Source organism: Tasmannia lanceolata, unplaced genomic scaffold, assembly GCF_043159265.1.
Source record: "Tasmannia lanceolata isolate RefF3 unplaced genomic scaffold, GAP_Taslan_0.1 ptg000019l, whole genome shotgun sequence".
Taxonomy (NCBI): domain Eukaryota; kingdom Viridiplantae; phylum Streptophyta; class Magnoliopsida; order Canellales; family Winteraceae; genus Tasmannia; species Tasmannia lanceolata.
Window position 1 is genome coordinate 13949594 of NW_027518696.1, and position 144179 is coordinate 14093772.

The following is a 144179-nucleotide window of genomic DNA, read 5'->3' on the forward strand; positions in this document are numbered from 1 at the left end:
TCATTGTCCAAAATTGAAAGTATCAGCCATGATGATGTTCAGAACGAACCAGCCTTCGCCGAGCCTTCAACGCCAAACAGTTGCAGCAGTTAAAGTTTTAGTCACTTACTATTTTATGTTGAGTCAGTCATCATGGTCAGTATAATTGTTGAGTCCGGTCTTACAGTTAAAGGTCAATGCCTAGTCCAGGCAAGTTATCTTCTGTTTCCCTTTCTTATTTAGAGTTGTGAATCCTGAGCATGTTCAGGATAGGTCGTCTGATGTAATAGCTTTTCTTTAAATAAAATTTCAGTCAGTTCCAAAAAGTTCACTTGTGTCTGTTCTTAAGTGTGCTTCTGATCTTAAAATAAGACTCCCTCTTCAAATGAGGACAAAATTGACGAAACTCCACTTGAGTCACAGCAATTACTTGAACGAGAGGAGGAGCGCCAATCCCAACCTTTCAAAGATGAAATTGAAATGATAAACACTGGCACTGAAACTTTGATTCAGTGAATGCCGATTGAAAATACATTACCCTCTAAAGAGTGTGAAGAATTGATAAAATTATTTCAAGAATAAGAAGATTGTCTAGAAAAGCTACAACCGATACCAGGGGCAAGACATAGATGGAAAGCTCAAAGAAAATGAAGAAAGTGAGAAGATATATGCTATACAAGGGGCATAGAGTGGAAACAACTTTCATATTTCCAATCAATGACCTTGGTTCTCAAATTCATAGCAAAAAGCCAACAAATTCAAGATGAAAAGTTCAAGAGCAAACAATGAAAAGTGATCATCAGATATCGAGAGTACGAATCCATAGATGGAGGATGTCAAAGAACAAGTTTCGCTCTATGAAAGTCGAAAGCACACTTTAGAATCTTGGAAGAAGAAGATCCATTATCTCTTACCTGGAAATGCCGTCAAACTCCGTAAAAAAAAAAAAAACAAAACAAAACAAAAAAGAAAAAAATAATCAGTACCAGACGGACTCTAGCCAATCTGAACATCGGAAGGCCCCCTTTGGCCGAATAAATCCCAAAATCAGAACCAATGTCAAAAGAATACCGGTTTGCAAACCCTTCGAGCCTGAATAAAATTTTCTTGAAAACCCATCAAACCAGGGGCATTTCCCCGAACTACGCGAGACCTGATCCCTACACTGGGGTACGTAGGCAGCTCGGTTAAACTGAGTTCGGTCGATTCAAAAAAGAAAAGCAATTCAATCAATCCAAAAAAAAAAAAAAAAAAAAAAAAAATTCAATCCTTTCAGAAAAAGAGGGACAAGTTCCTAAAGAAGAGAAGTCAATTATTCCAGAAAGAAGAGAAAAAAAAAAGAAAAATCAATAAACCTTCGAACAATTTATCTTCAAACTAGGGGCATTCACCCTGAACTACACACGACCTGATTCCTACCTTGGGATATGTAGGCAACCTGTTCACAGGTTCGGTCGAAATCTTTGTTGAACCTTAAGCCATTCTTTGAAAAGCCCTATCCTACCTATAAAGTCCTTCCGATGTTCAGAACTAATGATCTAGGTCCCGAAACAAAAAAAAAAAAAAATGATGATGAATAAAAAAAAATGGAGTTTGAAGATCTGCTAGACTGAAAACCTGAAAGGGCGGTTTAGGCAAAATTTAAGATCATTCCCCTGTTAAGTTGAAAACCCGAAAGGGCGGCTTAGGCAAAAGCTAAGGGGATAGCCTGCTGAATCGAAAACCTAGAAAGACGGTTCAGGCAAAAGTTAAGGCTACCACGGTCCGCCAAGTTAAAAACCCTGAAGAGGTGACTTGGTCACGGTAAGAGAATCATTATAAGAAGGCTACAGCCAGTATCAAGACTGAAGATCAACTGAAGTTCAAGCAAATTTATAAGAAGGTTACAGCCGGTATCAGGACTGAAGATCAATTGAAGTTCAAACAAATTCAAGTGACATCCTCAAAACTGGGGGCATTGGAGCTAAGCAATCCTAGGAGTTGTAATTAAATCATTGAGGCATTACTATTTTAAGGAAAAAGTCCAGTGTTTACCAATTGAAAAAAATATTCCTTGAAAGGATAGACTTACCAAATAAAACGTTAACTAAGTCAGAAGCATTACTGTGTCTGTCAGTGTAGTTAATCAATCGTTGTTATTCTATGTTCGGAGTAGAGCTCCTCAATCCTTTGAGTAGTGCCTTTTATCTAAGTTTTCTATTTAAAAAGAGTCAATCGTCATCCATATGTCCAAATGATGCAACTGTCTCGGTGAAGGAGGCCCGGCCTCGTCAGCTCCCTGCGATTGTACCTGAAAAAGTTCGAGAATCTAGTCAAACAGCTATATTTCAAAGATGATCAACCCAGAAGAATTCAGAAGTAGAAACATCAGAAAGCCCAGCTTCCGTAAAAAGATCATACCCCAGGAAGGCATCTTAAGCTTGGAAGAGCCTCAGATGCAATGATGGTCGAGCCAATTTCTCAGAAAGATGAACCGTTAAAATTCAGAATTTCCTTCCAGTTAGTTAAATACTTTCCTGGTCAAGAAATGTTTATCTAAACACCTATCAAGAGGCAAGTCCCACTTTTCCATGATTATATCCAAGAGAGCCGTTGTTCTAGATTACCAATTTCAAGTGTCTTGTTCAAGGTTTCAGTCATCCAAATCCCCAAAGACAAGACCAGCAGTCTCTTTGAGAAAAATCTTGTTGAAGTTTCATAAAAGTGTTTCTAATCCATTCTTGTTAGTAATGGTTCTTCGGTTTGCCGTTTCATCATTCGTCAAAGTCCTAGTTTCCGATATCTTTGTCAGGCACGATCTATAACATCCTCGATTTCATTAAGTTCAAAAAAATCAAAAATTCATCAAATCCAATCCTATGTCAAATTCAAGTTCATGAAAAATCTCTAAATTCTTCGTTATTGAATTCATCAATCAAAGCTATCTTGTTTCTTTGAGCCTGTTTGTGAACGGCGCCTCTTTTCTCGAATCCATTTGTGAATGGTATCGTCCTCCTTGAGCCCGTTTGTGAATGGTGCCTCATTTCTCGAGTCCATTTGTGAATGGTCTTGTCTTCTCCTTGAGCCCGTTTGTGAACGGTGCCTCTTTTCTTCGAGTCCATACAACTATGGTCTCTTATCCTCTTTGAACATCATACATCTATGATGTCTCATTTCCTTGGAATCCGTACAAATACGGTATTTCATTCTCTTCGAGTCCATACAACTATGGTCTCTTATCCCCTTTGAACATCATACAACTATGATGTCTCATTTCCTTGGAATCCTTACAAATACGGTATTTCATTCTCTTCGAGTCCATACAACTATGGTCTCTTATACCCTTTGAACATCATACAACTATGATGTCTCATTTCCTTGGAATCCGTACAAATACGGTATTTCATTCTCTTCGAGTCCATACAACTATGGTCTCTTATCCCCTTTGAACATCATACAACTATGATGTCTCATTTCCTTGGAATCCGTACAAATACGGTATTTCATTCTCTTCAAGTCCATACAACTATGGTCTCTTATCCTCTTTGAACATCATACAACTATGATGTCTCATTTCCTTGGAATCCGTACAAATACGGTATTTCATTCTCTTCGAGTCCATACAACTTTGATCTCTTATCCCCTTTGAACATCATACAACTATGATGTCTCATTTCCTTGGAATCCTTACAAATACGGTATTTCATTCTCTTCGAGTCCATACAACTATGGTCTCTTATACCCTTTGAACATCATACAACTATGATGTCTCATTTCCTTGGAATCCGTACAAATACGGTATTTCATTCTCTTCGAGTCCATACAACTATGGTCTCTTATACCCTTTGAACATCATACAACTATGATGTCTCATTTCCTTGGAATCCGTACAAATACGATATTTCATTCTCTCCGAGTCCATACAACTATGGTCTCTTATCCCCTTTGAACATCATACAACTATGATGTCTCATTTCCTTGGAATCCGTACAAATACGGTATTTCATTCTCTTCGAGTCCATACAACTATGGTCTCTTATACCCTTTGAACATCATACAACTATGATGTCTCATTTCCTTGGAATCCGTATAAATACGGTATTTCATCTTACCCAAGCCCATTCAAAAATGATGTTGCGTTTTCATTAAGAATCTTTCAAAAGTCATCCATTATTCTCTCTGAGACCATTTGAAAATGACGTCTCATTTCCTCTGAAGCTGTTCAAAAGCGATATTCCTTTCCCTCCGAAAATCCATTTGAAAATGGTATCCCATTTCTCTCGTTGCCAGCTGCACCGCAGCGGGTTTGTTTTATTGCATTCCAATTCTAGGATTTCATCTAAGGTCTTGCATTAGGTAGTAAATGTTTGCGTCTAGGTTCAGTTTTGTGTAGAGTCCTTTGTCGATTAAAGCTATGCAAAATGGTTCTGTCATTTTTAACTTTGGTATTCAATGACTACGTCATCTCTACCAAAGAGGGGCATCTGTAGACACCCCATTTTGTTTTAGTGAAAAATGAATTTTGAACCTACTTCGATCCAACACCTAAAGATGATCATCAAGAGAACGGTCAAGATCTCAGAGAAGTCGTTTTAACAACCAATTTTGTTACGATCATAAGGTTGAGTTACTCGGATCAGCCCATTGAAATGATTTAGGAGGACACAACCTACTTAGGTAGGGGACCCATCAATTGGATGGTCTGGATCGTCATATAGGATTGATTAGTGGAGCACAAATTAAATCACATCGCAGCCCACTATTTGAACGGTCAAGATCATCAATTGTCGCCCATCAAATGGACGGTTCGGATCATCAAATGGGAGTGATTTAAAAATGGGGTAACATATTCACATTTTGATCTATTGGATGGCTTGGATCAGCCCATAGGATTGATTAGCGGAGCACAAATTAAATCACATTGTCGCCCATCAAATGAACGGTTCCGATCATACTTTGGAGTGGGGCATATGATTTTATGCACAATTGGGAATTTGGTCACATATGGGACCCACTTGGGTTATCTTTTACCTACTCAAAAAGACTTTAAAAAACATGCATGGGGCCACACACATGTCAAAATTCCATGTCCACAATGGTGGCCACCTACCATGGAATATGTCCACAATGGTGGCCACCTACCATGGAATAAGTCCACAATGGTGGCCACCACCCTCCCATTCCTTTGCTATAAATGGTTCAATGAGGGTGAGTAAGAAGGGAGAGAACTCATTTCTCTTCTATCATGAGTTCTAACAAAGTGGCTATGTGGGGTTGAAAAGAAAAAAAGAAAGAAAAAGAAACAAGAAAAGAAGAAAAAGAAACAAAAAAGAAGGAAAAAGAGAAAGAAAGCGGAAGCGATCGCACGGAGGCGGGATTTTCGAGTTTTTCGGCTCTCGGATTCGGCGAGGATTTCGATCACAGGTAGGTACACCGTTCTCGGAATTTTTTTAGAATTATTTGGTATATTTTCGGATTTTTGCATGATTTTTAACAAAGAAAACTAAACGTTATACTAAACAGATTCCAAAAATAATGAAATTTCGTGGGAAAATAATATGATAATGATACATTCTACCATGAATTTGTGAGAATTTTTGGATTTTGTTTGGTATATAATTTTATGCTTTCTTTGAAAATCAGCAGATTTTGGGGGAATTTTTACTGACATCAGATCACAAAGAAAATTCTTAAAATTTTTACAGTAGTCTTATATTTCAAATTTCTTGCTTCTATAAAAGTTTCAATTACTTTGGATCTTGTTTTACATGGGATGTAGTGTTAATTCATAATCTGGTCTAACAATTGAAAAATCCGAAACTGATAGTAAATAGTTTTTTAAATTCATGAAAATCTCACAGCATGCTAATTTCACTTATATCTTACTAATGTAGAAATTTCATGGAATTTAGATTTCTATTTCTAGTAGTTTCTGTGTTATTTTTGCAATCTGGTCAATTAATTGTTAAATCAAAATTAAATATGAGCTTAATGTAAAAATCTGTAAAAATCTTCCAGCAAGCTACATCTCATCATATCTTGCTTCTGTATAAGTTTCAACTCATTTCGAATTCGTTTGCAACAATTTCACTTGTAAAATCACTCATATGCTTAAAATTGATAAAATCCATTGAAAATCCGAAATTAATTGAAAATCACCTGAAAATCTCTAAAGAACCTTAAATCTTTGTCATATATTAAATCCTTAATCCATTGAAACAGAAATCTTAGGATCTTTAGATTTCCCTGGAAAAATGGCCAATGCATCCATAATCGTATCCCAATTGCAACCGATCTTTGACAATTTGAATACTTAAGCTATAGCACGTTGTTGGCTCCGAGGTTCACTGTCCACGAAAATCCTGAGATATGCCAGGCAATAAGATGCTATAACCTAAGTATTAAATTGCGCAAGGAAAGAGCGCACGATTCCCTTCCTTGGATGCTATCCTGGGCCGAAACTGGTGAACCCTAGAACCATTGGTAATCCTTGAATGTCCAAAAACTGAAAATCCTTGAAATCTAAAATTCATTAACCTCGAGAATTTAAATCGATTTGTCTTGTGTCTCTCGGAACCATTGGATTATGGTTTCCGTCTTAAGAACCATTAGAGCCCACTTTAGGAACACTGGTGTCGTGTCGTGTCCTAAGTTTTAGGGAGTCCTAGAGTTAGGAGTCCAGCCTCATCACGGACGTTTGCTATGTATAGCAACCGTGCCATAGGTCTAGTTACACTAGTCACCCGATCTTTCCCTAGGACAAGCCTAGTAAACTAGGATGTAGGCTAACCTGCATTAGTCTAAGGGACAACTTGCATTTAGATAAGAATCATATAGCATCTTCGATGAAATCCTAAGATAATAAAATCCTCAACTTGAATTAAATAACTTCTCCTAAAACTGTTGAAACAGTCAATCCCGTCTAGGTCGGTGTCTTAGTTGAGTTAGGCATATGTAACTTAGCTTAGGTGCACCGAACTACGTCGACTCTGATCCCAGTAAGGCTTGGGTACGTAGGCAGCTTGGATGTCTGATGGCATACCACCCGCGAGTCGGCACCACAAACAAATTGTGGTGTTTTGTATATTAATTTTCTTGTAAATGCTTAATCAAATCACTTAGGATTTTCCATGAAATTAGAATTCTAGGAGAACTTTCACTTAGAATGAATCCAGACAAATTAATAAATCAAGATACACATCTAGGATTCACATTAAAATTAGATCATAGGATGCATGTCACTTAGTTCGCACATTAACATAGAGTTGAATGAGCCATTTAAAATAAATTTAAAAGAATTAGCTTTTGGAATCGAAGACCGATTATCGGGCAGGAATGGTGCATGTGGCGGATAACTCCCCATACCTTCCATTCTCGTAACCAGGTAGCGAGTCTAGATTTCTGGTTAATTACGGGTCCTAGATCCCACATCTAGGTGGCGACTCTGTCAGTCTCTTTCGTGTGGAATTCGGATTGCCTTAGTGATCCCAAGTTCACAGGAAAGATTAATTCAAATCAACATTAAAATGCACACGCCAATCGCGTGGGTACGAGAGACCAAGAGAGAGAGAGAGCGGCGGCTCGCGCCCCACACCCCTCTCGCGGGATCATGTCCCACAAGCCCCTAGATGTGTTTTACTGGTATAATAAAAATTTACCATTCTTAAATGTTTTCTCAATATTTCGTCACCTCTTGTTTCTTAATTATTGAAAATATTTCAACCGTTCATATACATGTTATAGAAAATTTATTTTTCAAAAGAGAAAACGGTTCCTACACATATGTGTAGATAAGTTATCTACACACTAGCTTAAAATACAGTGGGGGCCACATTATTTGGGTGATCCAAACCATTCATTTTTAAGGCCCTCAAATAGATAGGGTGTCCACAAAAAATCAGATTCATAGGATCATCCTAACAATTCGAACTGTGGAGGCAAAAAATGGACTAATTCGTGAAGGTTTAAAGACATCCATTTTACCTCCACAAATCGTAGGGTTGGGATGATCTTATGGATTTGATTTTTTGTAGACACCCTATCTATGTGAGGGTCTTTAAAATGGATGTCTTGGATCACCCAAACAATGTGGGCCCCCACTGTATTTTAAGCTAGTGTGTAGAGAACTCTCTACACATATGTGTAGGAACCGTTTTCTCTTTTCAAAAACTAAAATTATTGAATAATTCAAGACTTCGACTTTTAAATTGCAGAGCAATTACTAAGAATCAGAGAAATGGCGGAATCCATAAAAATTCTTTTTCTTTTTAATGGGTTAGCTGGGGTTTGGCGGGGACCCCTACTGGTTTATTTGATAAAGAGAAAGATGACAAGCACAAAACCATCCCTAACTCCGAACCTTTGAGAGAGGGACACATATGAGTGACAAACACTAAGCCTAAGAGATCTAAATGCCTAATAGTTGTGAATTACATAATCAACTAATTTGGTAGGCGTATGTTGGGCTCTTTGTGAGCGTCTTGGCCAATTTTTCTTGTGAACTTCCTGCGATGATCCATAAAAATTCTCGAACGAGCTCTAGAAGTAATTTCACAAGCGGCTGAGAATTTAGGAGTACGACACTTTGACAGAGCAAATTTGCAAAGGTCGAATTTATCAAACGAAGTGATCAAAAAAATAAATAGATTGAATTGTACTCTATCCTGTCCTCGAGCTGTAGATATCGGCGGACCGCATGCATCGGGTGGACTAGATGGTTCGGATTATCTTGATGTGGAACCCACAAATCTCTATGATTCTGGCCGTGTGAAAATATCATCACCCTGCATTCATTGTTATTATAGTAAAATCAAAATGGATTCTTCTTTCTACCTAATATCATAAAAATAGAGATTTGCATGCACTTCTTATCTATATAAATATTTCTCTAACTCTGACCTTCTCCCACTCTAACCTTTTCTTAGAACTCTGCCTTCTTTCGGGTATATACCTTCTAGACAAGCATTCTTGCACGTATACACCTTTTCTCTGTATATATACTTACGTATAGTTGGCCTTCCTCTAACCTTACACAAGGAAGAAGGTAGACAAAGAAATGGTTCCAAAGGTCACGGCTGTGAAGCTCATGCTCTCCTCTCTTTCTCTTCTCTCTTTATCCCTCTTCTTGATCATACTCCTTACCTCTACATATCACCCCGCGTTGCGGTGGAGTTTCATTGGGGAAAGACGAGATAGGTCCTTGCTAACAAAGCGATCTAGGCCATTGGATTTGGTTGCTAAGGGGATTGATATTGGATTAGTTAAGATAGAAGAAGAGAAGGAAATGCGAGATGGGTCCTCAGTAATGAAGCGGTCCGGGCCGTTGGATTTTATTGCCAAGGAATTTGGTGGTAAGGAGATTGAAATTGGATTAATTAACATAGAAGAAAAGGAAGAGGAAGTAAGAGATTGGCAATCGCTCGGCCGCACGAGCATAATCCGTTTTGATCGGCCCCGAGAAGGGCTCCGATGGGCAGAATTATTTCCCGAATGGATCGACGAAGATGAGAGGACGAAAGTACCAAAATGCCCGAAGATTCCGATGCCGGATTTTGAAAATTATGGCGAGTTTGACGTGGTGGTGGCCCGCGTGCCATGTGGGTCGGAGGAGAAGAGGGGGAGTAGAGATGTTTTTCGCCTACAAGTACATTTAGTGGTAGGGAATTTGGTGATGAGGAATGGGCGGCGAAGGGATGACGGCACGGTGATCGTCGTGTTCATCGGTGCATGTGGGCCCATGTGGGAGATTTTCAGGTGTGAAGATCTTGTGAAACATGAAGGGAATTTATGGGTTTATAAACCTGATTTAAGGAGATTGAAACAGAAGCTTGATTTGCCAGTTGGATCATGTCAATTGCCAGTACCCTTGGTGAAACTTGGTGAGTTGATACATTTTTTTTATTGGTTTCTAGTGATGGGAAATGATATTTCCAAATCCTTGCTTAGGATTCCCACCCACCACTTTTGTTTGTCTTTTTCATTAAAATGAAGAAAAAGACAGACAAAAACAGGTGGGTTTGCTGGAAAATATGGAGGTATTCAATTTGTTTAGTTATTGGTGTCCAATATCTGAACAACGGGCCACCAAAACATTTCCCGTTCGAAAAAAATATACTATGTTCGATGGAAAATGAGGGGAAACATTTTCCTTTTGAAAAATTAACAAAAATAGCCCCAAATTTTAATAATTAATTAATAAAATCTTATTTATTTGCCTAAAATCACTTTGAGTTTTTCTACCTATTTTACCCTATGTTGAGTATAGTATAGAATATTGTTTTAGTTTTGGGAGTATTAGGGTATGACATTACCGCGACAACATCAACAATGCCATGAGCTTGGCCTTCTGTTGCTGACATAAAAACATCCCTTTCCATGTCTTCGGATATAACCCATAAAGGCTTTCCGGTTCTTTGTACATAAACTCTTGTGAGGGTTTTGCGGAGTTTCAGTAGTTCTTCCGGATAAATTCTCCTGTGGGTGCCTCATAAAAAGAACTAGCAGGTTGGTGGATCATAAACCAGATGATATAACATAATGAACAGTTCCTCTATCTCGCACAATCAGTCGAAGGGAAGGGATAAAGAATAACAAGAATAAAAAGATAGATTTAGAATTGAACAACCGTACAGACATAATAGAATAAAATAAATCGAATCGAAGTGTTGTATATTGACTATGAATTCCTGTTGGATCAGATTCTAACAAATTTTTTGGGAACTCATAATAAACCCCTTACTCTCCTTATTAAAAAAAAAAAGATAAGGACGGGAGAACAAGAATAATAAAGCGGATTATCATACGTATATTTCGTGTAGAAAGATGAATAGGTACATTTATTTAGTTCTACATTCCTTCAACATTAACACGACTGAGTCAAAATATTTCTACCATAGCCTTTTCCGCTGTTCAAATATTATTGTTTTGTATTTGAGGTTTTTAATGTTTTTAGGGATTTGCTAAGGACCATCGAAGAGAGGCATTTCACAACTGGCTGTTGCATATGAGAGCAGCCACCTCAGATGAATTAAATGAATAAGACAATCTGAGCATGTGTGGCTGCTCTCAGTTGCAACAGCCATCTGCGAATGCATTTCTACTATGGTCCCTAGCAAAAACCATGTTTTTAATTTTGCTGTAAAAAATATAAAATAGACATAACTATTTTCGAAATGGGATTTGCTAGGGTCCATCGCAAAAGGTATTTCGCAGCAGGTTTGTCGCACGTCAGACCATCCACCTCGTGAATGAAGACAACAACTTTTGCCCTCGTTCATGAGGTGGGTGGCTTGACATGCGACAGACGTGAAATGCCATTCGTGATGGACGCTACCAATTCCCTTTTGAAATATGTTTCTTGATGACTAGTTTAAAATTTGTTTTTTCTTTTTATAAAATAAAAGACGAAAGTCCAATGTCTAATGCGAGGAATGCCAAACTGAAGGACGCCCTTGCAAAAACCCAGACACAAGGGTGCCCCGTTGTATCCATGTCACTCAAAAATGCAAAGTAAAAGCAATCGCAAATGTGCTTGGGCGATGTGGATCCAATGTGGGCACCCTTGTTGCTGGTTCTTGCAAGGGCACCCTTCAGTTTAACGTTATTAACATAAGTAGAGTCTGGGAATTGTTGGAACTATGTTTTAAAAATTTGAACTTTTTTGCTAAATCATGATTCTCTATGACTAATTGAAATATATTCTAGTGTGTGTGTATTATATTTTTTGGTAACGAAGGGTATCCCCACCCCTTCGGGGGTAGGACTATTTCCCTACGGATGCGCACAATCATCCGGAAACCACGCGCATCGGGTAAGCAAGGGAGAATTCGAACGCTCGTCACTGGGGAGCAAACCCATGACTTTACGCCAAAAGAGCCACACCCTTCCGGGTTCATGTGTGTATTATATAGATATATATTATATTATATTGAATTTTTATATGATAGGCCTTACAGTTTTATCAGATTTGGACAACCTAACAAACCAACCTAAATTTATCTCTAGTTATTGTTTCATGTAGTATCTAATCCATTGAATATTTTGTATAACCTTTGTTTGCTGAAATGCAGACCAAGGAAGAATTACCTACAATTTCTCAAAGCTGGACAACCCTTTGGACCACCCTAAAGAAGCCTATGTTACAGTCCTTCATTCTTCTGAGGATTATGTATGTGGCGCCATAGCATTGGCCCAAAGCATAATTCAAACCAATTCCACCAAAGATCTCATCCTACTCGCCGATAAATCGATAACCATGAAAAGCCGACGTGCCCTTGAAATGGCCGGATGGAAAATCAAGCAGATAGAGCGCATTCGGAGCCACTATGCCGCGGAAAACGCCTACAACAAGTGGAATTATAGTAAACTTCGAATATGGCAACTTAAAGACTACGATAAGATTATCTTCATCGATTCGGATTTTATCGTGCTTGAGAATCTCGATCGGTTATTTGTGTTGCCTCAATTGTCCGCAGTAAGGAATGACGAGATGATCTTCAACTCTGGAATTATGGTGGTTGAGCCTTCCGTGTGCACTTTTAAAATGTTGATGGATAAGAGGAAAAAATTATTTTCTAGTAACGGGGGAGACCAGGGGTTCATCAACGAGGTTTTCACATGGTGGCATAGGTTACCCACCCGATTTAATGTTTTGAAGTATTTTAAACAGACCAGTAGAGATGGGGACCTGCGTGAGCTGCCCGAGGCTTACGCCATTCACTTTGTAGGTGCAAAGCCATGGAGGTGCTATAGAGACTATGATTGTAATTGGGAAAAACAGGATAGTTTGTGTTTTGCCAGCGACTCTGCTCACCAGAAGTGGTGGAAGGTGCATGATTCCATGCCAAAGAGGTTGCACCAATTCTGTGGCCTTTCGCGCGACACAGATATGAGGCTCAAGAGTTGGAGAGAAAATGCGCGCCTCGCTAACATTTCTAATGGGCATTGGAAGGTGGGGGTGAAGGATCCTAGACAATTTCAATTATGATAGAAATAGTTCAACAAACAAGAAAAGTGTAGGAAACTTAGGTTTCGGGCTTGGGCTTGAGTCATGGTTCTTACAACTGGATCAAATTCAATAGATGGTCCAATGGAATGATTGAGAAAGTCTAATAAATGGTCATTATCATTACAATTTTCATCTTTGATTTTAATTTTACTTAACAATTTGGGAAATCAGATTGACGCTCCCTTGTCCCTTCTCTTAATTTAAACTTTTATGATTAGCTGTTAGTGATTTTACAAAGTGTAAGCTAATAGTGAGGCTGCCAATTCAATTCGAGTGCCAATATCAATTCCCTTCGATGTATTGATAGTTTTTCCTTGCAGAAAAAAAAAACACTGATAAATGTTTGTGGGTTGGGTCATGCTAAACACAAGCTTGCAAAATAGGTAGGAACTTTTTTCAAATAAATAAAGGAAAATGCATAGGGTTTGTTCAACTTATCTTTTTTCGTGTGTGAAAGGATAGAACTTTTTAAATTGGTTGTTGAGAGCATTTTGGGAATTGTAAAGGGTGTGGGAACATCATTTCCCTTCTTGTATGGTCTGGTAATTGTCCACCAAACCATGCTTAAGATTCTTATATAGGGAATTTCAACAGTAGCACACCCACAACAGCACAGTGGATCCCCACCTTTAACTGATCTGAGCAGTCCATCTGACACTTCTTGCTTTGGATCTCCCATGGCCCAAAAAAACAAACATCTAAATCGTCCATCTTATAGTCCTTGGCCATGTATACTTCTTAACCATCTATGTTCAACAACAAAAAAATACAAATTTTTTTGAAGTTACAGTTGCATGTTTGAGTTGATTTTAGGCCATAGGGAATCCAAAGCAAGGACAAACAGATGAGGGGTTCAGATCAGTTAAAGGTGAGACCCATCTATGGTAGTGAGAGCGCCTTATTGTATTACAACAAGGTCGCACCATACTGAAGCATTCCTCTGGAATCCCAAGACAAAGCCACTAATCACAGAGCATTCCAAATACCAAGCCAACAATTACAAAGCAAGAGGACACCATAGAAAGAAAGACAGACAAACAATGGACTGAGATAACACAAGATGTTATTTTCAGTTCTTGGCCATCATGTTAAGAGACAGAAAACTAAATACTGTACAGTAAAGAAGTGACAATCAAGCATTTAACTATGGGATGGAAATTGAACATGTTCAGTTATTAGAGAGACTAGAGGATTGAAACCATCTGAAACTACCATTTAAGAAGATCAACTAGGTAGCCAAATTCTATAAAGTACTTTTTGAAAAATATTTCAATTACAAGAATGAATACATTTATACATCAATGAAACTCATATATCATTACAACAATCTCAGCAATAGGAACTAGCAAACATGTAACCAAGCTTATCTATATATCTATCCATCTTATATAGGTAAAGTATATATAATATGGGATATGGTCATGTGCTCCATCCGAGGTTTAGCCGCCAAATATTGGGAATATTTGGCACCAAAAGCTCATAAGGAGCTACTGTTCTACATTCTAATTTCACAGTTTTAACCATAATACAAATACAAAAAGTAGGTCCCACAAGTTGTTGCCATCACTCATTCAAGGGGGTTAAAGTTGAGCAAAACCTCCATCTAAATTTAACACAATGAGTGGAAGTGCTTGCTTTGTGGGTAAATGAAAATTACACAGTACTTATTTTAGTTTTGTCGGAATGAATAAAAGCTAATACATTGATCTTGATAAAAACAGAATGATTCAGATACAGAAAGGAAACATGAAAAAACCCCTCACCTCAACATTATGTGGGTAAAACAGTTGATTTTATATCCAAGTGCTTTATCACCCTGCAACGGCTACTTTAAGAGACTCGAGTATCTTATCATCAATATCAAATTTCATTGCCTTTTTATCTCTACCAATCTTCACATACTCATCAAATCTCTCCTTCAAATCTTCAGGAAGGTTAGTAGTGCTACTCCATCCTAAAATGTCCTTGGCAGCTCTTGGTTCTGCATAAAAGTGCTGTAGAACACAACGATAATACAAATTATTAGATTGCAAACAAGGTGTAAAAGTAAGAAGGATTGAAACCTAAGTCACAAATATCGTTCTCAGGAATTTTTCGGCAAGTGAAAATCTTGGAACATATTAAATTTGATTTATTTTTTTGGGTTATTATTGGAAAAAAGATATAAATAAAAAATATTTAAAAATATATAAATTAAGACAAATAAAAAATAAAAAAATCGTTAAAATACCGTAAAAATATCGCAATAGTATCGCGGTAAATGAAAATATCGCTATATTTTTAAAATTCTTGGGATTATTTCGGAATTTTGTTGTTTTATCAAAATGTCGCGATAAAATCGCTATATTTTGAAAATATCGGAGATATTTCTGACAGAGATTGAAACATCACATATTAGGTGAACTTGATGAAGATCTACCATAATGCGAAAAGGAAATGCTTTCTTTGCGTCAACCCCAACGCTCTTTGGGTCGTAATGAATGATTTTGAATTGACGGCCTGCAGCTTGAGCACAGAGTTTGGCCAGTCCATCGAAAGTAACAGCACGGTCACTTACACAGTTGAAAATATTGCCACTGGCAGCATCTGGCTTCTCGACAGCCATTGCCAGCATGCTGGATAAATCCCTAACATGTGAAATGTTAGTGAGTTGCATTCCTGAGCCAGGGATTGGGACTGGTCTATCTCGAACAATTCCTGTGAACAGTATATAGCACATGTGATAGTCAACACAACAGCAGCAAAGAACAGAAGCATCTTTGGAATGTTATATCAATTTGGTCATTGTACTTTATTATACTTCATTAGATTGTACTTCTTTATTGACTTTACTGTTCCAGATATGTGAGACGATGCATGTCACTAGGTGCTCGATGTGATTAAGCCATTATAATGACTATCTTTTCTATTAGGCGCTTGCTTTTGTTTTCCTTTTGTTCTATTCCGAGGGGTCGGTGTTCGAGGATACCCTTTGGAGATCAAGGCGTATCTACTTGGGAATCTTTGCTCATCATCGGAGAGCTAGGCTGTGTACGGGCACGGACAAACAAAAAGTGGTGTCTGTATGTGGCTAGTTTCTTGAACAACAAATAAAGATTGAAGGTGAAAGAGATCAAGAAACTGAATTAAAGATAGATTAAAAAAAGGAGAAAGAACCTAGAATCTCTCTAGGGTTCCTACAAATCCCTCCTAGGGTTGAGCATCACAATCTGAGATCACATAAGGGCTGCAGTCTCGAATTTTATTCAACATCTATCTCTCAAAAGAGGCCAATGGCCTAAATATATAGAGTTTTTATCAAATCCATTGTTTCAGAAGTGACTTAAAAACCAAAAGACCCAACTACTCCTCATAATTAGGAAAAGGACAAATGACCACATGATTAGGGAATTTTCTGCATACCATGTTAAAGAGTTCTTGTTTGTTGGGACTGGGAGTCCTATTTCATGGTAAAGACAAAATAAAGATGATATGATATTTATCTGCAAAATAGCCTCCTCATGAAACATGATATATAAGGAAGAAATGCAGTGAGATAGCTACATACGATCAAAGAACCACTCCTCACAATCTTTGTTGTTTCCCGATCCTATCATGTACTGTGGACGAAATGATGCCCAGCTACTGAAAGAAAGTTCATCAATGTATTTCTCCACTCCTACGTGACCGGCATCACTTTTAACAAGATCCTGAAACATTGGACAGTTCAGATTATGGAATATAGCTAAAACTAGAGATAAGCCAATTTAAATAATTAGTCACTTGGAAACAATATAGTACAAAAAGATTCATTGTGAACTTCAATTAATGCCGCTACTTGCCTTCATTCATAATGCCAATACATGTAAATATCTATAAAGTTGATAACAAACTCAGCATGTGGGCTCATTATTTATTTAAGTTCAGAAACCAATTGATAAAGTTAGGTGACTGGCTCTATTTTAGGCCTTTATGTGCACTAGTGTTTCCAAGAGAAACTAGAAACATCCACTTTCAGAGCTTTTCAAGTGAGATGGAATTTACAAAGGATTAAGCATTAATTGTATAGACAAACTTACATCTCGCACAGAAACCCTGATTCTAACATACTGCTCATAAAAAGTGACCAGTAACAGATTCTATGGTGGAACGTAGGTCATGATTGCATGTGACGTGCATGTGCTCGGAACTTGTGCTCGTGGGAGCTAGCAGCCTAGCACAGCTAGCAGGACAAAACCATTTTTCTTTGAATAAACACCAAGACACATGCACATTTTCCATAAATACATTATTTATAAAGGTGCTACCAGTGAAAACTTTGGCTTTGGATGATAGGTCCTTCTAGAGAACACGTTATGTTAGGGCCTCACTGAATCAAAACCTATGTTACATGGATTCTTTTGAATCTGTGACGTACCAGTGTCGGGCACGTCTCAAATTCTTATACTTTAGGATTCACTACGAAACTTCTAGATCTCTGTAATATATTTTTTTAGATACAATAACAAATTTATAATTATCACGTGTCTTTTTTTTTGAAAATAAAAGAAATAAGTAATTATTTTTATCACTTGTTTTGAGTTTTATCTACGCTAATAGTAAGGTTTTTTTAATATGGAAATAAAACACTATTTACTTAACCTACTAAAATTCTCAATTTATTATGATGTTAAAGAATTAAAATTAGCCGAATCCATAAATCCTTTTCTTTGAGGTTAGCTGAATTTGACACTCGATACCTGTGTCAAATTCTGACATTCGTATCCGTACTCGTGCAACACGGATCAGAACATGTTAAAGTGGTGGAATTAATTGAGTAAATTTGATTAGCCTCATTTAATTATAATTTTTAAAAAAAGTGTTCCAAGGCCTTGAAATGGATACATATTAGGCTTGTTTACGTTGCACTGATTAAATAATAAATTAATTGGATTGGGTTCCATTTGCATAATAAATGTTAAATATTACATACCTTAAGAACTTAATTGTATTGAGTTCCATTTGTGTAATTAATACTTTATATATATATATATATATGAGGAAACTGTTGGTGCGCTTAAGCTCACCAAACTTATGGTGAGCTTAAGCGCCCAATCACATGGGGGCCCACTTTGTTAGGATGATCCAAAGCATTCATTTGAAAGTCCCTTACATAGATGGGGGGTGTACCAAAAATCAGATCCATAGGATCATCATTATTAGGTCAATTTGGGTCAAGCGTAAACAAAGTTCTCTTAATTACGGCATATGGCACAAAGTGGCTTCCAATGAATAATAGTAACAATACAGAAAGTGCACCCAAAAACAGGACAATAGAAAGAGCAGTAAGGAAAAAAAATTTCGCTAGTTTTTATTCCATTGTCGTTATTTTCTTCAACATTTTAGCAGTGTATTTTGATTACTTCAAAGATTGATTAGCAAGTGATCTTTGTTTCTTAAAGATTTTTCAGTCCAAGCAAAGGAGGAAGAATAACCAAAAATTACCATTTGTTACTGTCATTTGTACTATTCCATAGTTCTTCCCTACATCAAGAAATGAAAATCACAAATTTTCAAGCAAGTAGGAGTTTAACCAATGCTTTCCAGAATATCCAGAGCCACGCACAACCTATTTCATCTCTCTGAATTATATTCAAATGATTAGACGGTCAAAGCAGTCCTCAAATACAAGTTAAATAAATAATAACATAGAAATGGTTCTTGTCTCCTCCGAACTTTCAATACTGTACAACTAAGTCACTTTGCAAGAGACACATTAAAACTCATATATTGATTGATATGCATGCGTGCAATGCATGTTATTTAAGTGTCTGCATATACATTACACATGCACACAAGTAATACATGCACCCTGCCCACCCTTCCACAAAACACACAGACAAGCATGCACATATGCTTATGCATGTATGTATGAGCATGAGCATACATATGTATGCATGCAATGCAATTCATGTTATTTAAGTGTCTGCATATACATTACACATTCACACAAGCAATACATGCACCCCGCCCACGCACCCCCCAAACATACAGACAAACATGCATGTAGGCGCATGTATGCACATGCAATTCAATGAAGTTGAAACAAAAGATAAACCATACCCCTTCAACATGAGGCAGCTCATCACTTGTCTTATAAATTCCAGCACTGCTGATAAACAGAAATTGACCAACACCAGCATTCTTGGCCCAGTCTGCCACAGGTCTGTGGTTGAAGATTTGATATTAGGAAGAATGCTGGAAGAGCGCGCACAAGCATAATGCTTTAGTTTGACATATGATATTAAAAAGGTTCAAGGAGAATACATATGTAGATATCCAAAATGCATCTACATAGAGATCAGTTATTTTTTGCTCAGATAAAGATAGCATTTCATTAAGGCACTAAATTAAATAAACTTCCCATCAATTTATCTACAAAAATAAAAAAAAGGAATTTTTTTTATGTACAATAGAACCCTCTTATCTAAGATTATTAGTCAGTCAGATTACTTGAATATGAAAATGAACACTCAGAGGCCATTAGCAAGCATATTCAGAGTACACGAGGGGTTGTCAGGTTCAGCCAGCTCAATGAATGTAGACATGAAAGCATTCCTAAATTTAAGGGGAAGCTCCTAAGTGGGCAGAAGAAATCACATCTAAAAAGATATTGACATCCTAGCATTGTGGAGTAGGATCTGAGTAGCATTTCTTCTTGATCTGAGAAGCATTTCTTCTTCAGGAGAACTATACATGAGTTGGTCAATCGTAGGGTCCCTAGGGGAGCTTCCTATGTTTGGGCCAGGTTCTTAGCTTGTTATTTATTTATTTGCTTTTCACTCTTGTTGGCTGTCTATAAATAAATACTGTATTTAAAAAGGATACTTACAGAGTCCAGGCCTTTTCTTGTTCTCAAGCTACCCATGAGCCAATAAAAACAGCTAAACAGTAAATAGTAAACACACAAGGATTCAGGTTTTGGTTTTGGTATGCATTTTGGTCGCCATGGAAACAGAAACGGAAATGTTTAGGTTTTGGTTGAAAATTTCGGTGAAAATCCTGTAAAATCATGGAAATGTATGAAAACATATACAAATGATAGAAATTTAGATGAAACCTCAAGAAATGCTAGAATGAGCACAAATACACAATTAGAAACCATCACATAAGCAAGACAATCACCCATAATGTTTAACAACATCGAACACCAAATGGCATGCGATGTCACGCCTGTTTAGAATTATTACGTTCATTCTAAATCTAAGATGCATACAACCATATAGACGTAAGAAACCACTTCATTCATTAATTCCATAAAGAAAGTACGATATAATGAAGTAGTACAATATAAAAATGGGGCAGTAGTTGATAATTAATTGAAACTTTATACTTGCAGGAGGTGACGAACAACGTTCCAATGGAAAAGATTGAGGGTTACAAGAAGAAAAGGTAATAGTTTGTGTGAAAGAGATCCATGTACAAGATGTGATGAAAATCCCGAAGGCAAAAGAAAGTAGTAATTGGTTACAGAATAACATTTTTTTGGAGTACTTCTGGTTGGAAGATTTGTTATGTTATCATTGATGTTGGAAGCCAGATGTTAAGAAAATGAAGCATTCTCAACGATACAAGATTTCCTGTTTTAAGAAAGGTAACAAGCTTTATTTCTTCATGTTGCTTAGTTTCTTTTATAATTGGTAAAGTATTTGAATTGAGTTTGGAACGACAAGGTTGCAAAGAAATTCTAGAGGATACCCCATAGTTGTATGCAGTATTTCACTCATTTCCTTTCTTCTATATTTATTTTCCCTTCTAACATTGTGAATGTTGAGAGGCATACCTGTAATTTCCATTCACATTTTTGTCAATAAATGTGGAAGAAGGCTAATCAACTAAGCCATTTCTATCCTCTCCTTAGAAAATTAGGGTTTCATCAAAATTATCATGGTATTAGAGCAAGAAAATAAGGTTACTCTTGGATAATCAACTCACATTCTTCAGGTTTTAACACTTTTTTCGCATATCTAGGACCCAATGACACATGTGGGGCAGTACATCATCCTGTAGAAGATTGATAGATGTTGTTTTTCCTAGTTTATGGTGATTTTTAGGAATTTATTGGAGCACTATAAATTGTGTTTTGAAGAACTAAAAGGCAGAAAATCAAGTTTATTCAGTTTTTATCAGAAGAGCACTCAAGGGGCTTTGTATCTGGAATATATAGTGGTTATTAGACCTCCATCTTTTCGAATATTGGGATTGGAATCATCTGCTTAGGCTGGTATTTTGAGATCACATTATCAATAACCACAATCTAATATTACTTCCCATTTGAAAGTCGAAATTTTGACCATTTTCATGAATCTTTTATAATTTGGGTGTTCCTCTCAGTGGTGGGTATGAATCTGTACTATTTCAGATTTAAAGATTTGAGATTGTGAGGTTGAAGGGTTTGGTTTTAACTGTTCAGGAAAGGGGTTCTATTATAGTGGGATCATACAGTTAATTCCTTCACCATTGGTTAAATTCTTTGAGCAAAATAAATATCTCATATTATCCATCATGGGGTTCCTTACACTGTATAATCATAAACTTCGAAAACATAAAATGGTCTCTGTAAGGAAAGAACCTGAGCAATTAATCTATTGTATCTTGTTTGGAGATACGAACATCCCAAATGTAGATTATAATTTGTAGTTTGATCACCAAGAAGAAGAGAATTTGTTGAAGTATAAAAGATTAAATAACACCATCTCCAACAGCTTAAGCTTTCGTTGTAATTAGTTGTTTGACATGGTATCAGAGCAAAGGTCCTGGGTTCAAATCTCCATGTGTAATGCCAACCCAAAGAGAGGGTCCACATGTGGCACGTGTAGGCCAACCCTAAAAAGAGGGGCCACACGTGAGGGGGAGTGTTAACGTATACAATATTAAATAACACCATCTCCAACATCTTAAGCTTTTGGAGTAATTGGTTGTTTTGCAGAATTAATGCTTTTGAAGAATACTTCATGTTTCTGAATATTTCCCAGTCACCTCCACTCCATTTTTTTATAATGCACGGAATGAAGTCATTCAAAAGAATTAATGCGATGGGCTTTTGGACATTCCAATGAGCTCATGTATTTCCAAACATCCGTATCAAATAACAAAATGATCATGTTGGTCACCTTTTAAACTTTGTTTTCTTTCAGCAAGAGAGGCATATTACATTACATTCTAGAAGGGAACTATCAACTGATAAGGAAACCAAGAATAAATTTAAGAGAAACAAACCTCACAGCATCCAAATCCTTGCCATTGTTGTCCAACACCACATCAAATGCTGCACCTTGAACAACACTCCCCACTTTGGCCGGGTCTCCCCATATTGTCTGACCACCCACACTCACGAGCTCCTAAAAAATCAAACCCAAAAGAATGCAAATAAATATAGAGACTATAAATCTTGATGGCACCAATATATACATACATACGTATATATAACTATATATATATAACTAAATAATACAAGTCTCCTGAAAAATCAAAGCAACCGTGAAGTAAAAACTGTTTCTCCTGCAAACACGACCCCAGAAACCTTCGGAATCAAACGGAAACCAAGAAGAAACTCAATGTTTCATACAAATAAGCACAAACACATGCAAGAAAAAGAGTAAAAAATAAAACCAGGCGCACAGAAGAAGAAAAGAAAGAAGTTAAAACCTTCCTCAAATGCCAACTGAAACAAGAACCCACATAAAACGAGAGAAGAACTTCCTCAGAAAGCAAGCCTATCAAAAAAAGGTGTGTGTGTGTACGTAGGGAAATGATATCAGCACAACCATGTTTTGGTATTTGCAGTAAACCATCTTGTCTTTGTCTTTTATTATTTAAAGAGCTGTCAGAGGTTATTACAGTTCCCATAAAGCTCTCACAAGCCAGTTAAAAAACGAAAGACAACCGATGTTTGTGCAATTATTAAAACATGGTTCAATTGAGGCTGGCTTCCTTGGCCTGGTAGAATTGTGCTCAGGAATACAAGGATGATTGGTGTCACCTTAGTCCCATTAATTGGACCCAGTCAGCTCACGTATGTTTAGTTTCTAATTTGCCTAGTTTGATCCTAAATCTATGTTTAGTGTTTGTAATCTGGGGTTATCCACCCTCGCTCCCCCCCCCCCCCCCCCCCCCCCCCCCCCCCCCGCTACCTTAGACATTGTTCCAAGGATTGGGCTGGAATTCTGTAATCATGAATGTTCCATCGTTTAATTTTAATACACTGGCAGGGGTCTTCCTAACCCCAGCTTAGACATAATTTTTTTTATTAAAACATGGTTGTGGTGATATCATTTCCCTTTTATTGAAGATAAAAGCTACAATAATCGAAGGAAAAAAAGAGCTTCCTGTAAAATTAACCCATCTCCATTAAAAAGAAATAAAATAGAAAACAAAAACAAGCAAGTTTCATTCGAAACACAAAATTCATGGAGTAACATATAACAATTGGCTGAAAATACCCCAAATTTTTTTTTAACAAAAAATGTGCAAACTCACTGAGAATCTGTTGAATGGGGGCTTCATCATCTTGTCTGAATTCTCTTCTCCAACTGTCATAACTGTAACTTCATGTCCATTACCCAAAAGCTCCTTAGCAAGATAAAACCCAATGACTGCGTGCCCTCCGCTGTTCGTGTTAACTATAAGAACCTTCTTCTTCTTCTTCTCTGAATTAGCCATGACAGAGAAAGGAAAGGAAGAGGAAGAGCGTTTGGAAATGGGATAGAGAAATGAAGAGGTTGAAAAGAGAGATGAGAGTGAAGAGAGAGAGCGAGGGGAGAGAGAAGAGGAGAGAGATATTTGGGGTTTAGAAGGAAAAGAGGAAGGAGGAAGATTGAGGGAGAGAGAGGAGCAGAGAAGGGAGGAAGTAGTAGCCATGGCTGTGATGAACAGGTTGGTTGTATGAGAACCAACAATTTTAAATGAACAGGATAGAGCTACATAGATAACTGATAAAAGGAATCCAACCCCAATTTGTTTCTCTTTTACAAAATGGGTTTGTAAAAAGAGAGTGCTAGTTTGACAATTTGCAAATAGAGTCATCACTTTTGAGTGAATGTTGCAAATAAGTTCATGCCATCATTTTGTGACCAAAAACTGTCTTGGTAGATTTGGTTTTTACTCATTGAAGAAGACCAAAATGTTCTTAAGGGTGGAAAGTTAATAAATTACCTTGTAAAAAGACTTTGATAGGTTTTTAATCAAAGGTGGGATTTGCTAGGGACCATCATTGGAAGGAATTTTCACAGCGGCTTCAAGGTGGCAAATGGGTCGTGCCCGCGATGATATTTCTCGGCCCAACGAGGCCCGCGGGCTGGCACAGCACGTCACGATTTGGCCACGGGCAGTGCCGTGCCGACACGAATAAGGTTGAGGTTAAGCACGACACGGCCCACAGCCCGCGGCCCGTGTCGTGCCGGCCCGGGACAACAACCACATAGGCTCACTTTCTAACTGATTTTGCCGTGCCGGACTGTGCCGTTTCGTGCCGCGTGACTAAACCCTCAGCCCGGCACAGCCCATGCACTGTAGCAATTCGTGCCGTGCCGGCACGGCCCATGTCGTGCCGTGATGGCCGGGCTGAGGGCCGGCATGGCCCAATTGCCACCTTGAAGCGGGCTGTTGCATGCAAGGTTTTAAATTTTCTACCGAAATCACTGAAACCAAAATTCCCGAAACATACCAAATTTCGGTCGAAATTTTTGAAATTTCAGCAAAATCTAAGATAAAATATTATTTTTTTATTCGTTTACGGAATTTCAACCGAAATCCACAGATGTGGCAGTTTCCTTCACCCTCTTTGCTCCTCAACCTCTCCCTCCACTAGGAAGTACCTCACTCCCTCTCTGTTTCCTTGTACATGAGCTGCCCGATCTATTCAATTTGTATTCAAAACTCAATTCCAAATCCAAATACAAAATAAGAGGTATCCAAACGGGCCCTAAATGAATAAGACAAATTTGATGAAAAGTGAGCCTGTGTGGCTGCTGTCACATGCAACAGCCAGCTGCGAAATGACTTTCAGCAATGGTCCCTAGAAAATCGCGTGGGAATATCATTTCTACATACACTAGCTTCCCTTTTAATTGAATGTGTAAAAAATGGGCCCAACCCATCAAACTAGGGGTGCAAGTGCAACTTGGGTTAGGCTCAACTCAAACCCGACGGGTTCAATCTGCCTTGGCAAGCCGACCTGAACCCAACTTCCATCCTAACGTGATTTTCTTAGGGTTATGTTTTTTTCTTGTATTTTTTATTTAGCCCTAGGTGAACCCAAACCCGAACCCGACCTGACCTGATTTGGAAAAAAACAGGTTAGAAGGGTTAGGTTAGGGTTGACAATTCCCAGCATGGGGTTCAAGTTGGTTTGGGTTAGGGTTGAGGGAATGCTATCTCTGGTTGGGCTAGGGTTGGTCTCAGCCCGATCCAACCCGACCTGAGTTGCACCCTTCATCAAACACATGACGTGTAGAATTGTGGGCTCCAACATACACATGGATCAGGTGGAGATTGTGGGACGTACCACATAAAAGCATGAGGCAAAAAGGTGGGCCCTCCTAGATGCATGGGTTTCAATTGAGTTGGTGGGACCCACCCTATCAAAACTTATCACTGAGCAACACGCGTATTTTGGTCTTTTAAAAGGTAATTTCCATCTTTTTCACATATAAGGACATGTTGGTCTTTTGTGAGTAAAAAAAATAATCTTGGCATGACCTGATTTGCAAATTTCTTTCTTACAACTCCATTTGCAAATTGTCAAACTATGAGACTGTTCTCGCAAATAGAGCAAAGTAGAGGACTTGTTTTGCAAAAACCCCTTTTACTAATTGGTAATGAGTAACGACCCTGGGAACTTTTCAAAACAAATGGGAACTGATATGGGCACTCCCTTTTCTTTATAAATGGCTCTTCTCCCTCTACTATGCACTCTTGTGATTAGCTGGTAAGATTCCTAAAAAGACAATCCAAACCCATTAGACATCATTTCCTAAACAAAAAATGTTAATAAAACTCAAAAGCACCATCTTGTATGAGATACACAAGAAGAGCATTCTCATTGGGATCATTCATAGCTTCTTAGAAACCAAACGATTTGTATAGTGATCTCCATTTTGGAGGAACCATTATGCGAAAGTAACATCAACTGAATAATTATAAATATAAAATGGGATTTGCTAGGGTCCACCGTAGAAGGCATTTCGCGGCTGGTCTGTCGCATTTCAGACCAGCCACCTCGTGAATGGAGACAACAGTTTTTGTCTCCATTCACGAGGTGGCTAGTGTGACATGCAACAGACCAGCCATGAAATGCCTTCTGCGATGGACGCTAGCAATTCCCATATAAAATTGTTAGCAGACAAATGGTTGGTTAAAATCGAATGTTTAGCTCTCTGCCGTGTAAGCACTTGCATTAAAGATGTCATAGAGAGAGGGAGAGATGACAAAAAAAAGCCAAGAACACAACATTCAGATCCACCATTGCAAAGCAATCCTTCAACATCTAGTCTAAATGCCCAGAGACGCTCAAATTTAAAAGCTAATGGGAAATTTCGTGTTTGGAGGATGCATTTCCATTTTCCTCTTTGAGGAATTCCAAACAAAAAAGATTTTCATGTGGACAACTGAATGAATTGGTGTTGATTGGAATAATTCTCCTAAAACCTTGTATTTATCTCTCATCACTCATCACTCCACCCAACTTTAGTTAAGCAATGAATTGTATTTTTCTTTCAACAGTTATTGTAAGTTCATAACAACAGTTATTGCACTAGTAAATCCTACAACAAGTCACACACAAGTTAATTAAACAAGGACTTCTAAATCTTTGTATTTATCTCTCATCAATCATCACTCCACCCAACTTTAGCTAAGCAATGAATTGTATTTCTTTCAACAGTTATCATAACCATATGCATACTATAAGTCACACACGAGTTAATAAAAAAAGGATAACAAGTCCCAAAAAGATCGTCAAAGGAAAATGACTAGCAAGATATGTACATTATAGTTGCTCATAGAACTCCAAAATGAGAGAGCTGCATACATTTTATGTTTTATTTGAGCAAAAGATGACTCAAAATACACTTGATAACAAAATATGACTCAAAATACTCAAAATACTAGTAGAACTCCAACCATAACAACAACAACAAAAAAGAATCAACTAACGAAAGCTGAATTTTTATGGCTCTTGTTTTATGAAACCCCCAAATACAGCTGATTTTTATGTCTCTTGTTCTTCACCATGTTCAGTCAGTCAAGAGAATATTTTGATGGCTCTAGCCCTTGATTGTACTCGATTATGGCTCTAGTTCTTCATCGTACTCGTCAACAGGGGAGAGGCCAAAAATATCAGCACGAGGAGTAAGAGGAGCATCTATATCACCACCATCATAACAATAATCTTCATTTGTCGGGTTTTCCATTGGTGGGGATGAGAAATCCAAGCACATCCCTCGTATAGATTGCTCATATGATGCCGACAGATCTTGCGAGGTTAGTTGGTGATATTCAACAAGCTGGTGAAGGCACTGGTTCTCTCTAGTTAGGTTTGCATTTTCGTTTGCTAATCTAGACTTCTCAGCAAGCAGTGCCTCCAACTGCAGTCTCACCTGCAAAATATTTGAACAGAGCAGTATTCAGCAGCACATTTAAGAACTATAATTGAAAAAGCTTTTGCATGAACACCATAGTTTGCAATGCACATGGAGGGAACCGATTCTATCTATAAACAGCATTAGATATAATGAAAGCAATTTTATCTTGTTAACTAAAGGTGAAGTAATCGATGTGTTGCAAAGTTTTTGGATGCAAATCATATATGTAAATAATGTGGACATTGTTACTTTATGGCGTAGCTAAAATCAAGAATAGAGAATCTGACAAAAATTATCTATGCTTTTGTTTGTTTTCATTTCGAGTGAGCCATTTAGTTTGCATTGTAAATTTACGCAAGCTTTGCAGGAGAACAATAAACTGCATGATGCCAAGTCTGGAGAATGCATGGATGGTAACTGAGAAGCATGATTACATGTTTCCTAAATTGTTTAATGAACAGGTTATATTATTAGCCATAGTTGAATAAAATGGAATAGGAATTTTTTTATTGAACTAAATCTCTTTTATGGGAAAGAGATTTAAGTAAAGGAGTACCAGCTCATCTTCTTCTGGTCTTACACCTTTGGCAAATCCATCTCGGAGCCGCCTATTTTCCTCCTCAAGCAGAGTACATCGCTCTTGCATAAAGCATAAATCTGACTTTATTGTTTTGAGTTCTCTCGCAAGTGAAGCTGCTTTCGTTGCCATGGAAACTGCAAGCTGTGGAAATTAAAGGAAAAGTTACAATTGAAAGGGGAGATATTAAATGGTGAACACGTAAGTTATAAAAAAAATTAGGAGAGAAGTCCAACATTTTGAGCCTTCTTCATCTTCTCATTTTTCACAATGCCTGTGGGGCTTTCTTTATTTTCATTCTGAATAGAAACCTCATTAGTGAATGATAATTCCTGAGAACCACACTGCTTCTTTGCTCTTGGCTGCATATCCTCTTCATCTTCTTCTCTTTCGGTGTCTCTATGCAGTAGTTCTGTTAGTGAGGGTCTAGCTAGATCACTTGCTCCCTTCAAACAAAAAGAGAAATTCATAGGCAATAATAAAAGTAAAAATAATCAAAGCTGAAAAATTCCCCTTACAATTCACATTGAATCCCCAATTTACGACAATGACTGTTACATGAAGTTGGCTTACATATATCCCCTTCACACAATTAGAACAAACCTTATACAAAAAATTTGTTATATAATTATATCAAATAATTTGCTATTTACCATTTTATTTTCTTATCTAAGATTGTAGAGATTACATTACATTGCAGACGCTGGGGTTGATTCGCAGTACATCAGTTCATCCCATGGTGGACTTGACATAGGGTAGATATATCCCCCCTTCACACAGTTAGAACAAACCTTGTACAAAAAATTTCTTATATAATTATATCAAATAATTTTCTATTTACCATTTTATTTTCTTATCTAAGATTGTAGAGATTGCATTACATTGCAGACGCTGGAGTTGATTCGCAGTACATCAGTTCATCCCATGGTGGACTTGACATAGGTAGATATATCCCCTTCACACAGTTAGAACAAACCTTGTACAAAAAAATTCTTATATAATTATATCAAATAATTTTCTATTTACCATTTTATTTTCTTATCTAAGATATTGTAGAGATTGCATTTCATTGCAGACGCTGGAGTTGATTCGCAGTACATCAGTTCATCCCATGGTGGACTTGACATAGGTAGATATATCCCCTTCACACAGTTAGAACAAACCTTGTACAAAAAAATTCTTATATAATTATATCAAATAATTTTCTATTTACCATTTTATTTTCTTATCTAAGATTGTAGAGATTGCATTACATTGCAGACGCTGGAGTTGATTCGCAGTACATCAGTTCATCCCATGGTGGACTTGACATAGGTAGATATATCCCCTTCACACAGTTAGAACAAACCTTATACAAAAAATTTCTTATATAATTATATCAAATAATTTTCTATTTACCATTTTATTTTCTTATCTAAGATTGTAGAGATTGCATTACATTGCAGACGCTGGAGTTGATTCCCAGTACATCAGTTCATCCCATGGTGGACTTGACATAGGTATTAAGGGTTATTTCCACCCACGTCCAAACAAGTGGTATCAAAGCCGGGGTGTGGTAACTCTGGTGTGCCCTCGAGGACGGGAAAAAAAATCCCTCAGGGAAGATCTCATGATTCCCACATAGCTTCCGTGTGGAGGGGGTGAGAGCATGTTGTGAGTTTCACACGAAAGATCTCACATCCTAAAAGTTAACTGATGTGGATGGGCTTATTAGATGGGCAACCTTCCCTCAGCAGCTAGTTTTTAAGGGTGGGTTCTAACTGGGTCCCAAGTAAGTCATGAGTTTTGTTGAGAAATTTAGAAAGACTCACTCACTTATTATACTATCTAGGATGCACTACAAGGGTAGCTAAAGCCAGGGAACAATGGATGCTATATAAATTAAATCTCCTTTTAGCTCTATCTGAAGGGAGATTTCAATTATAAAAGGAAAACGCTGATAACAAAAACCCAAACTAAGTAGGTTATATCCTATTTAGAATGGGCAACTTTCCCTCAGCGGCTAGCTTTTAAGGGTGAGTTCTAACTGGGTCCCAAGTAAATCATGGGTTTATTGAGAAATTTAGAAAGACTCACTCCCTTATTATACTCTCTAGGATGCACTATAAGGGTAGCTAAGCCAGGAACAATGGATGTTACTAGATATATAAATAAAATAGCCTTTTAGCTCTATCTGAAGGGAGATTTCAATTGGACAAGGAAAACACTGATAACAAAAACCCAATCTAAATAGGTTATATCCTGACACCTGAGAACTTAGTTTGAACCCTCTCTGCCTCTATTATTCCTTCTTTGATACTAACATTAATTATCTTTGATAGTTGGAAACCCTTTTACTGTTGGATTTTTAAAATGAAGATCCGATCATGGAAACTGACAAAAAAGAAGCCCTAAATTCATGTCAAAAAAACCCCATACAAAAAGATATTCTTCTTTTTCCAGAACAACTGGATTGTTAAAGGATAACCCCAAGGCCTGATTTCTCACTAAGGTTGATAAATAAAATACCCAAATCCAAAAGCTCCAATTTTGATACTACATATAAAATATCAAAATGCCAAAAGAGAAAATAGAGGGATAGAAAAAAAAAAGCTTAGTTACCTGCTGGGCAGCTTCTAAATTGTCTGCAAGCTGAGACAGAGAAGAATCAATGGAGTCAAATCCTCTGAGCAAAAGCAAGGAGTCCTCTCTGAAGCGTGTTTCACTTTCCAATTCTCCTATTCCCTACAAAAATCCGAACAAGAAATCCATAATCATTTTTCTCACAAAAAAAGAAAGAGATCAAGCAAAACTAAGTTATGATATATTGATATGAAAATTGAAAGGCTTAAATTTCGTACAGAGGAAACAATCTTGCGCTTTCTATCCTCAAGTATAGCATCGACCCGGCTGCGAAAGGCGCTCCAGAAACGTTTATCTGAGGAGGGACTAAGCAAAGGCAGAGAATCCATGGAGATTGTTGAGCTCTGTAACTGAGAAGGACGAGGAGATGAGGCTTTGCTCAGTTGGGTTGGGGAAGAGATGTTCAATGCTAGGGCCATTGAGAGAGAGAGAGAGAGAGAGAGAGAGAGAGAGAGGAGTTGAAAGTTTCAGAGAGGAGTTGATAGTTTGTAACGGCTAGTTTTTAAGAAGCTATCTGGATATTTAAAAGCAGACTTTTCCAACGTTCCAATTTCCTCGGTTCAACAAAACAAATAAAATCCTTGCCTTTATTGGCAATGACAAACATATCCCTTCCTTTCTTTTTAAAGGAGAGAGCTCTAACGTGCGCCTAAGGTGGTGCTATCCTCTTGGGCACTTTTGTCTAATCATTCATCCCCGGCATTGATTTCTTGAGGAGTGTATGTATATCTTAAATGGGTAAATTACTCTTGCATGCTGCAAATTTGAAAAAAATGACGAGAAAATGTTGACTTTTGAAAAAACTCTACAGAATGCTATTTTATTAAAAGAAGAATCTTTTAGGACAAAAATACCTCTCAGCTTACTTTAATCTTTCTTTTCTTTGTTTTACAGTTTTACTCTTTTACTTTTTCTTCCAGATTTTACACTTTCTTTCTAGGTTTTACTCCGACTCATTTTGTGTGAAACGGCCTAATTTTCCGGCGAGAGAAGCTTTCTTCTCCGGTAAAACATCTTCATTTCTCCGGCAGCTGATGCTCATTTGTCCTGAGAGGGTAGAAGGAGTTCTCTAGAGACGCCCCTTTTTCATTTTCTTTTTCCTTCTCCAAATATCCAAAATCTCATTATCTTTGTTGTGTTACTGTGGCTAATGGAAAAAAGAGTTCTGAATGTTACTGGAATATGTTACTTGAATTCAACATTTTAGTCGAAGCCAAAACGTCTTAGTCAAACCAAAAAACAGTTAGTTGAAGCCAATCAGGTGGTAGTCGAAGCAGAAAAAATATTTGTGGAAGCTAAAAATTGCTTGGTCGAAGCCAAACAACACAATGGCGAATGTTACTCGAAACACATTTTTGGCTTCGAATAACCTTTTTTTGCTTCGAGTAGTTGTTTTTGTGTCGAGAAGGAGAAAAAACGTTATTCGAAGCTTAAAAAAATTAGTCGAAGCGAAAAACACAAATACAAATGTTACTGGAAACACATTTTTGGCTTCGACCAAGTATTTTTTGGCTTCAAATAACCTGTTTTCGCTTCGAGTACATGTTTTTGCGTCAAGAAGGAGAAAAACAGTTATTCGAAGCCTAAAAAATTTAGTTGAAGCAAAAAATACAACTACGAATGTTACTGGAAACACATTTTTGGCTTCGACCAGGCAGTTTTTGGTTTCGACCAAGTATTTTTTGGCTTCGAATAACCTTCTTTCGCTTCGAGTACCTATTTTTTAGTCGAGAAGGAGAAAACAGTTATTCGAAGCCTAAAAAATTTAGTCAAAGCAAAAAATACAACTGCGAATGTTACTGGAAACACATTTTTGGTTTCAACCAAGCAATTTTTGGCTTCGACCAAGTTTTTTTTAGCTTCGAATAACCTGTTTTCCCTTCGACTACCTTTTTTTGCATCGAGAAGAAGAGGGAGAGATCTCGAAACCCTTTTTGAGAAAGATTTGAGAAGGAAGAAGGCCGATGTGTCCAATTTTGTGCATTTAAAGCAAAAAACCACCACAAGTTTTCTTTTGCAAATGCAATTTGGAAGCTCCAGTAACTATTTCGTTTCGATTAAACTGTTTTCGCTTCGAGTAACTATTTTTGGCTTCAACTACGTTTTTTGTCTTCAAGATTGAGAGGGAGAGACAGCTCCAAACCATTTTTCAACAGAAAGAGGGAAACCCTAACTGTAATGGAAGATAAATTTATAAAATAAAGCAACCCTAATTTATTCCATTACTTCCCTTCAACAATGAGAGAGAGAGAGAGAGAGCTTGTGCCTACTTTAGAAGAGAAGAGAATAGTTCGCCGAGAAGAGAACATTTCGCCGGCAAACCATCTTCCTCGTGTATATGCTTTATGAATGTAAAAGGTAAATGGAAAAAATAAAACAAATGCTAAAGGGTATAAAGGGGCATTTTCGTCCTTGAATTCCCTTTGTCTTTAAAAATAATATTTATAAGGGTTTTGGAAACAACCAACATTTTTTGGTTAATTTTTAAAGACTATAGCACGTAACAGTAATTTACCCATCTTAAATCAATCTGGACCGTACATTTGATTTGATGGCTAAGGATCCATCGCATTGGATTAATCTAAGAAAAAAGAATTAATTTGTGAGGAATTTCAATGAAGAGGAGTTAATCTAATTTGAGCCGTTCCAATTTGAGAATGGCTGAGATTAATAACAAAAAGTTTCGACCTTAGGGGTGTAACTCCGCTTCATTTAAGGTTACTTTTGGCAAAAATCAAATGGGATTTTTGCTGATTAGTCCCTACATGGCAAAATAATTGCTTATTAGTCCGTAAGAAAAGCATATTTGCTTAATGGTCCTACTTTTAGAAAATATTTGCTAAAATGTCCCTAAAACTCACGAACTTCAATTTTCTTCGTTAAAACTTTTTAAATAGCAAATTTACCCCCCAACCCATTTAATCATTTTTAGCGTTTTTGGATTTCCCTTCCAATTTTTTAGGAAAAAAACTAGGAAATAAGCAACAATATTATCTCTTCCAATATTCTTGTAAAAAAATCTTCAACAACAAAATCGTTTTAGGAATTAAAAAAATTGAAAATCCCTCTAAAATAAATTAAATATGGTCGGTTTGAGTTATCTTTTCTTCATCGATAAATAAAGAAAGAAATTTTATTAATATTTTTCGTTTCTAATTTTTCTAAGAAATTCCTCTCTTGGTTGGATTGCAAGAAAATCTCTCTCATGGAAAATTATTTCTATGGAATTTTTTTTCATTGAGGAATTATGTTTGATTAATTTAGAGGATAACATCATAAACCGAAGGTCCCTAATTGAAAAATTGAATAGGGTTGGTTCACCTTTTTTTTTTTTTTTTTTTAATGTGTAAGAAGTAAGAAATTTTAGATTTTTTTTCTTGTCCGAACTTTTCCAATAAAATTCCTACAATCCAACGGGGCCTAAGTAGAAGGTGTAAGAGAAGCACTAATCCATCTTGCTAGGAAAGAGCTGCAGTTTCAGAAAATTTCTTACAAACCAATTTAAAAATAGGAAAACACTTCTAAAATGTGATGCCGTATTGAAAATAAAGGTGTAAATATGACGAATGGATTTGGATGTTTTTTTCATTTCTCAAGGTACATGCTTCTCTTTTTTTGGTGTATGCACACGTGTAACAATAGATGATCCCATCTTTTTCTTCAGCATAGAATTCCGTTTTCCTTGGTGAAAAAACCATTTTTTTTCTTATAATTATGATGAAAAAAACCCCTTTATTTTAGACTTGAAGTTCTCGCACAAGTGGTGCAAATTCCTTGGAAAGTAAATAGTGGAAGAGATAATATTGCTTATTTCCTAGTTTTTTTCCTAAAAAATTGGAAGGGAAATCCAAAAAACACTAAAATGATTAAATGGGTTGGGGGTAAATTTGTCATTTTAAAATTTTTAACGGAGAAAATTCAAGTTCGTGAGTATTAGGGACCTTTTAGCAAATATTTTCTAAAAGTAGGACTGTTAAGCAAATATGCTTTTCTTAGGGACTAATAAGCAATTATTTTGCCATGTAGGGACTAATCAGCAAAAATCCCAAATCAAATCCACAAGAGAACCTATTTCCCTTGTACTTCTTTATTGCGTGCATCCAAATGGACCCTAATGCTTTTGGGTTGGGAAGTGATATATTCGCCCCCTTTATTTACTTGGGAGAGCCCCCTCAATTGTATTTATGACTAATCTTTTACACTAGAGGGGGCTGTCCCATGTAAAAAAGGGGAGAATATATCATTTACCCTAGGGTTCTCACAAGGGTCCCACGTTAAATTGATACGAACCGGCTATTTGATAGGCCTTGCTTTTGGATCTCCAGTAGTTTGTATTTTTTTTTGTCCTTAGCAAAAGTAGTTTTTATACGTAGCAAAACAAAACAATATACTGGAGCCCACATTATTGAGTGATCAAAACCATGTATTTTCTTGGGCCCCAATGTAGATAGACCGTGCAACTAGACCGGCAAACGGGTGGGTCAGGCCGGGTCAACCCGCGGGTGATGCGGGTGCGGGTCACACAGATCGGGTGAGGAAATGACCCGCATTTTTGCAGGTCAGAATTTAGGTGACCCGCGTGGCCCATGGGTGGGCCGGGTCAACCCGCGGGTCACCCGCAAATTCAAACAGTTGCTTATTTTGGGAAATGTTATCACTGGATTTTGATGAGGGCGGTATGGCCGGCACCGTGGGATGATCAAAACCGTCCATTAGATGGCCCATAGGCTAAATAGGTGTTGCCCCAAAAATCATTTCAATAGGTTGATCCTAACCCTCCGATCTATAGAGGGTTAGGATCAAGTGATCAAACCTCTAACATTCAAATCGGAGGGTTGGGATCAACCTATGGTGCTAGCCATAACCTATTCAGGCATCAAACCCTTAAAAAATAGATTAACATGACAAAATCACCATCCTTGGCATTAGAAAAAAAAGCCATCTAACTAGATTAGCATAACAAAATCACCACCCTTAAAAAAGCGGGTGCCCACGAGTTGACCCGACCCGACCCGTGTTTTTGCAGGTTGGGTCACCCGTGGGTTAGTTTTGACGGGTCACTAAAACTCTAACCCGTGCCCGCAAATTTGAGGGTGGGTCGGGTCGACCTGCGGGCACACAAAAAATCTTCTCCATAGGAAGATCCTAACCCTCTGATTTGTAGAGGTTTAAATTTAAAGAGGCTCACATTGTTCTGTGATCTAAATCATTCATTTCTTTGGAGCCAATGCAGATAGGCCGTGCAAACCATTCATTTGATTGGGATAGGCCCCTAAAATCTTTCCATAGGATGATCCTAGCCCTCCAATTTGTGGAGATCTTTAACCTCCACAGATTGCAGGGTCAGGACCATCCTACAGAGAAGATTGTTGGGGCACATCCTATCTACATTGGGGACCAACAAATGAATAACTAAGATTAGGGAAGTGATATATTCACCCCCCTTTTTTTACTTGGTACAGCCCTTCTAGTGTATTTATGATTACTCCCTTACACTGGTGGGCTCTGACCCAAGCATAAAAAAAGGGAACTCATAAACACACTAGTCGGGTCTGACCCCAGTAGAAAAAGGGAAGGATATATCATTTTCCTTTAGATCATCCAATAATGTGGGTCCCGATGAACTTCTTTTTTGCTATAAATATGCATACATTCATGCTAGAATATTAACATTAGTAGATATCGTGACATTTTAAGATCAAACACAAGAATTCATGTCTTCTTATGTTCAATTATTGGTATTAAAAAAATAGTAACTAACCAGAAGAAGAACCACCTATTGCTCACCTCTAAAATGGCTCCCTTGGAGCCCACCCATGTTTGGAAGATGGGGATGAACTAACTTTGCCATTAGATGGGTTTGGACAAAATCACAAAGAGAAGGGAGAGTATCATCCACAAGACAAAATTCCCACTATTTTGGAGGTTCAATTGTTATAATGTATGTGAATACATGCTAAAACCTACAAACTAAATTATAATTCTACCCAAATGGCCACTCCAGCCAACTGATATGTATTGAACTTCGAGTGAGAAAATCTCATCTGGGACTTGGAAATCAGAGGCACCATGGTAGAGCATACATCGTTGAAAAGAACATGACAAGAAATGCACCATCGACCCCAAGCAATGCTACAAAAGCAAGAAAATTATGATTTACAATGTCAAAAAAGAAGAAAAAGTGAAGCCGCATAAATTAATTGGCGCATACCAATTTGGTTCGACATTGTATGTTGCTCAACTGTTATCTTCAAATCTCTGCACGGCTCGCGCTATTGGTTCTTGAAAGTACTGCAGAGATATGAAGATGGCCTCCTGCCATTGAAAATTACCCAACATGCACACATTGTATAACTCAAATAGATAGGTGAATTATACATAGACAGATGGAATAAGATTGGTAAATACACCAAATGGATACCTCAGTTCGAATCGTTCTACTCCCTTGATGAGGGCAAGTATTCAAGTAGGAATCAAATACCTCATGTACATCCTTCCCCTGCAAGAACAACAAAATAAGAATAGTTAATATTCTTGGCTAAGATCGTTTAGCGTTGGGAAGCCCCTCCATTAGATTCAATCAAACTCAATTTTGATGGGTCTAGTTTGGGTAATCTGGGGCCGGCAGGGATTGGGGGTCTTTGCAGAGGCTCCTCGGGAATGGTTTTGTGGGCCTTTTTAGGCCCTATTGGAATATGTGACTCGAGTGAAGCAGAGGTTAGGGCTGCATATCAAGGTATCAAGCATTTAGAAAAAGACCTTTATGATAAGGTGATAGTGGAAGGTGATTCCTCAAATTTTGTTAGATGGCTTTCGGGGGCGGCTGCTCCTCCATGGAGGTTTTTGTCTCTTATTGAGGAAATCTTAGATCTAACCTCGGGTTATTCTATTTTGTTTCATCATGTAAGGAGATCTGCTAATGGTGATGCAGAATATCTAGCTAGATTAGGCGTGAGTAGGGTGGTTTTGGAATGGTTAGATTTCCTCCCCCTTTGATCTCTTTGCATTTTGATTTTTTTCTCTCTTATGTATTCTTTGAGATCCATCTCGGTTCTCTTTCTTTCAATATATCATATTACCATTTCAAAAATAAAATAAAAATGGAGACATGTTTACAGGTTTTATTTGACGAAAGCAGCAAGTTCCATTTGTGGCTTAGATGAGCCAAAAAAAAAGACCTCCAGAACAACTATATAACCAGAATTTTCTAACTGAATTTGCTCCACCGCCTTTCTTATTATTTAGTCTCGTGTATAATAGGATGCACCGAACACGAACACATTCTATGGCTTAGTTTCTAACCAACATATAACCTTCCATACTGTATACCTTTAAGTTGCTATCTTCCTCAAAGTTCTCTTCCAGACCACCAAGACTACCAAAAGCAATCAGTAGGTGCCTGCATAATCATGCACATATTTAGGGGAAAACAACGAAGCCTAATGAGTAGATCAAAGAAAAGAACCATCATATTGCATGTGTTAACAGAGTAGTTCTATGGCGGATGTCAAATATTAACTATTCACTAGCAAACCAAATGACAAGAATTCTAAAAAAATAACTTTGTAATCACCTCATCAGAAATTGGAGGCTTGCAAGGCATATTTATTAGTCATTGTGCGCAATCATTTCAAATAAGCCGTGAAGGCCATATGAAGTTCACATCTTGAAAAAAACAACAAAAAAAAGACTTCTCTTTTAGCTGGTCTTGTATACAGACACGTTTGTATTGAAAATGACTCAATTCCCCACAGCCATGGTCATGCTAGTAAGAAAACTTGGTAGGATACTCTAGGGGTTTTTACCTTATAAAATGCCTTGTATCACAACCTCTCACCAACCTGTAAGGCTGTCATTGAAAGTTCTGGGGCGAAAGGTGGAACGCTCGAAGGTAGAGAGAATTATAAAGGCTAGTGGATCATGAAAACTCGGGTTTGTAACCAAGTTGCCCCACAGCTCATATCTCCTTTGTGTCTATGCCTAGAAGAGAGAGCAGACAGAATTGGAAATTTTACACTGCATACATCAGCTAGAACCTTCATACCCCGAAGTAGAAGTTTGATTGTTTTTTTTTTTTTTTTTCGGAATTGACCATCTTTTAACAATACCTTCTAAGGGATGGCTGGTCCAAGATGCTGAACAATGAAGTTTGATTTTGGAAAAGAGCCATCATTATGGGAATGTGCACACGATAGAAAAAAGATGTCAACCCATTGAGATATGGTATGCTACAAGTGTATATTTGAGACAAGAATGCATCCTAATTTTAGGATGAGACATCCTTCTAATCCTGCCCATATAATGTCCTTTTCGAGAGTTCGAGAAAATCCATCTCGGGAACACCAATTAGTAGGTACGAGAGGATTAATGTCAGATCCCCAAGGACAAATGATTGATTTACCATGTATATCATGTATCTTGTTCTTCTTGAATTTCTTTTAGCTCCTAAGTCCTAACAATCTTTTCAATTCATACCATAAAATAAGAAAATACGAGCTTCAATGAGGCTTGTATGTGTTGGAAGGAAAGCCATAACCATGGCCCTGTCCAAATATTTTGAAAAAGTCAAGTTGCAGAAATGGTTGCTTATCTGTGTAATCTGTATCATAATGTGTAACATGGGTTGAAAAAGTTAGCACTTGTAACGACTACCCTCGTTAAATCTATAAAGTTATTTTTAAAACTGTAAATTCTAGACCATTGAATCAAAATTTAGGGTCAAGATTATCGATTTGTTTCGTCCTTCCTTGATTATCTTGGATCAAACGATTTGAGAATCAAGGGCCCTAATTTAATTCAATAAATACATGAAATGGCTAGTAATTATAGGATTTTCCTTGGAAATTATTTTTACATGGAACAACAATTTAAAAGTGAAGAAAAAATAGCAAGTGAGAGAGTTCCACGTTTTCCCTCTTGTGGGAAAAACGTGTGCACTTTCCTTAAGGAGTGTGGGTTCACTTAAAGATTTTTTTTAAAAATCCATTGTTATAGTAGGTCTTGCTGTTAACTGATCTAGCATTCAAAAAGCCATTCAATATGCATAATTAGGGTAAGTGATTAGGGTCATATGATGGCTAAATTAAGAAGGTTAATAAGGTTGAAAAGGAAAAATAGTTGGAAATTTTGGGGAGGGAAATCACGGTCTCTAAGATTGAGAGAAGAGTGGGCAAAACTCAAGATTTCTATATGGAACGTATATTTTGTGGAACCACTATCCTTGCTTCGAAACAAAAAAAAAAATCCCACCAAATCAGTTACACTACCTTATTGTTAAGATCAAAAACAAGAAAAGAAAAGGGAAAAGAATACAGTGAGAGAGGAAGAAATAGAGAGGCTCGGGCGGTTCTTGGCCGGGAAACCCACCCTGCTTCTTCGTCTTCCCCATTCACCATAGCCGAGAGGTATGCTTCTTTTGAGTTATACTTGAAACCCTTGATCAATAACTACTCTCAATTCCATGGCAACCTCTTCAAACCTTTTTGGAAACCATGGAATTGCATCCCCAACCGTGTATGCAATGGAACCCTCTTTGTTATTCTTTAAAACCCACTTCATTTCCACGATTTCTTCCATGCCCATTATCACATTCCAACACCTGCAAAACCCACATCTACATTAAAATAAATATAGGGTTTCTGCAAACCAAGGAAGCAAGATACAAAAAAGGGAAAAAATTAAATAAAGTAATCTACATATATTTATGCACCTAATAAATAAGTGTATTCCTTCATAGTTATTCACAGGCAGATTATGCGCATACTTAAATGAAATTTATTCATTCATATTTTCATTCACAGACGTATCATATTCGTGCTAAATATGTGTTTGTTCATGTTTTCATCACAAACAGATTTCATACATGATAAATAAGTGTAATCATTCATATTCTGATCACAGGCAGATATAAATAAGTATATTTAATTAAGCATAGACTTACAAAATAATTTTCTTTTTGGGACAAATTCTTATCTCACAACGTATATTCATACAAGTACATTTATTTACTTTCGTACACAATTTCTCACCTTATCTGTTCTGGTTACAAAAGCATTTAAAATGAATCTTGTATCTAACTTCATTCTCATCAATTCGATACATACATATATATATATATATATATATATATATATATATATATATAAATGATCTAAGCGTGTATTTTAAAATCTCATCAGTTCTGTACACTAAATGATTTAGGGTAAGTTTTCCATCTCTAATACTATGCTACCACACACACACACACACACACATATATATATATATATATATATATATATATATATATTCATGTTCTTTCATAGGTCTGTTTCTTTTTATTCACCATCGTATCCTAGCAGGGTCTGCTTGAATAAAACAATTTAAACGATTTCCTATATGTCCAGATTTCCAGCAGCCCTTTAGGCCCTCAAAATAAATTCTTCCTTGAGTGTTCAAAATCATGTGTAGGATCTGTACCGGGTTACTTGCTGCTTTTAATACCTAAACCTGGACAATTATAGTGTTGCCTGTGTTATATGTATACCTTAGGCAGGGCAGCAGTTGTACCGTTGCAGATACCCTGTTGACCCCAAAGTCAGGGGCTCCTCTTGATAAAGAAAATATGAAAATGATTAAAAGAACCTAGACCGAAATAAGTTGACTCTATTTCACTTATTGATTTGCCTTCAGGACCGCTTCCCTTCTCCTTCTAGCAGGGACTGATCTATTCACCTTGTTTGAAAGTTAGAGGCAAGTGACAGCTAGACCTTGCTTTGTAATGGTTTCCAATATAACTTGTCATATGCAATGTAGTTCTATTTATAAAATTTTGTCTTATTGATACCTGCTTAGCTTAATTATACTTGCTTACCTGGAATGAAATGAAATGAAAAATAAATTGTTCTTAACCTTATGAGAAAGAATGCAGGAAAGAAGACAAAGGTAATGTACTTTAAAATCCCTAATTTCATATCATTCATGGGGGAGAGTGAAGGGGAAATTAAGGGTGTGGTGGTATCATCCTGGGACCTAAGGTCCAAAGGCCAACGCGAGAAGCGTGTACAGCCTTTCGTTGGCAAACCATCCAAAGGGATAGTATCCCCGAAACGGCTCGGCATTAAATGCGAGACCGAAATCCGAGTCCATAACGCCACTACCTTTGGACAAGGGTAGTGGGTAGTCGTGCAGCAAGGACACCGGCAAAAAGGAGAAAGTCAGAAAAGAACTGAAAGAAAAGTAAACTGGGAAAAAGCCAGATGTACCTGGGGAATGTGCTGTCTCAATTTACATAATCGTTGCACACATAGTATAAACTTGAATTATTGTCACTCATTTTTATTATATTGCCATGAATAGTGTAATTTATTTTCAGTCGTTATTATTGTTTATAGATATTGCTAAGAATTTTGATTATATTGTATGCACTTTTTATATTGTTTCTCTTACTCTGCTCGGTCTCTGGAGGACCCTGCTCTAACGTTGTTTTCTCCACCACAGGGATTGAGGCGTTAGATGGTGGAGCGTTTGCAAACGAAGAAACCATAGGATAAGGGACCGTGTGATCGGAGAGTTCGTTTCATGGATTATTGAGCTATGACGTCATGCGTTATTTTCTATTTTTATTTTGTCGGGACTTTCTTTAGTTTGAACTTTAGTGATTAACACTTTACTTTCATTTGGAGTATGAGTATTAAAAGAACCTCTTATTATGGTAGACTTATTTAATTTGGAATAAGATTTTTATCGTGGTTGTTAATTAAAATATATATATATATATATATATATATATATATATATATATTTCCATGATTTTTGCGTTGTTCTTTTGCTCGTAGCGACTTGACGGAATCGGGTCGTTACAGTTGTGGTATCAAAGCTCTGGGTTTTTCTGAAACACCTGGACTACGTGAGTGTGGGTAGGTTATAGGATTCGGGTAGACAATTAAGACTTGACGACCAAAATATATGCACTCTGATTTCTATACCCTTAAAGGGAAGATACAGTACTAAATTTTAATACTACTCAATCAATGACAAACAAAGTCTTCTAGTAGTATGATACTTCCTAGCAAAAAAAAAGATTATGTTATTGATATATATACATATGACTATGTATTGTTCATTTTGCAGATGTATTAGAGGAGGGGAGCTGCTAATCAGGCTAATGTCCCTAATAATGATGGACATGAACCAGCTCAACCCGGTGCGCATGGCCAGGATGGACCTGACCCAGCTCAACCCCAAAATCAAGATGGTCTGCAAATGCTGGCAGAGATTCTTAGACAAAATCCTAATCAGACCGCCCTTCAGGCCATCGCAGCCAATTTCGGGGCTCGTCAGGAGTTGAGGCCTCGTGAGGATGCCCCTTAGGTTCACTGTCAGTTCCGAGACTACCATCCATATGAGTTTACTGGTTCAGGTGACCCCTTAGCAGCAGATCATTGGCTTACAGAGGTAGAGGGGATCGTTGCTGTGATGGAGTGCACTAGCGTTCAGAAGATTCGTCTTGCTTCCTTCCTACTGAAGGGAGAGGCGGGTGTCTGGTGACGGACTGTGGTTCAGAACTATCCCGCAGTCTTGTCTGGAACTTGGGGACAGTTCAAGTCCCGCTTCAATGAGCAGTTCTTTCCGGATCGCATAAAAGATCAGTTGGCGGGGCAGTTCGCAGAACTAAAGCAAGGGGCATTGACTGTGGCTCAGTATGGAGCCAAGTTCAGAGAGCTGTCACGTTTTGCACCTGGATACGCAGCTACGGAGGTAGATCGGGTTCGAAAATTTATTAGCGGTCTTCGCCCTTCCATTAAGGCGAGTATCGTTAACCTTGGTACTAGGACCTTGGCAGAGGCCTGTGAGCAGGCCGAAGTGGCAGAAGACTGCGAGAAATCAGTGCAAGCAGGTAGATCTCAATCAATTGTTAGCAAGAATCTGGGACCTCCACTCAAAAAGCAGAGAACAGATGGTGGTTCGCAATCTAAGACCGTGTGCCTTCTTTGCGGAAAATTCCATTCAGGCCAGTGTTGGAAAACAATGAACGTCTGTTTTAATTGTGGGGATCCGAACCATAAGAAGAGGGATTGCCCTAAGAAGAAGCGTCAGCAGTATGCCAGGCAGCCATATCAGCAGCAGCAGGCTCCTCCTAGACCTCCACCCCAGCTGCAGCAGCAAAATCAGTGGAGGGGAAACCCAAATCGCAAGGAAGAAATGCACCCCAAGCTCCTATCAATCGGGTCTTTGACTTGAGTCAGCGCGACGCTGAAGCATCTAATGCAGTTATCGAAGGTCAGCTTCTCGTTAATGGTATATCTGTTCATGTTTTATTTGATTCTGGCTCTACATTATCATTTATATCACCTGATTTTGTTCGAGAACTAGCTTTATCTCCTGTACTATTACTACATCCGTTGAGAGTGGTCACACCAGTAGGAGATGTCGTAGTTACTGACATGATATGTAAGGGTTGTATAATTAAAATTGGGGACCGTGAGCTTTTGGGAGACCTTGTACTGTTGAATATGAATGACTTCAAGGTCATCTTAGGCATGGACTGGTTGGCGTCTTATCACGCCAGTGTGGATTGTTTCCATAAGGTGGTGGTGTTCAGAATACCCGGAGAGGAAGAGTTCATGTTTGAGGGTGTGAAGCGCCCTGGCAATCCCTCTGCTTATGGTTCGGATCCCCACAATTGAAACAGACGTTCATTGTTTTCCAACACTGGCCTGAATGGAATTTTCCGCAAAGAAGGCACACGGTCTTGGATTGCGAACCACCATATGTTCTCTGCTTTTTGAGTGGAGGTCCCAGATTCTTGCTAACAATTGATTGAGATCTAGCTGCTTGCACTGATTTCTCGCAGTCGTCTGCCACTTCGGCCTTCTCACAGGCCTCTGCCAAGGTCCTAGTACCAAGGTTAACGATACTCGCCTTAATGGAAGGGCGAAGACCGCTAACAAATTTCCGAACCCGATCTGCCTCCGTACCTGCGTATCCAGGTGCAAAACGTGACAGCTCTTTGAACTTGGCTCCATACTGAGCCACAGTCAATGCCCCCTGCTTTAGTTCTGCGAACTGCCCCGCCAACTGATTTTTTATGAGCTCCGGAAAGAACTGCTCATTGAAGCGGGACTTGAACTGTCCCCAAGTTCCAGACAAGACTGCGGGATAGTTCTGAACCACAGTCCGCCACCAAACACCCGCCTCTCCCTTCAGTAGGAAGGAAGCAAGACGAATCTTCTGAACGCTAGTGCACTCCATCACGGCAAAGATCCCCTCTACCTCTGTAAGCCAATGATCTGCTGCTAAGGGGTCACCTGAACCAGTAAACTCAGATGGATGGTAGTCTCGGAACTGACGGTGAACCTGAGGGGCATCCTCACGAGGCCTCGACTCCTGACGAGCCCCGAGATTGGCTGCGATGGCCTGAAGGGCAGTCTGATTAGCTATCTGATTTTGTCTAAGAATCTCTGCCAACATTTGCAGACCATCTTGATTTTGGGGTTGAGCTGGGTCAAGTCCATCCTGGCCATGCGCACCGGGCTGAGCTGGTTCATGTCCATCATTATTAGGGACATTAGCCTGGTTAGCAGCTCCCCTCCTCTAATACATCTGCAAAATGAACAATACATAGTCATATGTATATATATCAATAACATAATCTTTTTATTGCTAGGAAGTATCATACTACTAGAAGACTTTGTTTGCCATTGATTGAGTAGTATTAAAATTTAGTACTGTATCTTCCCTTTAAGGGTATAGAAATCAGAGTGCATATATTTTGGTCGTCAAGTCTTAATTGTCTACCCCAATCCTATAACCTACCCACACTCACGTAGTCCAGGTGTTTCATAAAAACGCAGAGCTTTGATACCACAACTGTAACAATCCGATTCCGTCAAGTCGCTACGAGCAAATGAACAACGCAAAAATCATGGAAATATTTATTTTATTTTATTTTATAATCAACAACCACGATAAAAATCTTATTTCAAATTAAATAAGTATACCATAACAAGAGGTTCTTTCAATACTCATACTCCAAAAGAAAGTAAAGTATTAATCACTAAAGTTCAAACTAAAGAAAGTCCCGACAAAATAAAAATAGAAAATAACGCATGACGTCATAGCGCAATAATCCATGAAACGAACTCTCCGATCACACGGTCCCTTATCCTATGGTTTCTTCATTTGCAAACGCTCCACCATCTAACGCCTCAATCCCTGTGGTGGAGAAAACAACGTTAGAGCAGGGTCCTCCAGAGACCGAGCAAAGTAAGAGAAACAATATAAAAAGTGCATACAATATAATCCAAATCCTTAGCAATATCTATAAACAATAATAACGACTGAAAATAAATTACACTATTCATGGCAATATAATAAAAATGAGTGACAATAATTCAAGTTTATACTATGTGTGCAACGATTATGTAAATTGAGACAGCACATTCCCCAGGTACATCCGGCTTTTCCCCAGTTTACTTTTCTTTCAGTTCTTTTCTGACTTTCTCCTTTTTGCCGGTGTCCTTGCTGCACGACTACCCACTACCCTTGTCCAAAGGTAGTGGCGTTATGGACTCGGATTTCGGTCTCGCATTTAATGCCGAGCCGTTTCGGGGATACTATCCCTTTGGATGGTTTGCCAACGAAAGGCTGTACACGCTTCTCGCGTTGGCCTTTGGACCTTAGGTCCCAGGATGATACCACCACACCCTTAATTTCCCCTTCACTCTCCCCCATGAATGATATGAAATTAGGGATTTTAAAGTACATTACCTTTGTCTTCTTTCCAGCATTCTTTCTCATAAGGTTAAGAACAATTTATTTTTCATTTCATTTCATTCCAGGTAAGCAAGTATAATTAAGCTAAGCAGGTATCAATAAGACAAAATTTTATAAATAGAACTACATTGCATATGACAAGTTATATTGGAAACCATTACAAAGCAAGGTCTAGCTGTCACCTGCCTTTAACTTTCAAACAAGGTGAATAGATCAGTCCCTGCTAGAAGGAGAAGGGAAGCGGTCCCGAAGGCGAATCAATAAGTGAAATAGAGTCAACTTATTTCGGTCTAGGTTCTTTTAATCATTTTCATATTTTCTTTATCAGGAGGAGCCCCTGACTTTGGGGTCAACAGGGTACCTGCAACGGTACAACTGCTGCCCGGCCTAAGGTATACATATAACACAGGCAGCACTATAACTGTCCAGGTTTAGGTATTAAAAGCAGCAAGTAGCCCAGTACAGATCCTACACATGATTTTGAACACTCAAGGAAGAATTTATTTTGAGGGCCTAAAGGGCTGCTGGAAATCTGGACATATAGGAAATCGTTTAAATTGTTTTATTCAAGCAGACCCTGCTAGGATACGATGGTGAATAAAAAGAAACAGACCTATGAAAGAACATGAATATATATATATATATATATATATATATATATATATAAGTGTGGTAGCATAGTATTAGAGATGGAAAACTTACCCTAAATCATTTAGTATACAAAACTGATGAGATTTTAAAATACACGCTAAGATCATTGAAATATATATATATATATATATATATATATATATATATATATGTGTGTGTGTGTGTGTGTGTGTGTGTGTGTGTGTGTGTGTGTATCGAATTGATGAGAATGAGGTTAGACACAAGATTCATTTTAAATGCTTTTGTAACCAGAACAGATAAGGTGAGAAATTGTGTACGAAAGTAAATAAATGTACTTGTATGAATATACGTTGTGAGATAAGAATTTGTCCCAAAAAGAAAATTATTTTGTAAGTCTATGCTTAATTAAATATACTTATTTATATCTGTCTATTATCAGAATATGAATGATTACACTTATTTATCATGTATGCAATCTGTTTGTGATGAAAACATGAACAAACACATATTTAGCACGAATATGATACGTCTGTGAATGAAAATATGAATGAATAAATTTCATTGAAGTATGCGCATAATCTGCCTGTGAATAACTATGAAGGAATACACTTATTTATTAGGTGCATAAATATATGTAGATTACTTTATTTAATTTTTTTCCTTTTTTGTATCCTGCTTCCTTGGTTTGCAGAAACCCTATATTTATTTTAACGTAGATGTGGGTTTTGCAGGTGTTGGAATGTGATAATGGGCATGGAAGAAATCGTGGAAATGAAGTGGGTTTTAAAGAATAACAAAGAGGGTTCCATTGCATACACGGTTGGGGATGCAATTCCATGGTTTCCAAAAAGGTTTGAAGAGGTTGCCATGGAATTGAGAGTAGTTATTGATCAAGGGTTTCAAGTATAACTCAAAAGAAGCATACCTCTCGGCTATGGTGAATGGGGAAGACGAAGAAGCAGGATGGGTTTCCCGGCCAAGAACCGCCCGAGCCTCTCTATTTCTTCCTCTCTCACTGTATTCTTTTCCCTTTTCTTTTCTTGTTTTTGATCTTAACAATAAGGTAGTGTAACTGATTTGGTGGGATTTTTTTTTTTGTTTCAAAGCAAGGATAGTGGTTCCACAAAATAACGTTCCATATAGAAATCTTGAGTTTTGCCCACTCTTCTCTCAATCTTAGAGACCGTGATTTCCCTCCCCAAAATTTCCAACTATTTTTCCTTTTCAACCTTATTAACCTTCTTAATTTAGCCATCATATGACCCTAATCACTTACCCTAATTATGCATATTGAATGGCTTTTTGAATGCTAGATCAATTTAACAGCAAGACCTACTATGACAATGGATTTAAAAAAAAAATCTTTACGTGAACCCACACTCCTTAAGGAAAGTGCACACGTTTTTCCCACAAGAGGGAAAACGTGGAACTCTCTCACTTGCTATTTATTCTTCACTTTCAAATTGTTTTTCCATGTAAAAATAATTTCCAAAGAAAATCCTATAATTACTAGCCATTTCATGTATTTATTGAATTAAATTAGGGCCCTTGATTCTCAAATCGTTTCATCCAAGATAATCAAGGAAGGACGAAACAAATCAATAATCTCGACCCTAAATTTTGATTCAATGGTCTAGAATTTACAGTTTTAAAAATAACTTTATAGATTTAACGAGGGTAGTCGTTACACCACTCAAAGTGGCCCAACTAATATTAGTTTAACATCAATCACCAAAGTATGCAGGATGTACCTAAATTTGGGTATGGTAAGTTCTGATGAATTAACAATGAGACCGTGCTCTGAAGTTCCAATTGTGTGATCATACCCACCCTGCACAAATGAAGGTAATTACACATGGAAAAAAGCAACGAGATTTTAAATAACTTGTAAAGCTATAAAAAACAACAAATTAAATAAGTAAATAAAAGATCAAAGAAATAACATTTACCTCATATGGACAACCCCTGAATACAGAGTTGATATTGGGAGCATATCGCACTTTATACCCCCAATACAATCCCGTTTCTCTAGGCTTGAAGGAAGTCACTACTTTATGCAAATAATCTACACAAATGTAAATAAGGAATTATACTAGATACCAAAACTTAAATATATCAATTAAATGGAACCTAAGACAAACACAATTGAAGCAATGCATTAGTGAGCATACAATGATGGATGGGTTGAAACCATGACTGATGACATGAGTGCATTATACAGGAACGTTGTTGGATGTAAGTGTGTCTACAAATGGAAAAAGAAACTTGATGGTAAAATAGAGGTATAAAGCTCGCCTAACTTCCGCAAATACAGTAGCAACATGGCCTTCACTATAGAAAGATGTACTCTGCTAGTCAAAAGTAACACAATTTGACTGGTTATGGCCTTGGCTAACTCATTTGGCTGGTCACCATCATAGCTAGATATTAAAAATTCATTTCTCCATGGGAGCTTTAAAGAAGAAGTGTATATAGACAGCTTTAGAGGTATGAAACAGCAAAGTTATGCGATATATGGCCTCAAACAAGCACTACACCAAATGAGTTAGCCAAATGACTATACCAAGCTCTCAGAAACCATCAATACGAAAGGAGTAAGTCAGTTCCTTGTTGAGCAGAAGCACTTTATCAAGTATGGTATTGATCTTAGTGTAAGTTGATGATGTCATCATTACTTGAAGTGCTTGTGATGAAATTTGAAGGGTAAAAGAGGCCTTCACATCAGACTTTCCGATATGAAAGATCTTGGGGAATTGTGCTACTTCCTCTATCTAGAGATGGAATGCAATAAGGAGTGATAATGACGCAATGAAAATACATAGGCGATTTTCATGTGATTCACATGATGAACTACAAACCAGTTAGTACTCCTTATGTTGAAAATAAGATGACTGGCAAAGAAAGAGAAAGAATAAAGGATCCTTTTACATCATTCAAAAAATCCATTTATGTATTGAAGAATGGTAGGTACCCTTCAGTCACTCACGTTTACAAGGTTCGAATAAATCAGGTCTGGTAACATTTACACAATCCTAATGAGGAACATTTACATGCAGAGAATTTCGAGGTACAGAGATGGAAGAACAGAGAAGTCTTTGTTTCAGGATATCTCGATGCTGATTGAGAAAAGTTATGGGCTATTTTATGTGAGATGGAAGAAAAGAGAAGTCTTGGTTTCAGGATATTTAGATGCTGATTGAGCAAAGTTATGGGCTATTTTATGAGAAATTGACAGATATTTGTGGCAGGGTTTTGTGTAGTTGTAAATGGATGCCTAGTTTCGTGGAGCAGCAAGAAACAAAGGACAATGGCTAGATCCACTACAAAATCAGAACATCGGGGTACAGCATTCATTACAATTGAGCTTACATGGGTGCTGGAGCCGCACATCATTTCAAATTCCATTACATTGTTTGTGATAATCGAAGTGCAAATTTCAAAATGTCATAGAACCTTTGGTTTCACGCCACGACCAAACATATAGACATAGATTTTTACTTCATTCTTGAGAAATAGAATACGGAGAAGTGATTCCGACAAATATCCCAAGAAGAGAGCAACACACATAATCACTTTTTTCTTGAATGGTAATTAGCAAACATATTAACTAAGGAGTTGATCCCAGGACACCATCTACATTTGATTGACAAGCTGGAAATGTCCGGAGGGACATAACATCTTGATGGAAAGCAATAGGGATGTCACTAAGGGCACACCTATAATTTTACATTCCCTTGATATATATATATGAGAAAAGAGGAGGTACTCCCTGGAGTAGATAACTTATCTACTCCCTAGCTTAAAATAACAGTTGAGGCCACATTGTTTGGGTGATCCAAAGCATTGATTTGATGGGCCCTCACATAGATAGGGTGTGCCCAAAAAATCAGCTCGATAGGATCATCCTAACCCTATGAACTGTGGAGGCAAAAAATGGACAGATTTGTGCAGGTTTATACACGTCCATTTTTTGCCTCCACAGTTCATAGGGTTAGGATGATCCTATCCAGCTGATTTTTTGGGCACGCCCTATCTATGTGAGGGCCCATCAAATGAATGCTTTAGATCACCCAAACAATGTGACCCCAACTGTTATTTTAAGCTAGGGAGTAGATAAGTTATCTACTCTAGGGAGTACCTACTCTCTTCTCTCTCTCTCTCTCTCATATATATATATATATATATATATATATATATATATATATATAGCAGAAGAGAAAAGGAAAGAATTATTTGAATTTCTCCCAAAATTCTATGAGAATTACACATCAGTTTTTTTGACTTTTTTTAACAAAGGCACCCATTCAACCCACATATTTTCAATCCTACCCCCTCCTTTATGCTTTTTAACAAAGGCACCCATTAAAGCCACATAATTTCAATCCTACCCCCCTCCTTTATGCTTTTTTAATTATGAAAACCTCTATAGATTGGAGGGCTAGGATCAGCCTATGGAAATGATCTTACGAGCACAACCTATTGATGTTGTGTTCCATCACATGGACGGTTTGGATCAACCTATGATGTGGTCCGTACAGTTCTTTGTTGGCCCGTGCATTGCACGGGGTTTTTTACTAGTATATATATATATATATAAATGGGACTTGCTAGCGTCCATCGGAAAAGGCATTTCGCAAATGGTCAATCGCATGAGAGCAGCCACCTCATGAATGATGACAAAATCTGCTGAAAAGTGAGCATTTGTGGCTGCTTCGAAAGACCATAACTCCTTTGTTTGGACTCCAAATCACGCACGGTCAGATCTGTTGGACTCCTCGCGGCAAGGAGAATCCAATGAACCAAATTTCACGCTTCGAATACGTGTACACAATTTTTGTATGTTTTTTACTCAAAGTTAAGTTTGGGTGAATGCCGTGTGAAAACGGGCTTTTAGTTGTGCCATAAAGGCGGGTGTCGTATGAAAACGGGCTTTAGGTTTTAACTTTGGGACAAATTTGTTTTTGAGAAGTAGTGAACAGGGGCCTTGGGCTCGTCATGGGACTCATCCTCGCGACAACCTATCATTAGTACCGCCTTGACAAAATTGGGTGTCTACAGATGCCCCTCTTTGGTAGAGGGAGCAAGGCACACGAATGCCAAAGTAAGGAGACAACAAAATTTCATCAGTGGGGACTAATGATAGGGTTCTTTACCGAGGAGTCCTACTGTTAGGTACTTGAGTGGAAACCTCTCGTTAAAAGTGCTCCATTGGATCATCCTAACCCTTCCACTTGTGGAGGGAAAAAATGGGCAGATTTGTGGAGAAACAGTGTCTGTCCATTTTAACCTTCACAAATGGATACCCTAGGATGATCCTATGGAGCTGATTTTTGGTACACACCATATCTATCTAAGGGCCTTTCAAATGAATGCTTTGGATCATCCCTAAAAATGCGGGCCCCATGTTTTTTTGGTGCTCGAGCGCACAAACATCTCTCTCTCTCTCTCTCTCTCTCTCTCTCTCTCTCTCTCTCTCTCTCTCTCTCTCTCTCTCTTTGTGTGTGTGTGTATGGCTGGGGGGGGGCGGGGGGGCTGACTTTTTCATGTGAGAGCAGCCAACTCAAATGAACTAAATGAAAAAGACAAAATCTACTGGAAAGTAAGCCTGTGTGGCTGTTCTCACATGCAAAAGTCAGCTGTGAAATGCCTATTACTATTGAATAGAAAACACCTCCTACATGAATTGTGGTCTCTCTCCCTCCATCTCTCTTCTTCCCTCTACTTCTTACCTTGATCCATCATCATCAACTTCAACTTATTCACAACACATTCTCCAAAAACCACATAATTAAGGGCTACTGGATGTTTTTTTTCTGAAAGACAAGGGCTGCCATATGTTATCGCATGCCTTCGCCAAGTTCTCAGTTTTGATTACCATGACACCATATCCTTTCCTATTAGTGGCATCTATAACATCAATATCAATAAGAACACCATCAAGGGTGTAACCAAGATGGAAATTTATGAAATTAATTTCTACTCAATTAGAGCATGGCCTATTATGGATGATGTGTCGAGTACGAGATGTGTCTTCGTTTGTTTCAAATTTCAAGTAGTGATTGCTCTAATAAAGAAGTTACATTCACATGTTCAAAAAGAAGGAAAATAATTAGCTTGCTAAATTAATACAAAATTTCACTTAGGCTCTGTTTCTTTCGACGTAAAAATGGATGTAAATTTTGTTTTATGTTGCAAAAATGAACATAAAACAAATTCAACATTGAAAGAAACGGAGCCTTAGTTAATTGTTTGTAAGACAAAAACCATGAACACCACAGTAAGTCCGAGAAAAGAAAGCTCCAAAGAGTTTACAACATACAAGTTCACAAACGAAAAAAGATCATAAACATTTACCAGTTTCCAAATGACGATTGGTTCCCATAGCTACAGTGACTCGTACTCCAGGTTCAAGTACTTGATCAACGACAACATTCTGCAAATTATTTTATTTTTTGAATGAACAAACAAAATACACAAAACAAAAGTAATAGTAGCTCTACTCTTATATTCAACTGGTGTGAACTTTATTCAAAAGGAGATGTCAAAAATCAAAAGTGCAAACATTAGGGCATACAATCTTATGTTATTGGAGAGTTACAACTGAGTCCAAACAATTCGTAATTTATTGTATTTGCAATTCCCACACAACAAGTGATACTTCTGTCATTCAGCATAGCTTCTAATAAAGGGGAGGTCCAGTGCGCGAGGCTCCCGCCGTCGCGGGGTCTGGGGAGAGCTAGATGTACGCAGCCTTACCCCTGCTTTGCAGAGAGGCTGTTTCCGTGACTCGAACCCATGACCACCAGGTCACAATGGAGCAACCTTACCGTTGCGCCAAGGCTCGCCCTCATTCAGTATAGCTTCTAATGTGAAAAAGAAATGCTACTTTGTAGAAAAGAGTAAGAAAAAAAATTCCCAAATGATGAATGAACAACAAGCAAATGCACAACATGCTATAAAAAAGTTCATTTAGAGCTCGACCAGCCTTTATTTGAAAAAATGAAGTGAAATTTACCCTCAGTGTCCACATAAAAACTAAACAACTTCATATTGAAAAATCCTATATTCGATTATTTGGTACATTATATTTCAAAAAAGGTTGAACAATTAATAGATTAATATTTTTGATGCTAGACCAGCCTTTTTTGAGCAATGAAGTGAAACTTACCCGCAGTGTGCACATAAAAACTACACAACTTTATATTGACAAATCCTACATTTGGGATTAAAATATTGAAAGTTAATAAAGTAACTAGAAACTTACCTAAATAATTTAAATTGACGAGACTCTGGACAAGTCAAGTGGGCAAACTCAATCATTTCAGATCTTTGAGAGAACTTGATCGAGTACTTTCAAAACTCATAATTGTCTCTTAGTTCCATCAAGTTTTATGACTATTACAATGAGCACACCCCTACTTGATTGCATTGCCATCACTTCCATTTCGACTATTTAAAACATCAAACCAGTGATGGTAGAAAGACGGTAGAAGGATTGTACCATGATTGGAGCTGTCAATAGTGGTGAGATTGCCTGGATCATTCGAATCGTATGGAAGAAATAATATAAGAATATCTGATGATCATATTTACACGATTTCAAAGCTATTGATTGGAGGTTTACAAGTTGGATATAAATATTCATTAGGTTATTTTATAGTATGAAATTTCTTTCTATTTCTTAGCTAATCATCTAATACAATAAGGACAGTGATGTCTTATTTTTGTTCAAACGTGGTGAATTTAGCTTTTACATGGTGACTTTTTTCCTGTTTGGTTCATAGGATTTAATTCAAAAGCATGCCCTATTTCTAGTTGTTAATGACTAATGAGTTGAAAACCTCAAGTAGAGCTATATATTATTGATATTGGGTTCACATGTCTATGCTTGCTCATCTTGAGTGGTGATTTTTGAAAAAGTATGGGAAGATCCTATTCAATACAAGAAAGTTGAAGCTTGAGTTGGGTTGGATAAGGCCAAGGTGTGAAACTTCAACCATATGCGAAAGATGCGCTCTACGGTAAAAGAAAATTTTGAAAGTCCGTTGTGGTTCCCTCTGAGTTTGTGTGTGTGTGTGTGTGTGTGTGTGTGTGTGTGTGTGTGAGAGAGAGAGAGAGAGAGAGAGAGAGCCTTCTTGTGCCTATGTACCTGTGAGAGCAAGCTTCCTTGGAAGATTCATTCATATATGATCCCCATTGAGAGCATGCCTCATGGGCATTGGAAGCATTGCTGAGAAGTTGGGGAGGGGAATGGGGCTTCTAGTTACACCTTACACCTAATGAACCTCAAACTAAATCATTTGAAGAGGTCATAAAGGAAGACATGTAGGTCTCCCCTATCTTCAATGTGGAAGCAGACGGAGAGGAAAGATTGATAATCCCAGACGAAGCAACTACCCAGATGATTGAGATGGTAAGCTATGCTTAGCAGCAAGTATGTAACCATCCAGACCTGAATATAGCTTCCTCGTTGATATTATATAGCAGAACTCTTAGATAGGTAGAGACAAGGATTTCAAAGTAGAACAGTTCAAGAAACTCTTGAATCTGGTTCCAAGTGATCAGTAGGCCAAAAATCCTCTTCAATACCGATCAGAGCTTCAAATGATCCAAAGAGATCTAGTAGCTTTCTGCAGTAATTTGGCCACAGGATGTAATGGAGGAGGTTTGGAATGGTAGCTCACATGTCTACAGTTAACTGAACGACAGAATTATTGAAAGAATTAACAAGAGATGAATCCACAATACTCATTGTCCCATATCTAATACTCAGGGACTCTTAAAGAAATGGAAGAAGGTAGCTATTTCAAAATAAGAGGTTACTGTATCCATACGAACAGAGAGGGTATGTATAAGAAAAAAAAAGGAACAGAGACTTCACTTTTGTACTAAGGAAGTAGGAAGAAACAATATGCAGTCAGCTAGCTGAACTTCATAGAACAGAAAGCATACTGAAATGAAAATTTTCAAAGAAGAATTCGATTCAGCTGAAACTTACAGCCAAAAAGTAGGAGAAGAGAGGTGCCTAATTCCCCCAAGGAACGCCTCCTCAACACATCACATGAATCCCCTTTCTCACACTTTTCTCTCTTCCCTCTCGTTTCTTCACTCTCAGTTCTGACAATGAGGCCCCCTCACCTCTATTTATAGAGTGAGGAGGCCTTCTAGATGCTTCCTACATGCCAGCTCACAGCCAGCTGGCTTGATGAGTAGGCATGCCATGTGGCAGCAGAAGAGTTGTCCATTCTTGTGATCCTCTTGCCCGATAGGTAATTAGGTGACACTTGTCATTTGTGGACCCCAACCAAGTAGTGGCACATGGCAAGTGGTTCCCCTACTCCTGACCGTTTCCTTCCTTTGCACATTCCTTCATTCCCTTATTACAACACACTTAATATTTAAAAGAATTGCAACCAGCTCTCATTTGGCCTTATTCTTTAATCTCAAAGATATCCTTAGTGTGTTTGGATGCTCTATCCTAGACATGTATTATTCCTCTTTCTCCTCAGCCTGGTCATGTGGGACCCGGTCCTCATCAGTCGTATATTGGATGTCAAGGGTCTAGAAGAAGAAAAAAAACTCTTGTATCCACATGGGAGGTTGTTTCGTCTTCCAATGCCAAAACCATGACAATTTTTAATTTCCTAAAGAAAAAAATTAAAGTAGCAAAGATGACTCATTTTAAACTTCCACCAACACGTGTCAATTTCGGTTGACATGAATGGACGTCCGTGGTGACCGAAGTCGAAGTCCAGATCGAAGTTTGAAGTTTGATTCGATGCGATGCACCCGCATTTATCTAGAAAATATTAATGCCATTTCATTAATAAGATGAGTAAGTTTAAAAGTAAAAGAAATGTCATGATCATCAACTTTCAAGATATGTGAAATATCTATTTTTAGAATAACATTATCATTCTGTACATGTGTGACGGTGGATGCCACTAGGTTTTTTATCTTGTTAAATCATTGTGGATGGTTGTCTTGCTTCTATGATGGTTACTATGTATTTGTGCTTATTCTAGCATTTCCTGAAGTTTCATCTTCAATATTCGTTGTTTCCATGGACTTAAATAAACTTCTATTATTTTTACAGGATTTTTAGGGATTTCCACAGACTTCCACGAAGTATTTCCACTTTAGTGGGGACCAAAGTCCATAACCAACATTTGAAACCCCATATGGGTAGATGGGAAAAAAAGAGGATAAATTCATTTGATCATTAAATGAGCAAAGTTGTCAAACTCTTACGATTCGTATGAGTCAACTCCTGACTTGATTAGAGTCACTGGGCTTTCGAGGCGAGTTGCATGGGTGACTCGCCTCTGTTGAAGACTCGTCAGAGTCATCTGTGACTCGAACGAGTTGCTGGGAGCCAACTCAAAAAAATAAGACTCTTACGAGTCGAGTCGCTGAGCCTGGGCTTTATGAGTCGAGTTGCTGAGCCTGGGCTTTCTTGTTTTGATGGTTGAAAACTTGCAAAGCTGGAACTTACAACTTAATTATTTTTGTGCATGCAAGTTACAAGCAAATTGGCCTAGTGGTTTATCTATGTGCTATTGGCTTATATTTTTTACATGCTTCTTCTTTTGATATATAATTATATTTTTTCAACTAACTTTATGTTCTGGTAAAAAACTCTTACGAGTCACAAGTCGAGTTGATTCACGAGTCATAAATTAAGAAATTCAGTCATGAATCGAGCACGGGTTGACAACTATGCAAATGAGTTAAGGTTGTTGGTTTGCCTCTTCCATGCTGGACAACATTTGTACCTTCGGCCTCACAAAGAAACATGGAAGAATAATCAACATCTTGACCGTGTTGATGTTCCTCCGCCGATTGGATGTAGCACGGATATGGGTAGAGCTATATCATACACAAGGTTTTAAATTTCGGTTTCGAGGGTGATTTCGGTCCTCATCGAAACTGAAATTTAGCAGAAATTCCGAAATTTTGAGCGTAATCCGTGGAATCAAATAAAACAATATTTTATTCCATAGAAAATTTCGACTGAAATTACCGAAATTTCGGGAAAGTATTTTTTAACAGAAAAAATCTCTTTTTTGGGGTGAAATTCCTTAAATTTCTGCAGCAATTTTCGAATTGAAATTTCAGTCGAAATTTTATACTGTTTCGGGTATACCCGATTTCGGTTTCGTCCTCTACCAAAACCCGAAATTTCGGATTTCGGTCGAAATTTAAAACCTTGATCATACACATCTCCCAATGAAATGGAAACCACTACTAAATCTAGATCATACCCTATAAAACTGATGGTGGTGGAATCACTCAGTTGTCCATGCCATGGACACCATGCTAACAACACATATATCATATATATGGGCCTGATAATGAATATTAGCACAGTAGGATGAAAAGGAAAAGGAGAGGAACCTTGGTATTAACATCTTTGATTAATTGGATAAATAAATGTGATTAGCCATGATGTAAAAGTTTCGTAGGAGAATAGTGTTAAAGGCACTATAGTGCACTTAGGGGTATTCTGGGGATTTGGGAACCCCATGAGTATCTAAATCCAAGTAGAACCTACCTCCTAGCCTAAACCCCAGAGGTTTCTTTATAAATAGGGGATAGAGATAGCACTCAGAACTTGCACCTTTCAAAAGGGGTGGAGAAACCCTAGGAATAGGAATAAGAGGTGAGAAGCTTAAGGCTTCCCCAATGAATTGTGGAAAGCTCAAAGGCTAACACACCTTCCATGAATTCCAAGAAGGCTCCCCTCCAATGACGAAGCCTATGATGAAGAGAAAGCCAAGAGAAGGAGAAGAAATTGAGCACGATGAAGACAACCTCCATCTCCATCAAAGGTTAGTAGCTTGCTAGTTTTTTTGCTTTCTTCTTCCCACAAGCTAATATTGGATCAAGTAATCCATAGTGAGGTTTGTTGTGACTCACGGCCCATAACACATCTCCACTACTAAGCTTATAGATGTATTTATTAAAGCACTACCTAGGGCTGCAAATGAACTGAACCGGCTCGCGAACATGTTTGGGTTCGGCTCGTTAAAAGCTCGGCTCGGGCTCAGGCTCGTTCGTTTACTAAACGAGCCGAACCCGAGCCCAAAAATTAGGCTCGCCAAATAAACGAGCCAAACTTGAGCTTTGTATAGTTCGGCTCAGAAAAGCTCGCGAGCTTTTTAGGCTCGGTTCATAAACGAGTCGAGCTTTAAAGCTTGGATTATGTTTGCTTTTATATATAAAATAAAAGAATGTGGGTTGTTTATCACAAATGAAAGTTTGGCCGAGTGGTTAAGGCGCTGGATTTAGAGGGGGTTTGGGTTCAAATCCCACAGATGTATGTTTTTATCATTCTTGAGACGAGCCGAGCTTAAGCTCGGTTCGTTCCACTTAACGAGCCGAGCCGAGCTTTCTCAAATATTTCACGAGCCGAGCCGAACATGAGCCTTCATAAAAACTAAACAAGCCGAGCCCGAACACCCCAAAGCTCGGCTCGGCTCGGCTCATTTGCAGCCCTAGCACTACCATGTAACATGCAATCTTCCCTAGCAGACAAGGGCAAAATTAACACATTGTTCCATCAATATTAGTGTGAGGGTTTAAGAAAGCCATACTACCATGTAACAAGAAGTTTTCCCTTGCAGACAAATTACCACATTGATCCATCAATATTAGTGTGAGGGTTTTAGGAAGCCTATATCATAAAGGTAGAATAGTCTTACAATTTGGCACACAAGGGTAGAGTGTTGGACTATATTTTTGTACTCTATGTTCATGCATTATATTTAGGGTACATGTGTCATGTTGCATTCTTTTGTATCTGAGTACCCAATGTGTCCTACACAATAATACAACTAATCATTCCAATCTTGGGTGTCTTTTGTTGGGCCCAAAATTTCACAAGCAAATTCACCGCAAACACTAGAAGCCAAAAGCTAAGTATATCTTTGAATACTAGCAAACTAATAAACAAAAGTAGGTGTAAATAATAATACCTACTGTATTTGATCGAAAGCAAACATTTAGAATGATTTATCACCTCATTTTGATAAGAACGCAGATCACATAAAGATGGATAAGAAAACACATATTAATGATAATGACATCTCAAAAATAAGACATAACAAGAAGCATTTTTACCATTCAAATAAATAAATAAATAAGACACAGCAAGAAGCCTTTTTATTTTTATAAAGGGCAATGGGAGTCCTTTTCATGAGTTAATTCTGGAACGATTCCCATAACCCGATTGTAGCGACCTTCGGTATTAACCACAATGGGATGGCAAACCTAGAAAGGATCACATTAGTACACGAGCAGTGACATCTATTTATCATAATCTACAATCAGAATATAACGATCAAAGAAGGATCAAATTACTATAAGAGCGAGATAAAAATACAAGATCCTACAAGGATCAAACTAAGAGCGAGACAATCAACTATATTTCTAACTTTGCAAGCAGCATATTAGGATTGGTCCAGTCCATGGCTAAATAGATCATCTCACTTCAAAGTTCAAACAAGTAACCATCACATCATAAAATTCGCTCAGTGATGCTTAGAAGGGATATTATTCACAGTTTATGAAGCTGATTCTATGTCAGTACTAGCACAATGAACATTTACCAGGTCCAGAAAATGTAAATGAGATTTATGAAACCTCCTTTTGCAAAAGACTTTGACAAGTACTCAAGAATCGAACCTTACATAACCCAACATCCACTAGCGTTCCCATGGAATTTGCAGGTTTCTCTTTCAATGTTATACCTGTAGTGACAATGAAAAAAAATAAAAATGCTAAATCCAAAACAAAATCAATATAAATATTTTTTTCTATCAAACAGGAAAAGAAAAGGCGCATCGACAACATGATAAGCCAACCCCAATATGGCAAAGCCATATACATTATGTCTCATAGAGCGAACAAACCAATCCCAATAGCTAATCCATATACAGTATGCCTCCTTGATCAGACAAAAAACTTTGTGACATACAAAGCTAATTATATAGTAATTTTCAACACATTGCATGAAGCCTCCTTGTCAATGTGGATAGTCCAACAAGCAACATTCAGAGATCCCCATCAAAAGCATATAAACATATAAATATGATGCCACTAAGTCAGAGTCTCTGCCTTAAAAAATTACGACTTAGTGACATACAAAGCTAATTATATAGTAATTTTCAATACATAATTGCATGAAGCCTCCTTGTCAATGTGGATAGTCCAAGAAGCAACATTCAGAGAGCCCATCAAAAGCATATAAACATATAAATATGATGCCACTAAGTCAGAGTCGCTGCCTTCAAAAATAACTATAAAGCACCTCCCCGTTAACATTACTAGACAAATACCTCTAGAGCCAACATGAGCTAGATTCCCCTTATCATAATATCACTGCCATTAAAGATAAAATCGAACAAACAAACACCATGGTGTTTAATGATTAACTGACTGTTGATGCTCCTCAATACCTCTAAAGCAACATATAAGCCCAAGGGCCAAACGAATGACCTTGAGAATCTACTCCCACATAACATAGAATCTTAATAATATTTTTTACCATTTGGCCATAATATTGAAGATATCTCAAAAACCTCCCACTGAACGCTGAAAGAATCTACATAATTTGTTTTTTTCTGAATTCCCCACAAATTGCCACAAAGCTCAAGATTTCCATTACCGTCTATTATTTTGAGGCTCTCATGCTTCACCGCATACTGCTCCTACTTCACCCTATACAGAAGTAGTCACAAAAAAATATACATGATACAACTAACAGAAACTGCCCATCCATTCTTTCTAAACCAAGACAGAAAAGAAACCTATATAAGCTTAACATTTTAAAAAACTTCTTATTACCTCTCGACAATTTTAAAGCTTCCCGACTTCAAATCATATTAAGTAACCATAAAGAGAACTCCCAAATAATAGAACAGAACTGTGTCCTTTCTTTTCAAGACGAACAAGACAAAACCTAGAAAAATCTTAAATATTATCTAATGTGTTTCAGCAGCATAGAGAGCAAATATAAAGGAAATGTTAAAATTACCTTTGTCACTCAAGCAGAAACATGGATGAGATGCCTTGATCACCCTTCGACTTGATGCCTTACGAACCCCTTAGTGTGATGCCTTAGGTCTTGTTGGTGTGATTCCAACACAACTATCCTGACTTCCTTTGGTGTGATGTCCTAGAAAAAACATTGGTGCAATGCCTTTGGTCTCATTAGTGCGACTCCAACAAATCTTTCTTTCATTCCAAGGTGTGATGCCTCGAACCCTTTTGGAATGATGCCTAGGGTTCCATTGGTGTGATGTTGTCGACTTGTTAGTGTGATGCTAACATATTCCTCATCTTTATTCTCTCCAGTACTTTTTTTTTTTGGAGAAATAGTTTGAAAACTGTACAAGCAAATGTAGGCTTGGGCATCGCTCATTGACCAAATAGAAAATAAAATCAGTCAATTAGCAGCTGCCAACTCTAGCCAGGTATGATGTGGGCAACAGGGAAAAAGAGGAGACCAACAGAAAACTGGTCACCTCGGCAAAGTTGCCTCAAAATCTTTGTTACAAAATCTTCTAGTTCTTCTCCTTCCCATAGTTATACTATTTTTTAATGGTAAAAATTGGGAGATGATTTTTTCACCCCCACTGTAGGATAATGCGCCCCCCTCTCCTTAACATGAATTGTGGGCAGCCTTTAACACTTTTTTACGTCAAATCACGTTAAAAGGGGGGGACATTATCCTACAGGGGGTAGAAAAAATAATTGCCCTAAAATTTTTACTAAAGAAAAGGTGAAGCCCAAGGATCGAGGAGGTCAAGTACAATAAAATAAAACAAGAAATAAAGAAAATACAATGGGGAAAAACTATCGATGATGGACCTAAGCAGTCTGAAGCCAAAACAAAGCACAACAGAGTTGGTCAAGCAAAATCGTTGTCTCCCTAGAAACCCCAGCTCGCGCTAGAGCCTCTGCATCCGAGTTGGTAAATCTCTAGACATGTCTAAACTCTATAGAGTGGCCCTCGAGGATGCCATGGACCTCCTCGATAGTGTCCGCTAGTCACCATGGGGTCAACCATCTAATCATATTAAGGGAGTCACTCTCGATAACAGCTCGATCCATCTGTATTTAATCCAACAGTTGAAGACGTGCCTGAATAGAGTCTTTTAGACCAATCGGACCTGAGGAAGCCCAAATCAGACCTCTATCAACAGTCCTCATCAGACCTCCAATACCAGTTGGTCTAGGGTTGCTGAGACTCGAGCCGTTGAAGTTCGGTTTCAACTTTCCCGGAAGAGGTGGTTCTCATTTTGGCCGTGGATCCTGCATGAGGTGTCTGCTCATCTTGATTTCCTCCCAAGACCTATAGAAATGTGTTACCAATATTCCACTAAAGGCATAAAGGATCGAAGCCCACTAGACGACTAGCGAGAAGATCTACCTCCGCAAAGTGTCTGCACCCTTAGATACACCTTTAAATACTCATATTTCTTTCCTTCCAGACCAGCCAGAGAGTGGAAGTAAAGAAGGTACTACATAGTTCTACCATTAGATCTCTCTCTTCTTCTTCTTTTTGAATGGTATCTACCATTAGATCTCGAGTTTCAGTTTTCTGTTTTTACATCATCTAGGACTTGCTTATAGCTCATTCCAATTCCCACGACCAGTTTTAAAACCTGCATCTTCTTCCTTGTTAGCATATCCCCAAAATTTTCATTCATGCTATTTGAAAATCTCAATCTTATACTTCTACAAGTAAATTGTTCATAGACTGATTTGACAAAGTAATGTCCCATACCAATATGTATTATATGTTATGTATCAAATTTGGCTTAAGGTGGTATGGAAATATGCGTTGCACCATAAAATATCAGTATCATCCTATACCAATGAGCATTCATTGTGAAGTAGAACCAATATGAAAAGGGAAAGGAACTTAAGAAAATTCTGAAGATCTTGATCCTATGATCAATTTGACCATGTACAACGGGCTGGATAATGAGCTGGTTCAGATCTAACAAAGTCAATAAAACATTGATCAAACTTAACTAACTGATATTAACATGATCTCTTATAGAATTTAGATGTGCCCAGCCAATAAAACATTGATCAAACTTAACTAACTGGTATTAACATGATCTCTTATAGAATTTAGATGTGCCCAGGAAAAGAAATATTGAAACTAAAACAATGTTGCATAAGTTGGGTTAAGGGGGACGAAACCCAACAAGGGTATGGATGTCAGATACAGCAGACCCCAAAAATGTGGAATCATGGAGTCATCAATATATTTTAATCAATCGTAAAAGTTTGATAGTCATATAAAATAGTTGTATAATAGGAAATATAAATGGTCATATAAAAGTAATATATACTTTTGCATAAAGCTCTCTTCTTGGAAAGGCAGACACACAACTTAAAGCAGTTTTATGTCTTCTGACTCAGAAAAAAACTGAAAAAAATAAATAAATAAATAAGTGAAGAGAAGTGTCAGGTATTTCATTTTGTATGGTGCATATCAACTGAAGTTATCTGCAAAAGTTCTACCTTCACGATATGGAACCCATTCATGTTTACGCGCATGGTGAGGAGCATCAAGAGGGGGCAACAGTCCCTATGAAGTGTAAGTAAAACAGAGAGACGTGTTAAAAGATACTTGCACTCAAATAATGTATATATGTTCTGTAGAAAGAAAAAAAAAATTAGGAATCAATGTGTTGTTACCACAAATTTTAAGCTAACATGTTTCGAAAAGAGGCTGCGCCGCAGATACTGTGGTGTCTCAAGATATTGCAAAATCCTTATAAGAAATTTTGCACCATTGTCAGTGTCCTCTGCATCCTCTGCTGCCGTGAAACCAGAGTTATCCACACATGTCCCTTTATTATCAAAAACGATGATCTGTTCATACAAGAGAATTCTCCTGTTAATTATGCACATTCCCCAATTTAAATATGTTAGAAGTGGGCGTGCAAGTGTAAGGCTATTTACCCAATAAATGTATTTTGGGTATTTTGGCTTTAATGACTTAATATAAAGCATAGAGTGAGAGGTTGACTTTTCAAATCGAAAGTCTCCTCCTTTCTTCATTTATCTCCTCTTATTCTCTGCTAACCTTTCTTCTTCTTTAAACAGACATGGTATCGGAGCATCTGATGCACTGATTAGTGTTCTTTTATATTCTTATCTGATTCTCCTCTTATACTTCATCAATATTTTATTTTTTATGAATCAAATCCTATAGAACCGATCCACACTTTCTACGGTTTGATCGTGCTGTGCAGTCACTAACAGACTGTGTGTTTTGTGGGCTGTAAGACACTTTTTTGACACAAATACAAGAGAGCTCGTGTGTGCAGCTAATGTGATCGCGGATATGTGCGTTTATTTTTATTTTTTGGAATGATATGAGTGTGATGCCTTTGGCTGTCTGCTGGTGCAAAATAGAAGTGTAGAGCAGATCTGTGAAGGTGTAGTGCAGATCTGTATAGTTGCAGTGCAAATCTGTGTGTTGCTGCGTGATGGTACAAAGCGAAGGGGCTGCAGTCGACTGTTAGTGTCTCTTATTTCTACCTGAAACTTTATATTTTTCCGTTAGGAGATCTAAATCATCCATGGTTGCTTATTTATGTTTCTCTTCATGACCAATTCAAATGTGGAAATTTAAGTTCCGCATGCAAGAAAGAAATTTTAAAAGACTACCAACCACAATGATGTCTATTGTTCTATTGTTCTTAACCACAAACGATAATAATATTCCTTCTTCCAAAATCATTCTAAGAACAAAAGTATACAATAATAAACCGCAATTTTCAAACAATAGCAACAAAACTCTAGAGGAGCGGTTAGATGCGACCAATTATATATACCTTATATTAAACATCGTCTATTTTTTGTTATAGGGTAAAGCGGTTTTTTCCCTTTTTTTCCATGTATATTGGTGGGTCAGAGGCAAGGTTCTATGTCCTCCTCTAGTAGCTATTTTTTTCATACTAGGGTGCCACCCCAGGTTCCTAGATAAGTTCAGGGTTTAAAAAAATAATAGCAACTAATCACTACTCCTTCATTCTTGCCTTAGAAAGACTCTAATAACCCATAACAAAGACTCCCTTTAAATTCATCCAAAACCCTAACAAGTGCATTCTTTAAAAATTAAAAAAAATAAAAAAATGAAGGAACTATGCTTTAAAGAAAGAAAGTGAGATTAAACCCAGAAAGATAACCTCATCTATGCTGAAAATGGTGGCCGCCCTCGCAATCTGACCCGCCAACTGATTAGAAAAATGGTTAGAAAATTGAAAAGTGGAGAGAAAAGAAAGAGAAATTTTGAATTCAAAGAGGTAGAGAAGAGTAAGAAGAGATTACCCTAGTGGCAAGTTCAAGTGATTGGGCGTTGTCAATAATGGAACCCGGAACAGCAATGCTTACAGTGGGTATCTCCTTCTTTTGAGCCGCGTCCTGTGTCTGGCTTTTTTTGTTTTTCATCTTCTTCTTCTTCTTATTCTCTCCATTGACTATCTCATGGTTCTTGTCCTCTGCCTTTTCTTCTCCTGCCTCCTCTCTTCCCTTTTTCCCCATTACACTTCCCTTTTTCTGTCTCAATCACAATTGCACAAACAGAAACTTTGGATACGTACTGGCTAGCACAATATGTATATATCTCTGATTTTATTAGCACTACCAATCAATCAAAATTAGGTTACTCACCCAAAAAAAAAAAAAAAAAAAAAAGTTATCAGCACTACTGTATTTTGATGATCACACTCTCGCTTTATTAAAAGTACGGTATGGCCCGCACCATAGGTTGATCCAAACCGTCCATTAGATGGGCCACACCTTAAATAGATTGTGCCCTAAAAACCCTTTCCATAGGTTGATCCTAACCCTCCGATCTATAGAGGTTTAGGATCTTTGAGTCACTCGACAGATCGGAGGGTTAGGATCAACCTATGGAAATGATTTTTTGAGGCACAACCTATTTAGGGTGTGGCCCATCTAATGGACTGTTTGAATCATCCTACGGTGCTGGCCATACCATACTTTTAATAAAGTGAGGAGTGCGATCATCAAAATACAGTAGTGCTGATAACATTTGCCAAAAAATATATATATTTCTTGTGTTGTTTCTTAGAATAATGTGATGAGAAAGGAATATGAAATATGAGTTTTACACTAAAAGGGTTTGTTGGGGGTGGAGACCACAATTTCTACCCAAACCAACTTGAAACCCTATATTTTGATTCCAGGGCCCCACCATCTCCATTAAAACACATGCATAGGATGGGTCCACCACTTCAGACATCATTTTTTATGAGGTGGGGCCTGCCATTTTACACCTTAGTGTGGTTCCCACTCCCCACCATCTCTACGCGAACCCATGCATCAGGTGTGGTCACCATTTTAACCACAGTATTTGATTGAGTGGGGCCTACCATCTCCATCAAATCCATGCACGTGGGGCCCACCATTTTAAACCTATGTTTGATGGGGTTGGCACCACCATTTACCTGTAATGTTGTTGATGGGTGGGGCCCACCATCTCTACCAAAACCTATACGTTAAGGTGGGGCCAACAATTTTGCACGCATGCATAGCATGTTCCTGGAATACTATTATGCATATAACTTTGATTTGATTAGCACTATCAGCCAAAATTAGTTTAGTTGAGCCCTGTTTGGATTGCTGGAAAATTTTAGAAAGGAAAAACTTTTCCAAAATTTCCTAATTTAGACAATATGCATGCAACTTTCATTTTACTTGGGCAGCCCCTCTAGTGCAATCCAAACAGGGCATTACATCTTTTTTTAATGTCCTTGCTGAGTCTCGCTTAACCTCCCTAGTGTTTGTAGAGATTATGAATAGGGAAAGGGAAATGATATATTCACCCCTTTTTTACTTAGGACAGCTCCCTGTAATGTAAAGGAGTAGTCATAAATGCACTAGAGGGGCTGCCCAATTAAAAAGGGTTGAAAATATACCTATGATTTTGATCAGATATTCTTCCCTTGGAGAAATAAGGGTAAGTATAACAGAAGCTGTTCTTGACAAACCTATACCTTGGATTTTGATCAAGATGCTAATATCTTGGACAAGTACTTGGTTAAGTCTAAAAATCAAATCAGCATGGTAAACTTGGGTTTGGGTCAGGTTGAAATTTTGCTAAAAAATGAACTGAAATTAACCTGAGCTCGACCCCATTTTATGGTAAAAAAACAACACGAATTCCAAAAAATCAACCTGAGTTGCACCTCTAGATCATTCCTAAGTTCTTATCCAGAATTTATTTTCTTTCTTAACATGCCTTGTCCAGAATTTCTTGCTTTTCCAAATTAAGAAAGAACATTCCTAAGTTCTATTTAGAGGCACCTTCAATTCACAATGATATTCCTCTAAATAAGCCATAACTATATCATTGCCCTCTAAATCCTAGAAATGAAATACTTCACCAACTGTGCTTCCATGACTTGAATTCGAATGGAGGCTTCAGTCATAGAGCCTTGGATCGTCCGCATCCTTAGAGAACAAACTTCCCATGATAGTGAAAGAGGTTCATTCAAGAATTAATGGAGTAAGATGGGGAGGCAATTCAAGGATTCAGCTTAGACATTTTCTGATCACTGCTTGATTTTTGCCTGCCTGTTAAATACAAATGACCAATTAAGTTTTCACATGAATCATATTTCCTCAAATATTCTTGAGGATTTTCCCAAGTTTCTCAAACACGCTTATACAAGAATAATGAAACCGGAGATTCGCCTTTGTTTCGATCAAGCGCTCTACTGTTGCTATGTATCCAGTTTACAATTGGGTAGACCATATACATTGTAAATGATTTTGTCAAAAAAATTTAACTTACATGGCTCTAATCTGCTCTGCTGACCTTGCAAGCCCCCCATCAACTGGAGGAAAGCAAACTAAGGAGCATTCATAGTTTTTTTTTTTCCTAGGGTTATCTTTCTCTACCTGAAAAAAATCTACTTGGAAACAACTTGGGCCATGGAGAAAACAAGAAAAAGAGAAGTAATACTGGAAAGAATGGTAAGAACCCTTGGAAACTTGAATTTCCAAAATGAAATCTAGGAATCAATGTTACAAGGAGCAGTTCTAGTAGTGTTGAAATCCAAGAATATTATTGATGTGTTATCCTTCGTACGCAAAGTTCTCGCTTCGCTCAACAAAAAATTAGCCACACTCTCCGCCGAATTCTCCTTATCTACATTGTAATTCTCCCTAGCCTGCACATTTGGTACAGACACTTTGGACGTTAAAAGATTATGCATAATTTCTTGACTTTTCATAGAAAAAACTGTTCAAGAACACTTGCATACCTGAAGGACAAGCTGCACAGCTCTCTTGATTCCAATAACATCCCATAATCCATCGCTAGAGTTTTACAGAAACAGAAATACCATAAGAACATCACTTTTTTATGATTGAAATGTGTCTATATATATATATATATAGAGAAAACGGTTCCTACACATGTGTAGAGAGTTCTCTACACACTAGCTTAAAATACAGTGGGGGCCGACATTGTTTGGGTGATCCAAGCCATCCATTTTAAAGACCCTCACATAGATAGGGTGTCTACAAAAAATCAGATCCATAGGATCATCCCAACTCTACGATTTGTGGAGGTAAAATGGATGTCTTTAAACCTTCACAAATTAGTTCATTTTTTGCCTCTAAAGTTCGAATGGTTAGGATGATCCTATGGATCTGATTTTTTGTGGACACCCTATCTATGAAAGGGCCTTAAAAATGAATGGTTTGGATCACCCAAATAACGTGGCCCCGACTGTATTTTAAGCTAGTGTGTAGATAACTTATCTACACATGTGTGTAGGAACCGTTTGCTCATATATATATATAAGGAAACTGTTGGTGCGCTTAAGCTCACCAAGCTTATGATGCGCTTAAGCGCCCAATCACATGGGTCCCACATTTTCTGTGGTGATCCAAACCATTCATTTGCAAGGTCCTATCGTAGATAAGGGGTGTACCAAAAATCAGCTCCATAGGATCATCCTAACCCCTCCATTTGTGGAGGACAAAACTGGGCAGATTTGTGGATGGGTTAGGATGATTCTCCAAAAATGGATGGGTTAGGATGATTCTATGGAGCTGATTTTTGGTACCACCCCCCCCCCCCCCCCACACATCTACGATAGGACCTTGCAAATGAATGGTTTCGATCACCACAGAAAATGTGGGACCCATGTGATTGGGCGCTTAAGCGCACCAACAGTTTCCTCCCTCTCTCTCTCTCTCTCTCTCTCTCTCTCTCTCTCTCTCTCTCTATATATATATATATATATATATATATAGATAGAGAGAGAGAGAGAGAGAGATTATATGATGAAGGGTCGTATAAACACATAAAGGTGGTACGATAGAACCACCCTTGATATTTGATCCGACAGCGGCTCCTCAAAAAGTGAGCTGTCGTTGGATCAAATATCAAGGATGGGATGATGAGTACGCGTTTATGCGACCCTGTCTATGTGAGGGCCTATCAAATGAATGCTTTGGATCATCCAAACAAAGTGGCCCCCCTATGTTTAGTGAGCGCCACTTCAGGAACTGTTTACTCATATATAGGAAAAGGTTTCTGAGCTCGAGCTCAGCCTGAGCTAGAGCTCAGAAACCCACCATTTCTATGTTGTTTCAGTCATCCAACCCATTCATTCTATAGGTTATAGGTAGGATTATGGTTATGGTTATGGTTAGGATTATGTATATATATGTATATGTGTGTGTGCGTTCATTTAATTCATCTGAGGTGGCTGCTCTCTCATGCAACAGCCACCCCGTGAAATGCCTTCTATGATGGTCCCTAGCAAATCATGTACACACACATATACATATATATGAGAGAGAAAGAGAGAGTGAGCGAGAGAGAGTCACCTTGCCAAAAGCGCAAAGGCCTTGCTTGCTTTGGGAATATGCACAACTTGACTTACATAAGGCTCTGAAGTGAAGCGGGGATCTTGCTCTTTCAGGAACTTGTCTCCGAGCATGCGGGCAATGTTCAAACCTGTGTTGTCAGAATTTAACAGATCAGAAGACCATCAACCATGGACTTGAGACATCCTTGAAAAGAACTTAAGAGGAATCACCGCATAGGCGTGTTTCGCCATCTTTCAACGGAGGCCCTGTTTTTCTTAATCGAGTCTTCTCTGGTTGACTAGTTATTCTGTGGTCCTCTGTCATATTAATTTGCTTCTCACCAACACTGCCACAAAGAGAACATATGGATTGTAAAGAACAAAATGTGCAATTTGTGATAGCTTAAGAGATAATATAATGCAGTTGTTGAAATGAGGTTCAAAATGAAAGGCCAGTGAACTTGATTAATGAAAATCCAGGACGAGAACACCGTGCCAATACATCATGTGTAGAAGAAAAATTAGAAAGCTTAATATGCACAAGATTAACTGCTGCTCACAAAAGTTGTTGAAAAGTGAAGTAATATCTACAACTATTCAATCAATTTCAATATATGGCTACGTAGTAAAATGAAGCCTGATAGAATATTCCTGGATTTGTAGAATTTCCCAAGAACATGTTTCAAGACATAATCCAAGATTTCAGGGACCCAGCACAGGGGGAGAGACAATTCATGCTATGGATATCAAAACGAAGATAAAGTATACACCAACTTAAACTAAACGAATGTTATAAAATGTTCGAAGCAATAATACAAGATGTTAGACAGATTAGCAAATGTGCACTGACATTTTACACTTTTAATTTTCAATCACCTTAACATGGATAAAATGCTCTGCCAAGTTAAACTACAAACAAGGTATTATCTTCTTCCTACTTGAATCACAGTTCCAACCATAGGATTGAAGCTGCGATAAAGAAACCACATTGGATCAGAACCCGAAAGTGACCTTTATAACAGTATCCATAGCATTTTGTCGCCGCAGAGACTGCAATATATACTCATAATAATTGGAGCTCACACCACCAACTAGCTTCAACTAATCAATGGATAGGATTCTGAGATAAAATTTAAAGAACTTATATTTTCTGCGTGCATCATAGTTAGCATGTGTTAAGTCTCAAGCGGCAAAAAAGAAATCGCAATGCAATGATGAAAGCCGCAGAAATGGAGAAAAAAAAAAGATCAAGACCCATGCAAGTGAGGGTTTTGCCTTCACTAGAATGCAGTGTACGGAACTTGGTTTACAAAAACTCACATGTACCGATTTAAAAGTCTCCAAAGTTCGAAGTCAACTCGTACAATAATAATATAAATCCAGCTATTTCATAGTGATGAATCCACATATATAGTAGTGAGCACCCACTAGAAGAAAAGTAATGTCTCCCATGTTCAAATCAGTGTTAAGCTATGATTTGGCCGGCACTTCGAATCTATTGCCGACTCATGTGTCCTGCCGAGTCCAACACGACACGCGTGTCCACATGTGTCGTGTCCACACGTGTCGACACTCCTTTGGACACTTTTACTTGTATTGCTGGAAGTGTTAGACTTAATGCGGGTGTGTGGACATGTTTTTGTACAGTGTCAAGTGTGACATTCTCTTTTTTTATTGAATATTGTGTTTACCTCATTTAGATAGCTCGTATCCATGTCGAAACTGGACACACGAATCCATATCCACAAATCATGATTACATAAACTTTCTATTTTAGCCATGTCCCCGTTTCTAAAGATTGGGGGTTTGTTGTGTCCGACACTCCGTGTCCGTGTCCACAAATCATAGGTGTTAAGTGCTAACGTCTCATGAGGTATTAGTTTTATCATCTATTGCATTAAGAGAGAAATGCTGCCAAGATTGTACTGGTTTAAAGATTAGTTATACAGCCCAATCGGAAGTCAGAAGTGATATACATATACTAAAGACAAAAAGAAGGGCAGCCTAGTGCATGAGGCACCTGCCATTGTGGGGTCTGGGGAGGGCTATATGTACACAGCCTTACCCCTGCTTTGCAAAGAGGCTGTTTCCGTGACTCGAACCCGTGACCACCAGGTCACAATGGAGCAACCTTACCGTTGCGCCAAGGCTCGCCCTCTATACATATACTAAAGACAAACATCACAAAATTAAAAATATGATTTCATAAATGCAACCACGGACTGACATGGAAATCTAACATGGAATGGTAGGAGACGAGTAAATATCCAGAGATAACTAATCCAACCATCATTTCCCGGTCATTGTACGTAGAGTGAGTTCGGTAACAAAAGGCAACAATTAGGTCCCAAGATGCATTTATGTTCCACAGGTGTTCACTGGAAATAGGGTCCATAGACAGTTGAGTAAAAAACACACCACATGAGGTGTTATCTGCGGGACAAGAAAAAAAATGAAACACAATCCACTCGAATTTAACAAAAAAAAAATGGGAAAATTACATTTACACCCCCTCCTCTAGTTTCTGACACATCCACTTCCACCCCTATAGTTTAAAACGTGACAAATACACCCCTGTAGTTTCAATTTGTATAAGGTAGGCCCCCTCAGTTGAAGGTTCGTCCATAGATTGAAGGGTTAGGATGATCCGATGGAGCTGATTTTTTGGGCACACCCTATCTATGTCAGGGCCCATCAAATGAACGCTTTGGATCATCCAAACAATGTGGGCCCACATTATTTGGATGATTTTTTTGTAGTGTTTGGATTCGGGTATGGGCCCACATTATTCGGATGATCCAAAGCGTTCATTTGAGGGGTCCTGACATAGATAGGGTGTGCCCAAAAAATCAGCTCCATCAGATCATCCTAACCCTTCAATCTGTGGACGAACCGTCAACTGAGGGGGCCTACCTTATACAAATTGAAACTACAGGGGTGTATTTGTCACGTTTTAAACTATAGGGGTGGAAGTGGATGTGTCAGAAACTAGAGGGGGTGTAAACGTAATTTTCCCAAAAAAAATTGAACAAGGCAGTTCGGTGGTCAAGTTTGAATCTGAAGGCACAGGTACAAGAACCAAAATAAGTTACCCATCATGTCACCCTAAAAATAAGAGTTTCCAGGGGAACTGTACAAGCTGATTAACATGTGAAGAGTCTCCCAAGAATTGGAGCAAGTCAATATTCAGAAAAAATGGAAGTGGAAGATACATGAAATAACAGAGAAGTTAATGACGCAGAAACCTAGGTAGTATGATGGGCAGATTTAAACCCGTCCATTTTAAACCTCCACAAATCAAGGGTTAGGAAGATCCTATGGAGTTGATTATTTTTGGCATACCCTATCTATGTCAGGGCCCATCAAATAAATGGTTTGGAACACCCCAACAACGTGAGCCCCCCACTATGTTTCTGGTTGATGAACCATAAACACTTTTTCATTTGTGAGTGTATACACACACACACACACACACATTTAAAATATAATGTTTATCGCTTCAATTTCCCCTAATTGCCAAGGTGAAATGTGGTTAAGAGTTGGGATGGGCAGGATTGACTTGTTAAGGCTTTGAAGGCATCTTACACTAAACTAAAAGAAATAAAAAAACTAAATAATAACTGGTGATAATGTATATAACATTCTCAAAATATGCCCAACTGTGCGCTAGATTAGAGAACAACAATATGGAATGGAAGAATGACAAGTCACTCTCTTTTACTTTCCTCTCCCACCCCCTCATACCAGTTGTGAGGCTTCCAACAGGAAAACTGCCCTCTTAATCTTTTGAAAGAAACTTGTCATTTTGTGTCTTTTCCACTGGCAAGGTCCTTCATCAACATGCAGGTCCAATCATCCAACCCATCCACAGACACCGATTTTTTTATGATTTTTCATATGTAATATTTTTACATAAATTTAAATTGAATTGTAATATTGTATAGATTACTTCAATATAAGATATTACCTATAAAGTATAAAGAAACTTAATCTCTCTCATCCCTCCAAATCACTTGCATCAAAAAACGATACATACAACTATTGTTTTGTTAAATTCACAAAGAGATAGGTTTTGATTTACTGCCAGTTTCCTTCTCTATGTTCATTGCATCATGCCTCCAATATATTAATGCAAGGTTTTAAATCTCGGTTTCGGTCATCAGCGAAACCGAAACGCTTCGGTTTCGGTACGAAATTTCGGACGAAATCTTGTAAAAATTTCACCAAATTTTCCGAAATTTAACTGAAATTTCCGAAACGTTTCGGCCGAAATTTTGTACTTTTCCGAAACTATGTGCATTTCGTTTCGTTTTCTACCGAAACCGAAATATTTAGGCCGAAACGAAACGTTTCGGCCGAAATTTAAAACCATGTATTAATGAAGCCCCTCTTGCATCAGCTTCCCAAAATTTTCCTTCATAACAACTAGTTCACTTGTCAATAAGCTCTAACCACATTCATGACACTTTCTTACACAACGCAGAAGCTACTTGTGAACTAAAGCCACAGCCATAGTTTTAAATTTCGGCCGAAATATTTCAGTTTCGGTTCAAAAGTACATTGAATCGAAATTTTACTTGATTTCCCCGAAATTTCATTTTTCACCCTTTATTACAAAATTTCCACCGAAATGACCGAAATTTTATACATTTCGATGGAAATTTTTTTTAAAATCAAAAATTTTGTCAAAATTTTACTTGATTTCAGCTGAAACTTCCACCGAAACCGACACTGAAACTGACATTTAAAACCTTGGCCGCAGCCCACATCTCCATCTATCCATCGTGCAAACACCTTGAATACAAGTATGATGAGTATCAATCCTCCAATTAATTAATAGATCCTCTCCCACAAATTTGCCCATCAAGAGGGCTAGTTCACTCAAAATAAATCTTGGTATTCAGCTCTTGGTTCTTGAAAGGAAATCCCTAAATCAGGGTTCCAAGAAAGCACCTCGATACCCAGGGCACTGCATCTCCTGCTAGGATTAAAAATATTGAATATTTGTATAAGTTGCGAGGAGACGAAGCACATAATATTCTGAAAATGTGAAGCTCTGCTTCAATTTGACGAGTTTCCTGAACTAGAGATTCTGATTTGAAGTCAGTATCATCTATTTCATTGATTCTTCCTCTTTCGCAAGGGAGATCAATCCATTTAGACAATAGGTAGACATACAGTATTTATAGAGGCAGTTGATGGCCTTGGCCTGGAAATATCCTTTCCGTAGCAAGAGATGATGTTATTTGGTGTTCTTAATATGAAACTATTTCCATGGCCTTTAAACAGTCGACATTAAAATATAAGCAAAATTCAGAAACCAATGTAGTAGACTTAACAGTTACTATTTACTGATACTTCAGCACCTTATTTTTTAATGGCATCTAATACTTCAGCACCTTAAAATTCCCTATCCAACATTTCCGACAAGTGAAAATTACTTCGAAAACAGCTCACCTAAAATATAGCCCAAAATGTTTCTTTGTAAATTTCATAAAATGGATTTAGTGCTTGGCAAATAAAAGTGGCACGTTTGTCTGGGCTTGCAGCAGCAAAGATGACCATCGAATGGCGATCCTATCATTCCGGATGGTTCGGTCATGGATTGGCTATCTGAAATCATTATATTTCAAGGAAATATCTAGTGTGAGTCGACATCATGGCCATCCAACTTTTATCAGATATCTAGGTGGCGACGTGTTGACAACGGCGACAAACATGGCAATGTGGCCAAGTGAAGTGGTGGAGAGAGAGAGAGAGAGAGAGAGAGAGAGAGAGAGAGAGAGAGAGACTGCAGAGCCTTTGTATAAATGATACGTGACAGGCATGCATATGAAGAGCAGAGAAAGGAGCGTGTGTGCTAAGAAATTAACTTGTGGAGATAGAGAGGAATTTATTGGTTGTGAGCTTCAAAACTGGTAAATGGGACAAGAGGGGGAACAAAGGGGGAGGACTTATCATCTCCCTATGGAATATTGTAGAAGTAATACTCTTGACCACTTAGTAAAACCCTGAATATAAAACTTCCGCATGATCCATACTGAAAGTTTAACAGCAGTGTGACCAAGGTTTCAGGTTTCGGTTATGGCATGTGTTTTAGTTGTGACGAAAACGAAAACATGAACGTTTCGGATGGAAATTTCAGTGGAAATCCTGTAAAATCACGGAAACGGGAAACATGTGCACATGGTGAACATTTAAGATGAAACTTCAGGAAGTGCTAAAATAAGCACAAACAGACACTCAGAAACCATCACATAAGCCAAAAAAATCACCCATAATGGTTTAAGAGCATTGAACACCTAGCGGCATGTGTTTTCGCACATATCTGATCATTCAATACAAATTAGATTTCGCATGTAATGCATATAAATAGTTATTATACATAATGCACGCACCACATTTTACATGCTCAACTCAACCACATTTTACATGCAATTTAAATAAATATAATTACGTAACAGATACTGGTATAGTATGCCACTATTATACGAGAATTTATATGATGGGTGGCCGTGAAAACACGTGAAGTCTAAAAAAAAGTAGGTACGGCCCACTTCTTTTTATGATCCAAACCGTTCATCTGTTTGGGCACAACGTAAATAGGTTGTGCCCCAAAAATCATTTCCATAGGATGATCCTAACCCTCCGATCTGTAGAAGAATCCATAAATGATTTTTGGAAATCTCCATATTCATATCAATTCAGATCGGAGGGTTAGGATCATCCTATGGAAATGATTTTTGGTAGGTTGTGCCCAAACAGATGAACGGTTTGGATCATCAAAAAAAGTGGGCCGTACCTACTTTTTTAGACTTCACGTGTTTTCATGGCCACCCATCATATAAATTCTCCTATTATACTTCAGTTTTGGTTATGGTATGCATTTCAATTTCATAATGCAATTCAGTGGGAATGGAAACAAACATTTCAGCCGTTTCGTGTTGCCTACGATAATATCAATGATAAACAAGATGAACGCATCTACGATTGCAACACAACCAAAAAAATTTTGACTAACCTCAAAAGACCAGTTTCTTCTACCTACAATCCTTCTGCTCCTAATTTTGATTGGCCGTGCATCACTCTTCTCTCAAATAATTCACTCTAATTTTGAGAATCGGTTCTGGATTCAACACATCTTAATCGTTATTACTATTAATTTCATCAATCATGGATCCATATGCGGGACAAGAATGCACACAGTTTAAAAATTGGACACGAAAACCGGAAAAAGTAGCGCTGAAGTTGAATACAGGGCCATGTTATGCCTACAACTTCGTTCTAAAGCCTGCTTCACAAGAAAAATTTCGCGTGTTTTCACAAGCCAGATAAGTGAACTGAGTCCATGCAATTTATTTCCACTACCTCACTGTCCTTATAAGTGCTCCCCAATAGAATTTCCTAGGCTTCGAACGGAAAATTTCACTGACGTTTATCATGTTTTTTATAAACTAGGAAAAACTTTTGAGGAACATCTTGACAAGTTTTAGGGATTGGTATACGAAGATAATAGAGAACACAAGTACTGATTTCATTTTGGATTGTTCCTATAGAAGTTGTTGATGAATAGATTACAACATGTAAAGTAGTTAAATTAAAATTTACAAGTCGTAAATTGTCTGACACTACATTGTGGGATGCATTTAACATGATTAACAGATTAAAGGAGTGAATACATATCGAGTATTCTAGCCAAAATAGAAGAATATGCTTTACTTATGGTAGTTATTTAATAGGGAAATGATATATTTGCCTCCTTTTCTTTCCTGTGCTACCCCCTTGTAGTGTAAAAAGAGGAGTTATAAATATAATAGAGGGGGTGGCACAGGGAAGGAAAAGGGGTGAATATGTCACTTCCCATTTAATATTGTATTCAGTTGGAACGAAGTTTTAATTTACAATTTTTTTTTTTCAATTTCTTACCAATCTTTAGCAAATACTAGGTTGATGATAAGCCTTCATTTGATCTGATCTAACCTTACGTTAAAATGCTTTCGGATGTGTTCCATTGTCAATCCTAATACATTAGCCTTGAAGTACAAACATTATCCTTAGATTATGTGATAACATTGTATAGACACCTCATTTCATTCTTGCCTAACCTGACATTAGTAAATGAAATGGAACATGCCCTAGTATGGGTAGTGTTTATGCCTTTGTGCAGGTGCAGTTGTGTGAGCTTTTACAGGCTTTGCTATCTTCCGATTGGTGAAACTTTTAACATTGTGTCCTATTTGTTTTCTACTACCTTGATTCCATTTCTTGGAAACTGAACTCACCTTTTGGCCCATTCTATTTTTCTGGTTCATCCCACAAACTCAGGAAGATTTCTAGGAGTTCATGCACTGAATCATTTAAACTCTCAACAGATCATTTTTTTTTTTTTTTCAAATGATGTGAAAGCTAAAATCTAGTTTTTCAGGGATTTTCAGGGTAAGACAAAACAGTCACTAAATGACACACAGAAGCTTCCACTAGATAATACACAACAAGTGGGATTCATATCTAGCGTATTAGACATTTTAAGGGTTCACACAAGAGGGGCATGGAATATGTACTACTGAGATAGGTATGATAAGCATGCTAATATCAAAGATTACAACTTATTGATGCAACATTTAAATAAGATGAAAGACCATGTAGAAAGCTAATGACTCAACTCCTCTTAATCATCGGAGTCAAAAAATAAGTTGACATCATGAGAAGATCTCGTACGAATCAAAGCTACAAAAGATAGTACATTCATAAACTGGTTAAACAAATAATGCCGGCAAAAATACTAGTAATCAAATGAAGTAGTGATAAAATCAAATCTAAACTACTGTGCAAGGACTTATTATGCAATTAAATAGTTTAAAGGAAACATCACAAGCTACATACTTTATAACACAAGCTGAATCCCCAAGATTTGCACATTGTGCAAAGAAATCTTCATGGTGATCAGCCCATACCAAAAGAACCGTTGCAGTACAACCCTGAAAAATAGCTACAGATTACAACATATAGAATTAAAGACAATGGACGTTAATATCTTCCAAGACAAATTCACACATTTGAGAAAGGGCCCTTCCAAAGCATATACAATAACAAAGAAAACTAATAGGTCAAAGCTTATGCTGAACCAGGCAACCAATACATATGTTAACATCCAAGATCTAAGATCCTAAAGCAAGCTGCATGAATGACTTTAAATTTCCATCAAACCGACATGAAACGATTGAAATGTTTCCATTTCCACATCCATTGAAATGCATACCTAAACCGAAACCAAAATTGTAAGGATATATATCACATTATTCTAAACAAAACTTGGAAACACGTTGGTTTCAATTGGAAATTTTAGTGAAAATCCTATAAGATCACAAAAACATATGGAAACATATTTGTCACTTGTAAGTATATATATTACATTATTTTAATCGAAACCTGGAAGCACTCAGTTTCAGTTGGAAATTTTAATAAAAATCATATAAGATCACAAAAACATATGGAAACATATGAAAATGATGTATGAAAATGCAAGAAAATTATTTATTTTATTTAAAAATGGGGAAACGATCTAAGAATTGTTGGAAGACACACAGGTGCAAGCAACCTAGCTCACTAGAACAACATGTGGCATCATCTCAAAGACCACTCTTCTCACTGTCTTACAACACACAATGCTCAAGCAACACCAAATAAAGAGATTGCTGGTGGTGGGAGCCCCATTTGTCTTTTTATTCACTTTGGCATGGCAAAGAAAGACATGTGTCCAAATCTGTAATATTGCAGAATTTTGGGGGCTAACGTGGCAGTCAGGATATGGGACACTGGTGTTTTGGTGGGCCTACACTCCATTTCGAAATATTGAACAGGCCAACAACACAACAACACCGAGATCACATGTGACACTTGTCGTCGTGTTTTCTAAATGTCAAGAATCGGACAATCATTGAGAATTCTCTCAGCACGTCATCGTACTCGCCACAAGGAATGACAAGATCTCGTCAAACAATTTGGTAAAAAGAAGAATATTCCATTTTCTCTTATAACAACCATATCACGAGATTTTGGATTTTTTCTTTGAGATTTTCTTGCACCATGATATTCTGATGAGAAATAAGAGAAGATGAAATAATTAAAGGGTGGTAGACCATAACACCATCACATGATATTTTTAGGTTTTATAAGTTACTCTGATATGTGGGCTCACCAAGCAAAGACCATGCCGTCTCATATGATAATGCCACCGCTTTATTAGATCTTGTGCTCAGAATATCCGTGTAATATTTTGTTCGTCTGTGCATGTAATAGTGGGTGGTGGACCCCCATTTCTAAAATTTTAGGGGTTGTCGTATCCAAAAATTTGTTTCTGTGTCGATACGTGACACTCATGTCCGTGCACAAATCATAAGAAACAAATAATTTATTGTATTAAAATATTAAAAATAACAAATAATATTCAAAATCATAAACAAATTAGAATAGACAGTGAAATTACACAAGTAGCACAGTGCATAATATTGTAGAGTTATATACAAGCTTTTATAATAGTAATCATAGTTTTAAAACTCCCCCGAGTCATCATGAACTCCCCCAAGTCGACTCCCTTTTTGGCGTAGCCAGAAGCATGAAGAATTAGTTGGGGATTGATTGGCGTCGACCTCCAATCAGAATAACCTTTGAATCCACAAAGGGCTGTCCAACGAATCCACGAAGAACAAGAAAATAACACTTTCTCTAAAGAAGAAGAAAGTTTCTCAAATTTCAAGTGTAAAAACATGCAACAAGCCTTGCACGCTAGGCTTTATATAAAAAGCTTCAATTTCCTTTCCCACTAAAACTCTACTTTCTATCTTTCTAAACTTATGGACTCAACTGCCTAAACTTAATTCCAAACAAATAGCAAGAAACTAAACAAGCTTGGACTCTTTCTAAAAGTAAAAACCTAAAAAAGAAACTTGAAACAAGGGGAAAGTAGTATTCACGAATAGGGGTGTAAACGAGCCGAGCCGAGCCGAGCTTGGCCAGGCTCGGCTCGGCTCGTTAAGCACAAAAGCTCGGCTCGGGCTCGAACCAGGCTCGGTCAGGCTCGGCTAGGCTCGCGAGCCTTACCGAGCTCGGGTTATATTATGTTCACACCACCTCATCTTCCCTGGACAGCCCTACTAGTGTAATTTGACTACTTTTTTTACACTATGGGGGGTGGTCCTAGTAACAAATGGGATTCCAAAAATGAAGTGACATATTTTGCCCCCCGCTTTCACTCCCTGGACAACCCTTTTAATGTATAAATTAATATATAATATATATATTTAAATATATTAAATTCTTAACGAGCCTTAACGAGCCGAGCCGAGCCTGGCCTAAATTAGGCTCGGCTCGTTAAGCTTAACGAGCCTGGTGAGCCGGCTCGGCTCGTTAAGGATTCGAGCCGAGCTTTTTTCAAGCCGAGCTCGAGCGAGCCTCCGAGCCCGAGCCAAAATTGACACCCTTATTCACGAATTAGTAAATCCCTATCAATATCGTAAAAGGAAAGATATTAAATCGGATGCCTTGCAGCTCACGTCATTGCCACTGCGTTCCGCGTTTTACCCTACATAGTCAATAAAAACTCCTTTGACTCTCCCAAGTTATGACCGCGTCAACCAAGTACTCAACCCCGTCAATCGCGTTCTTGATCACATCCGTGCCAAGTCGAAAAGGATTTTTCTTGGCCGCATTTTGACCTGCATCCATGTTATTAAAAACTGATAGTAATCGTGGGGTTATATGCTAGATTTTATAATATTATAATTTTTTGTATTATTATTGAAAAATTAAGTCATTAAACTTTTAGAAATACTAACAAAATCAAAGGCGAGTGTAGATTTAGCCACGCCTTGTTATACATAAAATTTATGTGGTGTTTTCTCACTATTTCTTCTTTATTATAATCATTAATTAAGTATTAAATTTCATTTTAAGAAAGAAAAATATCTGACTTTCTCATTTAGTGAATTTGTGGATACTATACTAGTATTTGTTTCTTTTTTTGAAAAAATACTAGTATGTCTTACATAATTTTATTTATATGAATTGCATGTGAAATATTGTATGTAATGAATTATGAGACTGAAAAACACCAATATGTGTTACATAATTATATTTATAAGAATTGCATGTGAAATGAGGTGTATGTATTAGGTATAAATATTTATATAAATTCCATGTAAAATATAGTATTTACTGAATTATCAAACATGTGCGACAACGCATGTCATTAGGTGTTCGATATTGTTAAACCATTATAGGTAGTTTTTTTTAGGTGGTGGTTTTTTCATGTATTTGTGCTTATTCTAGCACTCCCTGAAGTTTCATCTTAAATGGCCATCAACTGCCCATCTTTCCATGCATTTCTGCAAGTTTACAGGATTTATACAGAAATGTCCATTTCCGTCACAACCGAAACCTCAAACTGTGGCTGGATGAACATGTACATTTAAACATGCACTGATGTCTCAATAATCAAATAGGTAAGACTTACAAAAGATAGATTAGAAAGGAGGAATTGCCAAAAAAAAATTACACACTAACTAACTCCCTTTTCTCCACGGCTATGCCCCCTTAACACCCCCCCCCCACACACACACACGCACGCACGCACACGCGCCCCACCCCACCCACCCAGGTGCAATGAAAATAAAACAGTGAGAATAATATTTCTACAAAATAACATAAAAAACAGAGAATCATTGTAATATTTTATCGACTATATAGTTTGCTAGATGGCCCAATGCCCATCAACATGGAACTATTTATAACCACGACCAGTGTTTCAAAACTCAGACTATGAGAGAACTCGGACAAGGTAAAAGAGAGTGAACTCGAGTGAGTCAATGATAGACGCGGGCAATTTTTCCGTCAAAGGAGTTTTGATCGACTTGGAAGGGAAATACTCATATTCAGAAAAGAACCCAGAGACACCTGTCGACGATTTATTGACTCGGGGAGTTTTAAATAATGACAAACTACTGCTTAAAAACTTGGACTCAGACAATATTGGCGCAGTATGACAAACACCAATCGAGAGCTATAGCAATTGTAACTTCCAGCCTCCTGCTAACATGACAAATCATAGAACTTTCACTATCCTCACAATAGAAATTAGTAATCACTCAGATTGAAAAATGCTAATTCTGATCGGCTTTTATAATTGCCATTTTGGTCTCCTGGATCAAGTCTCCATTGACAACTTCCTCTTAAGTTTAGCCAGGAATAGATGAATCACAAATAAAACCTTATTCAGCTAAACAACAGCCTGTTTAGAGCAAATGTCACCTGGGGATCAGATACTGCAAAAAACCCCGCAACCAAGAATACTTTGACTACAAACAACCACAAACTGGTAGATTGTAGTCTAGTCTTGAATCAACACTACGACTGCAAAACAACCACAAAGTGGTAGATTGTACTCTAGTCATGAAGCAACCCTGTAATTGTACTTGATTTTAATATCAGCAACTTGTGCAGAAATCATCTTCAAAGCCTAAACATTTTCAATCTCAGATGCAACTCATAACTGAATCTTAAACCAGCTTTTGTTCTCAAATGAACTTACAGACCTTTAACAAATAGACATCCTTGATGCCATATAACAACTTTGCACCACCAAATTCATTACACTAGTCACAGATTTTAGCATACAAGGAACTTCCACCAAGGATACATGACTTTCTTGTACATGTCATTGAAACATCAATTCTTAATATAATTACTGCGGTGAACTGGAACGTATAATTTTGCAAATGGAAAATTAAGTCTATAATGTACATGTGATATCCACGTCAAGATTCACAACCTTTTCAAGCAGAATGGGTATTTGGCAAACAACGACAAGAGAGAAGCCAAGATTGCTAATGTACATGAAAAAGATGATATAGATTAATAATTACAGCTAAGTTCGTGAGCACTTAATTGTGCAATATGCCACCACTGTTAGTATTTTAGCCAGTCAATCAGTACTGAAAACAGCATGCAGACCTCTAAGTAGATACTATTAATAATGACATGCACATATCTAGAACAACAAAACAGACATTATAAATCATAAAAAAAAAATTACACAAAGAAAAGTAGCGATATGCGAGAAAACCTCATACTGATGATTCATAAATGCTTCGGTCTGAGAAAACGCATCCCTCAGGACTTCCGAAGCATCACGAAAGGTAAGAACCCTGTCTCTTCTTTCTGAAACAGATAAAGTTTTTGCCACAAACTTGGGTAGCATTCTGCACAATATAACAATGAACCATTAATAGCTGTAATATCTGAACCCAAAAAAAATTAAAGAATGCTTAAATCAGTGAAAGTGGAACAACATATAACCTCTCAGGCAACAGTCCAACTCTTTTGATGAAGGTAACACAAGCCAGAAATGAAAAGAAGCATCTCAAACGGCATTACGAATCAGGGACAAGGTGAAAACATTGTATTTTTTGTGGTTCTCTGCTATTTATATGCTACTTATTACCATTCATTGAGTATAACTATACACCATCCATGGTGGCCAAGTGATAGTACCCACCATCATTAGCTTCAATCATTTTGAAGAAGAAGGAAACATGCAAACGCACGAGTCAGATTCCAATTGTTTGTGGAGTCTGGATGGTTGCAAAACCCTCCATCAAAACAAAACCTAGCATTGATGCTTGCAGATATAAAACCAAAGGACAACTTGATAATACAAACAACTAGGCTTACGTGACCAATTCTTGTTATAATGAATCGAAAATTCATGACTTGGAAGGGGGTTTTCCTTTTTTTTACCTACTCTGGCAATTCAGTAAGTCATGCCAAAACTCAAAAAATCTAGATCAAGTTGGGATTTTTCCATAAAAGAAAAACTTATGCTAGTTTTTTACTCGGTGTAGTGTAAAAATGGGTAGACTTAGTGTGACTCATGACTCATGAGTTCACACATCCAGTTTTCCAATGTTATGCCACGGATCTCATTGCAAGGACAAGATATTTGAGAGAAAAATCAATTCACACCCTTATAGAACTGACTCACCAATTGAGTTCCAATAAGAGGGCTTTCAACCCATGTGGATATGAAAGGTTAATTGGGAAGATAATACCCATGTCAATAAGCCAAACCTTGCCAATTCAATGGGAGTCATGAGTCAAATTAAGAATGCATTCCTTGAATGGAAGTTGGCTTTCAGTTTCATGTAAGGGGATCACTTATAAGAGGAATTTTATATGCTTCAAACAAGCATCAAAGGTGGCTTTCAGATATGTAAGAGGGTCACTTATATGAAGAATTTAATATGCTTCAACCAAGCATCCTCACATCTCTAGATGCTTCAATGTAGATTGGGCTCGATCACTATGATAAAAGATCCATACTAGGTTACTACCCTTCTATGGAGATACCTGGGAACATGGAAAAATAAAAAGGAATGGGTTTTTACTAGTTAGCAGTCACTTGTTGTAAGGTTCCATCGGGGATGAGTATAGAGCAAAGGTTCACACGAATTTATTTGGCTTAACAATTTTTTCACAATGACAGAATTTCATACGAAACTTCCCACCATGATGCTGTGTGACAACCAAATTGTCACAAACATTTTATTCAATGTTTCAAACCAATATTTCATGACGAAAAGACATACACCCTGTGTGAGAACCAAAGAATAGCTTTTTGCATATGCTTACGAAGGCTTCAAAGAGGACGACTCTATCAAATTATGAAATCAGGTTAGACATGATTGACGTCTATGCTAGCTTGAGGGTGGGAGTGGGGTGTTAAAAGAGTTGTCAATATGAAGGTTACAATTTTCTAACGTGTTATTATTTACAAATAAGAAGCGCCGGGGAAGGAACAAATATTCACTCCCATACACTTTCTTCTCTCTCCTCACAAGAAATATGTCCCAGATGCTACTTCGAAATTCTAACCAACTTCTATATTCATTAACAAATAATTATTTTACTTGGTATATAGAATTCTATATTTGCACTATAGTGCAGAAGATTGCTTTGAAATTAACTTAATTTCAAGATGAAACCCTTAATGAAATTATTTGAGAAAGATTCCTCAGTTTTGGAGAGTAGCTCTCGACTGTGAACCACTATCCTGAAGTGAACCACTATTAGTCTAAAGGCAAATCCCTTCTTTACCTTCCCATAGACTTCACCTTGCAACAGCAAAGAACCAAGAAAGTACCCTATTATAACTCTTAACAAGAGGCTGGCGTAACTGGGAATTACGCAAGTAAATCCACCAACTTGATTTTTCCGCAAATTTAGTCACAAAAAGCCTATGATTTGTGGACACGGACACGAGTGTCGCGTGTCGACACGGACACGGAGTGTCGGACACGGCAAACCTCCAAACTTTAGAAACGGGGACATGGCTAAAATAGAAAGTATATGTAATCATGATTTGTGGATATGGATTCGTGTGTTCAGTTTCGGCATGGGTACGAGTTGTCTAAATGAGGTAAACACAATATTCAATAAAAAAAACAGAATGTCACACTTGACACAGTACAAAAACATGTCCACATACCCACATTAAGTCTAACACTACCACCAATACAAGTAAAAGTGTCCAAAGGAGTGTCGACACGTGTGGACACGCGTGTCATGTCGGACACGGCAGGACACGTGAGTCAGCAATAAATTCGAAGTGTCGGACAAATCATAGCAAAAGGCCAAATCAGGTATCAACAATCATCCCATATTTCAGCAACCAACGAAAATTCTGAAAACAATCTAACATTTCTTCCACATGTTATGATCTTTAAGAGGCTGTACAATTTATCCTAATGCTTAATCTTTCTTTTACATCCAATTCATTGAACAAGTTGATTTAAGAGATAATCAAATAAAATTGTTTTAGATCAACTTATATTCAAAACATAATTGAAGTAAAGGCCGAAAACATCATTTAACGAATAACATTGCACTACAAACCAGAGCAGACAATAATGAACAGAAATATCTGTTTATTCGTCTAGTATAACATGTGCATGGTGTTTAAGAAGAGAGAGAGAGAGAGAGAGAGAGAGAGAGAGAGAGAGAGAGAGATTAAAGGCAATGGAAACACTTCACTCTTTAGAAATAAATGGTTTTGCTCATAAGATTCTACAATCTATAAATTTCCAATATCATGGTGTCTAAGGAGAGGTAAATAGGGCCAACAGAAACAAATTACTCTTGGAACGTATTGTCTTAATCAGAAGATTCTACAATCTATAATTTTGCAAAGGGCCTTATACTATCTACAGCATGAAACTATAGTTGGAATGGATTTCAATGGAAACAACACTTCGAATGGATTTCAACGGAAACTAAATTTTGACAGAAAAAACTAACTTGCTTGCAGCATTGGCTGCTCCTGCTCCACCATGCCCGTCAAAGATGCCAAACACTCCAAACTGCAACATAGATATTTGATTAGGATAATGCACAAAATGATCCCAGAATAAAATATAGTAAAATGTAAACCTGTTCAACTCCAGGAAGAGGCCACTGATAATAGCACACGTCTTCCATAGGAAGCTTCTTTCCTCCTCGGCGCATAGCCATAGGATCAGAAGCCACACCAACTCCAAAGGGAATGTGATGCTCAGCATGAGACGTAATTTGAACCTGCAAGAAGTGAAGGAATGTGGATGTTATGGACAAAACAAAAGGAATAATTAGAAATCTCTGTAATTGTTTTTTTTTTAATGGTAGCAAAATTTTATTAAAGAGGAGAAAAGGCCACCAAGACAGTCAACCCAGAAGAATACAATACAAGAGATAAGCCAAGAAAAATCACCATTTCAAGAAAAAAAAAAAGATAAGCCAAGAAAAAGAACAAGTACAATATAGATTCCCAAATTAAGGATGCAAAAAATCAAACCACTCCAAAGCTCGCCTATCTACCCCATCTCTGGCCAAACCATCTGCTACAACGTTAGCCGATCTCTTGACATGATTGAAAGTTATTGAGGAACCTTCAATTTTATCAAGGATTTCATCGAAGTAATGAGCAAACCGCCATGGAGGAATGGTAGAGCCTTTTAGCCACCTAATTGTATTTAAGGAGTCTCTCTCCACAATCACTCGATTAAGAACTTCCTTTCTCAGCCGCATAATTCCTTGATGAACCGCTCTGACTTCTGCCTCACTAGCATCAACCACTCCTATTGGCCCTGAAAATGCCCATAAAACATCTCCCCTTAGGTCCCTTAGGACCCCCCCCCCCCCCCCCAATACCACATGCCCCTGGATTCCCCATGCTAGATCCATCAAAGTTCAATTTCCATATCTCATTTGTAGGGGGCTGCCAAACTTGAACAATAGTACCTCTTTGATCCTTGCTAAGACAGATTACCCTCCATCCTTCCCAAAGGTCATATGCTGAGACAAAACGAAATAAAGGAAGGCTTCTCGCCCAAGCTATAGTTAGCACAATAACTCGAATGAAAAGGAAATAGGGCAATCTGGAGACTCCATCAAAAACTCTAGCATTCCTTTCCTTCCATAGGACCCACAAGGTAGCTAAGAGACATAAAGACCAAAGAACTTTCCCTTTCTTCTTCCAAGGTGAAGAATATCAGTTTTGTTCGGTTGTCTCCAAATAACTTTGCAACTTGGGCATAGCATTGCGATAAGGTATAGATATCTAAATTAAGTTTTCATCTCAATATAAAGTGATCAAACTTCAAAAAGCTTTATCAACATAATGAAAATCAAATATCAAGAGATTCATTTGCTTTGATCAGAAGTAAATAGATAAATAATTACGATATTCAGCCTTCCAGAAGGACCAGAACCTGTCTAAGATTTGTGACTTTTGGAAATGGTGGTGCCACCCCATGAGAAACATTTGTTCCAAGTATCTTTGGAATACCTTGCTAGCTTGTATTTTATGTCTAATTTGGAAGGAGAAAAACATGAAGCCCCGTTCAGTTGCATCACTTACCAAGGAAATCCCCTAGAAGGTGCCTTTTTTCTCTACCCTTTCCCTTTTCGCGCGCTCAGTTGCATCACTCACCATATTTTTCCTTCACCTGGAAAGCAAAATGGAATCCCTGTTGGCTGGTGTGACGCCTTGTTTCCAATGCTAGGTTTTCTTCTCCTAACAAAGGAAAATGGCTTTCCTTTTCCATTTCTGAGGCGACTCGTGAGCATATTGTGTCGTCTCTTCTCTCCGCCCCGCCTAACCCCCACCCCATCTTCCATCGCATGGTGTTTCTCACTGGAGGCCAAGTAAACAACCTCTCTCTATCTCCGCCTGAATACTCTCTCTTCTCTCACCAGCCAGCAACCCGCCTTCGGTACCACCCCCCGAAAAATTCCTGGTTTTCCGCCATCTTTGACAAGTCGCCATCAATCTAGGGTTTCAAAGAATGAGCTTTAAAGATTAGATTTAATCACAAGTCAGGGCAAAATCCATTTCACAGGCAACAGATCCTTCTATTTATTACTTGGGATGAAACAAAAGGCTTTGTTATGTTTTTTATTATTCCCTATTTTCTTCTGTTTCTGTTTGCCTTTCTTCTTCTATTGGTTTTGTTTTTATCTGGGTGGTATTTTTGGATGGAAAAAGAAGATTAATTTAAACACTTTTTTATCTGGGTTGGTATTTTTGTAAAAAAAAAAATAACATGTGTCTTCTTCTATTTATGAATGACTTGTCTTGGTTTGATATGTTTTGCTGATTTGGGTTGCAGGCAAGATTGAGAAGCATATAAAAAAATCTCTACTACTTGTCTTGGTTTGACTGCATTGCTGATTTTGGTTCCAAGCGGGATGGAGAAGTAAAATTTCTCTAGGACTTGTCTTGTTTTGATTTGTATTGCTGATTTGCGTTGCAAGCAGGATGAAGAAGTAAAATTTCTCTTGGGATTTTATTACTTGTATTGCTGATTTGTTTTTTTCCTATTTTATCTGGTTACTGTCTCTTTGCGAATTTATTTTAAATGTTTTTTCTGGTTTTCCGTTAATTTGACTTGAAGTCCTGACAAGCAAAAAAAGACTTCTTTTCGAATTTTTTTTCAATTCCCTGACTTTCTGATTTGCTCACCTGATTTGGGTTGAAGTTATGAATTAACATAGAGCTGTGTTTAACTTTTTTTTAATTTTTTTTAATGGCTAGATTTTACTTATTTGTTGGTTTTCCATCTTATTTGTAGTCACTTTTTTTTTTACTTGCAGATCTCTGCAATGCACCAAATGCCTCCCACAGACAGAGACCTCCAATCACATCCTCGAGAAGAAGAATTTCTGTTCTATCATACATACTCTCTACTCCCAGTAAGTTTATTCATTGATTTTTCATACATACTCTCTACACCCTGTAAGTTTATTCATTAATTTTTTTTTATCTATTTTCTTTATTGAGTATAGTTTCCCCTTCTCATCTACATTATGCTGTACTTAATTTTTGGTTTTCCAAGAATTTTTCTACCCTGCATACTCTACTCCTTGTTCTATCATACATGCTCTGCATAATTTTTTTCCTATCATAGATACTTGTCAACACTAGGATATAACGGCCGTAATTTATTTTGCATTTACATTAAGCTCATTGTATACAGTGTACGCTTTTGCTTCTTGTGTTTAAAAAATATTCTGGGTTTTGATTTGTTGAAAACAATGCAGTTGTTTACTTTTCGATGATCGAGGAAAGAACACTATCTGGCACATTGAAATAGACAGGATATTGATAAATAACCTATTAGAGCAAATCGCGGATGGAAACAAAATCCCCAATGACTATATGGATGATGCATATAATGCATCGAGCAAAGAGATGAGCCATCATTTTGGAAAGGGTCATATAAGATGTTCAATAACTTGATCAACTGAAGTGGGGTCTGGATGGGACAGGATAACCAAGACAATTTCCGTCACACCAAAAGTCTAGAAGACCTACATTGCAGTAAGTACAATCTGCATGCATTTTTTACTAATGACATATGGTTATGACTTACTATTGCCATATTTTTTGGGAAGTGATAAATGCGCCCCTATTCATTAATTGGGACACCCGGCTGCAGTGTATCTATGACTGCAGAGGGGCTGATGTACTTCACATGGGAAGGATTCAACCGACCTGATTGCCACGTACACTGCCTCTGGGTGTCCAAAGTAATGAAAAGGGGTGCATTTATCATTTTCCTATTTTTTTATCACCATATTTGGTATAGGATTGTTGTATAAGTCATTTATGGTTCTTCTTTTGTTTTGTTTGTGAGGGCGAGCCTTGGCGCAACGGTAAGGTTGCTCCATTGTGACCTAGTGGTCACGGGTTCGAGTCACGGAAACAGCCTCTCTGCAAAGCAGGGGTAAGGCTCCGTACATCTAGCCCTCGCCAGACCCCGCAATGGCGGGAGCCTCGTGCACGGGGCCACCCTTTTGTTTTGTTTGTCTTCCTGTATAGCTGTTTCCCTTAATAAATTTATTTTATCAGCTAAAAAATAATAGAAAATAGAAACATGTGCAACTCATTGATGCAAAGAACAATTGCAAACGAAGTCCGACATGAATAAATCAAGGAATATATTTTCTTCAGCAAAATTTGTGGTATTCATTTGAAAACAACAGAATAAAGGGCGGCACAGTGCGCGAGGCTCCAGCAATTGCAGGGCCTGGGGAGGGCTAGATGTATGCAGCCTTACCCCTGCTTTGCAGAGAGGCTGTTTTCGTGACTCAAACCCGTGACCACCAGGTCACAATGGAGCAACCTTACCGTTGCACCAAGGCTCGCCATTGCTGATCATTATTCTATTTGAAAACAATAGAATGAGTAATAAAAAAAGAAAAAGGTTAAACGCCTCCTGAAAAAGGACAGACCAAAAGAAAAAGAAAAGGTCCAAAATAATCAGTGAATAGGAAGATATGATGATTAGCAAGGCTATCAATAATTTCATTCACCATTCAAAAAAAAAATCAATAATTTCATTCAGCTTTCTGAATGCATGAGATGCATACATGGTCTCCCTATCAATCCAATATATCTATCTAGGATTTATATAAAGTCCACAAGTACCTTCTACACTTTACATTGATAAGGTGGTTTAAGATGAAGAAGCCACACAAGTCAACCACACACAATACTCTTAAGTCCGCAAAAACACCAAAATATACTATGAAACAAAACAAAAAGAAAGACATATGAACGACAATTGCCTCTGTTGCTCTCATCAAAGTTAAGCACTTAATACACCAGATGGAACTAGAATTGAATTATCAAAGGTCGAAGAGGAGCGATGAGTCCTTGCATACCAAGATCTGATATGTTATTGACATGATAACATATCGGCTATCCACAAGTCAGAGAGCCCAAAAAATGTTACAGTAGCTTAAGACCCTGGGCAAAGAGGTTCTTTTCTCTCATTCAACCTCGAATTCCTGACCTAGTTTTCAGAGCATTTAACAGCATACAAAAAAAATGGAGAATAGGAAGAAAGGGTGGACTTAATCATGCAGGACGAGCAGGTTTATGGATGGTTATAATTTGATTTTTCACTGCCGGCTTCCAGAGAAAAGGACTATGTGATGTTATATATCTGTCTGTGCCATCCCATCTTTTCGTTACAAATGCAGGAAGCACCTTCAATACTATTTTTCTGAGAATTTGAAACTATTACTCGAAGAATTTAAAAATGTAAGAAATGGCACTTCAACTCACTAATACTTTTGATGTTGTGCCAAGAGTTATTATGTCTCCACTTGCAAGCTCAATGGGTTCACTCCAATGTCTATGACTTGAATCGGGCTGGTGGATTGCCTGAGAATTCAAGAGGGTTCCATTCAGACTACCCATATCCACAAGCTCCCATTTCAATTTCTGCCACCAGAAAATACAAAACCATTAATAGTGAATAGACAAATATAGGACAAACGTAACACAGGCAAGACAGAAAATTAACATCACGATATTTACATTTAAATTCCAATTTATAAGTGCATGCTTCCCCGAAACCTCTGAATCCTTCAGTAATAAATCACTCGGAGGAACTCTTCCAAGGGTCAGGGGAAGTCGAGCAGTATTTGCTGACTGGAGGAAACAGCGGAGCCCACAAGAAGGACCAGATATAACCTCCAGAGTAAGGCTGCTTCCTGCACTTCTAACAAAAAGATAGGATGACATGTTTTTACAAACTTAGCAGAAATAACAGAACACCAAGTGTCATTTGGTTAACAAAATCAATCAAATCCATGAGTTAGAGAGAATACGTTGATCTGCAATACTCTTGGGCACGGAAACTCGATATCCATCATCATCAAAGACGGATGCCGAGTTATTTGGTTCTTCCTTTCTAAAAAAATTTCTGTCTTCAACAGGCCAACCCGCTACAGATGGACGTTTTAGTGTATGACCAACTAGCAGATCTTCTGAAAGATCAGAAATTATATCCAGAACCAGGCTAGGACCTGGAAGAAATAGAAACAGGTAATTTGCAGTAGCTCAGGAGGAGGAGCTGAATTTCTCCTTTTTTTGTCAACAGTGTAAAAAACATCTTTTTTAAATCTGTAAAAGAAACTCTAAAAATAGTGATAATACAATAGTCTGAAGAATGTAAACCGAAATGACAAGATAAAGATGGTATACCTTGGCTCACATGTACGTCTGCAGCTAGAAGCCTCTGTTTATTGAAGAGACCATGTGTTCTTGGTGAGCAGAAATTTCCTTCACCTTGAACACTGGGGCCCACTAAAACATGACTTCCAGCAAAGTCATTGCTTTGGCTCGGTCCCAGGTTCAAATCATTCGAAAAAAGAGGCTCTTCTATGTCATCAGCCTGCAAAAGGAGTAAACAGAAAGAACACATAAATTCCATGCCAAGCAGGACCTATTTGCAAATCAGTGGAAGTAGTCTCCTTTAAATAGGTGGAAGCAACTAAAACTTCTCATGGTGAAAATGTAAAGTAGGCAACACAGTTACATTGATTGGCATTTCTAACAACAGAAGTGTTTGAGAAAGATTCACCTGAAGCCTTGGGATCACATTTTCTTCTACAAGAACCATAAATCTTAAAAGAGAAAATGTCCTATGTATTTCAAGATGATCATAAAGTAAAATTGACCTTTCAAATTGTAGGGTGCAAAAGAATCGCTAAACAGTTAATAACATAGGGAAAAAGATCAGTCCTCCATGGGAGAGCATGCTCTGCCCGTCCCATTGGTGGGAGTGGTGGGACCCCCTGAAATGATACGAGATTGATGGGGACATCAAAGAAGGAGGAGGATTCAAGGTTTATAAGCGTAGACGTGGACGAGGCTGATAGCGGGCACTCTAGCATGGGCCACAGACATAGGCGTCTTTTTTTTATTATTTACTTTCTATTTTCGTCATTTTATTTGTAGCCTACTTTTTAGGCATCAAATCTCATCCGTTTGGAGTGTTAATTGTATTATTAGAAAGGTTTTTCAATTACCTATCTAATGAGCCCAAGATCACATGATTTGGATGTGATTTAAGCAAGTTATGAGTGTTTTTAGGAAGTGATATAGGTCTATTACAGGATTACTATTTTAGATAAATTTTTAACCTTATTTAGTTTGCTTTGGATTAGATGAATGGTTGAGATTAGCTGCTTAGGTCTTAGGTTATCTTCCACGGTTTCTTTTCTTATAAATACATATTATGAAAGCAATGTAATGGACTTTTGAATATTGAATAGAGTTGAGAATTTTTTGTGAGAGCTATTGTGGCTTGGACTTCTTCTTCTCTTCTACTCTTGGTAGCTTGGAGCCATTCTTGTCTCATCTCCTCTCATCTATTCTCTTCTATTTCTTCAATAAAATCAACACAAACAAGGTTAGTAAATCAGATTTTCTATTTTCTTTCTTCTTGCACCCTAAAACTAGAAAAACCCAAAATCCATAGATCTCCCTTGTTCTCCAAGATCTTGTTATGAAATTTTGAAGGATTGTTTTTATGATTAAACCTTAGCCTAAACACCCAAGAACCCTAACTTTAAACCCCTTTTGAGTCTTACTGCAATTTTCACCATTTTCAAGCCCTAAAACTAATTTTTAGTGAACCCTAGCCTAAACCTACCATCAAATCAGAGCCTAAACCCTAGATTAACCTTTCTTTTACCTTCTAAACCTTAACCTAAGATTTGGATAGCAATATCAAACCAAAATCTTAGATCTACCAAATTACCAAAATACCCTTACAGCCCAAAACTGGACCGTTTTTAGCCTTTTACTCCTGCTAGACATTTTTTTGTTTTTCTTCATTGGATATTATTACTTTTATGCTTGTGTTACATCTATTTCATTGGTACTACATTAGCTTTTAGTTATTTTAATTGATTGCATGTGTAAAACATAGTTTAGGCCTAATTTTGTCATTAACAATTCACCTGAAAGAGCTTTACCTATTGGTTGCATTGTATAAGGTTTATTTCATGCTAATTATGTTCCTTCTAATTATTGAATGCATTCTAAGCCTTGATATTGATGCTGCCCGTTAATTAAACCTTCATTAAATCAGCCCTAGGTTAGTCCCTTTAGAAGTTTTGAGTCTTCCGAGTTAACCCTAAGCCTTTCCTAAAACCATTATCCCATTAGGAGCGTAGGATTTTCCCTAGATTAGGTATTGTCCTGCATCAGGGATGATGAGCACTCGTGTGTTATATGTGTAGCAGATAAACTCATATGCAAACTAAGATGTTATTGCTAGAAATTAAAGTTTCTCAATGATTGAAACTTGACAGAGACAAATAAACCAGCACTGGCAAGACTTTGTTGTGATGCTACACAATCTTCTGTTCAATTCAACCACTCCATGGCCACTAAGGTTTTCCCTTAAACATGACTTGCCAACTGTCATTTTGAAGGACTCGCAAGCAAAACCTCAAGTCGAAAATCTATGCACCATAGAAATGCTCAAAATCTGTTAAGCATAGATAATGATAAGGATATGGATGTCAAAATCTGATTGTGGAAACAGATATAGTTATAATCTACCTCATATCTACGAACAGACCAGGACCAAGTATCCTTCCGAAAAATAGATATTTATAGGAGCATGTAGGAAAATATTAAAAAAAAGGAGCATGTAGGGTAAATTTGGATACATTCATCAGGGAAAAAACAAACAAAGCAAGGCCGAAGAAGTATCAAACTCTATCCAGTACATAATTAGGTATCATAGCATATCAATGTGGAGTCTTGGCCTAACAAAAGTACCCTTGAAACATAGATGAAAAGTTGGGGCATGGCAACACCGAATTCAATTACATAACATTGTTGGAAAAGGAAGATTCAGGTTGACCATAAAATTTCCCAAATTTATCAATAACCAGCAAAATAGAGTTTCATAACATAACGGGTTCCATTGTCAAAACAAAGGAGTGCAGATACCATCTCATTATACCCACCGACAAACAGGATATGAAATGGAAGACAAAGAATTATAAGCACCTAATACCTCCCCAATTATTTCTGATAGAAACAAGGATAATTAATCCATTATGCGGTGTTCGTTTCAGATTATGGCAACCGATTGCCAGCCCTGAAACCTATTATTGGACTCAAATTTAAATGCAATTTTGAGCCAAATAATATGTTTGGAACTGACAATCGGTTGTCATAATCTAAAAAGAACAGTGCCTTAGTTTCCCTAATTTGGAATGCAACCGATACAACAGAAGCAAAGAAAAATCATATAACCACCTAATACCTCCAAAATTATTTCTAATTGAAACTGGTGCGTTTCTAATTTCTACCTTGTCTAAATTAAAATACAAAAAAAAAGGCAAAAATAAATAAAAAATCACTTGTTCCCAATTCTCTATAATCGAAATTCCAATTTTCCTATGCACTACATACTTGGCAAACATTACAAAAATTTTTAAAAAAAAAAAAAAAAAAAAGGGTTCGAATGCAATTAGGAAACCCCATTTGCATTCCTATTCAAATCCACAAAAGTTCAATACATAAATTAAATTCTAGAATTTTTTTTCTTCCGATGAATCGCATAAAATCGACATAGGTGTTTTCGACCTAGGACGTTAAAATTGGTAGAGAGAGAGAGAGAGATTGAGCTGATTTTACCTTGATCGAACGATTGGATGAGGAAGAGGATGAGAAGAAGAATCGCCATGGCTTACAGACCAAGATAAAGAGGAGAAGGAGAAGAGCGAACATAAGGAGGAAAAGACCGATTAGGGTTTCAACCATGCCCATCGCCATAGCCATCGCTCTGTTACAAGACAAAAGAGAGAGAGAGAGAGAGAGAGAGAGAGAGCGAAGCGAGCGAGAAGGACGCTTTGAAATGGTCGCATTTATTCTAACCTCTTCTGGGTCTACTCTTTTTTCTTTACTTCTCAATTTTTCTCTGTTTGGTTGGGAATGGAAAAGTTATATGACATCATTTACTCTTCTCAATAGACGTGGAATCAGAAATTTTCCAAGGAAAAATGATATGGTAACCGGCCATGGACAAAACAAATTGCCCCTTCACGCGTTAGCAATTTTTTTTTAATGGCAAAAATACCCTTCCTATCCCACGTGGCTAATAGGGATTTGTTGGGTTACTCGGTTAGGAAACAGGTTTCCAAAGCAACACTCTTTTCCAAATATTTGGATTGTCAGAATGAGGAAGAGGAAGAGGAATCTCCAGTAAGGAATAAAATTAAATAAAATTAAATAAAATTTAACTCGAAATTTTCCGATAAAATTTTTATTTTGACTAGGGTGGAATCAGAATGCCTAACCCTTAGGGGTGGCAAAATTGGCCGAACCGAACCAGAACCGAGCCGAAACCGAACCAAAAATTCGGTTTCGGTTTGGGGATCAAACCGAACCGAAACCGAATATTTCCAATGATTATGAGTAAGGGGTGGCAAAATTGGCGGAATCGAACCAAAACCAGAGCGAAAATTCGGTTTCGTTTGCCAAACCGATTCAAATTTTGGTTCGGTTCGGTTTGGGGGTCAAACCGAACCATTGCCACCCCTACTAACCCCCTAATTTTGTTCCTTTTTTTTTGACAAAATGTTGGAATTGGGTGAAATTGAAATAGAATACCGATTTAGCACCTCATTTTGGCAATCCAAACACAACTTTTAAGTCTCATCTCGGTCCGTTCGAACGTTTGCAATATAGAAATAGAAGGAAGTTTGGACATTGAGAAAAGTATGGTATGGGGTATTAATTACCGAAAAATACGGATTTCGGGTACCAGTTAAAGTAAGTATGAAACTCAGGTGATTCTTCAAAAAGGGTGGAAAAAATACCCCAATACCCTTTTGACATTATCACAGTCCAATGTCAATCATTATCTTTCAAGTTAGGTTTGAATATTTTATTATTTCTCACGTCAATTTGTAACCACCTTTTTTATATTTTAGTATTATCTTTGAGAGAAACTATGGTAGCATGTAATGCATTTGACCTTAGCTATCATCATTTGGTTCGTTGGAACATGTGTTTGAACCCAAAAAAGTCTTGGTTTCGTTTTAATCTCTGCCGTTTGCAATAAGCATAAACTGTTGGATCATTGACAAGTGGAAATATTTTTATGTACTTCAGATATTCCGGTGGTGTACTCCAGAATCCGACGGCGTTCTCGATATGTTTGGGAACATATATTTCAATGCAGAAAATCCAGCAACGTACTTGATATTCCGACGGGTACTCTAGAATATGGCGGCGTATTCGAGATTCCAGCGGCGTCCTCGTTTGTAACACATGTTTGAACCTAGAAAATCTGGCGGCGTATTCGAGATTTCGGCAGCGTACTTGATACGTTTGGAACACATGTTTGAACTTAGAAAATCCGGCAGTGTACTTGATATTCCGGCGGCATACTCGATATGCAGGCGGCATTCTCAGCCAAAAGAGACGTGATAAATAATAAAATATTCAGTAACGTAGCCGTTCTAAGCCAAAAGAAATGTGAGAAATAATAAAATATTCAATAATGTAGCCGTTCTAAACCAAAAGAGATGTGAGAAATAATAAAATATTAGCCGTTCTTAGCCAAAAGAGACGTGAGAAATAATAAAATATCTAATAACGTAGCCGTTCTAAGCCAAAAGAGATGTGTAAATAATAAAATATTCAATAACGTAGCCGTTCTCAGCCAAGAGAAGTGAGAAATAATAAAATAATAGCCAAGAGAAGTGAGAAATAATAAAATAATACTGCAAAGATAATGATTGATGTTTGGTTCTGAATGTGTTAGGAAAGGCAACATACATGGACTCTGATCATGTGAGAAGGGTATTGGGGTCTTTTTTCCACCCATTTTTGAAGAATCACCCGACTTTAATACTTACTTTAATTAGTACGCAAAATCTGTATTTTTCGGTAATTAATACCCACATTCTGTACTTTTCTCTTGGACATTTCACATTTGCAATATAGAAATAGAAGGAAAGAAATGTGGATTCCAAATTCTTTATTTTCCTTCCTTTTCTCTTGATTTGACAGGAAAGTCAAACATTACAAAACGGCTTGTCTTTATAAATTTCACAGCCAACAGTGTCTGACATGTGAATACAAAATACCGTCCAAACAATGTCTACAAATAGTAAATATTTCTTTTTTCTGTAGTTAAAATGGGGTTTGGCAGGGGCCCCACCGGTTTATTTTTATAGAGAAAGATATTAAATTCAAGTATGCTAAATACCAGCACTATCACAAAAACATAGAAGATAGGGAAGACAAAAAGACTAGGATGAACCCGGAAGAGTGCACCAATGATCTATAAGGTTACCCAGGACATAGACTCGGATCTTATATGTGCCAAGGTCATTTACCTAGCATAAATTTTGCTCGAATATCAGAATTCTTGCTAGCCTTTCTTCATGTCTGCTTGAGCAATTTGGGAAGGCTTCGGGAAGGACATTCTTTTCTTGGAACCTAATTCCAAATTCCCCCTTTTGTGACGCTGGAGTCAAATGAGAATTCCTTCTCCAAATATATTGGGGGTCTTCCAATTTTCCTGGAATCTTTTTCATTATGGTAGGATTTCCCTCCTCTAGCCTTTCTTCCTCAACGGAGGATTTTGACAAATTGCTAGTTTTCTTATGACTAATCTCCCTGTCTTGTGGGTGGTCCGCAATAGTTCGGCAGGAGCTTCCTTCTTTCATTTCCTCTTTTTGTGAATCTGATTCATCAGAAAAATGGTTTCTATGTTCAAGGTATACTCTGAATTGTTTTGGGCATCTTCCCCACTGTCTGTGTGCGATATCCTGCTTCTATGTGATCTAGATTCTCATTGCCAAACTCATAGGAGTTTGGTGGGAGCTTCCTTCTTTCATTTCCTCTTTTTATGAATACGATTCGTCAGATAAATTGTCTTCTCTATTCAATGTATACTATGAATTGTTCTGACCATCTTCCCTAATATTTGTGTGCGATACTCTGCTTCTATGTGATATGGATTCTCATTGGCAAACTCTTCGTCAGTGTTGTCAGGTTCCTCGTCGAGGACTAAGAAGTTGAAGTTGTTCTTCAAAGTGAGAGATCTTTTGGAGGACATTTGAGCTTCTTTGAATGTCATTGTTATTTTTTGCAGCTCCGTTTGTCTTGTGCCCATTATATGAATTGTTAGTAAGAGGCATAATGTCTGTGTGATTGACCGCTTTGTACCATGTTTACGTTTCGTGTGTGGTTTTATGTTTATATTGGTAAAGTTGTGACAATATAACCATGGAGTAGGCTATTGGGTAGAGTCGGTGACCCAATAGTTACATGATTTGTTATTAGTGGTTTTATTGAACGAAATTTTGTGATTAAATGAATATTTTGGCCACCAAAAGTTGTGATCCATATTTTAGCAAAGGTATCTTTGCAGGCCAAGTGGGAGACTGTTAGGAATAATCCTAATTTTTACTGACGTGAGCAAAGATCTGTGGTTCAGATCAAGTAGGCCTTTGGTTCATTAAATGAATAGAGATTATGGATAAACTAGAGGGGATTGTATCTCCCATGGAAACGTAAGCCGGAGGGATAGAGAGGACAAGAGGAATTTGAGCATGATGGGAGTCTCCTACGTTGACTCTTAAAGGACTCTATAAATATGGATCCCGGTCCTCTGCTCATGCACGCCAAAAGAAAGAGATGAAGCTCTTTTGTATCCACGCCAAAAACCCAGCATATAGCCCCCCATCGACTCGTCTACGTGAAGTGAGAAGAAAGGCTGGGCTCTGCACTCGGTCTTGCGTATCAATGTCTTGTTATAGGCAAAGAAATCACATGAACGATGGAAAACCAAATGCGAGCATACCCAATTGGAAGCTATGAAGAGAGGTATGCATGTTCTGTTTTTTCTTTCAAAACCAAATATAATAATATCGTGTGTTTTCTCAAAGATTTCTCGCCCAGGATCCTTCTATCAGTGTTCCCAATGTATATAACACTCACAAACTAGCCCCACAATCCCAGACCGTAGTTGCCGCTGCCATTTCTGCCCAAAAAACTACTGCAAGCATCGCCAAAAAAAGTGCAGGTGTGCCTACCCATAATATAATTCTAATAAATTTAATTGGTCCGATCTCAATCAATTTAATTAACTACTAATCATCTATACTTAACCCAGGCCTACACTAAATCATCTATATTACACTAGGTCACTTGGGCTGCATCTAGAATCGAAATCAACATCTTATTCTGATTTCTATTCTGATTCTCCCTTAAACAAAATGAGAAAAAAAAATAGAATTCTGGTTTTAAAAAATCTAATAAAAATTCCATTCTGCTCGGGCAGGAAATAGTTTTCGATAATTTTTTACTCTAATCTTGCCCTCATGTCAATTCCATCCCTTGTTTATGTTCTTTTTAACTAAATGCTGAAATCGAGCGGAATTGGTATCAGATCTTGATTCCAGTGTCTTATTCCGACAGACATTGATTAACCTCGTATCCATTAATGATCACACAGATATTGGGTAAGTCTAGTAATTATACCCTTAATCTCACTCTTCAATCTATGATTGCCACGTAAGGCTGTGCATATCGAACCCTAGCCTATGTATGCCCTAGGTACACCACAGGGTGAAGTCAATGAGACGTGGTGAGACATTATTGCTGGTGATAGGGCTCGATAACATAAGTGATGGTTTGAAGAGACAACAGAGTCGTGGGTGTTGCAGTGATGATGGGCGGTTCATGTCTTAGCGGAGGAGAGGAGAGGAGAAGCCTGAGGTGGTCGAGAACCAAAGACGGAGGCGGTTGTGAAGGATTTTTGAGATTAGTTTATACGGATTTGCTAGGCAATTTTGGGGGAATCCATTTCACAATAGAGAACCACCACCTTGGATTAGTTAAATAATAAGACAAAAGCCAAGCTTGTGTGGCTGTTCTCTCCGGCAAAAGTCAGCTGCGAGTAGGGGTGCAACTTGGGTCGGGTTGAGGGCAACCCTAACCCAACCCAAGATAGCATTCCCACAACCCTGACCCAACCCGAGCCTCGAGTTGAGGATGGTCAACCCTAACCCAACCTGCCTCCAAATCGGGTCGGGTTGAGTCAGGTTCATCTACAGCCAAATGAAAAAAATACAAGAATGAAAAACACAATCCTGAGAAAATAATGATAAAATTAGAGGAGGAAGGTCGGGTTCAGGTCGGGTTGCCAAGTCCTCAACCCTAACCCAACCCGAATTTAAATTGGGTTGGCTTTTCCAATCCTAACACAACCCAACCCGAGAAAATGCCAACCCAACCCAAGCCAAAATAGGATTGAACCCATCGGGTTCGGGTTGAGCCCGACCCCCCAAGTTGCACCCCTAGCTGTGAGGTGAAATTGCCTAGCAAATCCCTAGTTTATGATAGGAGGGTAATTTAGAAAGGGAAATGATATCACCAACACACTAACCCATCTTTTCAGCTGATGATGTCGAAATCTGGTTCCACGATCAATGGATGTTAGAGCTCAGATCAATGGCAGTCCTGCGCTCACAGAAAACATGTAGGGGTTTCGGAGTTATGACTCCGAGAGACCACTCTGCCGCTCTAGTCAGAAATCGGAACAACAGGAGAAACAAAGCAATAGGAGAACTGGAGAAGAATAACTCTTGATAGAGATTATGAGATGTTGAAGATGTGTACCTTTAACATTGGGGGCTATTTATAGGAGAGGAGTTCCCAATAGTTCGGGAGACCAGCCTAATAGAAGTCTTTTCTTATTGGGCGATTTCCTTTGGAGATTACTTCTATATTTATCCGGATAAGTACCAAGTTTCCTTGTGAGTAATTGGTTTCTATTCTGGTCGATTGACCTTGAAGGAGAGTTGTCGTCCCTAACTGGGACTTTCCTTCTTAAAGAAGGTTACTAATCTTTGGAGAAAGAAAATCTTTCTTACCCTTGCTTTCTAAGCGATAAGTTTGGTTTTCTATTATGCTCGATGCCACGTGTCAAGCATCTAAGGGAGGTGCTGATTTTACCTCCAACATCAATTGTCAAAGGCTATTACAGTTCCCACGAAGCCTTCACAAGTCAATTAAAACAGAAAAGAGAAGCTAGGTTTGTGCAATTATTAAAACATGGTTGTGCGGATAGCATTTCCCCTTTAGAAAATAGTTTTTTTTTTTTTTTTTGGGGGGGGGGGGGGGGGGGGGGGGGGGGCTGTGATTTGCTAGAGACCATCTCAGAAGGCATTTGGAGACTGGGCTGTTGCATGTAGGGTTGCAACTCGGGTCGGGTGGGTTGGGTTTTCCCGAACCCTACCCCACCCAAGAAACTATCTCAGGCCGAGTAGGTTTTTTAAAAAAAACATTGGAGATTCCTAAACCAATCCCACCCAAGATAGTTTCTTGGGCCGGGTCGGGTCAGGTTGGGTCGGGGTTTTCTACATTCACGATACATTCCTCATGATTTATGCTCCAATCATTGAATTTATGGTGCATGATCTATTCTAATACAATGGTTGAACTTATATAACGCATCTTCATAAACAATATTTTCTCCAAAGACGTCCGAAATATGATAATAAATCAACAATCGTAGAGGCGTGTATGCACATGCACGATGCCCACATCACAATGATGTTTAATCTTTGGTATTAACTCTAATCGCGTTAAGAAATTTGTGTTGTTGCATTGACTAGTAATGGTTAATTTGGATGATCATCATAATGGAAGTGAAAGTTACAAAAAATTGGAGTCGCAACTCGGGTCAGACTGGATCGGGTTTTCTAGAACCCCACGCTACCCTAGAAGAAATCTTGGGTCGGGCCGGATTGGTTTAATTTTAAAAAAACCTGAGATTCCTAAACCCGGCCCATGATTTTTTTTGGGTTGGGTAGTTGCAACTCACGTAAAACCCGACCCAAGTTGCAACCCTAGTTGCATGTGAGAGCTGCCACCTCAGGTGAATAAATGAATAGGACAAACTATGAGCCCGTGTGGCTGCTCATACATGCAATAGCCTGGCTGCGAAATGCCTTTTGCGGTGGTCTAGCAAATCCATTTCTTTAGGGAAATGATTTCTGCGCTCCACTGTTTTGATAAACATGCGCTCAACTTGTTTGTCGTGCAGTATTTAAAGGGATGTGAGAGGATATTATGGTTCTCAAAAAGCTCTTAAAACCCTTTAAATACTACACGACAAACAAACGAGCGCATGTTTATCCAGACAGTGGAGCGCTGAAATCATTTCCCTTTTTTTAATTTCAGAGTTTCAATGTAAGATAAGCTAAAATGAAATAAGTTCAATAAAGATGGGAGAGACATGTAAATTGATTTAGATGTGGGATTGCAGTAACGAAGTAGGGTTTACAAGGTTCATATGTAAAAGCCCCTTTAAATAAATATAAAGGCACTCTAACATCTGGTGATTGGACTCACCACCTTCGTATCAACATAATCTAGGACGTTGTAAAGAATACAAACATAAGAGAAATTATATGATGAAGGGCCTCATGAACACTTACTCATCATCTCATCCTTGATATTTGATCCAACAGCAGCTCACTTTTTGAGGGGATGTTGTTGGATCAAATATCAAGGGTGGTACCTTTATCGTACCACCCTGTTCCTAGGCCTTTCATCATATAATTTCTCGAACATTCCATTTATTTTAGGGGTGCAACTTGGGTCGGGCTCAGCCCGAACCAGATAGGTTCAACCCAATTCTGGCTCGGGTTAGGTTAGGGTTGAGGCCTTGGCAATTCAACCCGACCTCCTTCCTCTACTTTTATCTGATTTCCTTCGGGTTATTCCATTTTTCTGTTTGGCCCAAGGTGAACCCGACTCAACCCGACCCGATTTCGGGTTTGGTTAGGGTTGAGAGATTTAGACGTGGGTTTGGTTAGGGTTGAGGTAATGCTATCTTGGGTTGGGAGGATTGGCCTCGACCCGATCCAACCCGACCCAAGTTGCACTCCTAATTTGTTTGATGACAATCTCTCTTTAGTAGGGTCTACATGATTAATTAAAGAGTGCCGACCAGATGGACAGTTAAGATCCATTAAATGGACGGTTAAGATCTGAGAACAATTATTGCGGGGCCGACCGGTACAGCCCACATTTTTCGGTTGTAAAGTGCAATAATCTAGAAGGTGTTTTTTGCTAATATTCACCAAAGCCAAAAATAAGTTAAATAACCGTGAAAATGACCTTCCTTTTCCGTCTTTATTTTCTGAACGGAACTCCGTTTTGGAAGTGTGTTTTCCCAAAAACTTCTCAGGCAAGTAAAGTGGTAAAGAGTTCTTTTTAGAAACAAAGTGGCCGTTGAAATGACCGTTGTAACAAACAAAATAGAAAGTATTTAACCAGCAGTCAATAGGATTTGCCAGGCAATTTCGCGCCACGAGAGAACGGCGTTTTTCAACCAATTTTGTCTTATTCATTTATTCATCGCTGTTCTCATTTGCAAAAGTCAGCCGCTAAATGCTTCCCGCGAAATTTCCTAGCAAATTTCTCTTTGAGAGCGAGAGGTACTACTGTCATTAAAATTGGAACCGTCTCAGAAACTCAATCACAGAGAGAGAGACGGGAGAAATATCACAGAGAGAGAGAGAGAGAGAGAGAGAGATTCTGAATTTTCCTTTCTGGAGGAAAAATTGTGGGCAAAACCCTAGCGAAGGAGAAGAAAATGGAAGCTTCATTAAACCCTAATCTGATCTGGGAAACAATAAATAAGGTAAGAACACCATCCAAAGACCACCCTTTTCCTGAGAAATTTTTTTCTTCTTCTTTGTAATTTCTGATTTCCTTTTCCTCCATTTGTTTCTGAAGGTGGATCAGTGCATGGCTCGATTGCAAGAACTCCAGGCCATGGTGTCAGGAGGAAAGAAAGTATTTTCTGCGATGGATCTCACTCCTCGAAGTACCAGAGGTTATTTAAGAGCCACTAATGTATGCAACCAACAATCTCAAAGGTACCCAAATTTCAAAATTTTGCTCAAATATTAAGAAACAGAAACCCTAAATTGGAATCATCAGAAACTCTATCATGGCAAGTCAATTACATAGGATACATCATGTTCTAGTTTCTTTCCATTTTAGGGTTTTTGTTTCCTAATAACCCTAAATTTGAAACGATACATGTTCTAGTTTGTTTCCGATTTAGGGTTTCTGTTTCCTAAACCCTAAATTGGAAACAAACTAGGAAGTATGTCCTATGTAATTAATTGCCTTTCAATTTTTGGGTTTTTTTTTTCCTTTCAATTTTAGGGTTTATGTTTCGTAATAACCCTAAATTGGAAACAAACTAGGGCATTTATCCTATGTAATTTACTTTCAATTTTAGGAATCTGTTTCCTAATTTAAGATTCCAAAGTTTGTAATTTCTCACTATATTTTGCTTCGTTGGGTTTATTTTCAAATGGTGTTTTTTTTTGCTATTCTGATTTTTTCTTTCGGGTGTTCTTTGCAACAGAAACCTTAAATTGAAATATTTAGGGTTTCTGTTTCCTAATAACCCTAATTGATCTCAAATGCTTTTTTTAAATTTCATTTTGGGGTTCAGGCTCAAGCAAACCGCCTCCCGGATTTATTCGTCCGGAAATTTGGAAGAAAAGACATTGGGTAAGAATATTTATTGAAAATTTTGAACTTCCATATACTCTATAATCTTAACAGAGGAATACTAAAGATTTCTATTAAATTTTGATTGATTCAGGTGAATGGCGTCGGAAGTCATTGACGGCAATGTTGGTGGGAGAAACACTTGAGGAAATTCTTCAGGCTAATCAAGTGGTCACCGGAATGAAGATTCATGATTATGTGGAGTACTAGTGGGCGATTCACGGGGGGTGCAAGTCGTTTAAGGTCCAAAAGAAGAGTGAAAATGTAAAACTTCACTGATTAACAAATCAGATGGTGGGTGTCATACTTTCATGCAGTAATAAGATTGAATTATGCAACATTTCATGAACCATTTTGAAACTCTTCCAATTGCATTCTCATCAATATTTACACTTAAAATATGGGCATTCTCTCTCTCTCTCTCTCTCTCTCTCTCTCTCTCTCTCTCTCTCCACACATACACACAACTGGAACAGTTGGTGGGCCCATCTTTGAACAACGTAGGCCCCTCCCATACCAAACCATAGGATAATCCAAACCGTCCATTTGATGGGCCATAAATGTAAATAGGTTGCGTCCCAAAATGTCATTTCCATAGGTTGATCCTAGCCCTCCGATCTAAATAGAAACTACATCTTATGCAACCTCTATAGATTGTAGGGTTGTGATCATCCTATGGAAATGATTTTTTGGCACAACCTATTTACATTGTGGCCCATCAAATGAATGGTTTGGATCATTCTATTGAGTTGGTTGTAAAGTAACATTAAGGCCCGTCCACAACATAGGATGATCCAAGCCGTCCATGGTTTGGATAATCCTATGGAGTTGGTCGTACAGTAACATTAAGGCCCAATCGTAGGCCCCACCGATATTTTTTCAAATTGAAGCGTACCGTCCAGAGCATAGCATGATCCAAGCCGTCCATGGTTTGGATCATCCTATGGTGTGGTTCGTACAGTAACATTAAGGCCCAATTTAGGCCCCACCCATATTTTTGAAAATGAAGTGTACCGCCGTCCATTTGATGGGCCATAACATAAATGTGTTGTGCCCCCAAAAGAGTTGGCCCATCAAATGAATGGTTTGGATCATCCTATGGAGTTGGTCGTACAGTAACATTAAGGCCCAATCGTAGGCCCCACCGATATTTTTCAAATTGAAGCGTACCGTCCACAACATAGGATGATCCAAGCCGTCCATGGTTTGGATCATCCTATGGTGTGGTTCGTACCAATTTAGGCCCCACCCATATTTTTGAAAATGAAGTGTACCGTCCAGACCATAGATGATGGGCCATCAAATGTAAATAGGCCACAATGTAAATAGGTTGTGCCCCAAAAATCATTTCCATAGGATGATCACAACCCTACAATCTATAGAGGTTGCATAAGATGTAGTTTCTATTTAGATCGGAGGGCTAGAATCAGCCTATGGAAATAATATTATGGGACACAACCTATTTACGTTTATGGCCCATCAAATGAACGGTTTGGATTATCCTATGGTGTGGTATGGGCGGGGCCTAAGTTGTTCAAAGATGGGCCCACCATTCCACCAACTGTTTCTGTTGGGCCCACCAACTGTTTTCACATATGATCTAAGACCGTGTGGCTTGCCTCAACACCCTTGATTTCACATTACGCATCCTCCCATGGGACTCTATGAAACCCAAATCTCACTTTTACTGTTGATAGTAAGACTGTCATTTGCCATTTCAAAAAAAGTAAGACTGTCATTTGGAAGTGGAAAAATGAGGGTACATTTGTTTTGGTAAGCCAGGTGCATTTATTAAATTATGTACAGATGAAGAGCATAGTCGTAATTGGAAAGTTTAGATTGATGCCTTGTTTTGCGTAGGTAAACCACCACAAAAAAATAATGGGGCAAGTGGGCAACAAAATATTTTGCTAGTACTATTCTCGCCCAAAAGTATGTGGCCAAGGCTTGGTAAGGCCAATTATATGGATGGTCCGGATCCTCCTGCTAGATAATCACTAATCATGCATGCAATGCTGATTTGAACTGGGTGTTAGTCATGAATATGAAACAAGCTCACCATTAATTCATTTGCACTCCCACATTTCTTTTACATTGGCTGTTAGGTTTCATCTTTTTGCTTTGATAAGTTCCATTAACAGCAGGCTTGATCTTAATGGCCTCCAATAGATAGGAAGACATGCACATGTGGGACCGATAACGAGTTTACAGGCAAGCAGGTAATTGACAGAAACCACAGCTAAAATACCTGCAACAATAACACTACATACACTAAAACAAACATCTAGAATAATAGACCAAGTGGATTCATCATGCACTCCAGTACGGCCAAATAACACACAGTAGTAGACCAAATAACTGTTACAGTCTTGTGGGAGAAGAACACAAAACAACCAAGGTAAAAGAATAAGTTCTCACGTCTTGAGGGAAACCCTCTGCAACTGCAACTGAAGTTTTCAAAAGTAGATTTTTTATAATTTTTTTTGTAAAGAGTCTCATCCCTTATTAAATACGAACTACTTGGATAGTGATCCCAGAAAAGTCGCATAGACCAAACAACTCCTAAAAAAACTCCTAGAGTACTATGCATTTGGGATTCTCTACAAAGTCAATCTGGAAAAAGAAAAGGTAGTTGAGAAATGCATGCAACATTCTAGTCCCCTTGGAAAGAACCTTGTCCTCAAGGTTCAAAGTGTGGGAAGCATTCTTAAAGATGTTGCCAAACTTCCCATGTAGCATCCTCAGGAGCCATGTTGGATCATTGAACTAGCACATGTCTGTCAGTCCTATTATTTTTCCTCACTATGCAGCATTGTAAGAGAGCCACTGGCTCAACCATGAACTGCCCTTCATCATTGAATAATTGTAGGATTAATTGTGGCACAGAACCCTTTTCAAGTTGTCGCTTCAAGCATGATACATGAAAAACTTGATGAATTATTTCCTTCATCAAAAGAGCCAGTCACGTACGCAAGCAAGAATCTGAAAGGTACATACTCAAATTTTTGGAAACATAGTGTAATTTCATAATTTTCTCTTATTGTTTGCTGATTGGGCCTGGATCATACCCTCTAATTTTAGGAAACTTAAACCCTAAATTGGAATCGTGAGTTTTTTAGGTTTTTTTGTTTTCTAATAACCAACAAAACTAAAAGTACAGAAATTTCAAAATTTTCTCTTATTTTTTGGAGTCGTGAGGACGGTTATTAGGGTTTCTGTTTTCTAAACAAAACTAGAAGGTATAGATATTTCAAAATTTTCTCTTATATTTTTGCTAATTGGACTTGGATCATACCCTCAAATATTAGGAAACATAACCCTAAATTGGAATCGAAACATAACCCTAAATTGGAATCTTGACTACAGTTATTAGGGTTTTTGTTTTCTAATAACCCTAAATTAGAATCTTGAGGACGGTTATTAGGGCTTTAAACTGAGAGAATGTCACTCATGCTGAGATCTACAATTTTGATTAGTAGGGTTTTTAATGGTTTTGATGTTTGAGAGGTCTAAAATTCAATGCAAAGATAAATTTTTCGCACTATATGACATAAGTGTGCAATTTCTTGAAAATCATGGATAACATGAGCTCTAATCATTTTTAGTGGTTGTTTTTTAATGTTTTGAGCTTGGTAGCAAATCATGAATCATCTTTTAGATGTTTTCCATAATTTACTTGTAATTTTTGGGTCATTTTCGTGAAAATTGCATCTTTAGTTGTGATTTTGCCTTTTATTGCTTTTCAATGATATTTTGGAATAAAATTATTTTTAATGCTTATAGTTGGATATGATGAGCATGCTAACAAGTTTTAAATCTTATATTGAATAATTTTCATTAATTGTTTGGCATTTTTGACCATTTTTTGGTGAAAATTACATGTTTGGTGAAAATTTTGCCTTTTCTTCATTTTTAAGGTTGTTTTGAACTTAGATTAATTCAAATGGTTGCTTTTGATTATGTTGACCATGCTAGCAGATTATAAATCACATATAGAGTAATTCTTATGATTTATTTTGAATTTTTGAGCCTTATTTGTGAAAATTGCATGTTATGTTGAGTGCTTTCAATTTTTTTTTTCAATGTTAAATGAATGGAACCCATGCTATATGTCAACCTAGACATCTAAACTTCTAGGGTCACTTCCAAATCATGTCTAGACCTTCCAAATTCCATGAGTCTCATTTTAGGAGACACACTTTGTCTCATCTAGAGAGTTTACTTATAGGAGACTACCCCCAAGTCTCATAAGTTGTACCCCCATTTGAGTTAAAGACTAATTTAGTCTGTAGTTGCCTTATTTCTCTATTTATCATTGCATGGGCAATGATAAGGATGCTTAGAACCCACCTTTGTGTCTATGAGACTTACTCAATCTCATTAGCACCCTTGTTTATCTTATGTCATTTTAGGAGTCGAGTCTTTGACTTATTTACCCTCACGCTTCGATAGCGTTACTAGTGAGTCTTTGACTTATTTGCCCCATTTTGGTAGCGTTAATAGCAAATCTTTAACTTATTTGCCCCCATTCTTGGTAGCGTTAATAATGAGTCTTTAACTTATTTGCCCCTTATTTTGATAGCGTTAATAGCGAGTCTTTGACTTATTTGCCCCATTTCTTAGTGTTGATTGTTTATGAGTCTATCTCATAGACTATCAGTTTGTCCTTTAGTTTAGTAGTTTACCTATTAGATAGGAGTGTGTCCTTTAGTGTTGTTGTCACTCTCCTTTAGAGACTTGTTTAGCCTTGATAGAGCTTTGCTTACTTGGGATCTTAGCTTTCATAGTGGGACATTAGTTTACTCGTTTTGGGATTATTTCACTTTTAGTGAGTTTGTTTGTTTGGAGTTTTCCCTTAGCCTTAGGGTTTGGCCCTAGGGTGTTGCTTTGTGTATTCCCTTAGGTCTTTGACCAAAAGGGTAAAAACATTTTAAAATCTAAAAACATCATCACTAAATTGTTTTACCATTTTAAGTTTGTGTTTCTTAATATCAAATGCCAAAATTTGTAATTTCTTCCGGTGGTTTCTTCTCAATTTTTTTGCTTTATTGATTTTTTTTTCTTTTGGGGTTCTTTCTAAGCTCAAGGATGTTGCATCCAGGATTTCATCATCTAGAATTCTGCAACAAAAAAACAAGCGGTAAGAATGCGACTTAGGGTTTTTCTTATATTGTTTATATTTTTTAATTTGATTTTTTTTAACTTCCCTAAATATTTTTTTTTCAACTCAGTATTGAGACGTTCAAACAAACTAGGAATATTTGAAGATCAAATTAATCAATATAAGATGGACGGCTCTCATCTAAAGAGAGAGAGAGCCTAACATATATTTGTTTTAGGAAAGGTTTTGAGAATCTATAAAAGCTTATGTTTGATTGGAAATAAAATCTGCCTCCTTTAGGAATCACTTATCTTATGTTGTTTTCCTCGTTGAACTATCGTCACTAGTTTTAGACCCCATAATTAACTGAAGTTTTGGAATTTGGGTTGAGCTTTTACCTTAAAATCAGGTCGGGTTCGGGTTGATTCCTACTCAATTTTTAGCAAAAGCTCAACCTGACCTGACCCAAGTTGCACTCCTCAATTAACCCCAACAGTCCCCCTTTTGATCCTATAACAAACAGCTTGTAATATCTTCCATCTCACCAATTCAGTCACCCTCAACCACCCGTTAGTCCCTTGAAACTAGAAGTACTGAGGAAAGTTCCTCGGACCCGACCTAAGCCAAGTTTCTTGGACTACCGTACTTACTTCTTTCCACCATTACTCATTTTGTTTTTTATTTTTAAATAGTACATACAATTCTCTTCTTCACATAACTTTAATTTTCTTTCAGTTTCTTTTATATCTAAAATTTTTTTCACACCCGTGCATCACACGCTTTGTCCCACTAGTATTCTTAATAGGATCAATTACTGTTGCATGCTGGAGAGTTGAAAAAATGACGAGAAAATGTTGAGTTTTGAAAAAACACTAACAAATGCTACTTTATTAAAAAAGAACTTTTTAGGACGAAAATATCCCTAACCTTACTTTATCTTTCTCTTCTTTGTTTTTACACTTTATCTTTCCGGCGATAGAAGCCTTCTTCTCCGGCGACAAAAGCCTTCTTCTCCGGCGAAACATCTTCATTTCTCCGGCATATGCTCATTTGTCTTAAGAGGTTAGAAGGAGTTCTCTAGAGACGCCCCTTTCTCATTTTCTTTTTCTTCCTCCAAATATCCAAAATCTCATTATCTTTGTAAGTATTTCCCCTTTTCTAGTGGCTGTAGCCAAAATCAGTTGCCCAAAGAGCTTTCACTAGGCAAAAGGGTAGTGGAAGCCAAAATGGTACTCGAAGCAAAATGTAAGTTAGGCAAAAATGATAGTCGAAGCCCAAAAAATGCTAGTTGAAGCCAAAAAAAAGTTACTCCAAGCCAAAAATAATAGTCGAATCCAAAAAATGATAGTCGAAGCAAAAAAAAATGATAGTCGAAGCAAAAAAAAATGATAGTCGAAGCCAACAAATATTTCTCGGAGCTAAAATATATTAGTTAAAGACGAAAAAAGTTCCAAATGTTACTGGAATTTAAAAGTTTTAGTCGCAGCCAAAAACATGTTAGTCGAAGCAAAAAAACCAGTTATTCGAAGCCTAAAAAACTTTAGTCGAAGCGAAAAACACAACGGCGAATCTTACAGGAAACACATTTTTCACTTCGACCAAGTAATTTTTGGCTTCGACCAAGTAAATTTTGGCTTCGATTATCCTGTTTTGGCTTCGAGTACCTGTTTTTGCGTTGAGAAGAAGAGGGGGAGATCTCTGAAAATAACTAATCATTTGATGTCCATTGAATAGCACGAAAATGATGAACATATGACTTTGTCATAGCATCTCTTTTACAAGTTTAGAAGTTAAGAGAGGTAGTGGAGTTTTCCATTAGCCACAGTAACACAACAAAAAATTATCAAATGGGGTTTCTCAGCATGTCCATAATCCAATTTCTCCTTCTCATCTTCCCATTCTATTTTATTCCTCTGCTCACATGACGATATAAACACTGATAGATCGGTGCTCTTGGCTTTCAAGAAAGGCATAGTTGTTGATCTTCAGAATCCCTCAGGACAAAGGAGCATCTGCTGCAAGAGAAATGAGATGTTTCGCCGGAGAAGAAGGCTTCTATCGCCGGAAAATCTCGTCGTTTCACACAAAATGCGTCTGAGTAAAACCTAGAAATGAAAGAGTGTAAAACCTGCAAGTAAAAGAGTAAAATGGTAAAACCAGGAAGAGAAAGATTAAAGTAAGTTGAGGGGTATTTTTGTCCCTAGCAACCTTTCTTTTAATAAAGTAGCATTTGTTAGTGTTTTTTCAAAACTCAACATTTTCTCGTCATTTTTTCAACTCTCCAGCATGCAACAGTAATTGATCCTTCTTAATATTAAGAACTGAGCATACCGATTATTCTGCGTAGATAGATTGCAAAAAATGCTCATCTTGAGAAAATTTTCCTATTTTTAATTAAAGACCAATCCGAGAGCATATAAATCTACAAAAAATATCTAGGTTGCAAAAAAAGAAAAAATCATCATGAAGGGTAGAATGGTCATTTTGAAAAGTAATGGCACGGCGGTATTCACCGCTTTAGCATCATCAGTTTTTTCTAGTAAATGACGAATCTCACTTTACATGGTTTTTTGGACATAAAATGGGCGTAAAACAAATTTTATCCACATTAGAAAAATGGGCGTAAATTTTGTTTTACGCCCATCTAACGTAGAGAGAAACAGACTAGAGGGGTCTTAAACGGGGAGGGCATAGGACGGCATGCATTTTAAATTAGGAACATTTATCTTGTATGGCATCATGAGGCCACCCACATGGTTGATCTCACCCTGAACGGACACCCTATGTATAAGATAAAAGGACAAAAAAATAATAGTTTGTAGTGTTATATGTTATTAAGTATATTATATTACTAATAATGTATTTTATATTGTAAACTATGTTACATTAAAATAATGTATTTGAAGGGAAAGTCAAAGTTTTGATACTTGTGCAAGTTCCCTCCATTAATTTGAAGGGAAAAATTAAAGTCTTGAGAGTTGTGCAAGTTCCCTCTATCTTTTTCATTTTGGAATCTTTTCAATGTTTTGGTGGGAATTATTTGAAATTGTTGAATCCCACATGGAGATTTGGGATTCAAACCCGTTCACTCCTTCTTCTATAAATAGGAGATGGTTTCACTCATCTCATTCAAGTTCTTTGGAGCTCTTTCTCTTTGAGAGAGCACCATAAAAGAACTTCAAGTTTAATACATACATATATATATATATATATATATATATATATATATATATATATATATATATATATATGAGGAAAAGGATTGTACGCTCGACCGTACCTAAAGTTAGGTACGGTAGAGTGCCAAATCACATGGGTCCCCCATTTTTGGTGGGCATCTAAACCATTCATTTGCAAGGCCCCATCATAGATAGGGTGCATACCAAAAATCAGCACCATTGAATCATCCTAACCCCTCCAAAACTGGAGGCCAAAATGGGCAGATTTGTGGACAAACACTGTCTGTCCATTTTGGCCTCCACAAATGGATGGGTTAGGATGATCCTATGGAGCTGATTTTTGGTATGCACCCTATCTATGATGGGGCCTTGCAAATGAATGGTTTAGATGCCCACCAAAAATATGGGACCCATGTGATTTGGCACTCTACCGTACCTAACTTTAGGTACGGTCGAGCGTACAATCATATACCTCTATATATATATATATTACTTATATATAAAGTTGGTTGTGGTACGCTGAGGGTGTGCCACGTGGCACCCCCTCTGCAAACCGCATCCAGCCCTATTTTTTAACGCAAAAAATACAAACTGTCCTTTTTTTAATACGGAAAAAACCCAAACCGTCCTTTTTTTTAACGCAAAAAACCCAAACCATGGTGCTGTGGTGCTGCCACGTGGCACCCCCTCTATAACCGGATTTTTTAAGAAATTTTTTTTTGTAGGAATTTGCTACCCACCATCCCCGAGGCAACAACTCGCCTGTGCTAACTTGGAGGTGCAAAGATTTGCAGAAGTACTATTTGTGAAAAGGTGGCTAGCAATAAATCTAGCAAAAAGTAATAATCACTACGGCTATGTGAAAAAAGATTGGCAGAATACTAAGTTTAAAATGAAAAATTACGGACAAATGGAAGCAAAGTTGAAAAATTACGGAAAAAATACCAAAACAATGTAGTAAAATATGACAATTACTGAAAAAAACTACAAATAAAATCTACATGCATTCCAAGATATATCTTTCAATCATATGTCCTATTTATTAAATTAATATTAATAAATATGTAAACCGCATTCCAATCACCATTCAACAGAAAAGTCTATACCGATGCGAATACCAATAGATGCGAAATACCAATCGATGCGAATAGGTAGGTATCATTTAATCTAACATTACGTCTTTTCAGAAATGCCTCTTCCCCTCCACCAAATTAAATACATTTCAGCAGTGCATCCTTCTATTCCAACTTCAATATTCCAATCTAGAAGCTTCAATATTCCAATCTATAGTCATCCACACCATCTTCTCCTTGTCTCTGTCCATCGTCAATCCCATATCTGTTTCTTCTAATTTATTTTGCTTCGGATCCAAGATTATTACCAGACACAAGTACTCTTTGATTGTGCTAATTTATGTGATATTATTTTACAACTCTTTTATTATTTTTTGAGAAAAGAGAAACAACACCCAGCCATTATTTCCCCCATTTTGGCTGGGCTTTGTTTCCCGTAACGAATATATAATTTTTAGTATATATTGTTAGTGGAAACGTGCCAGAGATTCTTGAAGCCTAAATGGGTATTTTTAGGGAGGAAAAATGGAAAATGATTATATACACCCACCTTTTGCAGCATTTTTGCAATTATTGTTTGGATTTTTCTGAAATATCATTTTAAGGAAAAGACAATTAAAAGTGGTGCAATTATCATTTTTTAGGTGTGTGTCGTTGGTTAGGTGGGTTCCACTGTAGATATTGCATATATCAATTGGATCTAAAAATAATAAATAGGGTTTTGCTAGCGTCCATCGCGGAAGGCATTTTGCGGATGGTATGTTGCATGTGAAAGCAGCCACGTCAGATGAATAAATGAATTAAGACAAAATCTGTTCAAAAGTGAGCCTGTGGGGTTGAAAGACCAAAACAGAGGAAAAGTCCTATACTGGGGCGTTTGTATCTAAGAAAAAGAAATTTTTCCAAGGAAAAAACATTCCATGAAATACAAAGTATATGGTCTAGGGCGTTTGCAATATTCCTTAAAAATAAAAATAAAAAATAGATTTTGTAAAACAAAATCTCATAATTTTCTCTATATCCAAACAGCCTGTCATAAATGATAGAAATCTGTGAAAAAGTCTTTTTCCCATTATCTTTTTGTCAATTATAAGTTATAACACTGCGTTCAATCCTAGAGGAAATAAAAGAACAGGTGGACCCCACTGCTTGAATGGTCTAGATCATGTTGATTCATCCAATGACACCGTATCTTTTAATACCATATTTTCGGGTGAACAATTGTACATGGTACACCCCTTTCCATAGGCCAAAACAAAAAACAAAAAAAATTTAGCAAACTATACACCTTTGTACACTCCTTGCCTATTTGCTATATCAACACACTTGTAAAGGTACCGCATTAACTTTAGACCCATTTTTTTATAATAAATCAGGTCTCGATAATATGTATCTATTTACCTTATTTGAAATATAAATAAGGTATTAAAAATCAAGGAATTTATCAACACACTTTTAAATATAACCCGTTTTTTAAACCTTATTTTGGAATTGAAAAAACGCCTAAAATCAAGGAATGGAAAAATCACCTAAAATCAAGGATTGATTAAAATAATCTCTCTCTACGGATTAAATCTCCTAAAATTATTAGGGTTATCAATATTTTATCACATATCCATCTCCATCCCGATTTTATCAAGATCATATCCCATTTTATCACGATCATAATTTTTTCTTCGGCCGACTAGTATATCTATATAAAGCTGGATGTGGTACGCTGAGGGTGTGCCACGTGGCATCCCTTTGCAAACCGCATTTTATATTAAAGCACCCCCTATGACTTTCAACCGTTTCTGCACCTATTGCCATGCTGGCACTAAATCCCACGTGGCACTCTCAAACCCCGAATTATTATACGAAAATTCTCTCCGCGAGTTTCTCTTCTAGAAATAATCGACACCGACATTTCATTCCCACAACACTTCATCTTATATATTTAGTGTCTCCTCTCTCCGCGAGCCCACATTTCACTCCATTCACGCCCCTTTTCACTGCATCTGCCAGTCCCTCATCACTGTGTCCGACGTCCCTTCTCACCATGCCGCCCATATCTCCCATATCTCTCCATCTGCAAACCTAATATCTCTCTCTCTCTCTCTCTCTCTCTCTCTCTCCATTCGTTTCAGGCGGAATTTCTGGGCAGCGAGTTTGTTGTGCCAAATTTCTGGGTGATTTAAATTTTTCCAGATGTGACAAACCACTCTTTCGTGCCTTAATAGTGGCATTTTCTTTTTTAAATGATGCACTCCACTGTATTTTTCACTTTCTTTGCAGCAGCCATGAATTGACAAAAGAGGTAGTGTTTCATTGAGTTTGGAGTCATATTATCAAAACAAGAGAGCGGGGAGAAAGGACTTCCGGGTCCTGAAGTGGAGGCGTGAAGGGATCAATCGCGAGGCAGTGTATTATTTTTGCTTCCATGTTTTCCTTTGTTCCATGTAATCATGTGTCACCCTCACATAAAGAAGTCTTTGAAGGCAAAATCAAGCGAATAAGAGGCATTTAGAACATAAGAATATTAGACGAATTATATTGAAATTTTCACATAGATTATACATCACCCTACCAGTAGTCTACTGATAGCCTGCTCACATTACTACATTCGTAGATATGCAACTACAAACATGGATAGCAGTTGACGGTTTTCCATTTGGTTTTCTTCACTGTTCTAAAGGATTTCTCTGTTCCGAGATTTTCATATACCTGTTCTTTTCATTTTTTTTTATGGTTATACCCATTCTTTTCATTGGTATTGTGAAGTAGATTTGATATATTTTCCTTTATTGTTTATATGAACTTTGAAATTTTAATACTCTGTTTCTCATGTCGTGCTCTGTTATATATATTTTTTACTGACAGTTCAATTGCTAAATTTCTTATCATGTCTGGCTCCATCCTCTATTAAATAATATATTACTGTTGTTAGTGTTATTGTTGATGTTGATGTTGTGATAAATTTGCATCACATAAATCAATTTTTCAATATTTTAACATTGTTTGAATTGCAGGGATGAGTTAGGTCTTATTGTCGTTGAGAAATGATGTGTCTAAAGCCTTATTATTGAAGGACCAACATTGGCTTTCTCAATCTCTGTTCTTAGAGTTGGTCAACACTTTGCATCTAGCAATCTGTTCTTTTGGTTTTTTTTTTCAGGGATATGTCCTCTCCTCAGAGATACAATTCAGATTTTATGTAGAAGCTTTCTTCTAGGATTGGCAATTCAAAGTTGAGAGTTAGGCCATGATTTCTTCCATAGGTGAATGCTTTGTAGAAGCAATATGTTCTTTTGGTTTTTTCTTCTAGGATTGGCAACTCAAAGTTGAGAGTTAGGCCATGATTTCTTCCATGGGTAAATGGTTTGTAGGAATTGTAATCAATCACGATCGGTGACACTAGAATTATGAAACCTAGCTTGCTATTGTTTATCGATATCCACCTATGCTTTTCATTTTTAAATTTGACATGAAGGTTTGTTTAGACAACTTTAAGCTATTGTGCATCGATATCCATCTATGCCTTTTATTTTTAAATTGGAAAGGTTGTTTAAACAATTTTAATTTTCTTCCGGTTTCTTTAAGATCTACAATTACTTTCACCCCGTGCATCGCACGGGTTATCCCACTAGAATGTGAGAAGCTGAGGCTTCGCCACGTGTCACCCCTACTGTATTTCGAAATTTAATAACGCATTAAGGGGATGTGGCACACTGTTTCACACGTATTCCTCCATCACACGTAGATAGAGAGAGTGTTATAGATAGTTTTTTAGAATACTAATTTTTCTTCGCCCTGTGCATCGCACGGGACTGCAACTAGTGTGTGTATATATATATATATATATATATATATGAGGAAACTGTTGGTGCGCTTAAGCTCACCAAACTTATGGTGCGCTTAAGCGCCCAATCACATGTGTCCCACATTTTCTGTGGTGATCCAAACCATTCATTTGCAAGGCCCTATCATAGATAGGGTGTGTACCAAAAATCAGCTCCATAGGATCATCCTAACCCCTCCATTTGTGGAGGACAAAAATGGGCAGATTTGTGGACAAACAATGTCTGTCCATTTTGACCTCCACAAATGGATGGGTTAGGATGATCCTATGGAGCTGATTTTTGGTACACACCCCATCTATGTAAGGGCCTTTCAAATGAATGCTTTGGATCATCCTAACAAAGTGGGCCCCCATGTGATTGGGCGTTTAAGCGCACCATAAGTTTGGTGAGCTTAAGCGCACCAACAGTTCTCTCTCTCTCTCTCTCTCTCTCTCTCTATATATATATATATATATATATATATATATATATATATATATATAGAGGAAACTATTGGTGCGCTTAAGCTCACCATTTTTTTGGTGCGCTTAAGTTGTTATAACGCCTCCCATTCGTTTAAATGTATGGGTCCCGCTTAAGCGCACCAATGGGAGGCGTTATAACAACTTAAGCGCACCATCACCAACAGTTCTCTCTCTCTCTCTCTCTCTCACACACACACACACACACACACACACACACACACACACACACACATATATATATATATATATATATATGGAGGCGTTATAACAACTTAAGCGCACGCACCAAAAAAATGGTGCGCTTAAGCTCACCGACAGTTTTCTCATATATATATATATATATATATATATATATATATATATATATATATATATATATATATATATATATATATAGAGGAGAGAGAGAGAGAGAGAGAGAGAGAGAGAGAGAGAGAGAGAGAGAGAGAGAACGGCTCCTACACACATGTGTAGATAAGTTATCTACACACTAGCTTAAAATACAGTGGGGGGCCACATTATTTGGGTGATCCAAACCATTCATATTTAAGGCCCTCTCATAGATAGGGTGTCCACAAAAAATCAGATCCATAGGATCATCCTAACCATTCGAACTTTGGAGGCAAAAAATGAACTAATTTGTGAAGGTTTAAAGACATCCATTTTACCTCCACAAATCGTAGGGTTGGGATGATCCTATGGATCTGATTTTTTGTAGACACCGTATCTATGTGAGGGCCTTTAAAATGGATGGCTTGGATCACCCAAACAATGTGGGCCCCCACTGTATTTTAAGCTAGTGTGTAGAGAACTCTCTACACATATGTGTAGGAAGCGTTTTCTCATATATATATATATATATATATATATATATATATATATATAGAGAGAGAGAGAGAGAGAGAGAGAGAGAGAGAGAGAGGATTGTACGGTACGCTCGAGTGCCCAATCACATATGGGCCCACTTTGTTAGGATGATCCAAAGCATTCATTTGAAAGTCCCTTACATAGATGGGATGTGTACCAAAAATCAGCTCCATAGGATCATCCTAACCCATCGATTTGTGGAGGGCAAAATGGGCAGACTACAAATCTGCCCATTTTTCCCTCCACTTTTGGAGGGGTTAGGATGATTCAATAGAGCTGATTTTTGGTACACATCCTATCTATGATAGGGCCTTGCAAATGAATGCTTTGGATCACCACAAAAATGTGGGACCCATGTGATTGGGGGTACCACGGTGTCCGGAGGAAAGAAAGTGTTTTCCGCGGTAGATCTCACTCCTCGAAGTACCAGAGGTTATTTAAGAGCCACTCATGTATGCAACCAACAATCTCAAAGGTACCCAAATTTCATAATTTCCTACATAAATTGTTAGGGTACAGAACCCTAATTTAGGGTTGTTAATAAATGTTTCCTAATAGCCCTAAATTTCAAAATTTCGCCAAATATTAAGGAACAGAAACCCTAATTTAGGGTTGTTAAGGAACAGAAATCCTAATTTAGGGTTATTAATAAATGTTTCCTAATAGCCCTAAATTTCAAAATTTCCCCAAATATGAAGGAACAAAAACCCTAATTTAGGGTTATTAATGAATGTTTCCTAATAGCCCTAAATTTCAAAATTTCCCCAAATATTAAGGAACAGAAACCCTAAAATGGTAAGGCACTTTTCGGCGAAATCCCCGAATAAATACCAGATTTTTTGGAGATATTCCTTAAATTTCGGCCTGAAATTTTGGGGAAAACGAAATTTCGATCGAAATTTTGAAATTTCGGTCGAAATTTTGTAACATTTCGACTTTACCCAATTTCGGTTTCGGTCTCCAATGAAAGGATTTCGGTCGAAATTTAAAACCTTGGATTCGGTTGTGCTCTTTCTTAGGGCTGGCAACGGGGCGGGTCGGGGCCGGATGTTGGGGTCCCCTACCCCTTCCCCTTTGCGGTGAATTTCCCCCCTCCCCTTCCCCTCCCCTCTGCGGGGATGGTGGGGAATCCCCTTCCCCTCCCCGCGGGGAATATCTAATCCCCTTCCCCTCCCCGCATCCTTCGGGGACAAAATCCCCGCCCCGCCCCACTACAACATCACCCCCTCTTTAATCATTGATACACTGATGATGGGTGTCCCTAATCAACTTGATGCAATTTCAATATATAAAAATGTTATAAACTAACATACTTGTAAACGAAGGAGATAGATTTCTTACTCTTCAGAAGATAGCAAAATCCCTTGAAGTACTAACTTGACTCTTGAGTGCCCTCGCAGCAGTCGCACCAACAGGCGTTATAAACCCAAATAGATGCCTGAGCAATGTTCAGAGGCTTGGGAATCACCAAAATACAAAAAGTGAACTGTGTCCCTAACCTGAGCAATGTTTCTTTCGTGGGAAGGAATTAAGGAAACCCTAAGTCCCTAACCAAAATAAAAATGCAATTTATTATTTTATTTTCGCCACCGATGTTGGCACTACGATTTTTTGATAATGGCATACACTCAGCTTGTCTTTATTATTTCAACATCTGTCAAAAGGTTATTATAGTTCCCAAAATGCTCTCAGAAGCTAATTAAAAGGAAAAGACAAGCTAAGTTTATGTTTGGGGAAATCTTGTAGCCGATCCACAGAGTTTCTAGTAGTTTTCCTAAAAAAAAAACACTTAAAAATATACAAAAAAATGGCATTGATTAACGGGGCGGGGCGGGGACAACTACATCCCCTTCCCCTTCCCCTCCCCGCACCGGGGAATTTTTAAATTCCCCTTCCCCTATCAAATCGGGGAATCCCCGCCCCAACGGGCGGGCGGGGCGGATCCCCTCTTTTTCGGGTGAAATTGCCAGCCCTACTCTTTCTTATTCCCATTTTCTCTTGGTACTATAACTCATTATTTTGGTTGCACAGCTCCCCATGGCGGTGCAAAAAACAAAGCTAGTAGAGGCTTTGTTGTCTGTCACATAAGTTTGCTGAAAATCACAGGCTTTACTCTCGAAGTCATTTTGTCAAGGCACTAGAAATGGCATTGCTATTCTATCTTCAACCCCTCAGCATTTGAGTGGCAGAAAACTATGAAATGAAGGCCCTTTGCTAGGAGATTTAGGGTCGACATGCTCTGAAATGCCTTAAAGAAGATTGGATGTGAACTTTGGACTGCGACACAAGACTTTCAGGATATGGGTCTAACTGAAACGCAAAGGAGAAATTGCTCATGAGGCTCAAGGTAGAGGATTGCAGAGGAAGGCTCCGTTTTGACATCAAGACAAGTTTTGGACTGAAATTGGTGACTATTGTTGCTGAAACTACATTAATTTGTCATCTGCTACCTAGAACAAGATCCAATTAGGAATTTTTGGAGAAGATACAAAGATTCAATGGAGAAGCAACTCATTTTTCTTGCTTCTCAGGGTGATATTTCTTTGAAGCAATCACTCCTGCTCATACATTGAGTTGATTTCTGTGTGATTAATGACTAGCTCAAAACACTTGTGGGCAAATGGGTCTTGCTTGATTGGAGTTAACCCTGGAAGCCTTCAACATCTTTTGGCAAAGCCTTTGCTAATTGAAACCTTATACCATAGGAACAGTTAAGAGAATTTTGTTGAACAGAGTTCAGAACCTTGTGCAACAATTCCCCTTTCTTTGTTTCTTGAATTGAGAAGTAAACCATATATGCCTTAGCCTCATATGGAGCAATAATGGATTCAAAATTTTCTGAACTCGTAAGTTGAAATGGACAGTTACACTTGGGCAAGAATGTTGGCCCAATGAATGGAGTTGCAACCTTCTGAATGCTGAAAAGGATGCAGTTAAAACGGCTTTGCTAATTGGGGAATGCAGGCTTACATATTCATGTATAGCAGAGCTGCCCATGTGAAGAACAGGGCCAATTGGAGAAACAGCAGCAGCTGCCAATGGCAAAGATAAACACATTCTTATTTTAATGTAATGGAGGGTGTTTTGGTCTTCTTAGTCGTTGCATGTGGTCTTTTAACAAATATTATCAATTTGCAAAATTTGGAAAGTATTCTTTAAGAATTAGCTAAACTACAGGTGGTCTTTTAGAATAACTTGTTTCTAATAAATAAATGACAAACATAATACTCTACATTAACGTAAAATCTCATTAATCTACAATAATTCTACAAGAAAGAAGGTAAAAAAAACTTCAGGGTTAGTATTTTTAATGATCATTTGATGAAGATCTTGATTAAAATTAAGAAATAAAATACATTAACACCATTCTATTGTCTTCTCAACGACTATATATCTTATTAGAGTGGAGATTTTTAGATAATATGCTGGTGTTTAAAATGGAATGTCAAGCAGTGCAATGGTATTTAAAATAGGCCATACCAAGCCTTGCCTACTTACTTTTGGGTGAGAATTGTACTAGCAAATTATTTTGTTGCCCACTTGCCTCATTATTATTTTTTTATCTTGGTTTACCTATACCCAAAATAAGACATCATTCTAAACTTGGCAATTACAAGTAAGCACTTCGTTTGTACATAATTTCAAAAATGCCCTGGCTTAGGAAAGTACCCTCATTTTTTTTCACTTCCAAATGACAGTGACAAATGGTAAAAAAAAATTTATAATGTCTTTTAGGAAGAGCATAACAATCTGTTTTTTTAGGAAGGAACATAACAATCTGTTTTTTTTTTAGCAATTTCCAATGACTAGCAATACCATTTTATAAATGAAAATGGTAAAAAAAAAGAGTCACCTTTTACACTCCTCCCTAAAAGGCACTGATCAGGCCCATTTTAGCCTAGTTAATGCGAATAGATGATATGAACTGCAACCATAAGTCCAACCAAATGTCGTTGAGAACACCTTGATCAGATGATCTTAGGCCCTTGATCTATCAAGCCTCGTTTAGGGTCCCACAACAACAGTAAACTGTTATTTTTTAGTATATCTTATACATAGGGTGTCTGTTCAAACCATGTGGATTTCCTCATGATGCTCTACGAGATAATTGTTCTTTAGGGCTCTGTTCACTTGTCATCTCGAGAAAGGAAAGGATGGGAAAGTAACCCAAATTTTCTCGGGAAAACACATTTTTGCATGTTCGCTTGCTTTCTCGAGAAAGTTGTTTAGAGGATGTGGAAAATGTATTTAATGTCAAAAAATGATGTGGAAACTGAAATTTTCTCGCCATTTCCTTTGCAATTTTCCGATGAAAAACATGGGAAAAAGCGAGGGATAAAGTCTCGGGAAAAAACGTCGGGCTCCCCTCCTCGAAACTGTTCTTGCTACAAACCCTCCGACGAAACCCACCGGCTCCATCATCATCTCCGGCGACCTCTCCCCTCCGGCAAGGCAAAAAAAGGTAAGATCTCCTCTCCCTCTCTCTCATTTACTCCTTTTTTTCCTCTTTCTTCTTCAAATGTGGAATGCCTTCTTGTTTTTTTCATTTTTGTGGGGTTTGTGCTGAATTTTTTTTAGGTTTTATAAGCTATTTCAGTTGTTTGGGCTCCGATCTGTAACCTTTTAGGGTTTATTCCGCTTTGAGGGTTCGGTTTAGGGTATTTTTTTTCATTTTAGGGTTTTGATTCTAACGGGTTTAAATCGATGGTGGTTTAAACCATTCTCATTTTTACAGAACAAATTTGGTTTCTTGTTATTGCCTGATTTATTGTTATTGCCTTTGTTTCTTCTCATTTTTCTTTCTGTTTGTTGTTTTTTCTTAAAACTAGAAATGAAACCCTAGCCGCTCGTCTTCATCTTCCTCGGGTACTCCGGTCACGGTAAATACTCCGGCGAGTACACAAATACCGACGAAGCACATCTTTCTCCTCTGTCGAAGAAGGTATTGTTTCGTTCCTTCTTCCCATGCGAGAGCTTCATCTTTTTATTTTTTTCTTGATGAGAGTTTCTGATTTATAGAGGATCTGTTATGTTGGGGGTTCAATTGTTAGGGTTTTGTGTTTTTGTCTTTCCCTCTCTCTAGATTAGAGGGTTTTTTTTTTGTGGTTGATTTCCAACTCCTAATTATCTTTCTTGTTTTGATTTGGACCATGGGCTACATTGTTTTAATTGGAGCAGATGAGTAGAATTAATTGGAACAGATAAGTAGTTTTTCTTGCAAGATTTTTGTGATAGTATGTATGTGTTGTTTATGCGGTAGCATTAAATGTGAAATTTTTTTTTTGGTTGTTGGTGATGTGGGTTGGGGATGCATATTTTTGTGGTGGATTTGAGATGCTAATGGGGATGTATTTTTTTGGTGGTGGATCTGAGGTGCTGATCAGGGTAGGGGATATATTTTTGTGGATGATGTTGTTTGGTGTTACGGTGGTTGTGGTTGCTTGTTGGTGCTTTGGTGGTTGGTGGTGGCTGTAGGAGTTTTGTTTCGATGGTTGTGACTGTGGTTATGGTGTCTTTGCCGGTTGTGTTCTTATCCTAAATGTTATTTGTTTTAGTATTTGGTAGGGTTACCATCATGCCTCGTCAACCAGCAGATAGGCGGATGTTGATCCTTCGAGCTGCAGCTATAGTAATCTCTGCGGCGGCCGCAGTTACGCTTAGGGTTCGACTATACCTTGAGCAGAATATTACAAGAGCCCCTTACGAAAGCGGGTACTTAACCCGTAGGACCTTTGTTAGACGTATCACGCACGCAGAGAACCATTGTGTTGCTCTTCTTCGAATGGATGTTCGGTGCTTCAGCGCCTTCGTGGGCCTTTTCAGAAGCACAACATTGTTGAAAGACACAATTCACTGCACTGTTGAGGAACAGGTGGCTATTTTCTTAAGTGTGATTGCACACAATGAAAGGAATCGTACTGTTAGGGCAACCACAAGAAGGTCAGGGGCTACTGTTTCAAAGTATTTTAATAAGGTTCTCGACGCTGTTCTCATCCTACAAGACATGTTCATAGTACGTCCATCAAGGGAGACACTACGGGCAATCCTTGATAATCCTAATTTTATGCCTTACTTTAAGGTATGTTTACGATAGCTACGCATTTCGACTGAAGGTTGTTAGTAATTGAGGCCAGTATGTTAACACTTACGGTTGACATCTGAATGTCCTGATTATAGGATTGTATTGGTGCAATTGACGGGACCCACATTCATGCAAAAGTATCTGAGGATATTCAAAAAAGATATATTTGTCGTAAGCACTTCCCATCCCAAAATGTGTTAGCCTGTTGCGACTTTGACCTAAAGTTTACCTACGTCCTTTGTGGGTGGGAGGGGTTGGCATCGGACTCACGGGTGTTAGCATCTGCTATCAAAGCCGAACGGGATTCCCATTTTGCCAGGTAATAATTAGCTTATTAGACTGTTTGTATTGATGCGGTTTCTGTAGTACTTAGCTAATTTAATTGTAATCCTTTGTTTGATTGTAGGAAAGTTTTACCTTGGTGATGCCGGGTATCCGTGTCTGTCCCATTTTATAACTCCAATCCGAGGTATTGGTTACCATCTCAATCAGATTAGAGGGCGCAGACCTAGGAAAGCCGAGTAGTTGTATAATCAAAGGCATTCTTCAGCCAGGAATGTAATCGAGCGAACTTTTGGTGTCTTGAAGAAGCGATTCAGCATATTAAATTCAGCACCCATGTATTCATATTCCAAGCAGATCGACATAGTGTTGGCCTGTTGCTGCGTCCACAACCACATTAGGAGGGAGATGCCTGACGACTCCTACATTCAGGATGTTGACGATGAGCTGGCATCGCTTGTAGCTGAGGAGGAAGAGGAGGAAGAAGAACCTGTTCCTCCTCCTCCTATGACCAGGGCCGAGGATGTAAGGGAAGGTCGTAACATTCGAACCGCAATCATGAATCAAATGTGGAATGATTTCGAAGCACGTCGTCGCTAGGAAATGTCATGGTCGCAATAGTTGTGCACCACCTGTGTTTGGATGTGGATTTCACAATTTCGATGTGTAGTTTGCTGGAACCGTAGCTTATATTCCTTGCTTTCTTGAGATTTATGTAATTTCGATGTTTGCATTAGTATTGGTTCATGGGTTAATATTACTTCTATGTTTGCATTAGTACTGGTTATCTATACTTCTTTGAGTGAATATTTTTTATATGAATGCTTTTGGAAAGTTGCAGGCGAGATGGCAACAACTGCAGGTACGACGGAAAAGAAGGCGAATGTCGCGTGGAATGGAGCTATGGATGGGGTTCTTTTAGCAGCCCTTAAGAATCAAATAGCTGAAGGGCAAAAGACTAGTGCCGGTTTCAAGGAGTGCGCTTACAATGCTGTTGCGCATGAAGTGTCTGATGTCCTGAAGAAGACCTTGACTAAAGATAATGTCAAGAATCGGTTAAAGACACTCAAGACAACCTACAGGACTCTGAACTCCATTATTAATCTCAGTGGCTTTGGCTGGGATGAAACCTTGTGCAAGATATCGGTTGACGAAGAAGTTAAGAATGATTACTTGAAGGTAATAAATTTTTATCGTATATCACTGCGAGTCATTTATAAGTTACGTGTTTAAATCATCTCTTCATGACAATGACAATTATTGTTTGCAGATGCATCCAGAAAACCAGAGGTTCTTTTCGAAACGATATCCACTCTACGAAGAGATGAAAGCTGTATGGGATGATGATTACGCACGTGGAGAGGAGGTGAGAGATAGGAGAGCGGTCCCCACTCAGGTGACGCAGGAAACACCGGCTGCTTCTTCATCGACCCTACGGGTTGGGCTCGATGATATGGACGACAGCTTCCTCCGTACTCCGCCACGTGCTAGACCTTCTTCATCTACACTTGCCGTAGATGCATCCATGGGCTATAGTGACTCCTCTCCTATCAGGGGCCCAACTTTTGCTACTGGTGGGAAGAAGTCAAAAAAGCGTCCTAATGCTGCACTTCTATCGGAGTTGCAAGTTGTGTCTGCCAGCATTAATAGGGTTGCTGATGCCATAATTTCTACTGGTGAGGTGCACAGCCTCCCTGACTTGAAAGATGCGGTGCTGAACATTGGTGGTTTCCCCAGAGATGACCTCCTTGATGCTTATGTGTACCTACACGGGCGTCACAAGGAAGCTGAGGCATTCCTTTCTTTGGACAATATGGACCACGTTTCGATGTTGGGGCGCATAATGCGGCGCTTGCCTATGCAGTTATGAGTTCCTTTTTTCGGTCGATGTTTTTTGGTGGTTGGGTCTTTTTGTTGAACCGTTTATATTTGAACTAACCATGTGATGGGTTTGATGGACTAACTTATGTATGGGTTTGATAGGTTTGTTGGTATGGGTTAGATGGACTAAATTATGTATGGGTTTGATTGCATCAATAGTTTTTGTATGTTATCTTATAAAGCTTCTGAATGAAAAACCGAAGCTTGAGATATAAGTAAATGTTGTTTATCTATCATTTGTTATTGCAACTATTATGTGTTGTTTATGTGGTACCAAGTAATGGCGAAGGATAAGTTTTATGTCGTTTTCAAGGGACGGCAGGTGGACATATTCGACAGTTGAGCAGATTGTCACCTTCAAGTGAACAGGTATAGTGGAGCATCTTATCGCTCCTATGCCACAAGGAAGGAGGCAGAAGCAGCCTTAAATGCATATGATAAGCGCCATGAGGATTTGCAAGACAAGCGTGAAGAGGACATCCACAGTGTTCCTTGGTTTTTGGGGTTTGCCATTGGTGTGGGGTTAGTACCTATGATAGTAGTATTTTAGACTTTTTTCCCACTTGTTTATGAGGTATGTTTACTCACATTATGGTTTTATATGCAGACTGGGCATTAAAATGGTTGCTGATGCCAAAAGTTCTACTAGTGAGGTACACAGCCTCCCTGGCCTCAAAGATGCAGTGCTGAAAATTGATGGTTTCGTTAGAGGTGACCTTATTGATGCTTATGTGTACCTTCACGGGCATCACAAGAAAGCTAGGGCCTTCCTTTCTCTCGACGAGATGGACCGAGTGGAGATGTTGAGGCGCATTCTGCGCCGTATGCGCCGTTTGGCTATGTGAAATTTATCTATTTTTGGTTGAACCGTTTATATATGAACTATATTTTGGATGTATGAGTTAGGTGGAAATGTTATAACTAATGTTTAATTTCTTTTTGGATGATTTGATTCTTATAATTGGTTACTTTTAGTTTATGATAATTTTGTTGTTTCTGATTCAACTTAAATGTGATTTAAGATTATGGGTTTAATTTTTAAGATTATGGGTTCAACTAATGTTTAATTTTTTTTTTTAAAGAGGATTTTGGCCCGTAACAGGAAAAGGTTTTGCTGTGATTCTTTTCCAGCACATGTTTGAGGTTGTGACTAGAGATATATTTGAGGGACGGTTTTCCAGGTGAAGCATTTTCCTGTGATTCTCTATTTATGTATGTTATATGTTACTATTCTAATGCACTAAACTCTCTTTTTTTCTCGAGCAGCCCATTTGATTCAAGCCATGGTGTGGACTATGGAAGGCCTGAGGGGATGGCACCTCTTCATCAACAGTATATGTGATTTATCTATGCATGTTTGCACACTTGGGATTTTCTTATAATATATCTGAAGGTTCCAATTGTTGATTTCCAAATGCAGGGTCTTGATGGACTGGATGCATGAGGAGATGGTTGATGTTTACAGCAGGTTCTGAATATCCAGCTCTGCTGTTTGGGTATGTAAACTGAAAAACTGAAGCCAATTGCTTAAAACCAAATACATTGTTCCTTAGTAAGTGGCTCTCATGCTGTCTGATTAGATAAAGGCCAGAAATTTATCTCTATATGGGTTGAAGCCACAAAGTACTTGATTCATCTGTTACTGATATTATTCAGCTTAATCCTTAAGAACTATTGCTGGAATTTTAGTTAGTTTTCTCCCATATCAAGTAAATGGTTGCCAAAATATGGAAAAGAAGAAGGTAGATATAGCTACCATGTTTCCTGTTGTAAAGCTCATGCAGACAACTCAAATTTTAGCTCTTTGTAGTGTTGGGTTGAGATTTGAACACTAGCCATTAGATGGGTATATTCCTGTTCATGGTTTTATGACTTTTATCTCTTCTTTGAATGCCCTTAGAAATCTTCCATTGCTCAAAGATCAGATTTTCATCTGAAAGATCTACCAAGTCATGGTTAGTCTGTAAACCTAAGCTAGAAGATGAGTATTTGGTGTTGTAGTTCTACTTATTAATACACTTAAAAGGTATTATACTGTCGAGTGTTCTCATATATGTGAATGAGTTTTGGGGTATCTTTGGATACCACTGGAATCTTTACTTGCCTAACAAAAAGTTAAGTACTGTAAGGCTGTTATCATGATGAATTTTTGTGGGAATCATCATACTCTGCAAGTTAGATCATTTGTCTGTTATTTATCTCAATGTTAATGTCACTACACCTACATAATAGATTTACATTTCCATGGATTGCATTATCCCATACTTGCAATGGAAACTTCTACTTAAACCTTCGCCTGGATATGCCTAGAGTTAGAGTCAGCAATTTATTTTAAAACAAGTGATCTCAATATGGAAAGAAAATCAATGGATAAGTCTGATATTAATTTTCTTACACTCTGTAAAGTTACAGACATATGGCTCTGTACATTGAGATTTTTTATGCATGCACCATCATGGTCTGCAAGTGAGATATGATAGTAAAAATTAGTCTGCCAATTAGTCTTTTGATATCATGTCTAAATGTGTCCTTCATGTATTGAAGAGATTTTTATTTAATTTTCACGTGAATTAGTCATATTAATGACCAATAATTTCTCCATTTTCCCTGAAATAGAGCAACCAAATCGTAGCATTAAAAGTTCTCTTCAAAAGCCAGCTGAAACAGTCTCAGGCAGAACAATCTCCGGCATCCAAATATAATACGGCTCTATGGATACTTCTATGATCAGGTTCAAACGTCCTCACAGTCTTTCGATATTTGTAGTCGGGTCTCAAGGCAAGAAAACAATAGTATAACTTATTGACCCAGATTTCCTCTTTGTCCTTTTTAAAATTTCAGGCTCGAGTTTACTTAATATTGGACATGCTTCCTTTTAACATTGAACATGTTTTATTATTAATTTTCAAAAATTTGATGTTATCAGTGCTCAATTCAAGCAAAACCTGTCAACATGGAGACACCCTCGGCTGGTGTTGTAGAGAAGATGCCTGATGTTAACAATGGGGCATTTGGGGGTCTGGTATCATGCAGCGATGAAAGCGAAGAAGATGATAGTTGACCTCTTTTTTAGTTTATTTAGTTCTTCAGCCTTTGTTCAGGAACTGGTGTAACATCACATTTTTATTTTATATATATATTTTTTATATCTTGCAACCAATTCCAAAGTTCTGACGATCTACACTTTTCTAGTGTATTGAGATGAGAATTACATGAAGATTACACAGATGCAGTGCCGCTCATGTGAAATGCTACTAAGGAGGCATAAGCCCCATCTTTGATATTGATTAAAGTCTCATGCTTTCCTTTCTCTATGATAACCCCATTTTTAATCACTGTAATTAGATCAGCCCCTTTAATGGTGGATAACCGGTGGGCCACCACGATCGTTGTCCGGTTCACCGTCACTTGGTCCAGAGCCTCCTGAAGTACTCGCTCAGACTCGGACGTCAAGTGCACTTGTCGCTTCATCCAATAGCAAGATCTTGGGTTCCTTCACTATGGCACGAGCTATCGCCACCCGTTGCTTCTGTCCCTGTAGACACCCCATTTTGACCGTGCCCTGCACCTTCTTGTTTTGTGCTTACCTTTTTCAAATCAGTGTGTATGGACCCCAAATTATACCCTAAGCTGGCTTAGGGTCCCACCAAGGTCCCTGTGAAATTTCGTCAAGATCTGAGCCCGTTTGCCTAGCGAACGAGCTAAGACGATGACGTGGTGCAAGTTTAGAAGGGTGGCGATTTAGCCAGAAAAGGGGTTGTGCTGGAATCTGAAAAAGCAGTTCAAATTAGCCATTTTGGGTTGTCCAGAGAGATATTGGGGGTATGCGGATTAGTGTGTAACAAAATCAGTTAGGGGGAATCTTAGGAAGCTTCCTGGAAGCTTCCTAGGTCATTAGAAAGCTTTTAATCTTAGCCTTTTATTGACAAAGGCATTTTGAAAGGTTGAGATCAATTCTCAAGGAGATATTTTCACAAAATATTTCCCCCTGTTTTCTGCTTAGGACCACCCCCTGCTAGTATAAAAAGATGTTTGTAAATAGATTAGGGAGGGCTGTCCGGAGCAAGGAAAGGGGGGTCAAATATATCATTTCCCTTTGGGTCTGTTTTGCCCAGCCGCCCCCCCTTTGTGCAAAAGTGTAGTTATAAATCCATTAGGAGGTGGCTGTCCTAGGAAATGGGGGGGGGGCTAATATTTTTGGTCTTATAAGAGACCATCGAATTAGGGCTATAGAGGGGGCTCTTCATTTTTTTCTTCTCCCAACAGGGAGCCTCCTTTTTGCAGAGAGAGAGAGTTTCCGGCCGCCCTTCTTCTCCGGCCTCGTCTCCGGCAAGCCGTGCCACCTCCGACCACCAACCCAACCATCACCTCTATTTCCACCCTTTCAAACCCTTCCATCTCCTCCACCTTACCAGCCACATCCGGCCAACCCCCAATCGGGATCCGGGAAACTCACCGGAATCCAACCGGACACCATTAAATCCGGCAAAGCTCCATTGAATCCCAGCCGCCTCTCATCTCCACCCTTTAAAAACCCATTCTCTTCTTCTCTACCGAAACCCACTACCAAACCCCTTTTCTCCGATCACTCTCGCAGCCATCTCCCTCCGACCTCCATTAAATCCGGCACCGGCACCTCCTTCCCAAACCCTCGGCTCCACCACCACCTTTTTCCACCTCCTCCACCCATCACAAACCCATCTCCATTAAACCCACCGCCATCTCCACCGCGCCACCGCCAGCCGCCATCCTCAACCTCAAAAACCCTATTCCAAACCGACTTCTTTTTTTTTTTTTACTCCACCCTCAGCCACCAAGAGGAGAAACAGAAGCAGAGAGGGTGAGGGAGGATAGACTTGGAGAGGGAAGAGAGGGAGCCATCGTCCCATCCAAATTGCCATCTCCGGCCGGCCACCGCTCCTCCACCACCGATCATCTCACTACCAGAATCCGGCCGGATCTACCCCATCACCACCACCAATCTCCATCTCTACCGCCACCATCTCCTTCACTACCCTAAATCCACCGCCATTAAACCCATCTCCATTATCTCCCTTCTTCTTCTAGCTCAAGCCCAACCCACCTCAAAACCCCATTCCCCATCTGCGGTTTTCCCTTCTACTGCAAAACCCATACTCGGTTTCACCTAAAACCCATTGAAATCCAGTAAACCCTCAAATCCGCCCCTATTTGTGACCGAAATCCGGTCATCTTCTCCGTCAACCGCCACCAATCTCCATTCACCGGCGGCCTTCTTCCACCGTGAACCTAACCCAAATCACCTTCTTCCCCCTTCACCCTCCTCCATTTTAATCCCATCCCACCATTTCTACAACTCCGGCAACTTCGCCGGAATCCGGCCTTTGCCTCTAACCTTTGGCTATCTCTCTCCAATGCTATCACCTCCTCCCACTTCCCACCGACCATCGCTTCCCCATCTCAGAGACCCCATTCCCCATCTCCATTTCGCCCAAACCCACATCAGCCAGACACCTCTCCTGTTTCTCTGCATCCACTTCCATCAGCCCTCTCCATTCTCATCTTCTACCTTCATTTCCACCATCAAACCCTAGATCCAAAGCATTTTGGCTCAGAGCTATCTACAATCGACATAGAGCTGAAAGCTGTTGCAGTGAAGCGTGGTCATCTTCTTCGTTGATTTCATCAGGGTCGAGCAGTTCTCCAATCATCTCTTTCTTGGTAATTTTGGCAACTCAGGTAACATCTCTGACCCTTGTATCGCTAAAATTTGTATGGCTATTCACTTTGTTTTCAGATATTATGATACTAATTCATGGATTTGGTGTCAATTTGACTCTTGAATATAATCTGATGTTTAATATCTGTGGTGAATGGGTTGTGAAGCCATTTGTATTAAGTGAAAGATGCAAATCAAATTATCACTTTGTTCCATGTCGTGGGCATAAATGAATTGATCATCTGATTGTTTGTTGTACCGCATGTCGAGGATGTGAATATATGAATTATTATATAGCATGATTTTCTGTTACGCCTAGAATGCCCTGGGTTCATTTGAGTTGATATTTCTAGATTCATGTAGGCTATTCTCTTGATAAATCCGTCATTTGTCTTCATTTTTGAGATTAGAGATTTGAGCCACATGATTATGCTTTTGCTGGTCATAGGGAAATAATTTCCATTTTCATTTTGGTTAGCTTTACATCATTTAGTTTGAAAATATGATGAGAATTGGAGGCTTGGATTTGTGATTGGAGTTAATAATGGAATTGCAAAATGAAATGGCATTGGTATTAATGTTTTGTTCTTAGGAATTTTGTGACAGAAGCTTTTTTTTTGTATACTCAAAGAGTCCTTTAGTTCAATAATTTACAGATTTTAACTTTGGACTCGAGGGAAATTTGTGAACAGAGTTTGTTCTTTTGAAACGGCTGAAAATAGATGATATTTCTTTCATGTATTTGTGGTTTCTGTTGATCGTGTAAAAATTGTGAAAATCTGATAGTTTCTGTTTTATCTTGAAGATTTTCACAATGCTTCAAAATAAAATAAAAAACTACCAAAGTTTTGCTAGGAAAGAAGTTTTCTGTACATATCATTGTATGCTTCAGCTTGTGGTCACTTTGATAAAATCAGAAATATCATTGCATGCATTTGTACAATTTGTTGAAAATTTAAGATTCTTCTTTTATGTTAAGTTTTGAGTTAGGTTGAAGATAAACAGATTGTTCAGGTAAGATTATCTCAAAGCTTATCATACTCATTTTTTTTTATTTAAATAAATGGCTTAATTGAAGAAGGAAATCAGATGACTACTCTATTCGATGTTATCGACATGAGTACTGTCTGATTTCAAGGCGGGATATAGAAATATTATCATGTGTATATGATATCAGATGATTACTTTGGCATCATCTGATTTCATTGGAGTCCCCGTATTGGGGTTTGTGGTTGGCATAGAAGTGTTTAATATTATTTTCTTTTACTTTATTAGGCTATCCAGCGGCTGGTCTGGACTAATTAATGTTGTTTATCATTTTATGATTGCTATAGATTGTGTATTTTTTTTTTATTGAAATTTCTTCTTTGCTCAGCACTTGATTTATTTTTATAAGAATGGATTGAAATTTGCGATTATCTGGTAGCCTTTTCTTCTCTCTTTGATAGACTAACACAGTCTTATAGATTTTCTGTTAAATTTCTTTAGATAACTAGAGTCCCCTCTTATTGCGAGGGCGATGAAGGCGCTAGCCCAAGCCCATCCTTAGGGGACTTGCTCAGTCCAAGTAGCATACCCCTCATTTGTATATAGGAGACTTGCCCAGTCTTGCTAGCATTTTTCTCTATCCTACCTCTGTGTCTAGGAGACTTACCCAGTCTCATTATCTTGCTAAACCTCCTCTTTGTGCGTCATTTGGTTTTGGGAGAACACCTTACTCGGCTTGGCAGCATACCCCTACCCTTATGGGTATTGGGTTGCACATTTGTTGCACCCTAGGGCTAGGTAGCTGTCCGGCCCGGCTGGGTGTTTCACCTTTGCCAACTATGCACAGGGTCTTTTATTCCTTTTTACTTGTGAGCTTCTCCTTATTCGATAGTCCATTCGCATAGGAGTCAGCCCTGATTAGAGAGTCTTTGACTCATTCATCCTTTGTAGTGTTATTAGAGTCTCTGACTCATTTGTACTTCCTCCCTAGTGTTATTAGTTAGGAGTTTTTCCATTAGAGACTAACTCAGTCATATAGAGCTTTGCTTGCTTGGGATCTTGGATCGTTTTCTCTCTGCTTGGAACGCTATCTTTCGTGTTGTGGTTCGTCTCTTTGAGACGCTAGTTGCTTATTCGGGGTTTCCCCTTTAGATTTAGGGCTTTGCCCTAGTTTGTGGTATTACTTGCGTGTTCCCTTTAAGATTGAAAACATTTAAAGGTTTAGAGCGTTGGAAAAGCTTTAAAATCCAAAAACATTGGAAATTTAAAACTCAAAAACATTTGAAAAACTTTAAAAATATCAAAAACATTTGAAAAACATAAAAAACCTTAAAAAATCTAAAGTGTTGAGTGTTTCTTTTAGAAGCGTAGTTTGAGAGTTCGTTTCGAACTACGTTGGCTTGATCCTCTTCCACGAGGTACGTAGTGCAGCTTGGGATCTTCATCCCAAGTCCAGCCAAACTTTGTAAATAAAAATGTTTTAACCCTTCAACTTTAAAACCTTGTTTTTAACAAAAATATTTCTCTAGAGTTAGGAGTTTGTCCTAGATAGAGAGTTTTAGAGTTAGGAGTTCGTCTTTGATTTGTTGTGTGCTTGTTTGTGTTTGTTTTAGAGTTAGGGGTTTGTCCTAGCTAGGAGTGCCTCCGTCCGGTTAGTTGGCGATTCACATCGCCGACTGATGACTAGGTCTTGGATACGTTAGCAATCCTATTGTTTTCCTTAGGGCACACAGCCTAGTTACACATAGGTTGTAGGAACCACCTGCATTAGCTTAGGGCTAACTAGCATTTAGTTAGGGCATATAGGGAGTCCTAAAATCTACAATTCACTGGAATTTAAATAATCGTTCAAGAAGCTTTAATAACTAGTCTAGTCTTTTAGATCGAGTCTAAGATAGAGGTCTAGGTGTCTTAGGCATCCTAGCTTAGAATAGGCGCGAAGAACTACGTTGCCTTGATTCTCGTGGAGGCGGGGATACGTAGGCTTCTTTGGATGAACATCAGACCATCCGAGGACTCGGGCTAATCATTTAGAGTCTTAGGATTTATTGTGTTGTTATTATATGTTTTGATGTGTTCTCTTACCTTCTTGTGCTGATCCTATACCTTTAGCTATATCATGCATGTGTTTGTCCACCAGAACTTAGACACCTGTTAGGCATGTCACTCATAACCTAGTTGTCATTAGGTGACATTTATTTCGGTTCTTTTGTGTGTGCTTATTTTCATCTCCGAGACATGCATGATTAGATAGACGTTTTCTCGGAGATGCATGTTCCCATTTCATATGATTTTCGCCCAAAACTCTTCGAGGTTAATAATAAATGGCATAAGAGACCAAGTGTTCGCACTCGGGCGAATTGGGGGCGCTCTTCGGACCTTCTCCATTCGTCATCAGGCACGGACCTTCTGTATCTCTGGTTATCCATTGCAAACAGAGCATTTGTTTTGGTTCCATGGCGTGTCCATGGATGGCGACTCTGAGTTTATTTTTAGATATATCTTGGTTTCGAGCCCTGGCTCCGGATCAGGATGTATCTCTTTCTTTTTATATCGCCACTCATGCTATGCTGTGAGGGTGGCATCCGTTTCGAGAGTTCCTTGGCAGAGCTCTCTTCCGTTGTGGAGATCTTAGAGGATTGCAGGAGGGATCTCGCGTCCCTCGGCACCGTCCTCGGATCGGGGTCAACAGGCTGGCGACTCTGCTGGGGAGTTCTTGAAACATTGCCTAACTCTATTAAAATGTCATTTTTACTAACTTTGGAGAAATTTGAGCTTAAATCATTTAAAATGGGAACTCTATCGTTAGAATCCAGGGGCACCAGACAGGTGCGTAATTAAAACAAGGGATTCACACACTACACATCATGCATTATCATATTTGTTATTTCTTTCATTGTTTTTCATTGTTTTTTATTATTGGCTCCACAGGATAGATTTAATGCGTGCCCGACTGGGATGTCATTACACCCTTATGGTACTGTTGAATCTATTTCCAAGCTATGCGCCAGCGCTGCAGCCGTAAACACTCGGTGCACTTGTGTTTACAGCAGCCGATGAGCAATGAAGCATACTATGTATAACACTCGGTGCACTTGAGTTATACATATTAAGTATGGTTCATACGCATAGTACCCATTAGATTGAGTCCGGAGCCCTACTTTGTTTTATATATTATGTATGTACGTACTGACTTAGTGAAATCCAACTAGGAAGTACCCATGTTTATATATGTATATTGCATTCATATGGGGTTGAACATGTGTTGCTCACACATGTGGAGCCTAGAGTTAGGAACTTTGTCCCATTAGTAGACTAGGGTAGCTCATTTTATATGGCTACAACACGGTCCCAGTACACTCATCAGTCTGTCTTGAGTCGAGACTTCCTTGACTCCGCTAGATTAGAATTAGGGCTGGTGCCCCTGGTTAGGATATATGTGTGTATATATATATATATATATATACTGATTATGTGTATTAGGGTTCTCCTCTTAGTTAGAGTTCCTTATTTTTTTCAATTGGTTATATCTATTCTTTATTCAGATCTAGATCTAGTCAGTGGCTTTTGCTTGCCATTACCTTGGCCATGATCTGTCATTCGATCTGTTATTTATAGGATTTGACCCGTTGTCATATGTTCTCACCGTTAGTCGGTCCTTCATTTGGTCACCTTTCTTTGGTAACCATATTCCGAGCTTATCTTACCACCGTTATTCATATAACTTTGGTTGAGTTGTGGTTATCCTTTCTAGCGTCGTCATGCTGCTGAATTTTTCGCAGAATATTTTAAGCATGACGGCTATCCTTTAGAGTTAGTTAAACCATGAGCTTACCTTACTTGGACTTTCTTGTCTAGTCGTTATGCTGCCGGATTTTATCCAGAATATTTTTGGCATGACCGCTATCCTTTATAGTTAGTTAAACCATGAGTTTGCCTTACTTCGATCTTCTTGTATAGTCGTTATGCTGCCGGATTTTACCTGGAGCATTTTGAGCATAACTGCTATTCTTCAAAGTCAGGGATAGACCATGCGTTTGTTGTATCGTGATCTTTTTGTTTATTCCTATTTATCCATTTGTGGATTATTATCAGATTCTTGACTTTTGTCATAATTTATTTTTATTTTTTATTTTATCTTTTGTGCATATAATTGATGCATATTTTCCGTCATGGATTTACCCTTCTTATACCATGATCGTTGATGGATTAGCTAAATCTTGCCTATCTGTCGCAAGTGCATGATTATTGCTGAGGTCTAAACTCATTTAGAATTAGGGGTGTTTATCATTCTTAACTTTTTCATACCCCAAAAGAGAGCAGTCATATTCCAGAAAGACTTAAAGGGATAAATTGAAGATTCCTTGAGATCCTGTTGGTGTAGGTCATGTTATCAGTGCCTACCTTTCTTTGACCTTCATAGATTCACTTACATATTTTGTAATTCAAACATGTTCAGGATTATTCTTGTCTCTATTTGTACAAGATATTTTATCTCCGTTATCATCCATGTAACCTAGTGTTTTAACCTCAATTTCAGGATTCTTAAGGTGAGCAATTGTCGCTATCACCCTCAAAAGAGATAACTAAGCCAAACCTGCTTGGTCTAGACCATCCTCGGTATCTAGACTCAGTTAATCCTCCCATTACATCGAGAATATCTTTACTCTCTTTGTCTGAGTTGTCTGAATTACCAGAGGTTCATCCAATGGCTGACCCAGTTGATCCTATGATAGCCATTCAGGAGATGTTGAAGAATCTTACTCGCGATATGGCGAGCATGAAGGAAGAGATTATCCACTTAAAAGTTCAAAGTACTGACAAGGCCCCTAATTCTAGAGGGCCAGTACCCCAATTTCCTCAAGTTGCGTCTCCAGATTCGAACAAACCAACCATTTCGCCATTTGAAGTCAATTTAGAAGATGAGCAATATGCTGAAGAATATGGTGTACCTGTGGTCAGTAAAGAGAAAGAGATGTATGACAAGTTAGAGAAGGAGATGTACGATAAGTTCAGAAGGTTGGCTCAAGATGTAGAGAATATGAAAGTTCAGGGGCCAAAGAAGTTTGATATTTCTGAGTTTATGATACCTCCTGAGGCTATTCTGCCACCCAAATTCAAAACCCCTGACTATGATAAATATGATGGGACTGGGTGTCCTCGGGGTCATGTAGGATGGTTCATAAGACTTTCCCAACAACATGGACTCAACCCCGAGCAGATGGCACAACTATTCCCTGTGTCCCTTGTGGGAATTGCAAAACAGTGGTTCTTGCGCTTGAAACCCGAAGAAGTCAGAACTATGGAGGCCATAGCAAACAAACTTGTCGAACAATTTTCGATGGAGGACGGGATAGAGGTTACGAAGAGGGATTTGAAGCAGTTGAAACAAGGTTCGCAGGAGACCTTTACCTCTTTTATCCGGAGATGGAAAAGAAAGTTAGCGCAATTGAGTCAAGCACTCTCAGAGGCAGATCAAATCAAGCTGGTAGTAAAGAGCCTATCCCCCGAATATTTTCATTTCATGGCACCTCAGCACTACATAAGTTTTGATCATCTGATAAAGACGGGAACTCAAACTGAAGATGCTTTGGTAAAAGGCCTGAGGTCCAAGACTTTATCTGATATCACAGAAGGGAAAAGATCTATGGTCGAGCCAAAGGAGGTACATAATGTCAATTCTGTTAGGACTCCAGTCAAAACAGTATTGGAAGGGGAAGAATCAGCAGAAAAGAAAACAAGAAAATTTACTCCGCTTCCTTGCTCGTTATCCTACATTCTTAAGAGATTGATCAAGGACAATAAGATCGAATTGCCTGAGCAAAGGGTCCTACCTAGTCCTCTGCCTAAGAATTGGAGAAAGGATTTATTTTGTGCATATCATCGTGGCTCGGGTCATACGACTGATAAATGTTATACTCTGAAGCATAAAGTGCAAGATATGATCGATGAAGACAAGCTCACTATCGAAGAGCCTTTCGATGCGCATGCTGTCCCGCCGCTAGCTTCGATAAATGTCATTTCTACTGAAGGACCAATCTTGGATCCTGCATCTCTCATTCACCCTATTTCTGAGACGCCACTTGTCCCATCAAGCACCCGATCTGTAGAAGAATCTGTTGAGAAGACTACACTTGTCAGAATGGAAAGCTGGATGGTCAAGCTCTTTAGTCAGATGGCTATGCTAACTGAGGAGGTGAGGGAGATGAAAATTCAGATGCAGCACTTGTCCATTAAATGTGACTCTGCTCCAAAGCAACTTGTTGATATGGGTACTATGACAGAAGAGGCCTCTGTTCAGAGTTTAATCCTTGATAGATATGTGTAGACACCCCATTTTGACCAGACCCAAATTCGTATTGATTGTGCAAAACCCTGTCCAATGAGTGAGTACGTGCCCCAAATTTAACCCCAGCGTAGATTAGGGTCCCGTCCAGATCCTCACAAAATTTCGTCGAGATTTGAACCCATTCACCTAGCCAACGAGCCGAGAGAATGTGCGTAGTACAGATGTAGAAAGGGAGGGTGAATCATCTTAAAGGGGGTTGTCCACGGGTAGAACAGAGGGGTCAAATTTATCATTTCGTTTTTGATAAAAAAAAAAAAAAAAAAAAAGTGGGGAGGAATTGATTTTCGTTGAAATTGGGAGAGAGGAGAGAAGAAGGATTTTGAAAATGAAAAATATCTCAGATCTGGATCTGAGATTTTGGGAGAAAATCTCAGATCTAGATCTGAGATTTTCAGAA

At 38.1% G+C, this 144179-nt stretch overlaps 7 protein-coding genes across 11 annotated transcripts; 3 read left to right on the top strand and 4 right to left on the bottom strand.

Annotated features, from left to right (window-relative positions):
• Nucleotides 1-8885: 8885 nt before the first annotated feature.
• Nucleotides 8886-13141, top strand: LOC143853119 (putative UDP-glucuronate:xylan alpha-glucuronosyltransferase 5). Its single transcript, XM_077362843.1, has 2 exons — nt 8886-9836; nt 12027-13141. The coding sequence occupies exons 1-2, from the start codon at nt 9014-9016 to the stop codon at nt 12941-12943; spliced, it is 1740 nt and encodes a 579-aa protein (XP_077218958.1). The 5' UTR covers nt 8886-9013; the 3' UTR covers nt 12944-13141.
• A 1366-nt stretch (nt 13142-14507) lies between these two features.
• Nucleotides 14508-24016, bottom strand: CSP41A (chloroplast stem-loop binding protein of 41 kDa). The gene is made up of 6 exons (XM_077362303.1): nt 23462-24016; nt 22202-22323; nt 19046-19148; nt 16512-16653; nt 15384-15661; nt 14508-14958 (listed from the first exon to the last, which is right to left on the bottom strand). Exons 1-6 carry the CDS (start codon nt 24005-24007, stop codon nt 14776-14778), a joined length of 1374 nt encoding a protein of 457 aa, XP_077218418.1. The 5' UTR covers nt 24008-24016; the 3' UTR covers nt 14508-14775.
• Nucleotides 24017-26938: 2922 nt separating this feature from the next.
• On the bottom strand, nt 26939-31246 carry LOC143853026 (GRIP/coiled-coil protein). Its single transcript, XM_077362725.1, has 5 exons — nt 30982-31246; nt 30743-30865; nt 28378-28587; nt 28121-28285; nt 26939-27579 (listed from the first exon to the last, which is right to left on the bottom strand). Exons 1-5 carry the CDS (start codon nt 31180-31182, stop codon nt 27268-27270), a joined length of 1011 nt encoding a protein of 336 aa, XP_077218840.1. The 5' UTR covers nt 31183-31246; the 3' UTR covers nt 26939-27267.
• Nucleotides 31247-36582: 5336 nt separating this feature from the next.
• LOC143852858 (methyltransferase C9orf114 protein) lies at nt 36583-66824 on the bottom strand. Of its 4 annotated transcripts, XM_077362481.1 has the most exons (12): nt 66491-66824; nt 66349-66396; nt 64850-65026; nt 64673-64739; nt 60818-60882; nt 53486-53564; nt 49081-49196; nt 48883-48962; nt 38093-38162; nt 37185-37262; nt 36975-37078; nt 36583-36895 (listed from the first exon to the last, which is right to left on the bottom strand). In XM_077362481.1, the coding sequence occupies exons 1-11, from the start codon at nt 66701-66703 to the stop codon at nt 37001-37003; spliced, it is 1071 nt and encodes a 356-aa protein (XP_077218596.1). In that variant the 5' UTR covers nt 66704-66824; the 3' UTR covers nt 36583-36895; nt 36975-37000. The 4 variants fall into 4 exon arrangements, 3 of the variants coding, with proteins under 3 accessions (XP_077218596.1, XP_077218598.1, XP_077218597.1); XR_013236877.1 differs by lacking the exons at nt 36583-36895; nt 36975-37078 and adding an exon at nt 39239-39306 and having other exon boundaries at nt 37184-37262; XM_077362483.1 differs by lacking the exons at nt 36583-36895; nt 36975-37078; nt 37185-37262; nt 38093-38162 and adding exons at nt 38169-38743; nt 39239-39306.
• A 2037-nt stretch (nt 66825-68861) lies between these two features.
• KAPP (kinase associated protein phosphatase) lies at nt 68862-98266 on the bottom strand. Of its 2 annotated transcripts, none has more exons than XM_077362177.1 (13): nt 98057-98266; nt 94598-94787; nt 94222-94419; nt 93929-94104; nt 93680-93832; nt 88495-88638; nt 88363-88424; nt 85133-85268; nt 79897-79991; nt 71245-71360; nt 71033-71162; nt 69454-69508; nt 68862-69360 (listed from the first exon to the last, which is right to left on the bottom strand). In XM_077362177.1, exons 1-13 carry the CDS (start codon nt 98198-98200, stop codon nt 69202-69204), a joined length of 1758 nt encoding a protein of 585 aa, XP_077218292.1. In that variant the 5' UTR covers nt 98201-98266; the 3' UTR covers nt 68862-69201. The 2 variants fall into 2 exon arrangements, with proteins under 2 accessions (XP_077218292.1, XP_077218291.1); XM_077362176.1 differs by having other exon boundaries at nt 93674-93832.
• An 8660-nt stretch (nt 98267-106926) lies between these two features.
• Nucleotides 106927-108329, top strand: LOC143853273 (putative microtubule-binding protein TANGLED). The gene is made up of 4 exons (XM_077362994.1): nt 106927-107093; nt 107189-107331; nt 107922-107980; nt 108075-108329. The coding sequence occupies exons 1-4, from the start codon at nt 107046-107048 to the stop codon at nt 108188-108190; spliced, it is 366 nt and encodes a 121-aa protein (XP_077219109.1). The 5' UTR covers nt 106927-107045; the 3' UTR covers nt 108191-108329.
• A 21383-nt stretch (nt 108330-129712) lies between these two features.
• On the top strand, nt 129713-130737 carry LOC143852339 (uncharacterized). The gene is made up of 2 exons (XM_077361726.1): nt 129713-130046; nt 130138-130737. The coding sequence occupies exons 1-2, from the start codon at nt 129714-129716 to the stop codon at nt 130735-130737; spliced, it is 933 nt and encodes a 310-aa protein (XP_077217841.1). The 5' UTR covers nt 129713.
• Nucleotides 130738-144179: the final 13442 nt, after the last annotated feature.

Excerpts from the sequence above, each read along its gene's own strand:
- LOC143853119 (XM_077362843.1), top strand. The coding sequence starts at position 9,014 with ATGGTTCCAAAGGTCACGGCTGTGAAGCTCATGCTCTCCTCTCTTTCT. Across the intron at positions 9,837-12,026 it reads AGTACCCTTGGTGAAACTTG|ACCAAGGAAGAATTACCTAC; the intron begins GTGAGTTGATAC and ends GCTGAAATGCAG.
- CSP41A (XM_077362303.1), bottom strand. The coding sequence starts at position 24,007 with ATGACTCTATTTGCAAATTGTCAAACTAGCACTCTCTTTTTACAAACC. Across the intron at positions 16,654-19,045 it reads AGCTGCCTCATGTTGAAGGG|GATCTTGTTAAAAGTGATGC; the intron begins GTATGGTTTATC and ends CCAATGTTTCAG. Across the intron at positions 15,662-16,511 it reads TGAGGAGTGGTTCTTTGATC|GAATTGTTCGAGATAGACCA; the intron begins GTATGTAGCTAT and ends TACTGTTCACAG.
- LOC143853026 (XM_077362725.1), bottom strand. The coding sequence starts at position 31,182 with ATGGCCCTAGCATTGAACATCTCTTCCCCAACCCAACTGAGCAAAGCC. Across the intron at positions 28,588-30,742 it reads ATTTAGAAGCTGCCCAGCAG|GGAGCAAGTGATCTAGCTAG; the intron begins GTAACTAAGCTT and ends TTTTGTTTGAAG. Across the intron at positions 28,286-28,377 it reads AGATGAAGAAGGCTCAAAAT|CTTGCAGTTTCCATGGCAAC; the intron begins GTTGGACTTCTC and ends TAATTTCCACAG.
- LOC143852858 (XM_077362481.1), bottom strand. The coding sequence starts at position 66,703 with ATGGGGAAAAAGGGAAGAGAGGAGGCAGGAGAAGAAAAGGCAGAGGAC. Across the intron at positions 53,565-60,817 it reads TGGATGTTGGGTTATGTAAG|AATGTTGTCGTTGATCAAGT; the intron begins GTTCGATTCTTG and ends AATAATTTGCAG. Across the intron at positions 37,079-37,184 it reads GTAGAACGATTCGAACTGAG|GAGGCCATCTTCATATCTCT; the intron begins GTATCCATTTGG and ends TTTCAATGGCAG.
- KAPP (XM_077362176.1), bottom strand. The coding sequence starts at position 98,200 with ATGGCTATGGCGATGGGCATGGTTGAAACCCTAATCGGTCTTTTCCTC. Across the intron at positions 94,105-94,221 it reads CAAGAGTATTGCAGATCAAC|GAAGCAGCCTTACTCTGGAG; the intron begins GTATTCTCTCTA and ends TTAGAAGTGCAG. Across the intron at positions 79,992-85,132 it reads TTATGAATCATCAGTATGAG|GGTTGTACTGCAACGGTTCT; the intron begins GTTTTCTCGCAT and ends GCTATTTTTCAG.
- LOC143853273 (XM_077362994.1), top strand. The coding sequence starts at position 107,046 with ATGGAAGCTTCATTAAACCCTAATCTGATCTGGGAAACAATAAATAAG. Across the intron at positions 107,332-107,921 it reads TGCAACCAACAATCTCAAAG|GCTCAAGCAAACCGCCTCCC; the intron begins GTACCCAAATTT and ends TTTGGGGTTCAG. Across the intron at positions 107,981-108,074 it reads TTTGGAAGAAAAGACATTGG|GTGAATGGCGTCGGAAGTCA; the intron begins GTAAGAATATTT and ends TGATTGATTCAG.
- LOC143852339 (XM_077361726.1), top strand. The coding sequence starts at position 129,714 with ATGGCAACAACTGCAGGTACGACGGAAAAGAAGGCGAATGTCGCGTGG. Across the intron at positions 130,047-130,137 it reads TTAAGAATGATTACTTGAAG|ATGCATCCAGAAAACCAGAG; the intron begins GTAATAAATTTT and ends TATTGTTTGCAG.